General features: G+C 37.0%; 2 protein-coding genes and 1 pseudogene across 2 annotated transcripts; 2 read left to right on the top strand and 1 right to left on the bottom strand.

Moving 5' to 3' along the window:
• The first annotated feature begins 30,192 nt into the window (after positions 1-30,192).
• Positions 30,193-32,899, top strand: LOC127541535 (dolichyl-diphosphooligosaccharide--protein glycosyltransferase subunit STT3A-like; annotated as a pseudogene).
• Positions 32,900-55,245: 22,346 nt separating this feature from the next.
• On the bottom strand, positions 55,246-134,930 carry IFTAP (intraflagellar transport associated protein). The gene is made up of 8 exons (XM_051964803.1): positions 134,755-134,930; positions 128,667-128,704; positions 97,183-97,334; positions 79,194-79,336; positions 76,754-76,825; positions 73,999-74,065; positions 64,249-64,391; positions 55,246-55,504 (listed from the first exon to the last, which is right to left on the bottom strand). Exons 3-8 carry the CDS (start codon positions 97,277-97,279, stop codon positions 55,340-55,342), a joined length of 687 nt encoding a protein of 228 aa, XP_051820763.1. The 5' UTR covers positions 97,280-97,334; positions 128,667-128,704; positions 134,755-134,930; the 3' UTR covers positions 55,246-55,339.
• Positions 134,931-136,625: 1,695 nt separating this feature from the next.
• RAG2 (recombination activating 2) lies at positions 136,626-141,240 on the top strand. Its single transcript, XM_051963947.1, has one exon. It carries the CDS (start codon positions 136,643-136,645, stop codon positions 138,227-138,229), a length of 1,587 nt encoding a protein of 528 aa, XP_051819907.1. The 5' UTR covers positions 136,626-136,642; the 3' UTR covers positions 138,230-141,240.
• Positions 141,241-144,179: the final 2,939 nt, after the last annotated feature.

Raw genomic sequence — 144,179 nt, 5'->3', positions numbered from 1 at the left:
CATTCTATAATTCTAACAGTACAACTTACCTCTTTTAATGTATTGGAGAGGGAAAGCAAACAGTAGTGAGTGGGAATATTTCTTTGTTCCTGAGAACTCATCAGAATAGTCTGATGAAAACGAATGAGTATTAGGGAGTAGCAACAATGAACAACAGGCAGATGTTCTGGTAGCTAGATAGAGAACAGGTGGATGTTTTGATGTTGTTTGTCCTGCCTGCTCAAAGAGGACCAGGATGACATCACAATCCTGGGGCCAAAGTGCAGAGTATCTATGTCCATCAGACCAATATGAGCTGGGAAGGCTTTACTACAGGTTGGGTACAAATAATGCATATGACTCAGGCATGCTGGATAGGTGGTGACAAGTCTGTCAGCAAGTAATGGGGACCTAGCCTCAAAGTCTGTGTTCTCATAATCATAGAAACAGGGTTATAGTGTGGGGAGGTAGAGGGAAGCAGCTGTTTCCCACAGTCCTAAAAGGAGCACCAAGCTCTGCATCATTTGGAGATTTTCTCTAAATACAAGGAGACCACTGATTTCTTTTTAGGGTTAGTCTACTTGCTAAGCATCCACAGTGGCTAACTCTTTTTAGGGTACTAAATCCTTTTCTAGGAATTTAGCCTATCTTATGGAGTCAGGGGTTCATTAGGAACCTGCTATGCCTTTCTCCTTGATAGTATCTTCCTAGTGTTAATTGTGAATTCTGCTAGGGAATTTAGCTTGTGTATTTCCCCTCCAATTAATTGCTAAAACTCTTTTTCTTTGCTAATAGATATATGTGTGTGTTACATATAATAAATATATATATATTTAGTCCACTGTTAGCAGCATAATAAAATATTTCCCTCTTGATAATAAATAAATACATAAGTAAAATGAATGAATGAATACAAGGAGACCCAGAATACCCAGCCTATTGTTAACAATTCCTAGATTGTTCTTAATATAAGGAATGTGAAGCTGATTATTTATGCTAGCTAAAAAGATAAGAAAGTCAGGAGACATCTAGTCATGGTTCCCTCATTCCCTAGTGTGACCCTGAGGAAATTGGTTCCCCGACTAATATTCCTAGTATGTTTGTTTGTCTTCTTCTGCATGTATCTTTGGAGAAAGCTCCGTGTGCTGAGCTGTGACAAAAACCTGCCTGGGGTCTAAGTGACACAGAGAGCTAAGTGACAGTTACATTTCTGACAATATTTTGAGAACCCTTCTGTATTCTCTCAGGCATGCCTACATAAGTGGTCACAGGACCCTGAGACTTACTCCCAACTGTAGGATTCTGGTATCTGATCTTTGAATAGACTGAAGAATTAAGCAGGATCCCTTTTAAAAAAAACTAGACCATAAACAGGCAAGAATTTAGGTACAGGGAACAACACTAGGTTCCAATATTTTAACTGCAATATAATTTGGGAGTCTTAGTCATTATAGACAAAGCAAGAATAAGTTAGTAGGTATGGGGTATAAGGGGAAAATAGGGCCAGCATCATGGGTAAATAGACGTTTAGTATTATGAAAAGATCACAGGATTTAGGGTTAGGAAAATGTGTCATTCAAATCTTGCTTCAGACACTTACTATTTATTTGGTTGTGACCAAATCACTTAATCACTCTGAACTTCAGTTTCATCATCAGTAAAATCAGAATAATCATGTCTGTGATATCTAATGGCTTAGAATTATTGTGATGACCATAAAAGACAGCATAAGTAAAATGCACAGCAAAACCTTAAAGTGCTGATAGAAATATCTGCTATTATTATTCTGAGATAATTGGACTATGGATTTAGAACTTTAATTCAAGCTTCTAGTTCTGGATCTGTTAATAAGATACTGAATGATCATGGACAAGTTACTGCCCATATCTGGGCCAGAGCTTCCTCATCTATAAAATGAAAGTCTGGGCCCAGATGGCCTTGATCAAGACTTCTTCCAACTCTAATGTAGTATGAATCTTCTCCAATGTATCTCTTTTTTAATTTTTTTAATTAGCCCTTTGGTCTTGGCCAAACAGAACAAAACAAACAGAACTAAAAAGAAGGAGCCTATCAATCAGTTATAGGAAGCCTTATATTATCCCAACAGAACTATTTTTCATAAATTCCAATCATCTTTCCTGACTTTTTTGGGTTCTGAGGTTGGAAACAGTGGGTCAGGAGCTGGCCTTGGTGCTAGACCTGGGTTCAGGTTCTGTTTCTGATACTTAATGATGGTGTGACAGTAAGCAAATCACTTAATGTCTCAATGCTCTAAGCAGCTTTCTAAGATCGCAGATTCTCTCTCTCTCTCTCTCTCTCTCTCTCTCTCTCTCTCTCTCTCTCTCTCTCTCTTTCTTTCTCTCTCTCTCTCTCTCTCTTTCTCTCTCTTTCTCTCTCTCTTTCTTTCTCTCTCTCTCTCTCTCTCTCCTCTCTCTCTCTCTCTCTCTCTCTCTCTCTCTCTCTGTGTGTGTGTGTGTGTGTGTGTGTATGTCCACAATAGTGAGCTCTTTGGTTTCTGTGTGTGCCCTTGAAACCCTCTAAATGAATCTAAGCCATCAGCCCAGCAGGGCATATTGATGTGCTGTCACAGTGAAACAGCTGGATGAGTATTAACAGCTTGTGTGTGTGCACAGTTCCAGCTGACCTAAACAACTGGCCTCCAGTCTGCAGATGTTCTGCTATACCATTGTCTGACAAAAGAGCAAGCAGCTGTTCTCAAAGTAGTGTCCTGATTTCCTATCCCTATTCTCCCCTATTTTCTACCTATTTTCTTTCATTTTCTTTATAAGTAAGTAGTGACCAAGCATAGGGAGGTCCTTTTTGGCTCATAGTGACATTAATTTGATTGTGGCAGCTTTCTTATGAGGATGAATGATGAATTTCTATTAAATTTTAGAATGGTTCAAAGAGTACATCTGGTCCCCACCACCATCAAATACGCAAAGTATAATGACGAGAGCATGAGATCTGGTATCAGAAGATCAAAGTTCAATAAGCCTTAGTTCTGCCATTTAGTAGCTATGTGGATCTTACAAAAATCATATAATAATAAAACAATAGGTACTAGAACCAGAATCTAATGTGAATGAATCATTTTCTACTATATCAAGATAATAATAATAGTAATAATGACTAATATTTGTATAGTACTTACTCTGTGTTAGGTATTGCACTTAGCTCTTTAAAATTATTATATCATTTGATCCCCTTAACAATACTGAGAGGTAGGTAGTAGTATTATCCCCATTTCATACACAAAGAAAGTAGGCGAACAGAAGTGAAATGACTTGCCTAGGATCAAACCACCCTTCATTTAATTTCTTTGAGTCTCAGTTTCCTTATCTATAAAAATGGCAATAGAGAGATTTGTGCCATCCATCTCACAGATGATGAAGCAAGATGGAAAAACCTTTATCATATCATGGAACCCTGATTCTGATGCGATTTAGAAGGCCCATTTCAGAATGATATTTTGAATGCATAAAATAAAATATATAGGGGCATAAAGTAAATTGATTATATGGAAATACAATTATCAAAACTTTTTTCCAAGAAATTTATGGACTCCAGGTTAAGAACCCCTGATTTAGTCCAAACCCTTCATTTAACTGATGAAAAAACTACCTGGCCCTTGAATTTTAGAGCATGAAATGCAGATCTGGTTTGTGATTTCATTGAAAGGGAGAACTCCTCCCCCTATCACTCACTATTCGTTTTGATTTGTTTTTAATTAAAGCTTTTTATTTTCAAAATATATGCATGGACAATTTTTCAACATTGACCCTTGCAAAACCTTGTCTTCCAATTTCCCTCCCTCCTTCCATCCCCAGATGGCAAGTAATCCCATATATGTTAAACATGGTAAAATGTATTAAATCCAACATATGCATACATATTTATACAATGCTCTTGCTACACAAGAAAAATCAGATCAAAAAGGAAAAAAATTAGAAAGAAAATAAAATGCAAACAAACAATAACAAAAATGAAAATGCTATGTTGTGATTTCCACTCAGTCCCCACAATTCTCTCTCTGAGTGCAGACTCTTCATCACAAGATCATTGGAACTGTTCTGAATCACCTCATTGTTGAAGAGAGCCACGTCCATCAGAATTGATCTTCACATATTCTTGCTTTTGCCTTCTACAATAATCTCCTAGTTCAGCTCATTTCATCTCGCATCAGTTCATGTAAGTTTCTCCTGGTCCCTCCGAAATCATCCTCATGATCATTTCTTATAGAACAACAATATTGCATAACATTCACATACCATAACTTATTCAGCCATTCTCCAACTGATGGGCGTCCACTCAGTTTCCAATTTCTTGTCACTACCAAAAGGACTGCCACAAACATTTCTGCATATGTGAGATCCTTTTTCTCATTTATTCTTTCTTTGGGGTATAAGCCCAGTAGAAACAGTGATGGATCAAAACTGCATACACAGTTTGATAGTCCTTTGGGCATAGTTCCAAATTGCTCTCCAGAATGACTAGACCAGTTCACAACTATACCAACAATGTATCAGTGTCCCAGTTTTCCCGCATCCCCTCCAACATTCATCATTATTTTTTCAAGTCATCTTAGCCAATCTGAGAGATGTGTAGTGGTATCACAGAGTTGTCTTAATTTGCATTCCTCTGATCAATAGTATCACTATTCATTTCTTGGGGCTTAAGTAAGGTTAAGTAACTTAAGTAAGTAAGTAAGTAACTTAAAAGGTTAAGTAACTTGTCCAGAGTCACACAATAAATCAATGGGACACATCTTGCTGATTCCAAGGTCTGTCCTCTATTATATCATATGCATGCACATGTGTGTGCATATATACATATGTGTATATATGCATGCCTGTATACATGTACACATATGTGCACGTGTGCATACATACATATACACATATAAAATATTCGTTAACACGCATTTGTATTTGTTTATATACACTCACACATACATATAAGATATATGTATATGTAAGTCTGTGTCTATGTGTCTATATGTATGTATACATACATAAATATGTATAATTTTTAAAAAACAATTTTACCTAATGTTTTCTACAAGAGTGAAATCAAGCTAAGATAAACCCATTGATTTTTTTACAAAATTGACTAAGAAAATCATTAAGTAGTCTACGATTTTGTAAGTGTGGAAATTCTTCAATGATACAGACCAGGAGCTATGAGTAAGAACAAAAATTGTGGCAATCGGTTCCCTGGGTCTGTCAAAGAGGCTATGACTCAATGCCTGGTCACTTACTGGTAAACCTCAGGCATAGATATGTAGTTAGGACCAAAAAAGGCTTTTGGAAGCCAAACCTCAAATTTGGCCAATGTTACCTGAAACTAAGAAGTCATATGACTTGTCTGGAGCGCTTGTACCCCAGATCAAAAATATAGGAGGCAGGGCATTTGCCCCAAGTTTTCTTGATTTTATATGCAGCATTTTATCCACTATACCATAGTGATTTCTTAATTGTTAAGAATGAATTCTTTTAAGTATTTGAAAAATAAATCATCATTTAAATGGATACTTAGAGTCTCAGCTTGAAGAAAACTTCTTACTTAGTAGGTCTTATTCCTTAGCAGGATCCTGAACCAATTGGACAGAGCATTTGGATTTCCTTTTTGATGCCCTTTCTCCATGAAGGTGATGAAAGAAGAGGTAGCATCTGCCTACAGCAGAAGCAATAGACACAGCCTCAGGGCCAGCAAAAGGGGAGTCTCAAGTCACTGCAATTAAAAGCTGCCCCTTCCACTCTCACATCCATTCACATGCAAAAGACATGGGTACTATGCTAAATATACTTTACAATTATATCATTTGATCCTTTTAACAACACTAGGAGGTAGGAGTAGTATTATTCCCATTTTACAGATGAGGAAACTGAGGCAGAGGTTATCTGTTTGGTACTTCCCTATTGGGGGAGACAGTTAGATTGAGTCTCTCGTGTATACTAGATGGATGAGGGCTTCTATTTATAACTGGCACCTACTGTATTGGGCATCAAGGCCATGACTCACTTGGCAGAAAGCATGAACTAATGGTATTACTGTAAGCGGTTTCGACTCATATCATTTACACATCTATTATCATTTTAATTATTTGTAGTTATTAAATTGGCTCATGCATCCACCTCTGTGCACATTTGCAAACACGCCCACCCCACTCAGGCTGCCAAATAAGTCTCAGAGCATTTTTGTTCTTGTGGAGAGTTAGCCCACCTGTGGTGTTAGCGACATTCTCAGCTCCCAACCCAGTCTTTCATTATAGACTCACTGGTCAACCAGCATTTGTTGTCTCCCTCCCCCCCACCCAAGTGATTGCAGCTTTAAGTACTCTTATAACCCATCTACCAACTTCCACATTAGAAGTCTATGTGGGGGGTTCCTTTTAAATGTGCTTTTTAAGTATCCAAGAACTCAAGAGAAAAGAGAAAAGACAAGGCTGACAGAAATTGCAAATAAATGTTGCTGGAAATAGATTTTTCCATGCAGGATTTAAACAGCACCCCTGGGGATCAATGAAGCCAATATACACCACAGGTGAGAAATGAGAAATTGTTAAGAACATTCAAAGCAGGAATGGGACTTAGCTGGATATTTTGGTGATTTTGACACTAGATGCCGAGAAGAACCAATTTTTATTTTCAAAAGACCTCTTCTCTATTAGTCTGAATGAACACAGCAGGACATAAAATCCTTTGCCATACATGTATTAACTCTAGATAGGTCCCAAAACTGGACAAGGAGGGGTTGGAGTGAATGAGCAGGAGCCAGGTGTAGACATTTCCTGAAACAAGGAAGGAAGAATAGAATGACAGATGTGATCTAGAAGTTACTGAGCCCAGTTCCTTCAGTCTACAGATTCAGAACCAGAGAGATGAAGAAACTGCCCCATGATCACATAGCTAGTAAAGAAGTCCAGTGCTAAATGCCAAGATATTGAGAAAAAGCCAGCTACATTCTTAGTTGATATGATTCTCAGGTTTATTTGTAAGGGATCCATCAGGAGCTTCCCTCAATCCCTAGCTCCCAATCAGTTTGAATACTTCTTTGCCCCTAGGAACCATAAATATGTGCTCTGGCACCCTAAGAAGAAAATTAAAAACTCCTAATTGATTTTCAGTGACTGGAACCATCCTTCAAGATCTTGGGCTGCCTAGACATCACCAGGATGGATCCCTTTGACCCTCTTCTGACTTTGTTTTTCCTTTTTTCACCCTCCCCCATTCAGATTCTAGCCCCAAGCTTAGCAAAGTAAAGCTGTCTATGACCTGAGTACATGGAGTCTCCTTCCCTCGCTAGCACAGACACACATGATGTAGTTGCATGGATTTATACTCATGACCTGAGAGGAATATTAATAGAGTTCCTACAAAGGCACATGGCAAAGGCAGACGTGTAGTTTGCTCATATGGCCTAAGAGGGTAGCTTGTTAATAATGTTAACAAAACTCCTGCATCCTAATAGCCTCCAGAATATGATACACAAACTACTCCTTCAGGCCACATGGCCAAGGACATCTTCCTCACAAGGCTATTCAGAAGTTCATAAGCAAAATTCCCAGGCTGAAACTGAGTCAAGATGCTCTCTGTTTGTAAAGAACTGAAGAGTCTTTCTCTTCCTATCAGTGATTCTACTGGTAAGGATAAACTTCATAGATCTAAACAAAAGAATAACCAGCAAAAAATAACCTTGCTGACTCTCTTCAATAAGATGACTGAGGACATTGCTGTGAATGTAGATTAGATTAATAAAATTTAGCAAATGACAGAAGATGTGGGATATGGAAATAAGGAGGGGGGATGGAGGACAACAGAAAAAAGTCAAGGGTATCAGGGATCCAAACTCAAGACATTGGGAAGAAGGTATTTCTTTTATTCCCTAATTCTTAACTGAAATAAAAGAATATAGAGAAGATTGGTTTTTTAGAGAAGAAAATGAGTTCCACTTCAGAAGGGTTAAGTTTGAAATATTGATGTGATATATGTGATGTAATACCTATATGTGTGTTGATGTATGTTGAATTCAATTTAACTGATTCAATTCACAGGTGTCCAACCGGCCTCATTCACAAACAAACTTCCTGATCCCTCTGTCTTGATTTCTTCATCAAATTTATAAAACTTTTTTTTTCTAAAGATGCATTTCAAGCTTGGCTTGGTTGGCAATTGACTGACCCCACTACTCTTATTCTTCTTATAAAGATGAAAAGAGCTCGGTGTTGATTTATGGAAAGATGATTAAGAGAGTGATTAATCTCCTCAATTAAATAAAATTAAAGAAAAATTTCTGCCATTAGATTCAATGCTGTGTTGGTAAATGTTTAACAACTGGCCTTCCCAAAAGATTGCAACTACTTCAGAATAAGCCCATCTCATAATTGAAAAAGAACTCTAGTCTAATCCATACCCAATCAATGATCCCCTAGATATATTATATCCAACAAGTAGTCATCTAGTCTTTTTTAGGAGATCTCCATATATAAAACTACTTATGACAGCACATTCTACTTTTGGACAACCCTAATCAGAGATGTGTTGGAACCAGCTTGAATCATCTTATGTGACCTGATCATAAAATGTTCTGTCTGAGCATTTATGTTTCAAAAGTGGGTGAACAGTGGGGCAGCTAGGTGGGGCAGTGGATAGAGCACCAGCCCTGAAGTCAGGAGGATCTGAATTCCAATCTAGCCTCAGAAACTTAACACTTCCTAGCTGTGTGAGCCTGGGCAAGTCACTTAACCCCAAATTGTCCCATCAAAAATGGTAAATGCTACAAATGATTTTGTTGACTTCCCAGATTTAAAAAAGCAATAGAGAAATTAACGGTGTAGATTAAATTTAAGAGTGTGTCAAGCAAATCTTTTGGGAAAGCCAGGTGTTAGACATTTACCAACACTACAGTGAATCAAATGGCAGAAATTTTTTCTTTAATTTTATTCAATCTTAGGCTTCTCTCTCAATTTGTGTTCATAGATTAAGGTTTCCAGAGGGTCGATTGACAATTTACTATCCTCAGAAGTCTGAGGGTAACCTGAGGAGCTGAATTATTATTGCCATAGGTCACAAGTTGCCAGTTTTGTCTCTGAATGCTTGGCTAACTAAGATCAAGCAATAACAAATACAATAGACCAAGCCTTCTTCTCACAGCTGTCACTTTCAGGTAGGATACAGGGCAGTTTCTCTTCCTTTTTTGCTTCTAAGATAAGAGACATGAGAATAGATGTATGCCCTCTCCTTTTCTTGAGACACCTTTAGATTGCTGTTAGATTGCCTTTCTCTGTTCCTAATTAGATATATTTACCTTTTGCTGGTCTAGTTTTTTCGATAACAAGGCAGAGAGGAAGAATAGGGAAAAACTCTCTCCTCCACTATCAACCCAAAAGATGAGTCCCTCTAAATAGCTCAGTGCCAACTCTCTGGCTTGCCATTTGATTGATTTACCACTCAACTGACTGGCTATTTATATACACAGTCAAGAGATGTGACTTGGTCTTCTCAACCAATCACAAGAAGTTTCCTTGGTGACATCATCTACTTAGCATTCAATAGCCCAAGATCCTATGGTCTTTTCTTTTCTTTTCTTTTTTTTTCTGAAGCAACTGAGGTTAAGTGACTAGCCCAGGGTCACATTGCTAGGAAGTATTAAGTGTCTGAGGTCAGATTTGAATTCAGGTCCTCCTAATTTCAAGGCTGGTACTCTATCCACTGTGCCATGTAACTGCCCTGATCGTTTGGTCTTTTCAAATTAATTATGGGCTTGTCCATAAGCACCTTAAAATGAGATTATATAAAAAAAAACTTTAATATCTAGTCCATACAGCTTGATGATTGATTCAATTAAGGTCTCTGTGCTTTAATTGGAGGTAGGAATAAAAACCCATTTTTATATTTGTATCCAACCATATTGCACAAATTGTTTCTCTTTCATTTCCTATCATTGACACTAGTTCTGCCATTTGAAGTCAAGCAGAATAAACTCAGCTCCTATTTCACATTACAACTCCTTCTCTTAATCAGGCAAAAAAAAAAACCCAATTTCTTTCCATTAGTTGTCATATATCATGGACTCGAAATCCTTTGCTATTTTTACTGCTTTCCTCTGTTTTAAACTACAGATCATCAAAGTTCTTCTTAAGATGTATTAACTAGAACTAAAGGCAATGGTCCAGATGCAATCTGACCATGGCAGAATATTCTAGAAATGTCTACAATATAGACCTAATCATAGGAGTAGGAAGCTTCTAGGTCACCGGTCTTCCTCACAGGACAGTGGGTGAGATTTATCTAAATGTATCTTTCAGTTCAGCACTCCTGAAAAGAAAGTTTCTATGGAAAAAGTTCCCAGCATATAGCCTAAACTCTACATTCCCATCGTTTTCTATCTCATATCAAACTCATTTCCAGCGCTCATTAAGCTGGCTTTCCAGATAGTTGGTTAAGTTAATGTATTTGCACTTGGCTCATGCATTAATCTTTGCAAACTATGAAACATTTTTGCATAAACGTCCACCTAGCCATAAATTATTGCTTAATTCATCATATGGTATGGATCTTTCCAAAGGTCCATGGGGACCAGACCTCTGTAAGGAAACGCTCATTATGAGATGCTCATGGGGCAGTTATGTACAACCCTCTTGGAAACGGATACCCATTCAGGGTTCAGTACTGTCTCCAAACAATGACCGAACCAGTAGTTTTCAGGATGATTAAATATAATGCTTAGAATCAGAGTTTGGAAAAAAGGACAACGGGAGGTAAAGAGGCATTTAATATTCTCTTTATTCGTTTTAAAATTTGAAGATGTAAGAGAAGAGGAAAGACATTGGTGAGCTCTTTTTGGGACTGCTGGGATGATGCTCTTCTTCCTATATGTCCTCCTCTGCACAAATCTGCCTCATCTCCTAAATGAGACCTTGCCTATGTTTTAAGGAAGGGTGCCTTTCTACTAAAATCTGCCCATAATATCCCATCATGGTATAGTACAGAAGTGAACCTATGGTTTCAAGGATTATACTTAGAAAGTACAAACTGTGGTGGGACTTTATTGAGTTGAAAGGCTCTGAACACAGGCCTAGCCTAGCAATGGAGCCTGTAAGGATATTCTCACAAGAGAATTAGTCTATGTAATCAAACAAGGAATATTGATTAAGTACTTACTGTATTCTAGCTAATTGCTAAGGCTCAGAATTCAATGAAAAAGTAGAAAAAATCTGCTCTCAAAGAGTTAGTTTGTCACCAGAAAGCCAGACACCAAGAAATTAATAGTCATAGCCAACCCAACTTATGGAACTATCAAATAGAGCAGAAAAGGCCAGCTCCTGCTAACTTCCCAAAGCTGTTCACCTAATATTCTTTGGCTGCTATTAAATACCTTTACCCATCTTTCTGCCTCATCAGGTAGAGTGGTGGCTCTTGCTTTCAATAAGGTAAAATCCTAGTGGAATGACTGGACAAAAAGAGACAGTTTGCTTAGCAAAAAAATCAACATGGCTGCCTTGGGCCAATTCACTCAAAGAGACACCCACAAAAGGACCTTAACCTTAAAGCTCACAGACTTCAGATATTATCTAGACCCACCCCCAGATTGCACAAATTAAAAAACTGGAATCCAGAGAGGTTAACTGACCTCAATCTTCAGATTCTAAATTCAGTATTCTTTTGCCTATTTATTGTCCCCTATATGTCACATCTTAGCATTGAAGAACCATGACATTCTCTAGAGTGAAATATACCAGTGTTTGGAAACTTAAAGGATTATGGGAGAATCAAATGTTATTGTTCTCATCATCATCATTCTCACTGTTATTGTTGTTGCTGCTATTGTCGTTATTATAGATTTTATAAGAAAATGCAAAGGCTAGAAATACTTCTTAATATTAGAAATGAAATTTTAAAAAAAAACCTCATTATATGCCTTTCCCGATTCCATGAAATTAACAAATTAATTCTCCTAATTGTTAAAGTTATCCTCCCCTGGAAATTAATTTGTATTTATTTTATATTTGTGATCTTTCTATGTGTTGTTTCTTTTAGTAGAATACAAGCCTCCTTGAAGACAGGAATCATTTCACATTGTTCTTTTATCCTCAAAAGTTAACAAGTACCTGACACACAGTAGGTACTTAATAACAATACAATAAATGTTTATTAAGATCTCTTATGTACCAGGCATTGAGCTAAACTGGGGGTATGAATCTGAAAAAAAGGAAAGATAGCTCTTGTCTTTGAGGAGCTTAGAATCAATAAAAGGTAATACACCAAAAAATAATAATAATAAAAAGGCAGAGGAGAATGCTACAGCATTTGGGGAGGAGACAGGTCCTGGATTTACTAAGTGGGATTAGCATAGAGAGTCTGATAAAATTATTCCTTGAGGCAAACATGGAAGAGGACTGATGGGCATCAATTAAACCTTTTACTTTACTGGAGATATTGAGTAGTCCCATTTTGTTGTGTATTCAGCCAGAAATCCAAGTTATGTCAAACCCCTAAGATGAACTTTTCCCTATAAATCTGCCCATGGTTCACACCATCTTTGCCGAATCCCTTTTGACTCAGTCCACCACAGCATTCCACCTTGCAGTGTCTTTCTGCTCAGCCCTCTCCCATGCTGCATGGTGCCTTATAGCTAGTTAATTCTTTTAGGGTGCTAAATCCCTTTTAGGATTTAGCCTGTCAGTTAAGAATATGTCCCACCTCATGGAGTATTCCCCTTTTCCTGGTTAGTTATGAGTTCCACTAGGCAACTTGCCCTTTCTATTATTAATTGTTAAAATCCCTTTCCTTGCTAAGCTTATACTCTCCCAAATCTAGTTTATATTTACCATTTCTAGTGTCTGTTGTATCTCTTCCTTTGGTCTGCAAGCTCTTTTCCTAAATAAATCCATTTTTTGCCAAAGAGAATGGTCACTGTGAATTTTTCACATGACCAAATCCCAACATTTGGTGCTAAACCCCAAACACAACATTTGGAGCTAGGAATTGCTATCTTGAATACATCAGGATGATGATGATGATGATTTGATTATGATGACAATTGTGCCGCAGTTTCCTTTGATTGTTCTGCCTCAGTTTCCCTAAATTGTCCTGCCTCCGTTCCTTGAATTTCCTGCCTCAATTCTCTTGGTTGCAACCCCCCTCCTGATGATTAGGACTGATATAACTTAGGGCTGGCTATTTTAGGGTCATAAACTATAAATGTTTAATCTCAGATAAAGGGGAGTTCAGACATCCTGACTCCTAAGTCCTCCTAAGTTATCAGAATTTGTGACCCTACCTGCAACCTGTCAGAACCAAATTGATGATCCCTGCCTGGAAATTCCCATGCTCAGTTCAGATGCCACTCCTTACCTTTGTCTTCCCTGATCACTTGGAGCCATATAAAAATCATTGGAATCTCACATTTGATGCTGAATTCTTTGAGATGAAATTCCAATTCAGCCCTAAGGGGAATAACGGATTCTGATCTGCCCCCCAGAAAATCTCTCCTTCTCAAAAACTCAAATAAAATATTAAAACTCTCCAATCTCTATCCTGCCTCAGTTTCTCTGGCATTACACAATGATGATCTTGATGACAATGATGAGGAGGATGGAATTCAAATGAAGAAGAGCAGCCAGTGGCAAATGAAGAGATAACTGGCATTCTGAACTCTCTCTAAAGGAAGGCTATGGGAGAGATAAAAATATAAATTTAATAAATGCTCATTGAATGATCAGAGAGCTAGAACCAGAAAGGACTTCAGAATCCATCTATTCAGACCCCTCCTTCTGCAAAAGAGTACTCTAAGGCACAAGGAGAAGTAATTTTCTGCAAAAGAGTACTCTAAGGCACAAGGAGAAGTAATTTTCTGTAAAAGAGACCTCTAAAGCACAAGGAGAAGTAATTTTCCCAAGGTTGTATAAGTAGACTATGGCAGAGGTCAGATTTGAATCTAGATCTTCTGCCCCTAGAGCTCATGTTCTTTCTGCAGAACCACATTTTGCATTTTTCCAAACCTCCTCTATCCTGGGGGTATTCCATATGCATTTATAGGTCTCATTAGCATTTTTCAAGCCTCAATGGATTCCATGGCCCCATTTGCTTAAGATATGCTGGTCTAGCAGATGCCATTCCTATAGCATCAGTGAATGACAATATGTTACAAAAGATTCAAGATAAACTCATGACCACCACCACTCTCATGGTGGACCCCCTTTGACCCAGCTTGAATCAATAGCCTTCCCTGTTCTTTCTACTTAAAAAAAAAGACTGCTTTGTTATTTAGGTCTATAAACCACTCTCTTTTCCCTTGCATCTGGCATCTGTCTAGTAACCTTTGAAATGTCCAGTTCTATTTTAGCTAGATCAGTGCATTTTCTTCTTCCTACTCTCTGCTGACCTTCACTTATCCTTTCCATTTCTATTAAAATTTCAACCATCCTTCCCAAAATACAATGGTGTGATAGAAGGTAAATCCCATCTATTCTGCATTGTGGGAACATCTCTCCTGAGGATGAGTGATGAAAAACCCTTTTCTCATGTACCATGGATTTCAGAATGCCTCTCCCCCCGCCTCATTTGCTTGGTTTTAACTCAAACTTAAATGGATTTAGGAAAAGGGTGTCCATTTATTCTAATTAGGAAAAGAAAAAAAATCAGTTATTTCCCTAGGCAAAATTAGAGTCAAGGATGCACCTTTCTTTGGAAAGCCACCAAACAATGCATCTGAGTTAAGCAAAACAGCAGCTTTAAGAAGATTCATTCCTTAATAATGTTTCTTGAAGATCAATGAATTCTGATTATTAACTATGAATGTGTATATACATATGTGTGTGTATAATTATATGTATGTATGTATATATAGATTTGCCTCAAATTTACAGTGGAAAATTCATTTCACTGATACTTTCCCATACACACACACAAATGTATGTATTTGTATAATATGTATATCCACATTTGTGAGGATATGAGTGAATATATAGTGACTATATATAATATATATTCATAATACATGTACACATATACACTCACTATATATACAGGCATTCTGTATTCATGGGTCTCTGTGTAGATACACATACATGTCCATATATACATATATTGTCAGTCAGTCAACAATTATTTATTAAGTACTTACAATGTTACAGGCACAGTAAACATTGAGGGTTCAGATTATTAATACAAACAGAAAGAAAGTCTCATAGAGGTTATATTCTAATGGGCAAGCAAACACATGAGAGGAAGCAGAAAAGAGAAAGGGGGACGCTCAAGAGGTATGATAGAGAAGAAGGATAGAGTGTCACCTGTACAGGAATGCCTGTCCTTGATGCTTTCCTTAAATAAAAGTTTAGGAAGGAGTCACTCAATCACAGTAAGAGTTCACAGTGGTGGGAGATACTTCCAATTTGTGAATTTCAGAGCTGGGATGAGCTTCTAGCATGAAAAGCTTCATGGGATGAGAAAAATAAATGCAATGTATATCTAAATTAGGGAAAGAGAAAGACAGACAGAGGAATAGAAACAGAGACAGAAAGGGAAAGAGAGAAAGAGAAGAAGGGAGGGAGAGGAAACTGACAGAGAGATGAGAAGTAAGCAGATTATGTACATATATAGTATGTGCATATATAATGAATGTATGCATATGTGTGTGTGTGTATATATAGATACACATATATATATTTATACTAGTATGTGTTTGTTGGCAGAGAAATAGATAGTAAAGATATAGACATAAATAGCAGAGATCTAGTTGTAATCATAAATATAGATGATATATGTATAAATAGTATATGAATGTATATATTATAGTTTATATAATTATAGTATGAATGTATATATGTATATATAATTATAGTATGTATACTTGTATAACATGTATCCATATATAGTATATATAACTATAGTATAGTACATAAATATAGGATATATCATATGTGTATATATACATATAATTATAGTATGAATGTATATATTATATGTATCTACATGTATGTATATGTATTGAGAGTTAAAGAGAAAGAGATGACATAGAAATGGAGATGATAGTGTTTTTTTTCATATCTATACCTATATCCATGTGGGAAAAAATGGTCTCGCAAATACAACTCCCATAGGATCAGTGATAAGTCATGCATGTGTGTGTGTGTGTGAGTGTGTATCACTGAGGCAGAGTCATCAGAGAGCTATTACCTGACTCAGGAAGACCTAAACTCAAGTACCAACAACACACCTTGATTATATAAAGTTGAACAATTCTCCTAATCTCCTATATCAACCCTCTAAGAATTAAAGTAGTAGAAAAGATACCCATCTGTTCTCTTAGAGGGAGTTCCATATATCAATAAGTCACATAAGTGGACCCCCAAAACAGAAATCGGTATCAAGATATAGCTATTTCAGCCAGATTAATGCATTTTCTTTTTCCTACTCTCTGTTAACTTTCATTTATCCTTTCCACTTTTATTAAAATTTCAACCACACTTCTCAAAATAAGATTGTGTTTTAGAAGATAAATCCCATCTATTCTATTCTGTGAGAACATCTCTCCTAGTTTTGTGACCTTGCGCAAGAATATGGCCCATGATTTGCTAGTTTCCTCATCTGTAAAATGAAAGAATTGGACTCAATAAAATCTCAGCTCTCTTCCAGTTCAAAGTCTCTGATCCTGTGTTCATTTGCTTCTTCTCAGAATCCAGTCCTGATGAAACAGCAGAGCGGTGACAGGTACAACAACCAGAGCTTTAGTTACAGGGCTCCAAAATTGAAAAGGTCCTATAATCCTTAGAATTCTATCAGCAAGTCCACACAATAAATATTCTAAAAAGAATATTTGATTTAAATAAGATGTAATTAGATGATGATACCTTCTCTCCTGGCAATTACACCTCAGGGGAGCTCCTACATAATCCAGCCCCCACATGCATCCTACTTTCAGAGCAGAGGCTTCTGGGTATTCCATAAGTATCTATCTTCTTAAAAGGTAGGGTCCCTTCCACAGGTCCTTGTTCTCCTAGGTCTGAAATCTGCCCCTAAAAAACTGAATTTGTCTTAAAAGTTTGAAGGTATATTTGTGTTTTTCCTTGGGTGTTTTTGTGGAATTTAATTTGTGTGTTAGAATTGATAGGTTAGCTCCATAGTGGAGCTGCTTCCTCAAATACTGCTCTAGTCTTAAAAGTCTAATCAATATATTAAGAAGCAATGGGTCCTATAGAGCCAGGTGTTTTCTATCTATGCAAGACAGAACTTTTTTTACTTCTTCATTTACAACCAATGTCAGCACAAAAGCTACAATTGCTTTCATGGTAGCCTTTTTGCAACTCTTTTTCATGGCTCACCAATATAATATGATCAAATAGTCCATGGGCTTATGTTCTTTACAGCCTTAAAACATACAATAAAATTGTTTCAGCAAACTTTCTCGCTTCTCAGGGAAGAAATCCCTGTGGGACAAGTCCTAAAAAATTCTTCACCTTCTCCAATCAATCTTAAGCACTTAGAATATGTGACAATGTGACAATACTTTCAGAAATATCACTCTGATATTTAGAACTAGAAGAGAGCTTATTAATCAGCTAATTCAACCCATTCATTTTACAGATGGAGAAACTGAGAGCCCCACCCAAAAAACTAACTGCACTTAGTTGCCGTGTTGAGATCAGAATTCAAGTTTCAGGTCCTTAATCCAATATTCTATTTTATCACACTGACAGAAAGGTATACAGAAAAGCAAGATATCTTGGGGGAAGTGAGAGGAATAATGCCTGGTACCTTATTGAGAGGTAGCCTCCAATTATTGTAGCAGCTATGCCCCCACATGCATGCCTCAAAGTGCATGAGCCCCCATCTGATGTTCCATTTTACCAGACCAAACTACATGACACATGAATTAAAAAAAAAGCATTTAATAAAGCACAATAGCAAAGTAAAGAACTGAATCAAGCAGTAAGTGTTCCTGACACTCAGACCTAGGTTGCTTCCTTTCTGGCTTCCAAGGGAGAGCATGAGTCAACTCTTCATTCCATTCTCCTATTTATTTCCAACACAGCAGGATAAAGGATGAAGCTTGTTTAAATTCACAGTACTGCTGTGTAATTATAATAACCAACCTTGGCCCCAAAAAAGAAATGGAAATATGCATTTTCTTCCCTTATTTGTGCAAGTGGGAATCTATGCTTGTAGACCATCATACTCTGTCAGTCTTGATTGATACATTGGTTAATTGTGATGAATTGCTCTTCCCACATACTTTTTTTTTTTACAAAGACTAGATTTCTGTACAGAGGAGGAAGGAGAGATCTACTCAGAAATAAAGATGATGTAAACACAAAGATGTCATCTATACTTAAAAAAAGCAAAGTGCTGGAATTATAACTAAATATACTGTTTAATCATTCGCCTCTCACTCTCAGCCTGATAGATGAGATCTCTGGTAATGATACTTGGCCATTGCACCCAACCACATCAGACTTCAGACATGATGCTGGAGTTCATGTATGCCATACAAAGTCTATGTGCCATCTTCTCTCCACCAAGCCTCTTTTCCTCTGACTACATAATTCCTTTTATTCCATGTGTCTTTCTCTACTTCACCAAGCCTCTATTCCTCTGGCCACATGAATCTAACCTTTTTCCTCCATGTGTCTTTCTCTACTTACTACCTAAGGAAGGTCTTGAGAAACTGTCCTTTCTTCCAATTTCTATCTTCTCCTTCCATCACCATGGGATTGGCTATGCTATTTTTTATTTTATGATTTTTTTTTTTTGCTGAGGCAAAAGTGACTTGCCCAGAGTTACACAGCTACGAAGTGTTAAGTGTCTGAGGCCAGATTTGAACTCTGGTCCTCCTGATATGAGGGGTGGTGCTCTATCCACTGCACCACCTAGCTACTCCTGGCTATGCTATTTTTTTAATTCTATTTACTTTGCAGGCTTCCATGCCATTTTAAAGCTTTGCTTTTCAAAACTCATGTGCTAAAGAAACTACTTACAACCTTTTGGGATCCAAACCTCTTTCTCAATGATTGAAACCCTTTCAATCCTAAGCATTTGTAGGAACATGGAGGTTCTATAGAAATCCTCTTATAAGACCAATGTTCTATGTCTCTAACTATTAAAAGACAGAATTTATAGCTTAGAAAGATTATTAATAATAACTTCAAGCATAGTTATAAAAGAAGTTATTATGAGTCCTATTTTCCATAAAATCCTTTTCTCTTGAAAAAAAAGATAAAACTCCTTTGACATATACCAGACCTAGTTTTAACAATATCCTGGTAAAAGTATTCAGTTAACAATAGCAATAAATATTGTACTTCATATTTGTCACTTGTTTATTTAACCCTAAGGTAGAACTAGTTGCAACAGTGAATAGAGTGCTGGGCCTTGACTCAGGAGAATCTGTTTCAAATTTGTCCTCAGACACTTACTGGCTATGTGAACTTTTTACAGTCACTTAAAATCTGCCTCAATTTCCTCATTTGTAAAAAGGAAATAATGCAACACAGCTCCCAGGGTTGTTATAAGGATAAAATGAGATAATGTTTGCAAAAGTCTTTAGTGCCATACTTGGCACCAAGTAAGCACTTAATAAATTCTCATATTTTTCTCCTGGAAAAGCCACTGAGGAGATACCAACTGAGTTCTGTGACTTCTAAGGCTTCTTCAGATCTCTGCTTTTTTAACCCTATACTCAAATTTGAATCAACCAATCTGCTGTCCATAAAGACATATATAGTGATGTGTGGAGGTAGGATGAAACCATGCCTACTAATCTTCATTCTGCCAAGAGTTTCATTTAATGGTGCATATTTTGTTTTGAGTTTTTTTGTCTTTTAAATTTATTAATATTTTCCCTAGCTACATTTAAAATAAATTGTATTACATTTGTTTAAAACTTTTTGAGTTCCAGATTCCCCCTCTTATCTCCACCCCCAGTCCCTATTAAGAAACCACATGTGGACTTATGCAAAACATTTCCATAAAAGTCATGTTGTGAAAGAAAACATAGCTCTCCTACCCCAATAAAAAAATGTGCGAGAAAGAGAGAGAGAGAGAGAGAGAGAGAGAGAGAGAGAGAGAGAGAGAGAGAGAGAGAGAGAGAGAGAAATAAAAAGAGAGAGGGGGTGGGAGGAGCTCAACTAGAATGAGATATAGAGTATAAAATAAGACTGGAAATTATAGTGACTTGAGTCAGATTATAGATGGATTTACATGACAAATAAGAGATAGAAGGTATCATTCTACCTGGTGTCCTCACTGTAATATCATATAATATCACTGATAATATTCATGGAACATTTCCAGCCATAAGTCTCTGTTTCTGGACATAAACCCTTTGTTGATTCCTATATCAAAATTTAAGCTCCCGAGGGAAAGGATTTGGCTTTCTGTATCCTCAGTATCTAGCATGGTGTTTGGCAAATTTTGTTGTTGTTTAGTTCTTTTTAAAATCATGTCCAACTCTTTGTGACTACTTTAGGGAGTTGTCTTGGCAGAGAGACTGCCATTTCCTTCTCCAGCTCATTTTATATATGAGGAAACTAAAGCAAACAGGTTAAGTAACTTGCCCATGGACACATAGCTAATAAGTGTATGAGACTGGATTTAGATTTAGATCTTCCTGAATCTAAGCCCACTGCTCTATCCACTGTGCCACCTATCTGCCCCATTTGGCAAATAGTCAGGTCTTAATAAATGCCTTTTTTTATTCATCCATTCCTTCATTCACCCTTGAAGCACTGGAGAACCCCTCAAGATTTTTAAGTAGGTAATGGATATGGTCAGAGATATGAGTTTTGTGATTTAAGAATGGATTAATGAAGTTGATACTGTGAGCAAATTAGGAGAGCAAAGGATAGTTAGTTTACTTGTCAGATCTTTGGAAAAGTGAGGAACTTATGACCAAACAAGAAATAGAGAACATTATGAAATGCAAATGGATAATTTTGATTACATTAAATTAAAAAGTTTTACACAAATAAAGCCAATGAAATCAATATTAGAGGGGAAACAAAATTGTTGGTGGAGTTGTGAACTGATCCAACTATTCTGGAGAGCAATTTGGAACTATGCCCAAAAACGCATACCCTTTGATCCAGCAATATCACTACCATGTCTATATCTCAAATAATAAAAGAGGGGAAAGGATCCTCTTGGACACAACTGTTTGTAGCAGCTCTTGTAGTGGTGGCCAGGAATTGGGAAAATGAGTAGATGCCCATCAATTGGGGAATGGCTGAATAAGTTATGGTATATGAGAGTAATGAATATTATTGTTCTATAAAAATTGATGAAGAAGCTGATTTTAGAAACACCTAGAAAGATTTTCATGAACTGATCCTGAGTGAAGCAGGTAGAACCATGAAAACATTGTACACAGAAACAGCAGTGTGATGATCAAGTATTATAGACTCAATTCTTCTCAGTGGTTCAGTAATCCAAGGCAATTCTAATAAACTTTGGATGGAAAACTCTATCTGGAAGTAGAGAAAGAACTATGGAAACTGAATGTAGAGAAACACATACTATTTTCACCCTTTTTTCCTTCTTTTTTTTTCTTGTGGTTTGTCTTTTTGTTCTGATTTTTCTCTCCCAACATGATTTATATGGAAATGTTAAAAAGAATGTATATGTATTGTGATGACCTCGCTAGCACCCAGAATACCTGAGAATCAGCCAGAGTCAGGATAAGCAAAAGTCTCTTTAGGGGTAGAAGTGAACAGGATGGAAGCAGATCTCCATGACTGCCTTCTTCCTTGTCTACCACCAAAGTGACCCTGGCTAATCTTACTCCACCCCTTAGTCCTTCCTACAATCCTCTGTATACACCAATCATCAAGCCAGCACAGGATAGAGGGAAGAGCCATTTTCCAAGCATATGCCCATAGAGTATTGTCCAATCGGTAGTTAGCCTCTAGTGCTGTCCTGACCTCAGTGCATCGACTCAAGAGTTTCAGCCCTCTACAATGTATAACAAAAAAGTTTTATGTATGATTTCAGAAAATAAAAATAATAATATAAAAATCTAGAAGCAATAAAATCAATAACATTCAAATTAAAAAAGAAGGGAAGCAGAAATATAGGAAACAATTTTATAGCCAGTATTTCTGATAACAGTCTCATTTCTAAAATATAGAGAAAACAGAGTCAAATTTGTATGAATACAAGTCATTCAGCAACTGATAAATGGTCAAAGGATATGAGGAGAAATATTAAGATGAAAAAATTGAAACCATCTATATTCATATAAAAATACTTCAACTCACTATTGATTTTCTCTCATCCATACCAAAGGATGATTGTTCTGCATCCTATAATCATAAGAATTACTGAGAATAAAGATGACTTGCCCAAGATCATACATCAGTACATAGCCAAGGCAGGGCTTGAGCAGTAGTTGTCTTGCTCTAACACCAGTTCACTTTCCACTCTGTCCTGCTCTTTGGTGCTGGCTTGATGAGGAAAGGGATTAGAAACAGGGAAATAAATTCAGCAACTGAATACATATGAAAGGGGAAAAAAGGGGGAAATCTAGGATAGTTCTGAAATTATACTCAACAATCTGCTCATAGTCTAAGTTTGGAGAGTCTCCCCAGCAATAAACTCATCCTTATGACCTTGAGTTCACTGACATGGCCAGCTAACAAGCAGAGTCGAACTCAGCTGTGAGGTCAGCACATCAGGAGAGACCACCAGCGGGAAGGCAGATGGGCAGTGGTTAGGGCCTTCTTTCTTCAACTGCAGTGAGCCAGAAATAGAACACATTAGATGAGCCGGGGATGGAAAATTTCCCTCCAATGCAGAGCTATCCAGGGTGCTGGTGTGTACTTGAACCTGGCAACTCCTGTGTTGATTAAACTTTTCAGTTTCACTCCCTTGTTAATCAACCACAAAAGCCTCTGATAAACTCTAGCCTCTAAGAGGGTTTTTATCACTACATTACTATAAAAACAATCCCACAGGTTAATGCATGCTTGCTCTTCAAGGAGTACAAGTAAATATGATGCTATTTATGCCAATGGTACAATTAGACTAAGGAATAACACTTTTTTTCATGAGAATAAGCAGAATGAGCATGATGGGATGGAATAGAATGGAATGGGATGGAATGGGTACGTGGAAGATATCCATAAACCCCCCAACCTATTTCAACCAGAGACTGGTGACTGAAGTTCCAGAATTGGAAATTCTGTGCTTTGGCTTAATTGTCTCATTTCCTGCTTAGAACAAAAATACCACTGGGAGAGAACTGATACATTAAGCTGCTATCAGTCATATACATTTTAGTATGATTTTGTTTAGAGCAACCAGTCATAGTAGATAAAATATCAACTTCAGAGTCATGGGGATTAAAGTTCCAATCCCTCTTCTGAGATATGCTACCACTGGGGAAGTTATTTAACCCCTCAGTGCTCTGGGAAACTTTATTAAATAGGGATATTTAATCTTTTTGTGTCATAGACTTCTCTAGAAGGCTAGTGATACCTATGGTGCCCTTCTCAGGATCATGTTTTTAAGGGCACAAAACAAAATACAAAAGATCACAAAGGAAACGAATGATATTGAAATGAAGCTACCATTTTACTTTTTGTTCACATCTTTTGTTGTTCAGTCACATCTGACTCTTCAGGTTTTCTTGGCAAAGATACTGGAGTGGTTTGCCATTTCCTTCTGCTCATTTTGCCTATGAGGAAACTGAGACAAATAGGACTGAGGGACTTGCTCAGGGTCACACAGTAGTTAAGTGTCTGAGACTGGATTTTAGGTCTTATTGACTCCAGGCCTATGGCTCTATCCATTGCACCACTTAGCAGGTTAAAAATCCTTGCTTTAAAATTATAAATGCCAACAGTCATAAATAAAGGGAGATTTTTCATTCAGGACTTCCCTTTACAATTGAAATCACAAATTTGGTAAAAATAAAATTTTAAAATCTTACTGTAAAAAGTCGGATTTTAGTTGGTGGATTGTATAATCTGTGAAACAAAGATCAGAATAGTCCCAAAATGTTCATCACCAGGTTGGTCATAGGGTAATGAAATTCTTGGTCACAAAAACTTTTGTAGATTATCTACTAAATATATAGGATCATAAGATCATAGTTACAGATCTGGAAGGGGTGGTAGAGGCCATCTAGTACAATCTACATCATTTTTTGTTTTTTATTATCTATAGTAATTTTATTTTTTTATTATAGCTTTTTATTTACAAGTTATATGTATGGGTAATTTTACAGCATTGACAATTGCCAAACCTTTTGTTCCAATTTTTCCCCTCCTTCCCCCCATCCCCTCCCCTAGATTGACCAATACATGTTAAATATTTACATCATTTTTTAGACAAAGAACCTGAGGCACAGAGCTCTAAGATGACTTTTCCAAGATAAAATAGCATTAAGTATTGAGAAGAAAGATTTCAATCTAGGTCCTCTGACTCTAGACAAAGTTGTAGAGGAGTTGCAAAGTGCTTCAAGGGATGGATTAAGCACATCAATAAAGTCACACATCTTTGAAAAAGTGAAGTTGTGTAGTAGAGTCCTGGTATTGCCCAGATCCAGGATTACAGAGACTTTGAATATTGAGGTTTTTCCTTGAGAAAAACACAGACAATCTTGGGATTAGCAGTACACTGTTGTGGGGAAAAGTCTTTGTGTGATGTATACAGTTAACTGCCTTTAGAAAAAAGAGGTGAGGAATTTGGCAGAATTGACAGAACTGTTATTCTAAAGAGAATTTCTCAGCAAAGCTGAGACAATTTTTTGGAGCCAGAAAACTTTGTCCAGGATTACACAGATGAGCACTCTGAACAATGTGTACATGATAACAGTGACAGTATGGGAGACCAGACAGAACCAACAGTTCTGAGAAAAGCCTATGATGGATCTTAGTCTTTCCCTAATTTCCTAAAACACCGAAATGGTTCTGGATATGAACTCCACCGAATCCAATGCATGCTGTTTAGACATTTATTAGCTGGCTATTGTTGTTCTTCTTGTTCTTATTTTAATTGCTTGCTTCCATTAATAAATCTCATACCCAGTAACAAATTTTCTCGTAAGAGCCTTTATGTTCAAGGCTTGGTACTATAAGAGAAAAGATAGCTTATAACTGAATTGTCCAGATGAGGACCAAACCAATTAGAAGTTTTATATTTTAAGTAATTTTGAAGTAATTCTAGAATATACCCATAGACTACTTGATCCTGGAGTGATAAATAATTAATATGAGAGACAACAGCAGACAGAATGGGGGAAGGAAGGTGAGAATACATGACAAGTTTTGTTTTTAAAAGAACACATGGCCAGTTTTGCTCACATCCTATGTCAGATTCTGGGTGGAGATAACTACAATGACTATTTATAGGTATTCCCTTCCCTCCCCCGGATGCACCCCTCCACTCCTCCTACCCTCACTATATTATAAACTACTTGAAGCTAAGAGCTATGGGGAGGGTTTTATACTGTTTACCCAAAGCCATGTACAAAATTTGGTAGAATATCATTTGTAAGGCCATTATTTACCACTGAGCCAATAGGATGTAAGCTCCCTGAGGACAAAGATGATTGAGTTTTTGTGCACCTAGTACAGTGCCTTGCATGTTGGTAGACAGTGAAGGAATATCTGTTGAATTGTACAGGGCAAGCTCTGAATAAGTGCTTGCTTAAGAATGCAATGAAATAAGAAGCCAGCAGCTGGACCAGACAAAGGGCCAGAGCAATGTCAGAGCAGTCTGAACATGAACCAAGAAAGATCAAAGGGACAGTCTGCTCTGTGAAAAGCTGACAGCAATTTGCCGCGCTCAGTGAGCTGTCAATGTCTGCAGGGATGGGTCCAATAGTGCTGATGGGCTGCCACACCAAAAGGTGCCAACTTACCCCCTGATCTTCTGCAATGGGAGGCAACTGTGTCAAGAGCCAGCCCCAAACCAAGCCAAAATGCATAGCCCCAGCTTAACACACATCACACATGATTAGTCCTAAGAAGAATGGTTTTTCTTATGAAAACTCTCTGTCTGCCCCCAAAAAATAGTTATTTGTGATCTGGAGAAATTAGAACAACTTGCTCTAGATTTCCTATACTGGTTGGTCACATGGCACCAAAAGAATTGCTATCTGCCCAGTTTAGTGAAATCACTCTCAACCCAATAAAAAATTCATTAAACCAGTTATTTGGCAAAATATTGACTAGGTCTTCCCTAAACTTCATATTCTTCCCTTTCCCATCTAGCCCAATACACTGCTAACAGTAAGTGCTTAATAAATGTTTGCTGTTGTTTGACTTCATTTCTTTTCCAAAGGACCCTAAACCTAAAGTTGTACCTGAGAATTCATCAAATTCAATTTCCTCATTTTATAGATGCGGTGCAGAGAGGTCATGTGAACTGTCAGACAGGGAGTGAGCATCAGAGGCAACTGATCATGTTGGAATCATGTGGGTAGCCTCTGAAGACAGAAATCTATTACTCTTTGAATCAGAAAACGTGCACCAAGCACAGCTCTTGGCCAAGAACCCTAAGAAGCTGGGTGATAGAGTGGAACAAAGGACACAAAATCCTTTCTTTGAGCAGGATGATATTTAATCATCCATGAAACACACTGTACACCCCCAAAAAATTAGTTTGCATTTGTTTTGCATTTGATTTTCCATCCCTTTGCACATGCAAGCACACACACACACACACACACACACACACACACACACACTTTCAATAGAATGCAAGCTCCTAGAAGACAGGAATTACTTTTTTTCATCTTTACATTCCCAATATCTAGTGTACTACATGAAGCATAGTTGCCTCTTAATAAAAAGATATTGAATTGAATGTCATGGCTCTTAATATGTCAAGGATCTGTGATTTTCTCACTATGGCAACTCTTGTCCCAACACAGATTGTAGTTGCTACTTAGTATAGTTAATGAAGTTAATTGAATTGTCTAAAGCAATATAACTAGCTGATGTCAGAGGCAGGACTTGAACCTGGAGCTTCCTAAATCAAGCACAATCCATCGAGCTACAGAACTTCCTTTAGCTGTTTATTCTCATCTTCAATATCAAAAAAAGAGAAGTGTCTATTCAAGTTTTATGTTAGCAATGCTTCTCCCTAAATCCTGAGTAATCTCTCCCATAGCTGATCACTTCCAAAAGAGCATCTTTGTATAACCAAAACTTACAGTGCAAGTAGATGATCTGGTGATCTCTTGTTGACTTAGTCATAAAATTCTTCCCCTTTGCCGCGTGCTAAATGAAAATGGAAAATACCTGGTGCTGGTGATGGAGAATGTTCTTCCTTGAACATATTCCACAAGAATAAATGAGGTAAGCCTGGAACTTACCTAAAAGATAATACTCTAAACTTTAACTAGAGGGTAGTGTCGTACATTAGATAGTAACAAGAATCAGGTTTGAATAGTTCAGTCCCAATCCAATAAGCAATTACTAATTACCTACATAGGCAAGGCACTGTTCTAGATAATAAATGCAAAAGAAAAAAATGCAAAATAAAAGAACTCTTCTCTTTTGAGAAGGAAGTACTCCCTCTGTTTCAGCCCCAGAAAAAAGAACCAGAATAAGTGGAAGTTGCTAAGAAATAAATTTAAACTTGGTAACAAGGAAAACTCTTTAACAATTAGAGTTGTTCAAAAGTGGAGTGGATTGCCTTCAGAAATGAGTTTTCTCCTCAAGCAGGGGCTGAAAGAATAGTTGCTGGTCATGTCATGGTGTACCACAGTGGCAATTCTTTGGGGTAGGGATGGGAGTAAATGCCTTCTGATATCCTTTTAAATCTCAACTCTGCAACTTTATGGTTCTGTGAATAATCCCCGACATTAAAAAGTTAACATTCTACTGACCACATACAACATGAAACCAACAAAGCAGCATAACAGAGTATGAGACAATAAGTAAAGAACACCTATACTCAGCTCCCATTAATGGTAGTTATGGGGGCAGAGAGAGGGAAGAAAAAAGGGGGAAAGAAAGTTACATGATGTCCTTTATTACATATTTAGAAGAAACTGAAAGTTCTACATAATAGATTTACAGTTTCATATACAACCATCTTTTTCTATACTACTTATGGAAATGCTTATTTTATTTCTCAAGATCAGAATTAAATAAATAATGAAAATTAAAAATAAATAAAATAATGGAAATGAATGGAAATAAATAATAAAGACAAATAAATGGATGAATATAAATTGATAACTATATTTTTAAAAATCCCATTAGCTTTGTAACCCTCTACAAGTTATTTAACTTCTCATCTTCCTCGTCTACAAAATGGGGATATTAATGATTTGTTGGAACAATCATATCAAATTCATCACAAACCTTAAAGTGATATGTAAGTATTAGGTATTATTGTAAACAGATTAAAAATACACATAATAATTTGAAGAGAAAGGAGCTTTCTACTAGTGTAGTGGTGCTGAATCAGCCATTAAATGTTCCCATTTGGGAAACTGAACTAAAAGACCTATAAACAGATTAAAAGTACACATGATAATTTGAAGAGAAAGGAGCTTTCTACTAGAGTAGTGGTGCTGAATAAGCCATTTAATGTAGCTGGTTCTGAGTTTCCCATTTGGGAAACTAGACTAAAAGACCTCTCACATCCAGATTTGTGATAATCTGACTTTTACCATGTTGAAAGAGTATTTATCATTTAGTTTTAATTTCTTTTCAAAACAATCCAAAACAGGAGACAGAGTCAAAACACCCAACGACTCTCATTTTCTGTTTCCCCATAGACCATTGCTAATTGGAAATCTCTGGTGCTTCCAAACATCAGTGAACCTTGAGAGTGATCCAGCCAGAGTGTTTCCTAATGAAATGGCAAGTAGTCTCCCACAGTGTCATTTGCTCAAGGACATTTCAGGAGCTCCAAAAGAACTTTTTGCTACAAAGAGCTTCTAGGAGAAAATGAAGCTTCCATCAAGAGAATGCAACAGGGTGCAGAGTGAAGCTTTGTTTTAGAGCCGAGACATCGGTGTGCTTGCTTGGCAACTTGGTGGGTGGTTTGTTTTATTACATTAAATGTTCTCCTCAAGCAGGTGTTGGCTGAGTGGAATAAAACTAATTAGACTGATCTAATCTTGGGTGAAACTGAGTCGGTGTGACTGCAGAATTCAAACTGTGTCCATGTTTATTATTTACCTGAATTATATCCATGTTCGAACAAGGAAGGGGAAGGATGTGTTACTTTTTCTGTTGTCTGCTATATTTTATCGTGGAAAACACAATCAGTGGCACCACATACAAGTGTAATGTTCACTGGTTAAACCAACATTGGATTATTGCATCTGCCAATTTTTTTTTTTTCTTTTACAAATGAATTGACATCCTCTTAGAAGCTGTGTTGGTTAAGACTTGCCAGCCTCAGGAATGGTGTAATACTGCCACCTTGTGGCTTCTTAGTTGTGGACAGCACCAACCCCTTCATTTTTTTTCTGTTCCCCAGAGCATCTTACATGACTGGGTAAAGCCCTTGACATGGATGTGCTTCTTTCATACCCCTCAACATTCAACCTTGAGGTTTGTAAGCCCATATGTCACTCGGATTCTGGAAAATAACAATTAAAAGCTGTTTCCTAATGATTAAACAATATGAATCTGGCCCAAGGGGAAAACCATACCAAAGTTTAAAGCCTTTCTCTGATATTTCATTACCTCTGTGGCCCTGGGAATTCATGTATCCTGGGGCTCTGTTTATTCATCTGTAAAATGGGAGGGTTGGACTGGATGGAGTTCAAGGTATCTTCAAGATCCATATCTATGCTGCTATGATACTTTGTTTATCACCAAGTATTTTATCAAGTACTATATGTGTGATAAGCATGAGTAATAATGAAGGACCCTAAATGATCTTTTGTGTTCCAGATATCTAGTGAAATGTGGGGGGATAGGGATGGAGAACATGAGAACATGGGATTTCTTTGGAATATTGAGCTCCATATCGAATCTATCAATGAAGATCATTACCTGCTATTAAATAATTTTACCCAAGCTCACCTAGCCAGCATGGGTCAGAAATGCTCCTCAACCCAGGTCTTCCAGACTCTACATCTGTTTTCTTATGGCTGCCATAAACACACAGGTACTTGATGTTCATTGAATGGAATGTAATTACAAAAATGTAAGTAGTATTTTTAAGACAGTAAAGTCCAAAACAGTAAGAACTGATCTTTAGCTAGTGTCTTAAGACTTCAAATGAACTTTATTACCCAATGTCATCTGAATCTCACCACAACCTTCAGAGATATGACCACAGGTATTCTTATTCCCATTTTATAGCAAAAGAACCTCAAAGTCAGACTTATAGTAAACTGCCTAGGATCATACCTAACAAATGTTGCTACTGTAATTTGAACCCAGGTTCTCCCTGATTCCAAATTTAGCGTTTTTTTTAAAACTATATCACCCTTCCATTATCCAGAATGAGCAATTATGAACAATATTTGCTATAGACACTGAGAGATTTCAGATGATTCTTCAAGATTCAATGATTCTAGGTAAGTCCAAGATGTTGTCTATCTGTTTGGGAATAGATAGAAGTATTTTTGAATATACCCACAGGAAGCAGGGCCCGTATACTTGTGACTATAGATACTTTTGGTGTCATTATCCAGCAGTCCCCTGTGGTATAAACATTATGGATTAGAGAACACCTACCAGGTCTCTGTTTTTGCATATGCAATTTGTGCCCATAATTATTTTGATCATTTCATGGATCACATAAGGTTTTACAAAGCAAACATCCTCTAATTAAAATATTATGCAAAGCCTGTTGTTTCTCTCCAGCTTTCTATACGTGGAAGGATTTTTGACTACAAAAGAAAAAAGTACACTTCACTGATGGTACTGATAGAATTTATACATCTACTTTGATTCAAGAAATCTCCCTTAAAAGAGCAATATAAGTCTGTCAAGAAGTCCAACATATCTAAATATGATGTATTTGTCTGATAGTCTGACAAGCGAGGTGGAAGGTAGACTACCATTAAGAGACTCACTGGCGGGACCACCAAGGCTAGAGACACTGAGTCAATCAGCACTTTTTATGAGTCAATCAGTACTTTGAACCAAGTTCACTCCTTGGGAGCCTGATCTCTGGTGAGAGAAAGCTCCCTTTTTTCACAATCACTGACTAGTCGTGTTCTCTATGCTGGTACCCAGGGCACAATTAAATTTTGGCTCATGTCTAAGTTGCCAAGAGGAATGAATAAAAGAGTCATTCCCTAGATAACATAAATTATGGTATGGGACAGGTAATTAATTCTTATACACAAAAAGAATACTAAACATAAGAATCACAGTGAGTATTCATAGAAAATTAGAATTAACTAGCAATTGGTTACTATTATAATGTGTCGTGAAGTTGATATTAAATCCCATCAGAACATAAACAGTATGCAAGACTGCCAATCAGACAATTTACATTTCACCTTTCTTGACATTTTCTAAACAGACGTGCTGGTAAAACGACCAGTCTTTTTGTAAGCCTCTTCCTTTTGGTGGTCATCCTCTCCAAAAGCATTGGAACAAATGCCAAGGACTCTTCCCTTTCTGCCATTCAATTTTGCCCATGGATGAATCATGCTTCTTTCATACCCCTCACCATTCAACCTCGAGGTTCGTAAGCCCATATGTCACTCGGATTCTGAAAAATAACAATTAAAAGCTGTTTCCAAATGAATAAACAATATGAATCTGGCCCAAGGGGAAAATTATACCTAAGTTAAAAGCCTCTTTCCAGTCCTATGCTTTTGCCCACTTTCTACTCTGTCCTCTCATGGGGAAGTGATATGTTTCTAATCAACTTGGTTTCCCTTCATGTACTAGTACTCTGCTGGATCTTTCTTATGCTAAAAACAACATCCCTTTATTGTCTCTGTGTCTGAGCCGCAATTTGCCCCCTGGTTCTTTTTACTACTTGGAGCTGCCACGACACTTAGTCTTCACATTCCCAATCGGCCTCTGTTACTGCTCTAGCAACTTGTCCAATGCCTGGATATTTATCGTCATGTATGGTGTGGCCAGTATGTACTTATCAGCTGTCATAGTACATCTGATGCTAGTCTTAATTCCCATGATGTATATTCTTTCTGGCATTGGAGTTTCTCAGAGCCTCTCCACCTCCATGAAAAATCTGGATATTAGTCATCCAGATAAGAACAGCAAGAAGCAACAAGATTCTACCTACTCAATCAAGAATGAGATTGACAAGTGAGAAAAACCTTGGTCATGGCTTCCTTATCACTTACATTTTCCACTCAACATGAATCATCAAGAAAGTCTCCTCTTTCCCACTGTGCTTTTTGCATGAGATAGAGATGGAAGTAGGATCCTATAGGATGACTTCCGAGAGGCGTACTTGTTGTACTTGGGCACAACTCTCCAGGGGATGCAAAGATCATATAGTGGTGGGATTATGGCTACCAGATCACAGTTATGGCAAACAGGACAGTCTTAATGTACAATATCTGGAACAATACTCACGTTTCTTAAATAGGGCAGACCATGGCATCTACAGAAGAGAAGGCCTGTGAGATCATGAGCGAGTTTGATGACAGCTATGTTCTTGTCATATTTGGAATCTTCATTGGGTATTTTCCTGATGACATTAACAAGTTTCTATGGATATTCTAGATTGGGGGAACACAGACACAGACAAGCACATCAAAGAGCTTGACTATTATACTCCAACCGGGGAGTTCCAGTTGTTCCTTAACTACCTCGGATATAAGATGTGTCACTATTTCTTTGAATAGCTTCTACACAGAATCTAAGTATCCACTGGACTATGATAGAGTCAGAAATGATTAGATTGGGAACAAAGATTTTGAGTTTGATGTCCTAGAAGAATCATTTACCAGAGAAAATTGGCTGGCCAGGATACTCAAGATAAAGAACCTGGATTTGTCAAGGACATAATCATCATCTTTACTTCCAATATGTATTGCATTGAATTCTTCTCCACCTATGATGTTGCAGACATTGTTTTTATATACAGTTTCTAAGAACGATGCCGAATGGGTTTGGAATTGCCTAGAAGTTTTGCCCAGGGCAATATGGAGCGGGTGAAATGATTTTTATAATTATAAGCAGGTTACCAAATGAAATGTCATGACTTTACCAAGATCAATTAAAGGGGGAAGAAAAATTTTTTAAAATAGGAAATCCACTGAGTCCTCAGCTATTCTGGCTCTGCAGCCAGTAATGGGATACTTTGTCATGTTTAAAAGTCTGGGTCATATATGACTGAGAACTGGCCCCAAAGCTACCATGATTTCAAATGGAACCAGCGATCTAATTGTGACAATGTTCTATGAAATAACCCCTACAAATTTATTCAACTGCCATTACTCAAGACTCAGAATCAAGAAAAGGATCCAAGAATCTAAATGAGCTTTATGACTATTACTAACAGATTATGTTACCTCTGTTTCTCACATGTATAGTGAGGGGACACACACACACACACACACACACACACACACATATATATATATATATGTATATGTATACATATATATATATATACATATGCATATACATATATAGGGGGATACACTAAGGATCTGTGAGTTCACTAACATTTGGATCTCCTAGTATGGGAAATGCATGAATTCAAAATAGCATTCACACAAGAAATGTTTAGTGATAGAACTCTATCTAACAATATAGATTTCAACCTATGACTTAATTGATAATAATAATAATTCTAACATTTACACAGTGCTTACAATGTGCCAAGAACTGTGCTAAGTATTATGATCCTCACGACATCCATGAAAGGTAAATGCTATTATTATCCCTATTTTACAGATGAGGAAATTGAGGTAAACAGAGCTGCCCAGGATTACACAGCTATAAGTGACCAGGCCATATTTGGACTCAAATCTTTCTTATTCTAGGATTAGTACTCCATCCACTTCACCACTTAGCTTCCCCATATTAGCCCAAAGGACTTGCATGAAGTTCATATAGATTAAATGTCTTGCTCAGTATCACACACCTAATAAGGCTGAAGGACAAGGATTGAGTCCAAGTGATCTGGCCTGTATACTCAATGCCCAATCCACTATCCCACACCACTTCTTCAGAATGGGCCTAAGTAAAAAATAAATCTAAATCAATTTAGAGGAGAGATTGCTTGCTTTAAGCATCCAATTTATGTCAAAGAAAATGTAACAAAATTTTTTTTCTGATTTACTCATAACAATATTTTTTCTATCTCATCCTTCAGTTTCCAGAACTGTTTTGGAAGAAATAGAGAAAAAAGCTTCTTTTCAAAGTAAAGGTTCTTCTGATGGAAGATAAGACTTGAAAATTAGATCACTGGATTTCAAGCTAGAGAGAATTTCAGAGATTATCTTGTCTAGGAATTCTTAATTTGGGAGTCTTTGAAGAAAAGGAGAGAGACAGAGAGAGGGGGATGCAGAAAAAAACAGAAGCAGAGACAGACAGAAAGAGAGACAGAGGGGGAGAGAGAAACAGAGGGAGAGAAGAGATAGAGACAAGGACAGAGAGAGAGAAAGGGAAAGAGGAAAGGAAAGAGAGTCAAGGACAGAGAGAGAAAGAGAGGGAGAGAATGAGAGAGAGAGAGAGAGAGAGAGAGAGAGAGAGAGAGAGAGAGAGAGAGAGATGCATAAATACAGACATTTATTCTTCAGTCATTCAGTAGTATCCAACTATTTGTGACTCCATGGACCATACTGTCCATGGGGTTTTCTTGGCAAAGATACTGCAATGCTTTGTCATTTCCATCTCTAGTTCGTTTTACAGATAAGGAAACTGAGGCAAACAGAATTTAAGTGACTTTCCCAGAGTCATACAGCCAGTAATTGAGATCAGATTTGAACTCAGGTGCTCCTGACTCCAGCCCAGCACTCTATCCACTGAGCCATCTAGCTGTCTACACACACACACACGGAGTACTTTAATATAAATGATTTCCTTTGAAATCTTTCATATTTTATTTTATGCATTTAACAACATAGTGCCAGAAAGGGGTCATGGGTTTCATGAGACCCGGGGCAGTCCATAAACCAAAAGGGATCAAGCTCTTCTGATTTAATCCAACCCCACTCTACCCCATATTACAAAAGAGGGAATGAGGGAAAAGATTAAATTTGTTGTTCATGGTTCCACAAGAAGTAAGGAGCACAGCAAGAATTTGCCCCCCAAAGCCTCCAATTTCAAACTTTTTCATTCATGCTGTTGGGATGGTTGAGGAACCAGGATACAAAAACCAAGTTAACAGTATTTATAAAGCACTCGCTATATGTCTATCAGAGGTAGCTAGGTGGCGTCATAGTGCACAGAGCTCTGATCCTGAAGTCAAGATTCACCTTTCTGAATTCAAATCTAGCCTCAGATACTCAGTATCTCTGTGACCCTCCACAAGGTATTTAATCCCTATTTGTTTTAGCTCCTCATCTGTAAAATGAATTGGAAAAAGAAATGGCAAGATGTTCCAGAATGAACCACAGCAGCATATGTCAAGTGTCGTGAATATTTATGCCTAGAAAAATATACAGATTCCCTGGAAGATGTTTTTCAGTTTTGGTGTACTTTGAAACTGTGGCATAAATACTTGGAATATTTTTCATTTGTGTATATTTGAACCATGTCAAGGTAATGGATAGAGGATTCATGACAAATATGTATGGATAAAGAGAGAGAGAGAGAGAGAGAGAGAGAGAGAGAGAGAGAGACAGAGACACAGAGACACAGAGACAGAAACAGAGACAGAGACAGAAACAGAGAGAAAGAGAGAGAGACAGACAGACAGACAGACAGAGAGATCTATATGTCTATATCTATATCTGTATCTATATCTATCCTGTTCCTTGGGTTACGTGTTCCATCAGGTCCAGATTAAGACAGAGACAAATCAAAAATGTTCATGGGAAAAGAGAAAATGGGGTATTCTCCTGATTCCTAAAACCTCATAATTCAAAGTTTGTCCAATTCAATCAGCAACAATATCTTAATCCCTGTGGGGTAAATTTGTGTAATGATTTATCACTTCAAGTAAGATACTATGGGTTGTTTTTTTTTAATTAATTGCCAATCATTCGCAAGGTCCCAATAATCCAAATGGAATCAGTCACTAGAATCTCCTCATCTAAAACTGTACCTACAGCACTGAATCTTCTTCTCGTATTTAGAAGAGCAGTAATTTATAAATCCAATCATTCAAAGATCTCCAGCCTTAAGAAGGTATCAAAACTGCCTTCTCTCCCTAAAACTATAATGGTGCCCAATTCAAGGAAATCAGTCTGGTCTGTAGTCATAGAATCTCAAAGATGGAAAGTACTTGGGAGGTGAAGGAACATCTAGTCCATCTGTACCTGAACAAGAATAGCTAGCATTTATAGAACACTTTAAGATTTGCAAAGCATCACATTCCTATAACAACCCCGTGAGAAAGAGTCTATTAATGCCCCCATTTTATGGATAGGGAACTGAGAAGAGATAGGCTTGATAATTTCTTCACAACTATTCCCTATTTGAGATGGAAATCAAATTCGGGTCTTCCTGACTCTTAAATCCAGTACTTTGTCTACTGCATCCACTAGATACTTGAGCAAGATTCCACTTTACAAAGTCCCCAAGTAGTTAGGATATGTTTGAAAACCTTCAGAAAAGCAAAACCAGTGAGGTAGTCCATTCCCTTTTTGAAAGATACTATTTTTTTTGGAAATTTTTCTGGACATCCATATGAATTCACTTCTCTCAGTATCCTTCCATCCATTGTTCCCAGGTCCTCTCTCTGGAAACAGAACAATTCTGATCTTTCTTCAGCTCAATTTGATTCAACAAGTGTTTGTTGTTGGGGGTTTTTAAATGCCTATAATGTGAATGTTCCATATTAGAGCCAAGGTACTAAAAAGAAAAATGTTAACTCAACAAGTGTATTTTGTTCTTATTCTTCTTCCTATGTGCCTACAATATGAATGGGCTATATTAGACATAAAGGGTAAAAAGACAAAAATCCCCTTTACCGATTGCAACTTCTCTTCTACTTTTCCATAGAACAGTTTTCCAAATACTTGAAAAAAGTGATGATGTACCTCCTAAGTCTCTTAATAGAAACAGACTTCCTTAAGCATCACCTAGTTTAATCCTTTCTGTTTAAAATTTTTTATGCCTTTTGTTCAGATATGACTACCCTCTCTGCCATCCCTTGAACTTCCCTAGTTATCCTTTCCTTACAACAAATGAAAAATAATGATAATTGTGTGGGAGTGTATACAACACTCCACAGCCATAATCTTCTACCAGAGAAAAGAGAGATGTACTTTCTACATTTCTTTTTCAAGGACAAGATTGGTTATTATGATTATGTAACTATCTCACCTGATTGTTCTTTTCTTTCATACTACAAAGGCTTTATTTTAGAAATGAAAAATGAAATTTGAGAGAGAGAAATTTTAGAAAGAGAAATTTGGGGCGCGCCCAAAATCATACAGGTAGTTAGAGGGAAGATCTAAGTCTAAAACTGCAATCTCCTGTTTCCCAGTTTGATGCTTTTTCCATTTTACCAAACTGATTTTCCAGACCCTTGCCATCTTTTCCTTTGAAAAAGTAGAGCTGAGAATTTTGCAACCCAACCAAAAATAAAATTAAAACTAAAGTGCAGCCATCTGAACTGTACTCAGTCCTACTGAAGAGACTTTCTGCTTCCAACCCAATTTATCATTCTTTGGTACAAATCAGCATTACTACAGCATGTATCAAATTAATTAAAAGACATTCCTTTCCATCCAAGGTATAATCAAGGCAATTTACTTCCAAACATAATCAGGAAACCATGTAAAGGAAGATTAACCATATGAGGTATTTTTTCATGTGTGAAGTTAATTGATTTTTATATCTCTTTTTTTTTTAAGTTTTCAAATGAGGATTCATAAAAGGCTGGGATTTCTGAAGCATTCTCAGCTGAGTTCTGAGGCACTGCTGGAAACGAGATCACATCATCTACCAAAAGGAACACAGAGCCCACAGAGAAACTTGGGGCACTGAATGTGGCTAAGGCTGCAGTGTATTGATGATGGGTGAAACCATAACTAGGGCAGGGCAATCAGGGCTTAGCCTCAGCACAGTAAAATTTAAAGGGCACTGGCAGCTCTGGTAGTCCTCTGGTAGAGACTAATGCTATCTCAAATAGTTTCCTAGTTGTGTAACCTCAGAAATCATTCAGGTTCTTTTGGCCTTAATTTCCTTATCTGTAAAAAGAAGGGGGAGTACTAGATGACCTTTAAAATCCATTCCCTCTGTAGATATGTATTTTCACTAATAAGAGAAGTGATAATAGATTTTTTTAACTATTTTTATTTACTGGAACTAAGTTCAATCATTTTAGTGATTCAAATAATATCTTAGGACCCCTAAAGTCAAGCAAGCAATTCTCCTGACATGGGCTTTGCATAAGCCTCAACAGGGTTTTCTCCCATCTGTAGTGATTCTGAAACTGCTGATCATTTGGGGGCAATAGCCACATCCCTTAAAGTCACACAGAAGAATGAAGCTGACCTAATGAGAGACCTGAAGAGTGCACATTCTGTTAGCAAGGAGTGAGCATTCTGTTAAGACACTGGCCATGCTTCCCTTACACAGTGAAGGGAGACAGCCCCTCTGAAGCACATAGCAGTATTTTTCCAGCACAGAAACCTATCATAGCCTTTGTTTTATTTACGTCTAATAAAACAAGGAGACCAAAGGCTGGTTCATGGGTTCCAATTTCACAGAGATGTGGAGTTGTGAAGAAAGCTGATCAAAATCACAGCCCTGAAAAATGAGCATTGTGACAAAAACATCCACAGCCTTGGCAGAGATTGAGCTGAAAAAGATCAGTGTGTCCCCCTCTTCCATGATCCCTCAGTTCCAGTCAGGATTTTTTCCTCAACATATCTTTTTTCAAAACAGCTGGACCACTCCTGAGCTATGCATTAAGACTGGCTCATAAATGACCTCGGAAAAGTCATCAGCTACTGCTGCCCAGGGACTTTTCAGAACATATTCAAGCTGTCATCAACTAAACATATAGTTTAAATCTTTTAAGCCAATAAATAGAATCCCTAGCTCAGCTATAGAAGCACTTCCTATAGGAAGCCAGTCTTGATTCCTCCAGTTAATCCTCTCATCCTGGGAAATCACTTTAAATCTATTTTGCATACATGTTATATTTACTTTTCTGTGGATATGTCCATCTACAAGAAATCCAACTCTTCCATTGCAATCTTTCTATCCCTAGTCCCAAACACATAGTAGATATTTAATATATACAGTACTTATTAAATGAAATAACAATAACTAAAATTACATAGCTCTTTAAGATTTATTAAGGTCTTCTTCTCCGTTATCTCATTCAATCCTGATAATAAGAATGTTTAGGTAGATAATTGCTATCCCTGTTTTATTGATGTGGAAACTGAAACAGAGAACTAAGTCATCTTGTTCAAGGTCACGCAGATAGCAACTTTCAGAGGCAGGATTCTAATTCAAGTCTTCTTGATTCCAAAGTCAACATTCTAGCCATTATACCACCTTACTATCAAATGGAAGGATGGATGGATGGATAGATGGATGGATGGATGGATTTCGTGCTCACTGTGCAAAATAATCGTGCTAAGTTCTAGGAATACATAAATTTAATTAAAAAACCAAGCCCTCAAGTTGACTACAACTTAATGGGGGGAGGAGGAAGGAGAAATATCCAAATAATAACATAAGAAAATGACATAAAAGCAAAGAAAATATACTTCTGGTCAACTTTGAAAATTTGAGGAAGCAAAAGGTCATTTTTAACTGAAAAGGAAGCAGTTTTTAAGTTGGGCTTCAAACAGAGATGAGGAGGGACATAGAAAGAAAAGCCACTTGGGCACAAATAGTAATTCTATTCTAAGTATGGGGATAGTGTGAACAAAAACATGGGAATATAAAAGGGCAGAAAGAATAATGTTTTGAAGAATAATGGTGATAATAATAATAATTAATAATAGATAACATTTATATAGCATCTTAAATTCTCCATAGCATTTTGCAAATGTTAACTTCTTTGATCTTTATTACCTTTTGATGTAAATGAGGCTATTAATTTTTCAAGAAAATGAAGAAGAGAGAGGTTAAGTGACTGACTTGTCCAAGGTCTCACATCTAGGAACTGTACAAGGTAGAATTTAAACTCGGGTCTTCATCATTCTAAATCCTACACTCTATTGATTATGCTGTCTAGCTGCCCCTAGAGTAATCTGCTTTGGTCTAGAAAATATAGATTCTCACAGGGATCTGTAATGTCATTTGTTTCAGAAATTTTTAAGTGAGGAAAATTCCATCTTCCAATTTACATAAGTACTTTCTTTGCCACTAATTTCCTTACAATACTATCTTGGTACCAAATTACTTTCCTCCATCTCATTAGTCATGGATGCACTCCATGGAAGGTCTGGACATACTCAGTAATCAATTGGTCCTGCCCAGTCCCAAATATATTCTATTCCCAATGCACCTAGCAACCTCTAACAAATAGTGTGACTCCAATATGTGTCTACTTCTCAGTTGGTAAACAACAACAATAAAATAATAATAATAATAAAGTAAAAATCTCTCTGGGGGAAACTATCAGGCACACTCAGCTAAGATTTATATAGTACTTTATAGTTTGCAAAGTACTTTGTAAGTAATATCTCATTTTATACACACAATAACCATGGGACATACTGATATAGTTAACCCCATTTTATTGATGAGGAAACAGAAGCAGAAGTTATGACTTGCCTATGGTTATATACTTAAGATTTGAATTCAAGTCTTCTTGACCAGTTCTGGTGATGTATCAACTGCCCCCTATTTGTCGTTTGCTAATTGTCGCTGAGATTCCCAATTGTAGCTGAGATGAATGGAATAAAAGCATGTCATTGACTAGATACCACAAAATGATATAGTGTTGTGGGATGATTCAGATTTTATAAGGGTCAATTGGATTGGGCACATTGACTCACTTAATGAATAATGACAACAGTCCTAATGGATAAACTACAGTAACTAATGGATAAATAAATTCCCTTTGTATGGCACTTGATAGAGATAGCCTAGATATAGTGTTATACTTGGAGTTAGGAAGCCATGGTTTCAAATTCTACTTCCAACACATTGTTGTATAACCAGGGGCAAGTCACTTTACACCATGGACCTAAGGCAACATTTTGAAACTATAACTTTGATCAAGTATGCCAGTTTTGTTGGTGAAATTACTACATTCATGAAATCACAGATCCTTAACACTAGTGAAAATGGCATTGAGTAGTTTCAGAGGACTTCGTGAACAATGCTGATTAATGCTAAGAATGAATCACATTATTTGAATTTCTACTTCATATCTCATTGGACTAGGACTGATTACCAAATTTTACATAATTATAACTTACCTGAATTTAAATATATGTGATTACTTCATGGGATTGAGTATTCACGCTAATCAAAAAGCTGGGAGTATCTCATTTGATCCTCACAATTGCCCCATGAAGTATGTCATTCAAGATTATTACTCACATTTTACAAATGAGGAAAATTTAGCTCAGAGAAACTATCTGAGTTGCTAAAATTGATAGAGCCAAGACTTGAACCCAGTACTTCTGAATGTAATATGGAGAGTAGAGACTGTTTCATTTGTTTTGTTTTTAATCCAATGCTTAGTACATAGTAAGTGTCTAGTAAATGCTTGTTGATTGATTTGGGGAGCTAGTTTAGTAAGTAAAGATCATGGGCTTTTCTTGGGCTCAGATCCCACCTCTCACACTTACTTTGTGTGAGACAAGCCTGTGACAAGCCACCTAATTTCCCCAAGCCTCATCTCCCTTCTCTAAAATTGAGGAGACTGGCCTAAATAGCTTCTGAGGTGCCTTCAAGCTCGCAAACAATTTATTATCTATAACTCCAATACAGCCTTCTTTTCACTACACTATTATGGCTTGTTAGCATGAAATATTAATTGTGCTTTTACAGAAAAGCTGAAAAAAATGACAGAAAATCACATAAGTCAACACCTCTGACTACATTTTCTTCAACCCAGCTTTTGCCCTCAGAGGTTTTCTGAAAAGCTTGGATTATCTGGCAAATGATATTTCTTCAGAGGCCATTTGTCTAGCTGCTAATCTAGAGGTTTGTTTGTTTTTAATTTACTTTAAAAACCACAGCCCTAAAGCCCTTCTTACTAAGTCAAGAACCAGAGGATTTATGGGCTAGTTAATTTTGGCCATAAGTACAGAGAGAATATTGATAAACAAGAGGTGGGACAAGATTTCAATATAACACAATGCAGGTTCTTGAGTTTCATTCCCTTTCCCAGGGCTTAATTAATGAACTAAACATCTTGTGTGCCATACTGTATTACAGGAGACTTCTGTTACTTGTGAATCAGGTCCTCCTGATTCCAGGGCTCTTGCTCTAATCCCTGTACATCTATCTGTCTGGTTTTTTTCCCTGAGGCCATTGGTATTAAGTGACTTTTACAGGATCATGTAGCTCATAAGTGTTAAATATCTGAGGCCAGATTTGAATTCAGGTCTGTTACCTGTGAATCAAGATGAAATAAGGCTGGGCAATTTCAACAAATGATATTTGCTTAGAGAAATGGCAGTGTCACTTAATAAGTGATTTTTTTTCTCCAAACATCGGGAACATGTACTCTAAGTGAAGTCAACGTTGGCTTTCTCTGAACCAGCTCAAAGTGAGAGAGATAGAGATGAGACACCTGTCCTAGTTCCTGAAAACTCAAATTGCAAAGGTATCACCTTCAACGGCCATACACCGCCAAGACTTGCCAGACCTGCTACCTCGCCCCTCGTCCCAACTTTGCACCCCCATGGGATCTTTTGACAACCACCTATGGCTCTCAGCATGGATGGATAGGTAATGGCCACCTGGCTGAGCTGACCAGAAAACCCCCCAAATCACCAACAGGTGGCACTACCTTTCAACAGACAGACTTCAAAAGAAAGGCAGCCCCATACGCCCACCTGTGTCAACTGTCACTCACCCACAAGACAGCATCAGTGGTGGGAATGCCCCCACTATCTCGAGCTTTCATCTCTGTGGCTAAGGGGAGCTGTTCTTGTGGGGTGGAGAGGGATGGCTGTCAAAGGATTCTCTGTCTTTCATGTTGAGGCTGCACCACTACAAAGGGAGCCTGCAGCCATCTGTGCAGCAGCATTCGGATACCAAAGGGAGCTGGCGAGCCCAAATTGCTCTACCTTCTAAGGTGGGCACTGCTCTCGCCTCCTGGGGAGGCAGTGGCCTAGAGATCAGAATCAGACACTTTCTCAGACATGGTCAATTTGTTGGTGTACTTTGCTTGACTGTGCTTTTTTGTCTCAAGGAAGGGCTTTGAATTCAGGAAGGAGGGAGATAAATTAGTCATTAGTAATAAAGATGTAGAAGAAGAAAAAGAAATCAATACAACATCAAAATATACTAAATAGACGTTCCTTGCCATCTCAATGGGTCAAAAAGGGGATAGAAAAGAATTTGGAGCTGAAGAACAACAAAGTGATCTGAAGGGAAGAGAAACAGGACCTCAGTTTTTCAGATTTCTCTTATTTTAAAAATAAAAATTATATGTAAAAACAATTTTTAACTTTCATTTTTCACAAATTAAAATCTATTTATATCTTTTTGTTTTTTTCCAATATGTCTCCCCAATATTATCCCTCATCCCAGGATATTCTTTACAATAAAGAATATATATGTTGGGGGTGGCGAAACATCTATTCAATAAAATAAATCAATATATTTTAAAAGTTAAAATATTTTAAATTAAGAATTTTTAAATTATTAATTATTAAGAATACTTTTTAAAATATGGTAAATAATATATATCACTATTGTTAATCAATATAATTATATCTAATATAGTATGTAGTATAATTAAGATATAACTATAATTTACTTAAATATTTTTAATATTTAAAAAATTATTGGGCATTGTTCATAGCTAGAGCCCCAAACTCTGCAAAGAAATGGTGAGTGGTAGGTGCTGTCTTATAGTTTTGGGGGGAAGAATAAGCTCAATCATTATAATTTCCAGCATCCAATTTCAATTGTTCTACTTTTGGGGTTTTTCCCATTATTTCATTAAGGTCGTTACGCATGTTGTTTTCCCAGTTCTGCATACTTTATTTTGCATCAGTTCTCATGCATCTCAATATTCATGATATTGTTTTACTTTTTAACAGCACAGTAATATTCCATTGCATTCAAGTTCTGTACTTTATTCAACCATTCTTAAATTAATGGATATCACTCCCCAACACCATCACTATTTCTCTGTTCATACCAAAAAAAAAGTGTTGCTATAAATATTTCAATGTGAATGGAGCCTTTCTTTTTGACACTGTGACTCCTTTAGGTATAAGGCTTGCAATGAAATTTCTGAGTCAAAGAATTTAGTCATTTTAGTCACTTTGCATATTTCCAAATTGCTTTCTAGAATGGTTGGACCAATTCACAGCCCCATCAATGATACATTAGTGCACCTATCTCGCCACAACACCTTTAAAACTGACTATCCATGTCTTTTCTCATTCTTTATCTATTCCTATCTTTTGTTAATTTACCGGATTTGATATAAAATCTTATCTTGTTAAATTTAATATGCATTCTTAAAAACAACCAATATAACAGATATTAAAGTTTCACATAAAATCTTTTTGTTGTTGTTCTTTGTATATGGAAAAGGTTTTTACTTATTAATGACTAACTTCATAATAAAAAGATAATCTTAAAGAGATAAAAACACTTAAGGAAAAATAAACTAGGCATATATGGACTGACTTAGGGATGACTTACCAACTAAGTGTGTGGTTACTGACAAGTTTTTTTTATTATTATTATTTCAAAGAAACCCTCACAATCACCTTGTCCAACAACCTCATTCTACAAAAATCAAGGATAAAGTCCAAAGAGATAAAGGCACAATAAGAAGAAAACAAAGATCACACAGCAGAAGAAAGCTTCCAAACCATGACTTCCTGCTCCAAATCCAGTATTCTTTTCCCTATACTATGATCTCCCTGATATGCTTCTCCATTAAGAACAATGCAGCCTCTAAAAACAGAAAGATTTTTCAACAGCTCAGCTCTTTTTAAAAAATGAAGGATATATGAAAGAGTCATGAAATGAGCAGAGTATAAAATAGTCTGAATTGTATTTCCAGTTCTTATTGATTTATCCAACAATATTGAGCTGATATGATTATATCTCCCTGGGTTTTTTTAAGTAATCCCCATGTGAGGAAACTACAGTTTCCTTGATCAGTGTCACAAAGCCAGGAAGTACTGGAGGCCACATTCAAACTCAGATTTTCCTGACTCCAAGTCCAGTGCTCTATCCACTGTGCAACACCATCTCCTAGAAATGGGAACTATTTTGATGTTCCTTTTGTAGCAAATCCAAGGCAATCCGGTCCTTTTCCATTTATAAAATATCTATTGTTTGCCAGGACTACAGAAAGTGTTCCTACCCATAATGCTTCTCTTTTTTGCTGAGAGGAAAACACTACACCAATTATTTAACCAATTCCAAAGTGGATGTATTAGCATAAGGGAAGAAATATAGTAAACCTAGCAGTTAGCATTCCCCTATGGGACATTTCCCCCAAGTCTATAACAATATTAATAATGATAATAGCACAACAAATCAATTAAGTATTAAATGTCTACTGTGTGGTCAACATTATCTTGGGTACTGTAGGGATTACTTTAAAACACCCCAGGGAGGCATATAATCATATCAGCTCAATATTGTTGGATAAATCAATACAGAACTGGAAATGCAATTCATACTATTTTATACTCTGCTCATTTCATGACTCTTTCATATATCCTTCATTTTTTAAAAAGAGCTGAGCTGTTGAAAAAACTTTCTGTTTTTAGAGGCTGCATTGTTCTTAATGGAGAAGCATATCAGGATATCATAGTATAGGGAAAAGAATACTGGATTTGGAGCAGGAAGTCATGGTTTGGAAGCTTTCTTCTGCTGTGTGATCTTTGTTTTCTTCTTATTGTGCCTTTATCTCTTTGGACTTTATCCTTGATTTTTGTAGAATGAGGTTGTTGGACAAGGTGATTGTGAGGGTTTCTTTGAAATAATAATAATAAAAAAAACTTGTCAGTAACCACACACTTAGTTGGTAAGTCATCCCTAAGTCAGTCCATATATGCCTAGTTTATTTTTCCTTAAGTGTTTTTATCTCTTTAAGATTATCTTTTTATTATGAACTTAATCATTAATAAGTAAAAACCTTTTCCATATACAAAGAACAACAACAAAAAGATTTTATGTGAAACTTTAATATCTGTTATATTGTTTGTTTTTAAGAATGCATATTAAATTTAACAAGATAAGATTTTATATCAAATCCGGTAAATTAACAAAAGATAGGAATAGATAAAGAATGAGAAAAGACATGGATAGTCAGTTTTAAAGGTGTTGTGGCAAGATAGGTGCACTAATGTATCATTGATGGGGCTGTGAATTGGTCCAACCATTCTAGAAAGCAATTTGGAAATATGCAAAGTGACTAAAATGCCTAAATTCTTTGACTCAGAAATTTCATTGCAAGCCTTATACCTAAAGGAGTTACAGTGTCAAAAAGAAAGGCTACTGGATTTGGAGCAGGAAGTCATGGTTTGGAAGCTTTCTTCTGCTGTGTGATCTTTGTTTTCTTCTTATTGTGCCTTTATCTCTTTGGACTTTATCCTTGATATTTGTAGAATGAGGTTGTTGGACAAGGTGATTGTGAGGGTCTCTTTGAAATAATAATAATAAAATAAAACAAAAAACCCAGTCAAGCTTCTTGTTTCACACTGCAACCTCTCACCTGTGATACAATAAAGAAGTAGAGTTGTTAGGGACTTTTGGTAACCAAAAACCTATACTCAAATACTGTGCACCTGCATTAACAGGTGTCAAAAAACATAGCTTATTTTTTAAAACATCTCTATGTAAGATTTTAAAATAGGACACAAGGCAAGCAGAACCAGTCAGTACACACAGAACCACAGGCTGAAAAAAAAAATAATGTTCCTGTAGGAAAAGAAATGTAGTTGACAAAAACCCAATCCTACATAACTCTAGTCGTGGACTTGCAGGATCAATAAACTTAAGAGTTAAAGGAACTTGAACATAGGTATCATTGTTTTTTGTAAGAAATAATAGAAAGACCAGTGGAAAGGAGGGGCATAGGGAAAGGAGAGATCAGTGGAAATCCTGTGGAAATCTGAAACCAATTTAGTTTTTGTTCTTAACAGAGCCACACTATATGGTGGCCTAGCAGAAGTCATCATTTGTGCCAGTAGTAGGATTATAAGAAAATCCATGGGGATGCTCAATTCAACAATCATTTATTAAGCATTTACTATATACAAGACAAAGGTAAAAATCAAGGATCCTTGCCCAGCAGAAGTTTCCATTCTAGTCCTTCTCTAGAAACAATGGAAAACAATTGTCTTCCTTGATGGAATTCAAATGCCAAAGATGGTACAGAATCTTAGGGGTGGGAGGAACCCCATCATTTTACATATGTCAAAACTGAAACCCAGGGTAGGGAAATGATTTGGCTAAGATGGCAAAGAATGTTAGTAGCAGAACAGTATCCATAAAGCTTCTAAATCCCAAATCATCACACTCTCAAAATCATTCATGAGAGAGTGTATAAATCAGGAATGTCAACTTGATATCTCTCCCAGTACCTAGCCAAGTGCTCAGTATACAGCAGGTACTTTAAAATGTTGAATGATGATCACAAAGTACATGTGAAAAGTGTTCCCTTTTCCCTCTGCCCTCCTGATCATGCATAGTTAATAAAATGATAATAATAATAATAAATTCTCAGTCTTTATAAAATCCATGTCCTTCTCAGGTTTTCCTCTCCTTACAGGGGGCAAAATGAAGCTGAGAGTAATTAGTGGCTTTTTTCTGCCTGGTTGTTAAACACCCTAATTACTTCAAGCGCCATTTACCGCCACTTGCACAAAGCTATCCTTTGAAAATACTTTTCAATCTCAAATAAAATTGATGCTAATTTCTTTCTGAGAACATAGCCAATATTAACACAATTTTAAGAGTTATTGGATTTATTTTTTAATCTTAACAAGGATGCCGATATCCCAACTGCACACAATGGAGATAGCAATGTAATGTGATCTGATGTGGAACCAACAAAAATATCTGGGGAAAATACTGCATTGCTGAGGAAAGGCAATGCATTACATAATTAAGTATCATGTGCTTTAACTTATATTGCTAGCTTGCCACATTTTCAATAGGAAAATACAACAGACTGAATCTTTTTGTACTCCTCTATGCAAAAACAAACTGATGATTTAGAATAATACTATTCATATATAAATTCGTTTTGTTTTTTCAGTGATTGGACTTAGTTGTTCCCATTTCTATTTCAGGAAATCAATGTCCAAAGGACAACTTCAGCTGCTTTTTCATTAACTTCTTTCTAAAATCCTTAATGATTGCTGCATCATGAAATTAATCATTTGTTTCCATAACAAAAGTAAGAAAATGTAATTTGAAGAACATAGAGTTGTCTGTTGACTGCACTTGTTTCAAGAATCCATTTAAATGTAATCCATTATGTTAAAGGTCTCAATTTATTGGGTTTTTCCCATTTACAAACATTCAAGTTATAAATATCTTTCATATGAAATAGCTTTCTAGACTGGGATTCAATTCTCCCAATTTCTCCCCTACTCTGGTATATCTAAGATCTTTTTTCTCTTCACTGTTACTGCAGATAGCACAGTCCTTTCCTACCACTTTTTGAGAAGCCCAGAGACCCCATCTCCCTTTTTCTGATGGAGTCAGCAACATGAGAGATCATTCTCTTCATTCAGTAAACACTTGCTGAACACCTATTATATGGAAAGGCACTTCAGAGACTGAAGATCTTAAAAGTATGGGTCATGGGATCATAGATTTAGAAGTGGACGTGACCTCAAGGAGAATTTAATCTAATTTCATTTCATATCTAAGGGAACTAAGGTTCAGAGTGTTTAAGTAAATTTCCCAAATTCATACAGTGAGGAATAGTAGGTCCCCTGCTTCTAAATTCAGTGTTCATTCCACTGCACTGTCTTCCCTCTCTGAAATGTGTTCCTGGCACCCCTCCTGAGTTAAAATTCTGAATGAGTCAGTGTTCCCTTAGAACCAGTGTTATTCATGATGGTTATTTCTCATTTTGGTTTATGAGGCCTTTTGTTGTCCAGGTCTGGAAACCAAACCATCCTGTATAACATTGTTTCTATGGGAAAGTGTGTATCATGTTCCAAACAAGGGTATTTATAAAACAATCTTTTTGAAACACTATCCTTCAACAAATTGATGTCTGCCTATATAGCTTTTATCCAGGGTGACACATTTTGTACTATTGCAGGATATCATGGCTGTTGTTTTCATAAAAAAGTATATAAATAAAATGTATCAGCACCTCTTGAGCTTGATTCCTGGTGTTTAAACAGACAGAAAGCTAAAGAATTGCTTTGGTTCAGATGATCCATGAGTTTGATAGATAGGTAGAGAGATGGATAGATAAGTATATATATATATATATATATATATATATACACACACATATATATGTATTACATGTGTATGTATATATTATAATTTATATATAACATATACTTGTGTATAATGTATATATAGCACATAACATAATACATATACATACACACTTATACACATGTATATTTTGATAACTTAATTTCAATATTATTTCCTTTATCTTTATTTTATTTTTGCATAAAATAATATTTTTAAATATTTTAAAATACTAAAATATTTTGTGAAAGGATATATCGGCTTCACCAGGCCTCCAAAGAGCCCCATAAGAGGAAAAAAATGTTAAGATCCTTTGATTTAATTTGTTGTTGCTGGGGTTCTTTTAAGAGACACTATAAACATCCACCATCTCTAAGAATTCAAGCTGAAGATCAGGAAAAGGGCAATAGAAAAACACAAAATGGGCATGAACAGAATAGCACATGTTATTATTATGGAATTCCTATGGAGAAATGGGATAAAAGTTGGCATCAGAAAAAAAAAAAAGTATGACTGAAAAATTGGAGAAAACTTATAGTGAAGAGAAGTGATAATGGAAAAATAGATCAGGTGTGCTCCCTTGGGACCTGTGTTTTGTCTAGAGCCTTAGATGAAGGTCCTCAGCAGGGCACATGGCAAATTGCTGAGAACACAAGGACAGGAATTACACACCCTGGGCCACAAAGGGTGGATCCACATCGACTAGATGCCCGATTCACTGAAATATCAAAGTCAATTCCTTGAAAGCAGGGCCTATTTCTCACTCATTTTTGTAATCTGCTGCAGCACACCTAGTGCCTCACTTGTATACCCCAGGGGTGTAAAATATATTGGTTGAGTGAATGAATGAACTTGATTTCAAGACCTGGAATCCAAGTTAGAATTTTTCCTCTTCCAAACAATTCTCTCTAAATGATTTACTTTTTCATTGCCTGTTTTCTATTAGTTATTAGTCCTCCTTTTAGGAAATCTGCTATCATATATTCAGCATATATCTATCTAAAGGAAATGCTAGCTCAAAGAAATAAAAATTTTCCAATAAAGACAAAAGGTTTTCTTTTGGGTTTTTTTTAATTTTTGTTTTTGAATACAATGGCATTCGTGTGCTTAAATTCTCAGAGAAAGAAAATGTATATGTATGCATATGTTTCAACCTAAGAACAACTTGCCACCCCAGACTTTCTTAGGCTCCTCAACTTGGTTAAGCTTTGCAATATAGATCAGCTTGGTTCTAATTCTGAACTTCTTTAAAAGAAAGCAGGATCTAAGTTTAGGAATGCAAAATAATTAGTCTACTCAATCTTCCAGGTTTCTCTTCTGTATATGGATGATGCTTTTTCCTCCAAAAAAAAAAAAAAAGCCTAATTATATATTTCTTCACACACACACACACACACACACACACACACACACACCCATTATTTCTACTATTACCTTATTCAGTTGCTTCTAGGAAACCTGCAGATGTATTTTTTAATCTTGTTTAACCTTATAATTTGACCATTCAGCAACCAACAAAACTAAAAGTCTTTCACTGAAAGTCCTCAAGGATATAGTACATTCACAGGAAACAACTAGAAGATTCTTCTTGAGTAAAGGGGGAAATGCAGAGTCAGAGCTGTGTTACCCTTTATGAGACACACTGTAAGTGAAAGGAATGGGTCTGATTTGAATGTTCAGTGTGTGCTGCCAAAGAGAATCAGCTAAGACAGATGTGACAGAGTAGAGGCTGATGTTTTGGCCTTGGAGCTAAATTTCTCTGTTCTGGCCAGTTGAAGCTACTACTTTCACATTTTTTTCAAGGCACTTTGGGAAATTTGATGTTTTTCTCTCCCATTGGGTCTGTTACACTCAGGTGCTTCCTCCTTCCCCTCACTTTGGATTCATCTGACTTGAACTGACACTCGCCCCATCGAGGCGGGATCTATCAATCAAAGCAAGACCATGCTACTGCCAAAGATGTGCGGCTCCCATTTGTGAACCAGCCTGAAACAAATTACTTTCTCTGTAAGTGCAGTGCTGCTCTCTTTGATTCGTGGATTTCTCAGCAGAGTAGCAGCAATATCGGGGTGCAACACCCTTCCTCTCCACTATCACTGTTCTCCTCATCAGTCCCAAGACAAAGATTTTTCACTCACAGGGTTTTAAATACATTCATTCAAGTGAAAAGTTTTTTTTTTTTCCCAATATAACTTTTCTCAAAAAATCAAAAATGTTGTATTGAGGAATTTGTATTTCAGAGAAGAGTTGTATCAGTTAACCTCAAAAGCAGATGTTCTTAACTTGTAGTACATGGACACCTAAGGGGTCCAGAAATACATTTCAGAGAGCTTGTTTACTTGGACAGGAAGAAATTACAACTTGATTTTCATTTTGATTTTTTTTTATAATCCTATATATTTTTTTCATTCAAAAACAATATTCTGAGGAGTCCATGAACTACACAAGACTGCCAGAGGGGGTCAGGAAATAAAAATAGTGAAAACACTTCTACTCCAATTATGATTCTGCAAGAAGATTACAGGTAAATCAAGTGAGGTCATCAGGCAAAGCTGTTACAAATAGAGACATGTATCAAAAGATGTTAAGAGAAAAGAAGCTGGAAAACAGGGAAGAGTTCTAATATATGTAGCCCAACAGAAAAAGTTTCTTTGTTACCTATGCCAAGTGAGAGTTATCTACAGAAATGTGCCCAATACAACACACACACACACACACACACACACACACACACACCCATTATTTCTACTATTACCTTATTCAGTTGCTTCTAGGAAACCTGCAGATGTATTTTTTAATCTTGTTTAACCTTATAATTTGACCATTCAGCAACCAACAAAACTAAAAGTCTTTCACTGAAAGTCCTCAAGGATATAGTACATTCACAGGAAACAACTAGAAGATTCTTCTTGAGTAAAGGGGGAAATGCAGAGTCAGAGCTGTGTTACCCTTTATGAGACACACTGTAAGTGAAAGGAATGGGTCTGATTTGAATGTTCAGTGTGTGCTGCCAAAGAGAATCAGCTAAGACAGATGTGACAGAGTAGAGGCTGATGTTTTGGCCTTGGAGCTAAATTTCTCTGTTCTGGCCAGTTGAAGCTACTACTTTCACATTTTTTTCAAGGCACTTTGGGAAATTTGATGTTTTTCTCTCCCATTGGGTCTGTTACACTCAGGTGCTTCCTCCTTCCCCTCACTTTGGATTCATCTGACTTGAACTGACACTCGCCCCATCGAGGCGGGATCTATCAATCAAAGCAAGACCATGCTACTGCCAAAGATGTGCGGCTCCCATTTGTGAACCAGCCTGAAACAAATTACTTTCTCTGTAAGTGCAGTGCTGCTCTCTTTGATTCGTGGATTTCTCAGCAGAGTAGCAGCAATATCGGGGTGCAACACCCTTCCTCTCCACTATCACTGTTCTCCTCATCAGTCCCAAGACAAAGATTTTTCACTCACAGGGTTTTAAATACATTCATTCAAGTGAAAAGTTTTTTTTTTTCCCCAATATAACTTTTCTCAAAAAATCAAAAATGTTGTATTGAGGAATTTGTGTTTCAGAGAAGAGTTGTATCAGTTAACCTCAAAAGCAGATGTTCTTAACTTGTAGTACATGGACACCTAAGGGGTCCAGAAATACATTTCAGAGAGCTTGTTTACTTGGACAGGAAGAAATTACAACTTGATTTTCACTTTGATTTTTTTTTTATAATCCTATATATTTTTTTCATTCAAAAACAATATTCTGAGGAGTCCATGAACTACACAAGACTGCCAGAGGGGGTCAGGAAATAAAAATAGTGAAAACACTTCTACTCCAATTATGATTCTGCAAGAAGATTACAGGTAAATCAAGTGAGGTTATCAGGCAAACCTGTTACAAATAGAGACATGTATCAAAAGATGTTAAGAGAAAAGAATCTGGAAAACAGGGAAGAGTTCTAATATATGTAGCCCAACAGAAAAAGTTTCTTTGTTACCTATGCCAAGTGAGAGTTATCTACAGAAATGTGCCCAATACAACACACACACACACACACACACACACACACACACACACACACACACAGAGTAAAATACGTTGACCTTTTTCTATTAACACAAACACCATATATCCAAGTGGCTAGAAGGGCAATCTTGGTCTCCTGGGGTCCAAATCCCACCTTTGACACAAGCTGGCCGTGTGGCTCTGAGTGAATACTGTACCTTCCCGGACTCTAAAACTCTAAAACCCTAAATTGCAAAGCAATTTCCTTACTCGGAGTGAAGAAACAACAGGTCCAGGTAAAATTATTACTATTACAATTATTCTTATTCTTATTATTACTATAGGGGCAGTTAGATGGTTCAGTGGATAGAATACTGGTCATAGAGTCAAGAAGAACTAAGTTCAAAGAACATGGGGCCCAGTGACAGGAAAGATCTTGTTAAAGTGTCTTCATAAAGTAAATGACAGAGCTTGGATCCCATCTGGACCCTGACTTCAAATTCTGCACTCTTTTCCTTTGACCAGATGGTCTTTCAGGTCACGCAGCAATGGGAGGGAAGTAGAAAAGGGGAAGAAGACAAAGAATAAGCATTCTAGAGAATCTCCTATGGGTCAGACACTGCTTTTAACAAAAATGATCTTATTGAGCCTCACAATAACCCTGGGAGGTGGTGCAGCTAGTATCCTCATTATACAGTTGAGGAAACTGAGGTAGACAGAGGTGAAACAACATGTCCAGGGAGACACAAATAATAAGAGCGAGCATCCAGAGAAATTTCAACTCAAATATTCCTAGCTTCAGGCATAGTGCTCTAGGGACTGCCCTCCTTGTCTATGGTAGGGACTAGAATTCTCAAGTCTCCCCAAAGCCAGATCTGTGCTCCTAATTCACTTGATTAGAATTTCTTTCCTTGCATTTATACCTGCAAAGTGCTTGGAACATAATAGGTGTTTAATAAATACATGTGGATTAATGACTGATTAAACGTGGTCACTTTTTACAATGGTTTCACATTTATATTTCTTGATTCCCTAAGTATTTTATAAACTTCTTGAAAAGAGTTCGTATTACTTCCATTTCACTTCCCAAAATAGAAATGTGCTAGCCACTTAATGATTACATGTTGATTTTTGTCAACTTTCACATATTATCACAATTAATGTTCCCAAAATCTCACTCAATTCCAGACATTCAGCCCTGTAATGATTTAGATTCTGTCTTCTCTGTCTCTTTGTCTTTTTTCTCTCTTCCTCTCTCTCATTTCCTCTCTCTTTCCTTGTCTTTCTGGGTCCCTGTGTTGTTTCTCTCTGTATATCTGTGGTCCTGTCTCGTCTGCTCCTCTATGCCTGCTTCTGTCTAACTCTCTTCTCCTGCTTTATTCAACATCTTATCTCCCTCTGAATCTTTCCGGCCCTTTGCCATCCTCCGACCTCACCCATTCTCAGATTCCCCTGACAGCAGGGACATAGTTTTTAAATATTTCCACATATATGGCTGCATGTGCTTTTTCATTCAATTAACAAAACTTAAATAATACTATGCCAGGTACGGTGCTAGATCCTGGAAATATGAGGACAAAAATAAAACAACCATTGACGATGAGGAGTATACATTCCACGAGAGGCAAGTAGAGACATACACACAAAAGATAGACAATTAATACAGATATATGCTCCTAACGTGTAACAGCTGGTTTGCCTTTTATTCTAAAATTGCTTGATAAGAACAAGAGAAAAAACAAACAAACAAATATCGTTACAAATCAGTTATTTGATTCTTTGGCCTGCGGGTCAGGGCTCGGTTTACTTTGGTTGGACATTTCTTCAAATGTTTTCATCTCTGCACTAGAGTACTTGGGGGTTAGGATCACGTTGTCGTAGTCAAAGTCTTCATCAAGTGAGAATGGCTGAACTTCATCCCCAGATACCTAAGATAATAATGGGGGATAAAAAGAAATATTTGATATGCAGAAATGATGCTAAAGGAAGATTTAAAAAGTTAAAAACACATACTATCTATTAATATTTAATTAAACTTTTTTTAGACTTCAGCACTCTCAAATGATTAAACTGTTTTTAAGTAAAAGAATAAATTCCATTATTCAATTTGACCTAATTTAAGCCTCTTAATAGGCCCCATTTGTACTATACTATATCTGAATGAATATCATTAACAAATTTGGCTTTAGGCAAAGAATCAGAAAGTCTCTCCTGCACATATCCATTCCATTTTTACCAGTCATAGTGGCAAGGCTGCAGGGCTATGGGAAAATTAGAATTTATGCTAAATTGGGAGCACACATGCCTTCAGATCATAATAAGTTTTAACTGTTCTTTGACTAACACCTAAAAATGACTCGTCTCAATGAAACACGTTCTTTAAGAATGAATACAATGCATTCTATTATATACAGATTGCATATCCTCAGATAACTATACCCACTGAACAGATGAAAACAGTAACTGGGAAACTGATCACATCCAATTGCAAGATCCAGATGCCTTTATCCCTATATCCAAAACATGGAAAAGCTATAGGTTTGGTTTGTTTGGGTTTTTTATATATACAACAGGGTTGTTGAAAAGAAATAAAATAAATTGCCTTCCTCATTCATGTTCTTTAAAAACATGCTTACTAAAAAAGATACCAGATTAAAAAATATATTCTCAGTAAACAACTAGGAAGACATTGCTTCAACTCTCAATGCATCTTCTCCTTGGCTCTTTGCGAAAGCCCATGTGTAATGTGGGTAACACAACAAAGACTCAGCACTCTGGGAGCAGGATAGAATGAGGACAGACAATATCTGGTTTTCACCCAGTGACCATGCATTACACACTCATGTGAGAGTGCACAACACCCCAGGATGAAGTCATCCTCAATTGATGGGTACACCAGGTGATTGCTGAGTCATCTCTGGAATATTTTGAAAGAAAAATACCTGGCTCAGAAATGACTGGGCAGAACTAATATTGAAAAGAAGCCATGAAAAGGATGGTTTCCCTCCTCCTTCACAGCAGGTCTTCAGAAAGGTAGCCCCCACACAAACAGAGCCTTGTTTGTTTGTTCTCCAGGGGTTAGTTGTGCAACTTTCTAAATCACCCTCCTGCCCTCATGAAACTATCCAAGGAACCTGGTATCAAAGAATCATCTACAAAGCATACTTTAACAGTTTTCCTCTTCTCCAAAATGCAAATAAAAATTTACCTTAAAAAAAGACAAAGACAATGCAACAGATCTTTGTAAGAAAGACTTCTTTCAGGGACAGCTAGATGACCCAGCAGATACAGCATGCCCTGGAGTCAAGAAGACCTGAGTTCAAATGATCTCAGTCACTTGCCCCCAATTGCCTTGCCAAAAAAAAAAAAGTCTCTCTCTTAACATAGTGAAATATTCCCATAACCCGCCACAAAACAATATATAATACTGTGTGTGTGTGTGTGTGTGTGTGTGTGTGTGTATAATATACATATCTATATATATAATAAAAAATCACAAAATTTAAAAGTGATGTAAGATGCCATCCAAGTCAATGTGAGAAAGAAAAGAAAAATGAGAAGCTCAAAGAAAGGAAATGACTTTTTACAAACAAAGCCAAGACTTGTGCCAAGATCTCTTGGGAGTTAGATGGAGGTTCTTTATAAGGTTCTTTCCATGGCTTCTCTGGTCTCTTTGGACTTTCAGCTCTATGCAGGAAAGAAACCAGGGAAACCGGACTGACTGATGAAGGGCTCATGCTTCAATGGTCTTTTCTGTGCACTGCTCCAGTCACAACAGGCAAACTGATCACACAGCAATCAATCAACTCCTAAGCTGGCTAAAACATACAAGGAGCCAGAACACTTCTGGCTGTCTGATTAGGAGCACTTTCTTTTTAAATGGAAGCATTACCTGCTTCCCCTTCGATGTTTTCATTCCAATCTTTAAATATTTCTTTCCCGGACCACATGGTTTTCTCCATCGGTCACAGAGTGTTGATCATACCAAAAGCAAGGATTGTTTGTGGCAAGTCAGTAAATAGAACTCTAGCAAAAGGATTATTCTCACACAGAGAAAGCTGATATTTCTCTAAGAGCTATAAATGTTTTCTCCACTCCAGAAAGAAGAGTCATTAACAGCAACTGTTGCTAGAATAATTTCCTGGGCAATCAATTAAAGGATGAAATTAAAAAGCACGCAGCCAAGAACAGTCATAGATTATCATATTTCTGTGCCAAAATATGACACTCAGTAGTTTTTAAACAAGTTTAACTGTGGATGTCAGAACTGTTTGGACACTGTACCAAAGCCAATACATTTTTTTTTAGAAAAGAACTTCCTAAGGAAAAGCTAGGCTAAAATGCAAGAATATCTTCCTTCCTTAAATATAAATACTCCAGCTATTGCTGTGGATTGTCCCATTCATTCTGATACCAACTGAGAATTATACAGTAAGTGACTAGACTGTTCATACCACTTGCCCTAGAGACCCAATTACCTCAAGGAATATAAATGCAAAAAGAAAAGGCCATTATATACCAAACTATTCATAGCAGTGTGCTTTGTGGGAGCCAAAACTTAGAAAAACTAAAAAAAAAAAAAAGGCTCAAAATACAATGTTTATTGATATAATAGAATATTTCTGTGCAGTAAAAATAGACAACTAGCAAGAGTTCAGGAAAAAATAAGAAGATTTCCGAACTGTTGTGGGATGCTATAAGCAAAACCAGGAGAACAAAATGCCTACAATAATGTAAATGAAAAAATAAATCAAAATGAAGTTAAATGCTAAGTAACTGAAAATCCAGTGAAGGTGTCAGAAAACAGATAGTAAAACATCTCTTTCCCTTTGCAGCCAAAAAAAAAGCAGAGGAAAGCTAGACAGAGTATGGTGTATATAATAAAACAAATAATTTTTTGCAGAGCATTTTTTGCTTAATATTTTTGTCACAATAAAGGACTCCTTCTAGAGCTGGTGGAGGATCTGAAAGGACCACGATACAAAGCAAAAGACATCAATAAACAGCAATATTTTAAGAAGACAATACACATCTTAGGGTTTTCATCAGTATGAAATATTCTTTGAACAAAGACTAAAAATACCTATCTACCACCACAACAATCTTTTCATATCAGTGTTAGGTATATTAGACACATACCCAGCTTAGAAGAGTAGTTCTGGGAGAAAAAAAAAAAAGGTTTTCTGAGATGCATTTTAACTATTTTGGGGAACATGCAACTGAATGAATTAAAATTCTGTCCCCCAAAAGATATATACGTACACATATATGTGTGTATGGATGGATAAAGACACAGATATAAATTCAAAATGAAACTGGATAGAAATGTAATGTCCAGTCTATACCCTCTGGCATCCCCAGTGAAAGCTTTTACGATCCAATGCCACAGTATCTCTTCTAAGAAATGCTTTGGGAGTTGTTCTTTCAAGCTTTAGTTCAGTTCAGCCTCCTATGTAAGGAGACTGTACCTTTAGACTACAAACTGAAATTCTAATTTATTTCAAAGGGAAGAATTTGCACAGTGGAACACTGAATCCCCTGCCACTGAACAAAAAAACAACTGCGAACCAAGTTATTAACTTGTTATTTTTGCCTAAGGAGCTGAGAGAAATATGTGGATTTCAGGTGTCTAATTTCAGATCTAATTGAAATCTTTTTGTACACTCTTTGGGAATAGAATTTGTGCACTATTAGAAAAACTGCCAGTTTCTCTAAAATTGCCCATGTGACTTACTCTAACTGAGCGGGTGTTAAGGAAAGAATCATTTTCATTCATAGGACCGCACGTCCAAATTAAGGGAAAAGAACTTAATGCTCATATCAATAACAGCAGCATTTAGCTGTAGGTTATTTTGCAGAGAAATGGTATAAATAAGCTATCTGGAGATGAGAACTTTCAAAGTCTATTAAGAATAGGCAAAGCAGTCTTGCCTCTACACAGAAATGGTTACTAATATTACTGTACACCAAGGAACTCCTCCTCTTTGCTCTTCATAGATTACCTTTTTTTCATGCTTTTGAATTAAAAGCATGCAATTTTCACCTCCCTAAGGTGAACTCTTTTTGCCCAATAGAGCTGGTTGAATGTTCTCAAATTCCTTGAAACACAATAAGCAAGACACAAATGGAGAACACCAGGTTTTTGAAAAAAAAACCTGACTTTAATGGAATATATATATATATGTATACATATACATATATAAAGCTAAAATCAGGAGCAAAATTTAATAGTGCCAAAATTCAAGCAAAATTAGAGTGACTACTTCAAAAACTCCATCAGAAAGCAATTATCAAATGCCTACTCTCTGTCAAGAACTTTACTAAGCACTAGGGAAAAAATTAATAATAGCTAGAATTTATAAAGCACTAAAAAGTTTGCAAATGAAACAATTTCCCTGAAGGAGCTTATATATGGCAACATATATACCCACCCCAATTGAACAGAGACACACACAGAGAGAGACAGAGAGAAGCAACAGGTAATTAAGTCAGGGCACTAATAGGTAAGAGAATCATAAAAGGTTTCATTTAAAATGCAGCTTCTTAAATTTTTTCCATTTGTGACCCTGGGTATATATGACATTATCAAATATTTACTGGTAATAGATCATAATTTCATAACTCCCATATTGCTATGAGAACTTATTTGTGGCTTCAACCCACAGTTTTAAGATGTTCAATGCTTTGAACTTTAAGAAGCTAGGTAGAAAAAAAAAGAAGAAGAAGAAGAAAAAGAAAGTAGTTAAGAGGCCAAGGGAGATGGGAGAACATCTGAGGCACTGAGAGGATCAAACTATATGCAAAAGCATGAGAAATGCATGCTGGAATGACTTGTCTGAGGAAACAGTGAGATGATCAGTTTGTGCAGATCATGGAACATATAAAGGGTTATGGCTAAGTGAGCTGGAAAAGTAGTTTTGAACCAGGTTTTACAGGTCCTTCAATGCCAAATAGAAGAGTTTATTCTTAATCCTAGAAGCAATTGTGAATCACTACAGTTTATTAAGCAACAGAGTGATATGGTCAGACTCATGCTCTGGGAAATTCCTTCAATGGCTGGGGGAGGGGGGGGGTGTGAGGGGGGGAGGGGAGAGGGATTGACAGAGAGGTAAAGCAAGATGACGAATGAAGTTTATGACCATGGAAGAGGTTGGCTGCTACCTCTCTTGGCGTTAGTGTTCTAATCTAAAGAGTTGGGATAAGGAGAACTGCATCTCTATCTCCCTCACAGGATCATTGTAGGGAACAAAGGATATAAGATAGGCACAGTTCTCTATAGTCACAGAAAGCTATGTAAATATGGTGCGGATATCATTAGCACTAATGGTCTAATGAAATCACATATCTTTAGCCCTGATCAGCTCCCATGGATTCAATTACCATCTCTACATTGATGACTCTCAAATCTACCTATCCTGCCCCAGCTTCACTGCAGACATCTCAACCTGGATATCCAGCAGACATCTAAAACTCAATACGTCCAAGACTAATTTCGTTATCTTCCTCCAAAAACCTCTTACTAACTTCCCAAAGACTGTCAAGGGTGCCATCATCCTCCCAGTCAAGTGAGCTCCCAACCTAAGAGTCCTTCTTGGCTCCTCTCTCCCCCCAGAGCCAACTTATTGCATCTCTCCAGCCCCTTATCCCTTCTCTCCTGGCTGCCCTCCTGGAGCACGCCCTCATCACTCCACACCCAAACACTCTTCTTCTGGTGATTCTCCCTATCATAAGTCTGTCCTCATGTTGGTCCATTATCAGAGTGCACTTCCTAACAAGCAAGTCTCCCTGTGTCACTCCTGTTGCAATCCCTCCCATACCATGCTGTCAAAGTAATTTTCTTTGAGCCCAAATTTGCTCAAATTCAGTGGTCTCCTACTCTTTTGAGGTTAAAATATAAAATCCTCTCTGGTGTTTAAAACTCCACACAACCTGGCCCCAACCCACTTGTTGTCTTACTGGATACTGACTCCCTTTTCTCTGCAATTCAATCCACCAGATCTTGTCTCTAGCTATCACATATAAAAATGAATCTCTCATTCCATGCCTTCGAAGAGTGATCTCAGAATAAACTGACCAGTGATTGGGCTTGGAAAAATACTCCCTCCTCACCTCCGGCTCCTAAGGTTCCTTTCTGCCTCATATAACATCTCTTGCTGAATGAAGTCTTTCTCCAAATGCCTTATGTTTGCTTCATGTACATCTGTTTTTTCTCTTTATATTTATGGTATCTTGTTCTAAGCTGCTTTTGCTGCCTCCTCCATCAGACTGTGAGCTCCAGGAAAGTAGGGATTATTTCCTTCTCTATACTTGTCCCCTCAATGCCTAGTAGAGAGTCTGCCATACAGTAGGTGCCCAGTAAATGCACATTTATTGTGTATTCCCAGAGCTGTCTTTACAACTCTGAAAGGAGGTTAGGATATTTATTCTCCCTTTCTCAATATTTAGCAGGATCAATTGGATAGTATATCCATATGCAAATTATCCTGCCCATCATGCCAAGTGATATTACTAAAATGAAAGAAATGTTTACCGAATTTTGGAGAGATTTACTTTTTTTTTCCTGTTGGAACATGAAATCAGAGAAAATCAGGTCGTGTTTCTAACACATTTAGCATCCTCAGAACTTCCAACTGCCTCATTTCAGTTATTTTTGCAACAAGAACCAATAAATGCTAGTTTCTTTCATAGAAGCACTAGAAGAAGGTGGCAGGTGCCAAAGGGGAAAAGAGAAGGATTGGCAAATATGGGAAGAGTCAGGAGAACTGCTGTGGATCTAAGAAGGTCCCCTCCCTAGCGATCACAAGGAAGTTCCCCATTGATAAAGGGAGCTTATAATAATCAAAAAATCCAACAGAGGCAATGTTACAATATGTTTCATCTAAAAATATTGGTCCACGGGCCACAAGTCTGTCAATAATAATAAAAAATAAATATAACTCACATTATTACAGCACCTTATGATTATAAAACACCTTATAGTCCATCTTTATAACTCCAAGAAGATATCACATAAATATGAGAAATGCAGCAAGAAAATCATCTTGAAAGTTTATATATGCACATGTGTACATAAACACACATGTGTAAACACACATATGAATATGGGCATATATGGTATTATGTATATATAGGTATTATGTACACATAAAGTTGTTATAATTCCCAACTTACGAATGAGACAAAATTTTAAATACAAAAAATACTTTTTCTGAAGATCAGAAAAGGTAAATGATTTTTCCCATAATACCACACAGTCAGCATGCTACTAATGTTAAGTATTGTCCATATTATTTTGCTTTTACCTGAAGCAATTTTCAAAAAACACTAGTGTAAATATGGAATTTGCTAGCATTTTGTCTTCTACCTGAAGGGCTCCAGGAATATTTCATCCTTTTTTTGCCCAATAACTAAAATCATTTTATAACAATTGTCAAAACTCTGTCAGGTGCTACAATCACTTACTGTTCTAATATATTTTGTAATTGTGTTTCAAGTCAAGAAAGAAAGACACCTATAAAATAAATGGAATCCTGCTAAAAATAATGTTGTAATTTGAGCTTCTTGCATCTTGGAGGAAGTGAGAAATTTTTAATTTAAAAAATCATACTCAAAGGAGGCCATACCTACCAGTTGGTTTGTCAACCACTTTAACAATGTAATAGAAGTCCAAAGCATTCTAGTCCCTCCCTTGTGATTTGAGTGCAACAAAAGTTCCAAGAGGAAAGGCCAATTTTAAATTATGATGCATTGATTGCTTCAAATTGAATGATTGAGCTTCATAATGCAACCTCTTCACACCAATTGTACATCAATTTGTGAGAAGATTTTTTTAAATGTTTCACATTTCCCAATGACAATGTACCACCTACAACCAAGAAATACTCCTGGGATATTTTAAAGAAACCAGGTAATTAAGGAAACCTTAGGAACCCGGTTTCAGAGATTCTGAGCTGGGAAGCACATTAGAGGTCTTCTCATCCAATGTCTCCATATTCAGACAAGCTCACCTGGACTCTTAGTGCTATTTAGGTACTGATCAAGATCCAAATTCAAATCCATCAATTCCGAATTCTATTCTCTTCCTTCTGGGTCACTTTTGTGAAAAAGCCTTTCACCTCCCACCCCACAATATAAGGGGTGAAATGAGGTCAAGCGCTCTCTGAAACCCAAGGAAAAAGCTGGTTTCTCTTGGAAGCCTGTTTTCTAAGACTTATACCAAGACCTCAAACAAATGACTTTAGAAATGTAAGGTCTGCAAAATGCGACAATGAGCAAAAAAAGTGTCCAGATGAAAGTAAAGATAGACCAGGAAATTGTCTTTTCTGTTGGAAAATGTCCAGATAGGACTGACTCACAGCATAATGCTAACATAAAGTGAAAATCAGCTCTACAAAAAAGCATGATTGCACTCAATGTTCCAAAGGAAATTAATAAGTTGAATATGAAAGGCAGTGAGGAGTATGGAAGAAGCAACTTTAATTTTGAGCATCCATAAAGATGGAGAGGAAATGTAAAAATCTTCAAGTCCATCCAGTGATTTGGCAAAAAAAAATTATAAGCCCGGAACCCTGATAATCCCAAGAATCTTCCTGTAATCCCTCTCCACCCCATTCCATGCCATTGCATCTGATTCTGTGGGAGAGAGAAATGAATGTGTTGCAGGGAAGGGTACCTCCTTGAAATGTCCAAACACCAGGTGTTCTGTTGGTGGACGAGTCTTTGATTCAGATTGATAATATTGGTCAAAAGAAGGAATGTAGCCAGAGGTAGAGTAATGGTATTCCTCTTCTACCTCTCCTGGAAGCAGTAGCAGCTCTGCAAAATAAAAAAAAAAAAAAATAGCTCACTTGAACCTTTTAATCGAGTATACAACTTCATTAAATTGTCATCTATTATTTGATGTTCAAAACTAAACAACAAATAGACACTATACACAAGCCCAGTTCAAAGAGCATGAATGAATTCTAATAAGAAGCTGAAGGTTCTGACCTCAAAGTCATTTTTACCAAAAAAGTAAGTTACAACCTACAGATTTATTGAAAGGTGTGAAGTTATATTCTATTTAAAAGAAGGAAAGATTATCTAAGTAGTTTTGTTTTTAAATGATGGAATAGCTTATACTGCTTCCATTTCTCAATGCTTGACACATACACAGTAAGTACTTAATAAATGCTGATTGATTGATAGCATTTCCAAGTAGCACTGGACCCTGGATCACAATATTCTCAAGGATATCCATGGCCACTCAAAATAGATCAATCCAGCAATCCACATGGTTAAAAGGAAATAGAATACATGGAAATTGCCATTATGATGTTCAAGTTGAATGGAAGTCATTCAGGATGGGGAAATAGACACATAGACAAACATATATATATATAATATATATATATGTATATATATATATATACGTATATTTTATAAATGTGAAATCAGTGTGAACATAAATATGAATATACATATAATCATACATTCCTATATGTGTATATGCATGCTTGTATATAATGTCTTAGAAACATCCTGAGAATAGAGAACAAAATAGGCCCAGAATTGAGGAGGAGACAGAAACAATCCATCTAGACTATAACATTGTCAGGGACCCTCAGCCACTACTTGATTTTAAAAAAGGCACATCATTTTAACACATTTTTCCCAGTGATAACTCATGCCTAGAAATCACCAAAACAAAAATCTCAAGATTCAAAATCTAAGAGATCCAAAAGATAATGGAAAGACACATGCCAATGGTAATTTATGATTAAAGAAAAAAGGAGAAATGGATCTCCTCTTCTACCTCTCTTGGAAGCAGCAACAATTCTGTGGAATATGGACGAGTTCACTTGACCTTTCGCTAAATCACCTACTAGCCAATAATATTCAAAGCAAAACACCAAGGAGACAGTATACACAGGCAAGAGGCCCCCCCCCAAAAGAGCCCAGTATAAACAAGGACATGTGTTACCAGAAATGTGGGCCAGTCTTATAGCCAGAGCAGAGAGTAATAAATGAACAGCACCGATGTGACCCACTGCCCCAATAGAAAGGTCTCTGGCACAGTGGGTACACATCCTAGGGAGGATCTTTGGGAGGCTGTGTACAAGAATCATATAGTCTCAAAAGAGATGGATCATTTAAGTGATGCAAGAGAAAAAGAAAGCCTCACACCTTTAGATGGCACATCAACAGCTATATCACAGCTGAAAGAGTTTAGTTTGGGAATGGGTGAGGATTTTCCTATACTAGTGTATACTATTTCCCCCATTTGCCCTCTAGTTCTTCTCTTCCCACTCCCAAAGAGAGAGCCAAAGTAAGAGGAGAAGAGGGAGTATAGAATTCATCATGCAACAATCTGGCAATCTCTCAAAAAAGATAACATTGAAAAAATCAGAAAGGCAGAAAAAAAAGTATTTTAACTTTCAGCAAAAAGAAAATTGTCATATTCAAAATGCATGGTCTAATTTTTAGCTCTGGCAAACAACTGAAACCTGCTTTTAGCTTCTTTATCATAGTCTTCAGAATAAGCAACTGCTATTTGTTTCCCAATAGATCTAACAAAAGTGAATTCTTTCCTCTTATTTCTCTGTCCAGGACCAATAAAGTGCTATAATGGGAAAAACGAGTGTTTTAAAAAGCTCTCAAAGGACCACGGAATGTTGGAGTGGGATGTCAGAGGTCACAGGGTCTACCACTTCCTGGGCAGGAACTGTCTCCACAACACCCTCAGCATCTTGCCATGCAACAATTGCTTCAAGACCTTTTATGACAGAAAATTCTATTCTAATTTTAGACAGTTCTAAATGTTGGAAATGGTTTTTCCTCAAATAAAAAAAAAAAAAAAAAAAAAAAAAAAAGCTGTCTTTCAGCAATTTTCATCCATTGTTCCTAGATCCTCCTCTCTGGGACTAAGGAAAGATGGTGAAAAACAAGAAATTTTTTTTTTCCTTGACTTGAGTTTTCTCTGGAAGTAGTCAGGTTCACAGGGCATATCCAATGATACATGGCTAGCTAGCTAGGATGATGCTACAGGGTTAGAGGATGATCCTAATTAAGCCACTAATTAAGTTTTCAGAGGAGATGATTAATGAAGAGAAATGTCTTTGTTGCTGCCAATGGCAGCATAAATAGAGAGATAACAGAGAAAGTACTGATATCAGAACACAGAGGTTTATTGGAAATGCACCTTGCTTCCTACCAGAGAGTAACTTTTCTAATTGTGCAACTACAAGTCCTCAGACTTGACTACAGGGCGAATTGTGTGGGCCATAGCCAGGCTAACCTGCCTTCTTTAAGTAGGGCTCTGACAATTCTGATTGTCTTTCCTTTCTTTTTTATTTTTAATGGTGGCTCAATGGAAGGCAGGCAAAGTGGAACGAGCTGTCTCATTACCAAGGTTAGTCCAGCAGCCTGTGTAAAGATTCATTTTTGGGTACGAAGAAATATCTCTGAAGTTCCATGCAACTCCGAGAGTCTGATAGAGCTGTCCATCTATCCACATGCACAGCTGCAGGGACCAACTGAATAGTAATGTCTTATTACGTCAAGGATTCTTAACCTTGGGACTATGATTTTTTTTTAATAAGTTGATAAATGTATTTCAAAATAATTGATTTCCTTTGTTATCCATCAAATAGATGTCAGTTTCAACTCTGAAGGACTTATGATGAAAAATGAAAAAAATCCAGAGAAAAAAAAGATGATACCTGAAAACAGACTGAAATATGCTTTTTTTGCTCCCTTCATTTTTCTTGAGGTTTTTGGTTTACTAGGGAGTTTGGGGGAGAAGGTAACTATAATTTCCTTTACAACATGACTATTATGAAAAATTTTTGCATGTAAAGCCATCTGGTTTACATACACATGTAAAACCTATCTGGAATTGCTTGCTTCTAAATAAGGGAGAATGGAGATGGAGGAAGGGAGAGAATTTGGAACTCAAAGTTTTAAAAACAAATTTAAAAATTGCTTTTATATATAGTGGGAAAAAATACTAAATAAATAGTGCAAAACAACAATAAAATGTCAATTTTAAGATGCTAGCTTTTTATATGCCCAAATCATATATGTAAGATTCAAAAACACCACTACACTGGGTGGCATGAAACCAACCAGGAACAACACAATCCTGGCAAGGAGCTCTGTAGAACCTATTAAGAGAAATGGTCTTTTGAAGAAAAAGAGCAGTGTGGTATAATAGAATGAAGTGCTGAGCATACAGTCGAGAATATTGCAGGCCAACCCCAACTTTGCATCTACCTGATATGCACCTTCCTGAGTCACAGATGTATGAGTTAAACTTTCTGGGACTCAGTTTCCTCATCTTTAATGGAGACCAGAATGGAATGCATCTCACAGAAGGAGGTATTTGTGAAGCACTTAGCACAGTGCCTGACACGGAATAGGCTCTGTGCAAATGCTTATTCCCTTCCATTCCCCTTCCCCAGATTGTACTGTTAGAGATCTAGACTGGACGTATCAAACATATGGCCAAGGATTTGTCTATCTGTTTTTGGTTTCACACCTTGGTTAGTGTCCAAAGAAGGATAACTCAGGTCTTCCTGACGTCACGTTCACACTCTGCGCACCTCAGGTCCATCACTCTATTCACTGAGCTTTCCACACATAAAAATCTACTTTTTCTAAAAAAGCAGTGAGTCGAGGTACTGAGGACCTAAGGAGCTGAGTGTAGTTGGCTGACAAAGGCTGAAGCACCCTGAGGCAAGCAGGGCAGGGCCTGGATGGGGATCAGTCTGGCTTCCTAGGCCTACCTTCTGTGAAGATCACAGCTAGGCCCACCTTGCCAGGTCCAGTTCAGAAATCTCAGTCACTTCCAGCCTGAAGTCACATTTTCCCTATAAATCTATCCATGGCTCACACCATCTTTGTTCAACTCCTTCTGGGTCAGTCTGCCTGATGGTATCTTCCTCTGCCTGTCACTCATACTATATGGTGTCTCTCCTTTCCCCCTCCACAAAAAAAAATAATTTCTTCTTATAACTAACTGTTTTAAGTTACTGAACCTCATAAGGTGTTCCCTTTCTCCTGAATAACTGTTGAGTTTCATTAGGGGACTTGTCTTTTCCATCATTAATTATTAAAACCCCTTTCTTGCTAAGAATATGCTCTCCCAATTTTATTTCATATTTAACATTTCTGGTGTCTATTGTATCTCATCATTTTAACTATAACCTCTTCTCCTAAATAAATCTATCTTTTGCCAAAGAGAATGACCACTATGACTTCTTCACATGACAGAACCCCAATATTTGGTGTGTATATCAATCTCAACATTTGGTGTTGAACCCCAAATATATCATTTAGAACTAGAAATTGTTTTCCTAAATCACAGAGGGTTTGACCAATTTAAATTGCTTTGGAGTAAAAAGAAGAACTACAGAGAGGCCCATTATTGTATACAGTTGCTGTTGCTACCCTTTTATAAATCATAAATTCTGAAACAGATAAAGTTTATTTTTAATGTATTTATTTATGACTTATGACTGCAACTACTTGCAAAAAGGATCTGAGGCAGTATATAAACTGAAAAAAACATAGAAAAAAGGACAAATTTTCATTTAGAAACATCACTCTATTAATTTGAAAAGATTCCTTCCTGCTTTCCCATACCCTCTCACTCAACAAAATGTGACCAATAGCTATCTCTGAATATGTTGTCTCTAACCTTTTCTTTTTGTCTACCATATTTCTTCCTGAATTTAAAGAAAAGGAAAAGAAAGAAATGGATGTGGATGACGTTAAAACCATTTTTGAGCAAAATCAGTGTCTCTAATTTGTGTGGGCCAAGCCTGTCCCAGAAGATGAAAAGTGTGCATTTGGATTCAAACTGTGCCAAGGAGATTCATTATAGAATTATGGGCAAATCATCAATTCTTTCTATTTCCTTATCTCCCAAAGTGTGGTTAGGGAAAATCTCTTCTCAAATGATTAATGAACGGCTACTTAGGGATTCCAGAATATACAATGATAGATGTGATGTTCTTTTGAAACTTATCCTCTATTTGGATGTTGCACATACAATTCATTTTATTACCTAATTTGCATCAAACAATGTCTAGAAACCCCATGACATTTCACCTTTTTAGGTCTTCAAAATTTATAATAAGGGAAGATTTTTTTCCTAACATTTTCAATTTTATAATAGAGATGAAGTAATTGAACCATTCTTTAAGCAGTGAAAAAAAAAAAAAAACAGATTTACAATTCAACACACATTTATTAAGTGCCTACTGCAAGCAAGGAAGCCTATATATGAAAGCTAGTTGATTGTTGTCCTTCATTTTTGAAGAGGATCAAAATGACGTTACTATGTTACAGTTGAATTACAGTAAGGAAGATTATGTGGGAAAGCTAGGAATATAAAAACCAAAGGAAACAATGATCCCTCAAAAAGCTTATATTCTGCAGATTTTGTAAATGTGTAGCCACTATTTGCACAAGATGGATAAAAGCTAAGAATTTCATGAATACTGCAAGCCCCCTTGAATTGTATATAGAAATTAAGCAATAAAGAAAAGCCATTCCTCAGCTTTCGCATCTCTGACAATTGTTGGAGATGAAAAGATAATTGGGTTGGGGACATCATCAAACACAGATGACACTGTAGCTGCTAGGACCAAGTCATGCTATATTCCCATCATAGAAAGTCCCCAATTCAGGCTTCCTGCCCATTCTGGTCTGGCGTGGGCACCCACAAGTAATGTGCTCCCAAGGGACAGTTGATTTCTTCAAATTAGCATAATGTGAGGGAGTGGGCCTCAAAGGAACACTCAGTTCATCCCAGTCACAAGACCATCTGGGCTGTGCCAGAAAGGAAACAAAAACAGAGATGAAAAGAAGAGATTGTTTTCCCTTAAATGGCTTCAGTAAAACACTAGCATTGCAAATAGGGACTTGGCTGGATACTGGGAGTCCGCTTGTCTGGGGCATGGGTAGCCATTCTATAATCCCCTGATACCATCAGGTTAACTAGTCGGCCTTGAAACCAAAAGAGAAAAAGCAGCTCAAACAAAGTCCAAACCAAGGCAGGACACGGACTATGGCCCTGATGCTCTACCTGCAGCATAGCTTCAGGTGACTGACTGTGCAGTGACTCTGCCCTGAGGTGGTATGTGTTCAAGCTCCCTCTCAACCAGAGAAACCCAAAAGATAAATCGAACGTGAAAAGAGAATCATGAGCCTGAATGTGGAAAATATTTTATGACTGGAAAAAAGTAAGGGTAGAAAAACAATCTTCAAGCCACTTCTTTGTCACCTCAGGCAAAGCTGTTGCTTAAATAATAACAACAGAATCTAATCAGCCAGCCTTCCAGCTGCCAAAATTATTCAGTCAGTTGCCTATTTAAAATGTCCCCATCTGAAATAAAAATCTGCCTTCTGCTTAAATTTCTGAAGGCTACAAATGAGGTTCAAACCACAATTCCCCTAGGTATGGGTTATTTATTTTTTCCCAAATGACTGAAATTGTACATTAAGGGAAACACCCAAGTCCCACTGGTCTTTTTAATCATTGTAATAGTTCAGCAGTGCCTTGTTCACTTTTCAAAAGGTTTTTTCCAATATTATTCCCCCAGGGTGGGAAGGTTGTGACTCCCTCATTCTAAGCAGTTGAGACTTGGGTCAATCCCAATGATTTTTTTGCCCCACAATTGCAGCAGGGCCTCTTGGCTACTTTCAAGAAGGATTGCAGGCAGAGATGTTTTTAGAAAAAATCAAGGATGAAGAAACTACGAGAAAAGCTGATGAAAGAAAAGAACTCCTAAATATTTTGAGGCAACTTGGAAAAAACCAAAAAGGTAAAAAAACCAAAAAATCCACTATTTGTAATGATAATAACAAAAAATAATAGCTAGCCATTAACTAGCACATTCAGGTACACAAAGCACCTTATAAATATGAGCTCATTTGACCCTCACAACAACCTTGAGAAGTGATATTATCATTCCCATTTTATGGCTGAGGAAACTGAGACAGACAGAGGTAAAGGAAAAGCCCAGGATCACACAGTTAGGACATGTCTATGGCCAAATTCAAAGCGAAACCTTCCTGACTCCTGGCTCAGTGCTCTGTATACTGTGGCACCTCTTAGCTATTTTGAATCTATGTGATATAACCTAAAGCAAATAATAATGTCATATTTAATGCATATAAAACTCTTATCAACACCAATCAATATGATACTCTCAATCCTGGCAGGAAATAAAAACTAGAAAGTCTCTCACACTGCTATCTTCATTAATGTGCCCTACAAAAAGTTAAATTTTATATAATAGTGATAATAACATTTATGGAGTCCTTACAATTACAGTACACTTTATTATAACATATAGTATTTCATCTGATTGTTACCTCACATTCACTTTGAATTAGATATTTTAAGTTTATAGATCCCATTTTACAAATGAGTAAACTGAAGCTCAAAGTCTCAGAGCTAATATTTCTTCTTATTTCTGAGATGACCAGGTTAAGAGACTAACCAGAAATCATGAAAAATTTGCATATGCAATTAAGTGCTTAGGAAACAGAAGCTTTTTCAGAATGTCAATATTTTGAGACTGTCATGGGGATAGTTTTTCTCAAAAGGCATTAAGATCTTCAGGGAAACATGGTTGTCTAGCATAATCCTTAAGGCCGAGTAAATCCCTGATAAGAGGGAAGATATTCATCCTAGATCCTGAATTAGAACCCTGATTACTCAAAGTGGTTTTACTAGTCCAAAGTTATTATCTCTATGGAGAGCCGAAAGAAGATGCTTTGCTTAGAAATAAGAGGCCACTAGCTGTGCCAGACCTAAAACTATATAGGCAAAGGTCATCAAAACCATTTGATGCTGGTTAATAAATAGAATAGTCAATCAGTGGAATAGATTAGGTTCACAAGATACAATAGTCAATGACTATCATAATGTAGTGTTTGAAAAATCCAAAGACCCTAGCTTTGGGAATAAAAACTTACTATCTGACAAAAACTGCTGGGAAAATTGGAAATTAATATGGAAGAAACTAGGCATTGACCTAACACTGTATATCAAGATAAGGTCAGAATGGGTTCATGACCTAGACACAAAGGATGATACCATAAGCAAATTAGAAGAACCTTATCAGATCTGTGGAGAAGGAAAGAATTTGTGGCCAAAGAAGAACCGATTTTGATTATGTTAAGTTAAAAGGTTTTTGCACAAACAAAACTAATGCAAACAAGATTAGAAGGGAAGCAATAAACTGAGGAAAATTTGTTTTTATATTCAAGGATTCTGATAAAGGCCTCATTTTTAGAATATATAGAGAATTGACTCAAATTTATAAAAACTCAAGCCATTCTCTAATTGATAAATGGTCAAAGGACATGAACAATTTCCAGATGAAGAAATTGAAAGCATTTCTAGTCATATGAAAAGGTTATATGATCACTATTGATCAGAGAAATGCAAATTAAGACAACTATGAGGTACCACTATACACCTCTCAGATTGGCTACAATGACAGGAAAAGATAATGAAAAATATTGGAAGGGATGTGGGAAAATTGGGACACTAATATATTGTTGGAGGAATTGTGAACTGATCCAACCATTCTGGAACTATGCTCAAAGGACTGTCAAACATGCATATCCTTTGATCCAGCAGTGTTACTACTGAGCTTGTATCCCAAAGGAATTTTAAAGGAAGGAAAGGGGCCTACATGTGCAAAAATGTTTATAGAAGTTCTTTTTGTAGTGGCAAGAAACTGGAAACTTTGTGGATGCCCATCAGTTGAAGAATAAATTTTATAGAATAATATTGTTCTATAAGAAACGATCAGCAGGATGATTTCAGAGAGGTCTGCAGAGACTTACAGGAACTGATGCTGAGTGAAATGAGCAGAACCAGGAGTTCATTGTATACAGCAACAACAAAATTATACAAAGATCAATTGTGATAGACATAGCTCTTTCCAACAAGGAGATGATTCAGGCTAATTCCAATGATCCTGTGATGAAGACAGTCATCTGCACACAGAGAGGACTGTGAGAACTGAGTGTGGATCACAACATAACATTCTCACTCTTTTTGTTGTCTGCTTTCATTTTGGTTTCTTATTTTTTTTTCCTTTTTGATTGGATTTTTCTTGTGCAGCAAGATAATTGTATAAATATGTATTCATATATTAAATTTAACATATATTTTAACATGTCAACATATATTGGATTACTTGGGAGGAGTGGGGGGAAGGAAGGGAAAAAGTTGGAACATAAGGTTTTGCAAGGATCAGTGTTGAAAAATTACCCATGTATATATTTTGAAAATAAAAAGCTGTAATAAAAAATAAAAAATGAACATGAAAAAAATTTACACTTAAAAAAAAAAAGAAATAAGAGGCCACCTTGAGATCCATTAGTTTTTGAGAAAAATCCAAGAAAAAAATCATACCTGGAACCGACTTGGGATCAATTTCTTCATCCATGTCAAAATCTTCTAAATCTAGGAAATTGTCTACCTGGAAGAGAAAAAGTCAAACCTATCTTTATGTATATATTGGCCAAGAAAAAAAAAAGCGACAAAGAGAGATTGGGGGGGGGAGAGGGAGAAACATAGAGAGGGAGAGAAAGAGAGACAAAGAGACACAGAGACAGTCAAAGAGACAGAGACAGAGAGACACAAAGAGAGATAGACCGAGCAGGAAAGGGAGAGGGGGATGGGAGAGACAGAGATCCAAAGAGACAGAGACAATGTTTACTGTAGACAAGAATAAGGAAATCCAGCTCCAACAAGTTTTGGAATTGAATAAGCAAATGCACTTCTCTCCTCAGATTCTGAGTCTTCCCGTCCATAGTGCCCTTCCCATTGTCCAGTACAATCTCTGGAGCTACAGGATAGCCCAGGTGGTACAGGGGCTAAAACTTTCCCTGCTGGCTCCCCTAAGGACTCCTAGACTATCTCTACTTGGCCCCAGAAACCTCTTCACCCTGGCCATTCACTGCAGCCCTGCAGTCTCTTCTTCTGGTCTCATTCCTCCCAGAAATTCTGTTTTTAGGACAATGGCCGGGGAGCCCAATTGCCTTCTCTCCCCTCCTCATCCCTCTCAGTTCCCTCTGATGTGCTCTCTTCCCCCATTACAAGCTTGTCTTTGCTTTAGTACAGTACATGGCATGTGGCAGGTGCTTAATAAGTGCTTGCTGACTCGATCATTTGACAAATAAAACCTTCAGGTTATGTGTACTGAAGAGAAAAATGTCACTCCTTTGGAAGGGGACATGTTGCCTGAACCTGCCCCTGCCCTGCTGCTGCTGTGAGGACATGCTTGGGAGATTCCCTGTGAGATGTCTTTCAGCTCCATTGCTAGGATTGTCTCGTGTCATCTGTATTTTGATAAAGGCCCCGTGGAATAGGAGACCCAGTGCTGGGACCGGAATCAGTAATCCCATCCTTGATGAGCAGCCCTGGAAGTCAGGAGCCACACTAAACCTCTCTGTGGTCCCCTGTTAAATAGGGACAATCCCAGCATCTATGGTCACGATGGCATGAAGCCAAGTGCTCTGGGCCCCTTCCAAGCACTTTCTAAATGGGAGTTCTTGTTCTTTTATCTGGGTTCTGTCTGGGTCTGTGGGAACTGGTCTAATAATTAGAAATCTTCCTGCTGGGGGGAGGGGGAGATCCAGAGCTGAAACTTTGGTGCTGCCGAACAACAGCAAACTTTGCAGACTGATAGGGATGGCAGTGGGGGTGGGAGTGGGAGTAGGGTCAGGAGCCCCAAAGAGCACAGTTATATGTGTTATTAAGTTTTAAAGCATCTGCCAAAGCCCCCCTCCAAGGCCCCACAGTATTCTCCCTGAGTACTTGAAGAAGGAAAGATAAGGATGGTCAACATCTACAGAGCACCTTAGGGTTTATAAACCCCACTTCATAAGTTATCTCCTTTGGTTCTCACAATGACCCTGGGAGGTAGGTACTATTTATTATTATCCCCATTTTATGGATCAGGAAACTGAGACTAAGACAGGGGACAAGATTTGCCAAGGGTCATACAGCTAAATAATCATCTGAGGCAAGAGATCTGCAAAACAAAACATCCTGCTTCAGGAACATAACACGAAGGAGAAGGAGGGCCAAATAAATAAATAAATAAATAATCTACGTGTTCTCTCACACAAATACAACTGAAAATGTCTTTAAAGTAAAATGCAGAGCAAGTGACCTTTACAGACATAATGGCAGCACATCACTGAAAAAGAAATATTGCAGGTGAAATATTACCTCTCACAATACACAGACAAAATGAGAACATTTCAGACCCAGGCTAATTCATTTCAGGGGAACACACCAGAGGGTGTAAATGATCAAATGATTTCACCACCCGCAAGCGTAAGACCTATAGGAGTAAAGGCAAAACCCACCTCAATACCGTCTTGAGTAACAGCTTATACATGACAAAGTGCTTTAAAATGGCAGTTACGACCTCACAAATAGTATTAGGCTTTTTAAAAATACATAGCACAGCTTCTTTTTCATCAGTCTGCTATTTCCCAGACAACAATAAGAGGTTACTTCAAAATCCTGAAAGTAACTGGAGTTACATCTTTTTTCTTTCCATGCTTAACTGTAGTCATTTGTTGGCATTCAAAAGGCGTCCCCCTCCATTTATTTTCAATGTAAATGCTTTTGGAGAGTCGTTTAGGCATTTATTGGGTTTCTACATTTCTCCCTCAGTATATTATATGAGGAACAAGAGTCACTTTTCTCTATCAAAAATAATTCTTCCATCTGCCAAGCATCTAGAAGGAAGGCTCCTCAACTCAACCCAATCTCAAAATGAAATGCTCTCACTGTTCAGTGATTGTAGTCATATCTGACTCTTTATGACTCTGTTTGGGGTTTTGTTTGCGGAGATACTACATTTGCCAAGTGTCTGCATCCTTCTTCTGCTCATTTTACAGATGAAAAATTGAAGCAAATTAGGTGACTTGCCCAGGGTCACACAGCTAAGAAATATTTAAGGCTGGATTTAAACTTGGGTCTTCTGCTTCCAGGGCTGGGCCTCTATCCACTGAGCCATCAAGCTGCCCAAATAAGATAAAGATCATTAAAGCAAAAAAGATGAAAGCTACATACTCACCTGAGTGTGCCTGAGATTAAGCAAGGAAAATCGTTATATGATGGCTAAAAAAAGATATAAATTATTCCTCACCTTTACCTTTCCTGCCCGATCTAGGTCACCTTCAGTGGAATTGCCAACTCTCTTGCCTTCATCAAGCATTATCTGTAAATACAAGAAGAATAGAAAGATGGAAAATGAAATCACATTAAGCCCAGTATGGGTTATACATGCTTCTCCCCAAAGCCCTGGCCAGCCTTCCCTTCTCCTCCCTGTTAATTAGATGAGAATGAAGGGCCCACTCCACTCAATGGCAGCAGAATCTGCAGGAACTGGCATTGAGGTCCAGCTACTATTTCTGTCCCCCCCACTCATCCAGGCAGAAGCAGGCCTCAGTTACTCCAACTCAGTTTCTCTTGTATACAGTGGGAATAACACAAGGAAGGCTGAAAGGACAAATGATGGTGTTAGTGCAGAGAATACAGCCTCTTAGGGCTCTCTGGGGAAAGCCCAAAGTCCTTCCAAGTGCCCCCCAAGGGCCTAATGCAGAAATCCAAGAGGCTCTCACAAGTCAAGGGCATGCCATGAGAAATCTGCACCTGTTCTTTCTTCTTTCTCTCCCTACCTCTTATACTTGTTATTGAGGGTAGGGAGCTAGGACAATAAAAACTGCTTCATTTAAAAAGGCAAGAAAGAAAAGAACTCTGCACTCCCCTACCCCATTCCATCCCCCCAAAAAGCCTATAATCTTAAATCCTGTGAGTTCTTCTCTGGCCTAGGTGCTAAATAATTATAAAGGGCACTGTTGTTATTTAGAAAACAGATCTTTTTTACATACAACCTTCTTTTCTGACCCTTTGCAAAACTTCTCTGTGGTCACAGCTAAACCACTATGTGTAATCCTGGGCACCGATTTCCAAAAATGAAAAAGATAAAAAGAAAGCTAACACATTGAATGAAACAAGCCTTTCAAAGAACTGGAAATTGGGGAGATCCCCGTCTATTGGGAAATGGCTGAATAAATTATGGTATGTGATTATGATGGAAGGTTATTATTCTATGGAAAATGATGAGCAGGATGCTCTCAGAAACACCTGGAAAGAACTCCATGAACTCAAGCAAAGTGAAATGTACTGTGTACAAAGAGATAACAATGTTTGGGCTGATAAGCTGTGAATGACTTTGCTGTTCTAAGCAGTACAATGATCCAAGACTACTCTGAAGGACTTATGATAAAAAAAAAAAAACTATCCATACTCAAAAGAAAGAAATGAAGCATATTTTTAAATTTTATTTTCTTGAGTTTTTTTTTTTTTGAGGGGGGAGAAGGTCTATGTTTTCTTTTGCAACATGGCTTTATACAAAAACTCTGCATAACTTCTGTGCCTTGTCAACAGAGCTGGTGGGAAGGGAGGGAAAGAATCTGGAATTCAAAAGTTTTTTTTTAAAATGTAACAGATTGTTTTACATGTAAGTAGAGAAAATAAGATTATTACAGAAAAAATAAAAAAAAAAGAAAAAAGCTTTCTTGACAATGAGAGATAAGAATGAAATTCACAAAACTATGAAGAATATGAGTTTGATTGTCCCTTTGAAATGGATGGTTTTAAGACCATAAAAATGATTTTTTCCCCTCCTCCAGGTCACTAACAGAGTAGAATATATTACTCTAAGTAGACATACAAGTACAAATTAATAAATGGATTCAAGAGAAAATCCTGTGTGAGACAGCCCTCATAGGCTTTGGAGGAAGTCTAGGGGATAGCCATAACCACTGGAGATCAATACCTTAGAGCAGAATAAGCACCTCTTTATTATTGCCATGGTCCCCTAGCTAGGTACCTTTTTTCAGAATAATGCTTTCAAATGCATAAAATACATTGCATGGATTTATGAAGGAAGTCAATTACATTGAAATAACTTTTTTTTTTTCTGTTAAGAAACAAATTCAGGGTCTTGAGGTTAAGAACTCTAGTTTTATAAGGCAATCTGTGAGAGTAGAACATTTTACAATCCCAATTAATGATCAGAGAGGTCTTTATTAAGCACCTGGGGTGAGGCAGGAGTCGAGTAAACCAGGCTTCAAGAATACAAAGACATGGATTAAACAGTCCTGCCTCCTGGGGAGACAGATCAGAGGTAAGACCACACATACCCAATTCACCCAAGAGAAAGATGGGGAGAGGTAGAAGTGGAAGAAACAGGAAATGCTTCCTGGAGAAAATGACAGGGAGTGCAGCTTTTGAAGGGAGCTGGGGCCTACAAGAGAACCAATGCCTAGTCCTGGTGACCCAGCTGAAGGGTGGCGTGGAAGGTACACGGTCCAATAGAAAGGACTCTGCAACTGGAGTCACATGCCCATGAGGATGCTCACTGACCACGTGGCCAGAAGTAGGCCACACCCATATAGACCCAGGGTTTCTGACCAAACTGACCTGTGACCAATTACAGGTCTAACTTCTTTTTAACAGAGAGCTCGGGGCCAATTTCCGGCTCTGCGTCCCCAGATCAGTGAAGGTGCCTGCAATCCTACCTGCTCTTCCTCTGGAGGCTTGGCCATAGAAAACACAGGACACTGTTCATTCTCGAGGGGCTTAGGCTGAGAATTCAAGTCTGAGGCAACGCTGTTTTCTGAAGCATCTGGGCCAGGTGTTCGCTCCTTGGTCTCTTGATCATCTGGAAGGATAAATGATCTTCTATTAGAAAATCTCTCTCATCCCATACACAAGCAATCCTTTCATGATGCAGACCTTCTGATGAGCATACCACTTATGGTGTGACTCCTTAACACTTCTACTAAATAGGTAATGAAGTAGAAGCATGTGAAGAGATCAAATCACAAGGAAACAACAAAACTTAGGCTCCCATCCTAGGATAAGAAATCCTGTAAGCAAGACCTCCTTGCAGATGTGACACATAGTTTTAGTACGTCCAAGCAGAACGACTCGTCAGCTTCCCCTACGGCAAGCCCATGCTTACAGGCCTCGATGGCAACAAACGTGTACCTACCCTGGATTCTCTTCTCCAGATATCAATGATGTATTTGTACTCATTGAAAGAAGATCTCTGATTATGAGATCACAGAGTCATTGAAGAATTAAAATACAAGTCCAGTATAAAAGTAGAAATCAAAATTAACAGCTGCCAGAAAAATAACATCACAACCTTTGGGTTGCCAACCAGTGGGATGTAGTTCTCTAGGAATGTGGAAATAACTCCCAACTCTTACCAAATATTACTAATTTCCAACAGAAATTTAAAGGGACACCACCATTTGTCACATTAGTCATGGTTGGCAACAAGAACCTATTTTTTTTAAATATGGACCCTAAATGACTTTACATGAGCCCTGGAGGAATAGTATTAATTATTTCTATTTCTATCATTCTACTTTTCATATGTACTGCCAAAGAGAATATAACACAAATATTTAATCTTACAACACAACTGAAACTGGAATTCTGATTTAAAGAATCCAATTACCTAATGAAGTGACCACAGATTTTAACGTAAACTAATTCATTCCCAAATCAGACTTTTCAAGCAACTTTTTGGTGTAAAGAAAGATTAGAACTGCTGAAATAAAGAGCATGTATTTTCTCAAAACTGAACCCAACATTCATCCACACCTGAACTATAACAAAACAAATAATTAAGAAAAGAATAATAACAGAATAGAGACCTGTCTCAGAGCTCTTTCATTAAGATTTCATGAAAAGAATGAGATGACAGTCTACAGGTAGAAAGGAAATAGAGAACCTGAGTCGAAACATAGGATCTACACTCCTTATTTGGGTGACTTGAACCAAGTTCCTTTATCAATTCTCATTTGTAAAATGAAGTGGCTGCACTAAAGAATCTCTACCTATATCATTCCCAATAGTTCACATTTATGAAAAAACTAAAATTTACAAAATACTTTCTTCCCAAATAGCCAATTACATATAATGCAAATAATCTATTCCCCTTCTACAGATTAGTGGTGATGGGAGCACAATGAAACTGATAATTAAGACATCTCAGAAGTAGAAATGAAAGTATTTGGGGACTGATTCAATATGGAAGTGAAGAAAAGGAAGGAGGCAATGATTTTTTTTTTTCTGTTCAATTCATTTTTGGTTTTTCTTACACCTCTCATCATAAAGAAAACCCCTAAAGTTTATAATTCCTTTATTTCAAGGACCTATATCCAGCTGGTGGATATAACTTTTATTTTAGCATCAAAAATGTGATGCAACTTAACAATCCATTGTTTGTACATTCAAAAAAGTAAATTCCCCTTTTTGTCCCATTCCTAAAAGCAATGATTAGAAGTGCCCCGGTCTAATAGCTCTCCTCATCTTTCATGATGTTCTATCTTTCCCGAGGACATGTTCTGAAGATAACGAGCCGGTATTTATAAGGTATTTTGAGATTTAAGGGTGCGGTCTAAAGATATGAAAAATTATTAATTGGTAAAAATTCACTTACAAACAGCAAAATCTCAAATAGGGGATTTGGGGAACTCACTGCTGCTAAAATCAGCTTGGGTATCTGTTACTAAAAAGCACTATAACACCTAGAAATGCAATGTGGAGGCTTCTAATGCACTTACTGAGTGTTTCCAATATTACTATGATGGATTCCTTACAATTACAAGAGAAATCATCATCTTGAGTGTTCACAACTACTGAGACTCACAGTCCTTCCCAAGCAAACTTTTCATTGACCCTCAACAAACACTAGGTCACATTTTCACCAGCCTGTGTGTGTTGAGTTCAAAAGGAATTATATCTGTGCCTGAATCGTGTTAATGCAAGAAATATCACAGATTTGAAATTTTACCAATCTGGAATTATAATTGGGTCTTTTCATAAAAGTCACCATGTATTATTTAGAAGTAGATATGTTTCAGACCTTCTTCTTTATATCTTATCTCTAGCACAAGCAATCAACATAAATGTGTTGCTGGAAGCTTTGTTATGGACCCTCTTCACTGAATTCCCTTGGTAAATTCTGTCTATTGTCATAAATTAGAGGGATAGAGGGATGGACCTGAAGTCAGGAAGAATTAAGCTAAAATCTAGTCTCAGGCATTTTGCCAGTTGAATGACCCTGGGCAAGTTATTTCACTCTGTTTGCCTCAGTTTCCTCACCAGTAAAATGAGCTGGAGAAGGAAATGGCAAACCACTCCAGTATCTCTGCCAAGAAAATCCTACATGAGGTTACAAAGTCAGAGATGACTTAAAAATGACTGAACAATAAAAGTATCGCTTCTAAGTTTCACCTTTAACTGTCCACTAGACATTTCTCCTCCACCTGGAGGTCTCCTCAGCTTCTCAAATCCATCCTGAGGTCAATGGGAGGATCTGGAGTCAAACCTCACCAAGGGCCAGCATCAGACCTCCCCAAGCCTTTACTGCCTAATCTGAAGAATAAATGGATCAGAGACAAAACCCAACTGTCCTGTTGTACATGAGAATAAGGGAAAATGCAGGAATCTAAATGACTTGCCCAGGTTCACAATCCTGGTAAGTGCCTCAGGCAGGATTCGAACTCTACTCTTCCTGATTCCAAATCCTGCTGTCCCACTATTGTTCTATCGGCCTCCGGGACTGGACTAGAAGGTTTTTGAGGTCTCTTCCAGCTCTAAATCTGGGATCTCATGTCCCAGTGTCTAAAATTAAACTAATGTACACACACACACACACACACACACACACACACACACACACACATTGCCCCAAACCCAGCTCCCTGACAACTTTGCTCTTTCTGTGGACCTCTCTGCAAGCCCAAGGCCATTCTTGCCTCTCTGCTTTCCCTCTTCCCCCACAGCTGTCAATTCTACATATATCTAGCTGCTGTCCTCTGCTGTCTTCTCTCCACTGGGCTCTCATTATCTCCTGGCTGGACTATTTTAAGCTTCCTGGTGAGTCATTTCCTGAAGTCCTTCATTCAATCCTCCACCCAGTTATTAAAATAAACTTCCTACTAAGACACTGCTTCTGACCATTAGCTCTCCCTGCTCCAAAGCTTCTAAAAGCTCCTGACATTAAATTAAAAAACTCTCCTCAGCCTCTCATCCCCAGCCTTCCTCGAAGCCTTCAGTACCCTTCTTCACAGCCTCTCGCTTCCAGACAAACCAGAGTGCCGGCTGTTCCCCAAACTCAGCGCTCTACCTTCCTCCTCCATGGATTTGAGACTTTGCCCAAGCCTTCCTCATCTCCCACACTCAAAATTGTGACCTTCCTTCAAGGCTCAGCTCAGGTGCTCCTTCCCACACAAAGGGCCTAACTGGGCCAGGAATGATGGTGACTTACATTCAAAAACTGACAATGGACATGTTATATCCCCCCAATATAATGTAAACTATGTCATTATCTCTAAGGTCTTTGACGCGACAAAATTTTATTAGCTATAGTATTGGAAACTGGCTAGGGGCAGGGATGAGCCGAGGATTTCACTGGTCAGGAAATCTTGGGAGATGAATTTCTACTTTCAATGCTATTTACACTTTTTCTTCGACTTAGAGTCATGGGGAGCCACCTAAGATTATTGTAGGCTGCAGCTATCTACCTTAGCACTGAGAAGTTGTGACTCAACCAGTCATACAATCAGAATACATCTCAGGTAGTACTTGAACGGAAGTATTTCTGACTCTAAGCCAGCTCTAGAACATCTACTCCATCCTGTCTCTGGATATTTTCTCTAAAATTTTTTAGCCATGCAAATATTATTCCCTTTTATAAGCAGAAAGTCTTCATTTTTTAAATGACAAAAAAACACACAAAAAGGAAATGAATCTCAATCTCTCTCTCTCTCTCTCTCTCTCTCTCTCTCTCTCTCTCTCTCTCTCTCTCTCTCTCTCTTTCTCCTCCCTTCCTCTCTCCCACACTACACCGTTCAAATTCAGAGTTCTCCTTACAGTAGTTTTTCTTTACTTTTTAAATAAATAGTTATATATATTATATATATATATATATATATATATATATATATATATATAATATATATATATATATGTATATTTAGCAAAAAAGAATTAACCTCTGGCAGACCAAAAAGAGAGAAAAAAGTTTCTTTTTCAGCATGACAATGTTGAAAAAGGCAGATTTGGGCAATTTGGTTAAATTCCAGGTGGCCCAAAAGTACATTTTTGTAGCCAGACACTTTCCACAGCTATATGAATGCAAGCAATCTAAATTTGCTACATAAGTGTTCCTCTCATCCTCTTTCTGTTTCTATTTTTCATCAGAGTCCTTTCCCACTCTTTCATCTCATGCCTAATGTTTCTTGCTTTGAAATAAGTGTCAGACATAATACACTTTATAAATCTAACAGCAATATTTCAGAGCACAAGAAGGTTATTGAGACCTGAAAGAGCTTTTCTTTGGGCATTTCTGAGTCAAAACTTCAATACAGATGAAACAAAAGTTTTTCTAAAGGTTTTAAAAGGTTTCATTATTCTGCAGCAATGGAATTTCAATTTCCTTTTGATACCAAACAGGCAAGCTTCCAATAGATCGCCCTTCCAAGACCACCACTGCAACCAGTATCTAATTTCAGATCTAAGAAAAAGGTTACTTTCCTTGAAAAGGTTGAAGCTATTGATTCCTTGAAAAATTAGATACTAACCATAGCCTGATGATATATTTTCCAGAAAGCAGTGATATTTCTGAGAGAAGTGGAGCAAACTTCCTTGATTTTCATAGGAAAATCTTTCAACCCTAATAGATTGAAAATAGATCGAAACCAGACAACTTTCAATATGGATGGATGGGCCACTGGCAATCAAAGCTCAGTTTTCACAGATAGAGACAACCACCATTTCGGTGTGAGCAGACCCTATCAAAAACTTTGGCACAATTGCCCAGTGCTTGTCACTATCGTGTATTTCAAAAACATCTTCTCAGTGAAGAGACATTGGATTTATTGCTAAAAGGAAAAAAACAAAACAAAACAAAACAAAACACGAGGAAAAAATTCTGTGCATCCCTAGGGAGTTGCAAAAATCTTACAGCAAAGAAAATAGGGGACAAGTCCTTATGTCTGTAACAAGGGCAGGTACTCTGAGAAGCAGGGGTCGCTTACACTCTCACATTCTTGGCCAGGGGCCAGTCAACTCTGGCTTTGTCCATCGAGGCAAACTCCCTTCATTGCTCCTTGATCACAGGCCCCTTGGTCACTAGCCTCCCCCAAGGTGGTAGTTGCTGGAATTAAATAAGCAATTTAAAAACCAATCAATCATAAATCAGAATAGACCCAAAGAAACCAAATCCAGCAGACAAACGTCTCCTCTAAATTCCTTTTCGGTGCTCTGAATTCCAACTGTTTTATGGTCTTCCTTTGAAAGGGCATGGGGAGGAGAGAATTACCTCAGTCTGGGCAGCCAGGAATAATTGTGCTTTCCCCCGGGCTAGGGGATAATTGACTCATTATTCACAGTAGCTCTCAACCTGCCAAGGCACCCCACACACTACGTGGCCTGGAGAATGTGTGACAGAGTCCCTAAATGAGGGCCACAAGAGCAGCAAGCTAAGAAGGGGATGAACTTTGAAATGGGAGTGGAAGTCACTTAACAGCAAGATTTGGTGGGAAGGGGGGGAGAGTCAGTCTGGCTCAGTGCTGAGTGAGTTCTGTGACTCAAGCCACAAAAGGGTCACCTGAGACATTTCTAAGGCTGGTAATTAAGAAGACTACATCCACCTCAGTATTTTTCCTTCTCTCTACAGACCATAAAAGGCTTACTTTGTTTCTGTCCCTGCCACCTCCACTACTTCTTCCCTTTTGCTTGTGATCAGAGATAGTCTGTGGAGGAATCCTTTCCTCTTCGGTGGCAGTATTCGGATTCTGACATAGTAGAACAGGGTAATGGCCACCATCACCAGGAGCAGAGAGAAACTCCAAATACACAGTCAAATTCCAACTGGCCAGTCCTCTGAAGTCAGAGGTTCTTGACCTGGGATTCATGATCCCAAGAATTGTACTATATTCATCATGGTACTTCTTCCGGTAGTTTGCAATCAATCAATCAACAAGCATTTATTAAGAATCTACTATGTGCCAGGGCACTGTGTCAGATATTAGGGGTACAAACACAGAAATCGAATAGTCTCTGCCCTCAAGGAACTTACATTTTTGCCTTCTGGGTGATACTTTTAATTCTTCAGAATCAATCAACAAACATTTATTAAGTGCCTACTGTGTGCTAGGTCCTGTGCTAGGTATTGGCAATAAAAAGAGAAAGAATGAATCTTGGCTCCCTTTGTCCCCACTCCCATTTGGAGAACAGAAATATCATCTTAGACTCCACTTTGGGAGGCAGTCACAGAGTAGTGGTCCTCGCCTTTAAAGAAAAATAATCACCCTTGAACAACTTAGTAGTTATGAAGGAACAAATGAACTAATCTGTACAGAGTAGACTATAAAATATCACATCAGTTATTTCAATCCTATTAGCACTCCAACCCAGAGAGATAGAGAGTACAGATTCCCTACAAAGTTATCACATTCAGAGATTCCTAGGGCCAGAAGACACGTTGGAGATCACCCAGGTTAACTAACCTTAGCACTTTTTAAGTAAAAGAATAGATGATGGTTAATCACAGCCAATCTCATGAGTTAGTGAAAGAAATGGGACCAGGAACAAGAGTTTAGTATACAAAATCAAAGAGGGATTTCAGTCATGCAGACAACTTTCCACAATGACTGAAAACTAAACTTTGTAGCTTTCCAGACCAAAGAAAATGGCTATAGGAAGTTACCAACCCCACCAATTTATTAACTAAATGCCTGCTTATAGACCTAGTATCTTGCTAGGCTCTACATAAGAAATTAGAAAGGAAAGAAAAAAGAGGAGTGGATACAGAAAGCTATGATCCCTGCCCACAGGATCATAAAATCATGGGCACAGTTCTCTATAAGGCATGGAGAAGAAAATTTTAGGAGAAAAATAAAAGCGTGCTACAGTAGAAATACATTGGATCTGAATCAGAGGAACTGAGGTCAAATTACAACTCTTCTTTTTAATAATTCTTTTAAATTAGTACTTAATTAACAATTATATAATTATATATATAATGTTTATAAAATAATACAAATTTTAAAAAATATTTAATATTAATAAATTTGGGCAAATTTTACTCTTCCTGATAAAAATTTTCTTAGTTCTAAAAGGTGGGGGCTGACCTAGGATGATCTCAGAGCTTCCTTAAAGCTATGATATTCTCTGATCCCATGAGTTTCTCTCAGGGATACCACCAACAAAAGCCAGACCATTTCTTGGGCCAGACCCTAGGAGCTAGGACCTATTGCTCTAGGAGGCAATAGTCTTTTACATCTCAAGCTTCAGGTCAAAGACAGAAATAACAAAATAAAATAACACTTAAAATACCTCATTTTTTATTGCCAACTTGTCTTATTATATAATAGTGAACTATAACCTCATCGCCTTTCCAAATCAATTTTTCATCACAATCTAGAAATGTATGATGCAAAAGAAATATCTTTTTGTCAAAGCATATGAATGCTGACTGGTAAAAGCTACTGGGCACTATATTTAAATAATATTCATAGACAAAGTAGCTTAGTCCCTCCAGTAGGGGCCAGTGTAGGACTATCCCTTAGTCTATCCCCACAGTTCTCAAACTTTTTGATCTCAAGCACTCTTTATAATCTAAAGCTTCTTGAGGAGCCCAAAGAGTATCTGTTTATCAATATGTTGGAAATTAAAATGGACATAACTTTTAAACAATTATCTATAATAACAATAAACTCCATTACATATTAACACAAATAACATTTTTAAGAAAAAATAACTCTTTTCTGGGGGAAAAAATACTGAAAAGAGTAGCATTGTTTTATTTATCTTTGCACATCTAATACCTGATTTAATAGAAAATGGTTAGATTATATGTTTCCACAGTCAATCTGTTGTAATATCTGAAGGAAAGCATTCACATACATATAGTTGGAAAAGGGAAGAATATTTTAATAGGCAAATAAAATCTTAGTATTATTATGAAAATAGTTTTGAGCTGGAAGTTCAAAAGAATAGTGGGGATACTTCTCCCAACCCCCATCTTCCCAGGTTCTGCTAACCACACTTTGAGAATTACTACTCTATCCAATTTGGATTTGACTATTTCAATGAACACAATTATCATCACATCCACTAGAGATAATACTGCACAATTTCTTAAGGTTATATGTGCAAGATGTTCTTAAATGTTGAGCTTTTGTGACCTTCATGTTTTCTTTCTACATCATCCTTGTAATATTCCCCTCTCAATTCCCCTATCCATCACCCACTACAAGTGCACCATTCCAAGAAGAGTTATCATAGCCCTGCTGAGACAACCTATTTATCTCAAGCTTTTCTCAGAGGTCAGAGAATAGAAACCATCACAGGATCAGAAAATTAGAAGAGATTTAAGAGGCTATTGATTTCAATCCTTTCATTTTATACATAAAAAAAACAAGCTGGGAAAGGTCACAATTTGTCTTGAGGCAAGATCTGAACTCAGTTCTTGACTTCCAAGTCCATCACTCTTATTTACTGCACCAATTAGCTGCCTCATCATCCCTTTGAGTAGGGATTGAGAGCAATATTCAAGATTGAGAGCAAGTTCACTCTGGCCATCCATACTTCTGGTATCCTAGCCTCTTAATCCTCTTGACAGGGGTTCCCACAAAAATCAATATAATTATATACAATATAATTCAGGGATCATCAAACTTTTCAGAAGAATATGCTAAGATATCAATTCTCTTTTCCTCCTGCGCTATAAAGAGAAGTTAGTTACAGATTCTCAAAAGCAAAGCACCATTCATTTTGTATCTCTTCTGTATACACTTTTTTCATGAATGCTAACTCTCTGAAAGAATGTAAACTCCTTGAGGGAAGGGGAAGTTTTATTTTTGTCTTGTAGTTCCAAGGCCTCTTTACCCACTGCCTGACATAAAAATTCTTGGTTATTAACTGGAAGTGGGAGGAGGACAGAGCCCTACTGACATAAAAATTGACCTTCAAGACTTACTTAGGATACATTTCAACCAGTATCAAATGAGATTTTTTATCCTGGGTTTGGAATAATTTCATTTGGCACATGAGATTCCATTACTGAAGGAAGTCTTCAGTGAGGATTAAGAATGGCTTCACAATCAACTAGAGTCATCAGTGCAGATCAGGTAATAAGCATTTATTGAGTGCCTAATATGTGCCAAGCACCAAGGAGCCATAGAAAGGCAAAAACACAGTTTCTGTGCTCAAGGAGGTCGCATCCTAATGGGGAAGACAGCATGTAAACAACTATGGACAGACATAAAGGGAGTAGACAGAAGGTGATCTTAGAAGAAAGCCACCAACAAAAGGAGAGACTGGGAAAGGACTCCTGCCAGAGGTGGGACATGAGCTCAGACTTAAAGGAAGCCAGAGGAGCCATGAGACTTAAGTGAGGAGGGGCAGCATCCCAGGCATGGAGGACAACCATTAAAAATACGAGTAAGGAGATGGAGGGTTATTTGCACAGAACTGTAGGAAGGTGGGCAGAGCTGGAATATCAAGGACAACATGGGAAGAAGGGGAAGAAGACCGAAATGGCAGGAGGGGGCTACATTGTGAAGAGGCTGAACAGTCAAACAGATAACTTTGTAGCCAATCCTCGATTGAAAAAGGAGGAGGATGATGTGGCTTCAGACCTGTGCTTGAAGAAGATCACCCACTTTGGAACTGAGAAGATGGTGCTCACTTTGCTCCCGGTTCTATCCCCACTTGGGACCTCTCTGAGACCTTAAGTATCTTGGATATCATGGTACAATCCTCCTACTCCATAACAAGGTAGAGATAACTAAGTCCACTGACACCAACCTGTTTCAACCACATATGGATATGCTCTTCCCTCTGGATCACAAATCAATTCTCTTTCATTTGCACCATAATAGAAGCATTATACATTGTTCTTAAAATGATCCAACTCAAATCTTTGGTAGAAGGCTAAGGCAAACTCAAATTATAGACAATAGAGATATTCATGTTTCTTCCAAGGAATCCTTAAGAGATACCTCACAGAAGTTTTAATTTAAAAGAAGACAATTTGAAAAACTATCATGGTTGCTATTCTTTTCTTTTTTTTTCTTTTTTTATAATACCTTTTTTATTTTTCAAAATACATACAAAGACAGTTTTCAACATTTATCCTTGAAAAAGCTTGTGTTCCATATTTTCTTGCTACTCTTTTCAAAGCCACTGGGTAATGTATTCATTCCAATAGTAGAGGTTTTCAAGAAAAAATGAAATATTACAAATACAATCTTATCAAAATTATTATACAAAGGATGACTGTCAGGGACCCCACCCATCAATCACTACTTTTGCAAACCTAAATTTAAAAATTTATACTTCTGACATTTAGCATTTGAATGTCTTAGCACTATAATCAAGGAACAATAATTGTACAAACCAAATGGCTAAAAAATTATCAAGAACTGGATTTAAACTATCAAAAGAGATTAGATGATTAGCAAATTCAACAGAAATTTGCCTCATCAATGATTAAACAGGAAAATGAAAATAAGATTTTTAATTCAAAATTCCTACACTCCCTGCTATAATGATATAATTTAAGCTATATATATAGGGAAAACAAACAAAATTATCCTTATGTGTTTTAATGAACCAGTAAAATCAACAAAGAACAATAGTTAAAAACAGTTTTAAAACAGACAACATTTAAACTTTTCTATGCCTAGAAGCCAGGTAGATTAGATAATAAACTATATGATACTGAAGATATCTGATGAAACCAGATGCTAGATAGCCTATATTTTTCTTCGTGTAAGTATATGAGTTTGTTTCAGACAGCTTCCTGTTTGTGTCCTTTCTCATTCAGTTGACCATTTCAAAGAAAATATTATTGTTCTATGGTTGAAAGGGCATTCTGCTAAAAATCACTCACATTTGAATATGTGCCCATTGGGTTGAATCACACAACATATCCTTAGGACTACTTCAGCTGCCTGGGTGAGCAATCCACGATTTTTCCACAAAAGAAGAAAAAATAATAACCATGGCTAAAAATAATTCTCAAGTGAGAAAGAAAATATATACAAAAATAGCCATGTTTCATGTTGTTTCAAATGGGGAGAGAGATGAATAGACACATAGACAAATCAGTGGTAGTTATATCAACAACAGCAGTAAGGTCTGACCTGTATTTTATTGAAGTTAAAAGTTTCCCTGACAAAGAAGACACTCATGTGCATTCTCTCTCTCTTTCTCTCCCTGTCTCTCTCTCTCTGTTTCTATCTTTCTCTACACACACACACATACACACACATACACACACACACACACACGTCTTTATAAGGATAGAATCTGGCAAGATGATTCCTAATATTTGTCTAAAACAAACAATTATTTGATTCTTATAACATCTGGCTTGATTGACAGAAGGCATATTTTTAAAAGTTACATATTATAATAGCATCACTACATTAAAAATTGCCAACAGAGAACAATTACACGTAAGCTATATCAGACATAAGGAACAAATGAGTGTCTATAGGACAAACTGTCATGTGAACAATGGAATGAATTCTAACAACTGTGGCTAGAGATTTATGCCAAATTATCCAAAACAAAAAGCCCCTGTCAGCTCAAAATCTGTCATATTTTAAGTGTGAAAATTCCCTTCTGCAACTGAACCAGCAGATTTTCTGTGTTTCATAAATTGTCGGATTTGTTCCCTAACAGTAGTGATTTGGTGATGAAAAAAGAAATAAAGAAGCAAGAAAAAATTGCTTAATTACAATTTACAGATGTTTCCCCAAAGAGGTAAAAGAGGTTAATACTCCTGAAGTCATGGTTTTTCACAGGAATCTTTTATAAATTTGTTCATTTCATTTGTCCCTAACATTCTTCTCTTCAATGTTCCTCAAGACGATCTTCCATGGTGATAGATTACATATAGATAGCTGCTGAATTTATGATCAGTTGAAAATTGCAAACCTTTTTTTTTCTCTCATTTGATTTTTTTGGCAACATGACAAAACATATCAATTTTTAAAGTCCTGAAATTACATTGTTTCTTTAATTCCAAGAATTGCTCAACTTCCCTTGGGATACCAGATTAATTTAATTAGTTTTATTGAACTGCCTAGTTGCTTTTATTGGCAAGTCCACTCACATGATGCCTTCGACAAATTTCTCATGGGGTTAACACTATCCCATCAGTCTATTCCTTAAGTTAAAATAAGCTTATTACAATTCAATGTGTTATTTTCTGTGGAACCTTTTTTAACTGCTAAAATTCACATTTGTAAATATGCTTTCAAATCTGGCTTTTAAAAAAATTTTTTTAAAGGAAGCAGGAGAAAAGACACTGGCAGAGGGATTATGAACTCAAAACATGGCTCAATATTCAGCAGGGAATTAAATGACTGATAACAACAGCACAGAGAAGGCAGCTAGACAGAGCCACCTGGTAGCCCCAAACTGGTCAGTCCGTTTCCAACTTCCTCTGGTAAGAAAACAGCCAGATGCAGACAAAGCAAAACATGGGTAAGGCTCCTGTCTCGGTCTGGCCCTAGATAGAAAACAATAGCAAAAGAGAACACTGCAAGGATTGTTATTCTGTTGGCTTTTTTTTTTTTTTTAAATAAGGGAAAGCTGTTTTTATGCTCTACTGAAATTCCCTTCCTGCTCTGAAATTGGTAAGAGGCCCAGCTGCTTTCTTATATTATTCTCTGTGGTATTTTTCTATAGCAGATTTCAAATTTATTCTTCAGATTGGGAAAAGCTTCTCTTTGTATCCCATAGAAGTTTAAAGATATGTTTTTATGTTCAAACTCCAAACAGTTTGGGGTGCCCAAGTGAGACAGGTCAGTTTTAGATATGCTGTGAATAGAGCTAAATTTCAGCCACTTATTCAGCATTCATCAAAGATTTGAGTTCCCGGTATGTACTAGGATAGGGACCTAGGAAGTGACAAACACAAATAATAGTCCTACTTTCAAGAAGATTGGGGAGGGGGCGAAATACTGGGATAGAAAAAATGTTTATATTATAAAGTGGGATGTGGGATGTGACCAACCTATTATTAATGCCTTTCTCTCAAATTTTCAAGTGAAAATATTTGAATTGCAAACTAAACTCCAATTCCAAGATTTTAAGCTCTTAGGAAAATGAGTGGAAAAATTCACTGGTTAAAAAAGTATTTCAAAATATCCCCAAAGCAAGCTCTTTACAGCCTAAATGAAGAAAAAGGTTGGACAATTACATAGTGATTTGAGAGAATGGAGATGGTCCAATCACTAAAAAGTAGGTCTATCTGAATTTCTTGCCCATTCAGCCCCAAATTACACAGAAACTGCTCAATTCTGAACTTGTTTTGACAGAGGAAACTTAGGTTCTAACACTGAAACGAAAGGCCTTGCTATCCAGATACCATACTGCTAAAGCCTATGGACCATGAGGTCTTTCTATCACCAATCCTCTGCTCCTGATTATGTTGTGTATGGTGTCTCCTCCTGTTAAGATAGAGACTCATATGATACCAAGACAGTTTTACTTTTTATATCTGTTATCTATAGGTCTAAGCATGGTGCTCTGTATAGGAAATATAATAAATTCCTTTTCTTTTGCATTCATTCACCAAAACAGTTCCTTACAGACACTGAGGAAGGGAATAAATAAGAAGCATATGGATTCAATCTTCTGCAGTCTATATTAGCTGTTTTTTAATAAAAGAAAATTTTAAATAAATTTAAGTTTTTAAAAATGTCAATAACCTGAAAATCCTAAATCCAAATCAGTTTACACATCACAAGATAAAATAACTCATTTCTGAATATTCAGACACACAATAATCAGATCAAAAATTTAATAATCCAAACATTAAATACTGAAGAAAGGAGGTAAAGAGAGGAATTCTGTTTTTTTAATAAGGATATAATCTAAAAGAACAATAAAAGTCCTGAAAGCACAATATGCTTTCGTGAAAATCAGACCAATAAAACTACTGAAAATAAAATTACACTTAAAAATCATGAAGTCTTGAATCCAAGCACAAGGAATTATATTCATGGTTATGAATATAGCAAGAAATAAGAATGTGTGGATTGCATAGAAAGAATATCCAAAAAAAGCTAAAAATTGGGCATCTTTGGGAAAAGCAGAATTTTTTAGAATCATAAGAATTGATACTGAGAAGCAAAGAATGGATAAATAATTTAAGAGCTAATCAGAGGGGCACAATAGATTCATCCTCATCCCTGAACCACTGACAGATAATCAGTAAAAAAGACAACTTTTCTAGGAGCTGACTTACATTTCAGGCTGAAGCATGAAATCAGTACAACTAGCCTTTTTGTGAAGAATGAATTGAGAGATATTGAAGCGAATATAAGTGATGCAACCCTTCATGGTCACCAGATGCAATAAAATGGGGTTGAAGAGGCTTAATGCCAGTTTCTAAGCCACTGATTTTCTGAATATACAATTTCTCTGTGTGAGAAATATGACCAATAATTACAATTCAGAAAGATGATGTGAATGCTTCCCAAATTGGATCATGTGACAATTTTGGTTTGAACTGAAATAAAAGTAAGTTTTCAAGGTTTACAACAGGTGAGAATAGCCACTAAGCCACATTTGAACAAAGCAACATTAGTAGAGTTGCTCTTGAGAGATCTATCTACATTAGCACAAAAAAATAAAATTAGGTCAGAGAAAGTCATTGTCAATGAAGGCCTTTTATGATCTAATAATTATAGGTCTCATATTTCCAGCAAAACTCAAGTTAATGGCTCTGTTTGATGTCAAAAGTTCTGTATTTTTTGATTCTATACCCAAGTCTATGAGTTTGTTTTTTAAAAATAAATATAATAAAAAAAAATGTCGAGAATGTTTAAATGATTTTAAATAACATTTTTCATTATATCAATAATTTGAAGAAACATCAGCATTTATTAATGCCTTGTGCCAGGCATTACAAATTGCTAAGGATATGAAAACAAGCTCATTTACCCCTATTTTAAGGGGCTTATGTTATACAAGGGAAGGCAATTAGGACATATGAAATCAACATTAAAACAATTACAAAGAAAATACAAGGTAATTTGGTGAGGCATTTGGTCATTTTCCCTGGTATCTGACTCCTTGTAACCCCTTTTGGGAGCAGAGTACTGGAATGGTGGTTTGCCATGTCCTTCTCCAGCTCAATTTACAGGTGAGGAAGCTGAGACAAAGAGGGCAAGGTGACTTGCATTGAGTTAACCACCTAGCGGCCTAGGGAAGCACTAATACCTCACAGGAAAAGTCGTTAGGTGGGTGGGGACACTTTTAAGCTTGAAAAGAAACAACGGATCATGGGGTGGGGTGGTGTGTATATGTGTGAGTGTATGTTTGTGTGTCTATGTGTTGTCTGAGAAAGAGAGAGAGAGAGAGAGAGAGAGAGAGAGAGAGAGAAAGAGAAAAAGAGAGAGAGAGAGAGAGAGAGAGAGAGAGAGAGAGAGAGAGAGAGAGAGAGAGAGAGAGAGAAAGAGAGAGAGAGAGTGAGAGTGTATGTGTGTGTGTGAGTGAAGGGGAAAGGAAGTAGATGCTACACCTGGAGAAGAACCTGTATAAAAGCTCAGAAATGAGAGATAACACTGTCATGCCTGAAGAATAAGAAGGCCAGCAGGAAGGGAGAATAATGGGTAATAAGTCTGGAAAGATGAGTTGAAGCCAAGCCTTTAAAAACATCTTTAATGAAGTATATCTACAAAGTAGTTAAGATGTAAAGGAGTGAAAGTCATTTATATTATATCCTTCATAACAATATTAGTGTTCTAATAATTATATACATCATTATTATTATTAAAAATATAATTCATAACAATAGAAACTTTTTAAGGATTTTTTTAAGGTTTATAAAGTGTTTTCAACAACTTTGTAAAACAGGCCATACAAGTATTATTATCCCTTTTCTAAAAATGAGTAAATTGAGACTCAGAAATAAGTAACCTTCACTACTAAATGACTGAATTTAGATTCGAACCCAAGCCTTCTGACTCTTTCCACTACATAGTCATCACCAATGAATGATATCAAATTCTACATCTTGATTTTCTAAGATACATTTAAAGAAAGACCTGGCCAACAACTGGAAAACCAAAGACACTAAATGATGTTTTTGTCATTCGGAAATATTGAGTGAATCATCTTATTAAACAATTCATTCTGAGCTCAATATTTATTGTCAGCTTTACACAGTTCAGCAAGCCAGAAGTGCTAACTAATAAAAACTGCAAAAACTAGTTAAAATAAATCTACCATAGGTGAGGGTTATATTACAATATTAACAGTTTCAGCCTGATTTCCAAGATTCTGAATCAGTAATGTGAATTTCTTTTAATAAAGCTATAGTTTAATTTTTTCTGGAAAATATTTTTAATAGGATTATTGACCCTTTTGACAATCTTGGAAAGAAAATGAATCCCATGAGCATCCTGACATATAAGTATTATGACAATAAATAGAACAGTCACTCTTTTTGAATTGAAATGGTAATAGACTTGGGAAACTAAAACTTACTAGAGAAATATGCAAACGTATGCAGGGTGATAACCACTTTCACACAAAACTGATTCTCCTGCATATCAGTGAGGCAACAGAACCCAGTAAGACAAATGAAGGGCTTGGGAAAATGAAAGAATAAGGTCTTTTGGAGCACTGACATCTGTGTCCTCCTCATGCAGATGGAATGTGAATTAGTTTCCTTCAGAGAGGTCAATTATGCTGCTCGCTATCCAACCATTAGGTCCTATGCTTAAGAGCAGTGTAACTTCAGAAAATTTTTAAATGCTTCAGAAAAAAAAAATGAAAGTTTACTGTTTAGGACATGTTTTTACACTTACAACTCAGAAATACTTTGTGCGTTAAGTGGATTTTTTTCAGGTCATTAGTTTATAATGTGAACTAGTGCCTTGGGATATATTAAAAGGAGAAAAAAAAAACAAGCTACTGTGCATGGAAATGCAGTTTAGGTGATTTGTGAACTCATTTATTTAAGCTCAATTTTTGCAACAATTTACAGCAAGAATAAAGCAAGAATAAAGAATAAATAAATGTGGCTATAATGATACGCCATTTTTAACATATGCCATAAATACATACATATATATGTTTGACATCAGAAATGTTCCCTAATCCATGTATAGCCAGTGAAGAGGGTCAGACAGCTTTTTTCTCTAACCTTTAATTGCCTGTCCAAAGAAATCAAAATATTCATACTGAATCATTTCAAAGGAAAGCTTAATATATGCTTTTTACCAATGATAACCTTTTAATTTGGTCTTTTCAACTTTTAGGTTTGTTGGCAGTCAAAGTTTGCTGCTTATGCAGAAATGGGGAATACAAAGTGAATTGGGTAAATGAATATTTACAAAGTGCTCAGAGAGCCTCTATAAAGAGACAACACAAGACAGACCAAGAACTAGATTCAAATACTAGATTTTCATCATTGTGTTAAAATATAAAAGTATCACACTTCAATTTTACCTTTTGAAAGAGAACTGTTCTCAGATAATTCCTTCTTCGATTCCCGGCAATTAATAAAGTGATCCAGGGTTTCTGCAATTAACTGATCGTCATCCATGATCCCCACTCTCAACAACTGAACACAGACACACCTATTTGAGCAGCCTCTTCATCTGTAATATAAAGAAAAAAGAAATAAATGAGTTCTAAGACCAAGACACACAATTACCGCCCTTCTGAAAATTGTCTGAATAAGGTATATGAAGAATTGTAGACTTAATAAGCCAAAGGAGAAATGGAAAGAGTTGAGATAGCAGGGAAACTTAGAAATGAAGAAGTTATATACTCTCTAAGACTCCTTTGATAATTGTCATATTCATGTCATTAAACTTTTTTGTCTCTAATTTTTCCATAAAATATCTGTCTGATTTCCAAGAAGTTTATGAAACTATTCTGAACATTCTAAATAAGAAATTTGTAAAATTAGCACTAAGAGTTATCATTAGAAAGCTTTATGGTATGATCAGTATAAAAAGTTTAGGTACAATATAATCTCTGTCCAAGGGACCTATGCAGTAGGAGGAGGAGGAGAAACTATCAGAAGGCAAACTGTTTCATGGTTCTGTGGGCAAATGGGCCTCAGGAATTAGCAGTATTTAAATATACAACACTAAGAGAAAGTAGGAATCATCATTTCTACTATGTACTTTCCCCACTTTAGTATAATGGTCCCTCTATTTTTATACCTCACTATTAAGTCTGAAATTTGATGGATATAAAGATTTTTTTATTGTAAGGAAATAAAGTTAGAAGTCTTATCCAAAATGTTCCTTTGATAACCAAAAAGTAAATAAATCTATTAGGTCTATGTAGTCCTATGTTTTTAGAATTTATAAAAAAACATCAAGGCAATATTCAAACTCTTAAATGACAGTTTACAAAATAATGGTATTGTTCAATAAGGAAATAAGTTTCAACTAATATATGTGGCCTAATATTGAATTATTGTTATTATTCTTTATTAATATTTATAGCTCACAATTGATAGAATTTTAACTATTTCATTTGATCCTCTTAAAAGCCCTGTAATATGTTTTTGTTTGTCCTTCATTTTCTTTTTTTTTTTTTAATTTTATTTTATTTAATAATAACATTGTATTGACAGAATCCATGCCAGGATAATTTTTATACAACATTATCCCTTGCAATCACTTATGTTTCGTTTTTTCCCCTCCCTCCCTCCACCCCCCCCCCAAGATGGCAAGCAGTCCTATATATGTTAAATATGTTGCAGTATATCCTAGATACAATACATATTTGCAGAACCGAACAGTTCTCCCGCTGCACAGGGAGAATTGGATTCAGAAGGTAAAAATAACTCGGGAAGAAAATCAAAAATGCAAATAGTTCACATTCATTTCCCAGTATTCCTTCTTTGGGTGTAGCTGTTTCTGTCCATCATTTATCCATTGAAACTCAGTTAAGTCTCTTTGTCATAGAAATCCACTTCCATCAGAATACATCCTCATACAATATCGTTGTTGAAGTGTATAATGATCTCCTGGTTCTGCTCATCTCACTTAGCATCAGTCCATGTAGGTCTCTCCAAGCCTCTCTGTATTCATCCTGCTGGTTATTCCTTACAGAGCAATAATATTCCATAACATTCATATACCACAATTTACCCAGCCATTCTCCAATTGATGGGCATCCATTCATTTTCCAGTTTCTAGCCACTATAAATAGGGCTGCTACAAACATTTTTGTCCTTCATTTTCAAAAAGAATCAAAGATATTGTGGGGTGATTGATGTCTTCTTGACTTATGCATGATTTGGATTTAAATGAGGCCAGAGTTACTGGAAATAGTCAGCCTCACTTTCTCTTCCTGAACCATTAACAGCCAGCGGCAAAATAAAGGTCAAGATGACTAGCAATGGCCCCAGAATGCAGCAGAGGTACCCTCAAAATCTGACCAAACTCTAATCACTCCCCAGCACCTGCACCAGCTGACTTCCTGGCCATTACAACAAATTGTTCTCATACGTCCATTCCACCAGAGGAAGCCTTCGTGAGCTGGGGCACATGGGTTTGATGAACTAATTAATGGGTTTTTGAGGCTACTGCTTATCATCAACCTGGTTTAGCTTGTGCACTTAAGACAGTTTACCAGGGTACAGCAGCTGAGTATGTGGCAGTGACAGTGACAGGCATATACCAAAATTGGATAAGTTACCTTGAAAAGGGCTCAAGAAATCCTCCCACCAGACGCACTAATCTGTCCAACTTGAATTTCATCCTTCCTCCATGAATATCCCAAATAACCATGTAGATTCTATACATTTCATTATCCACTTTATGGAAAAGAAATCAAGGGCATAGAGACTTGACAAAGAGCTGTCCAAAGTTACAATGGTAATAAAAGTCAGTTTCAAATTCAGGCCTCTTCCACTTTTTTCTACTATAATAACTTTAAATGAAAAGACTTGATGGTAATGAACAGTTCAATGATCTTTTTTAAAGATAATTTTACAGGCATCTGTGTATGGATATATACTATGAAGTATATATTACATGTAAAGTTAGATTTATCATCTAGTTATAAGTTGTGTACAATTAGACATATTTGCATATGAAGCAGACATTTTATGTGCATATGTATATGTGTTGATATAATGATATGTACATTAGATACTATATCAGTAATGACTCTAACTGGAAAAATTTTGAAATGTACAATATAGTAATCTGGCCTCAGCAAAATTTATTTGCTATAGTAATAATATTACAAAAAACACACACAAAAATGTCTAATAGCCATCTGTCAATGAGACAATCTTTTTACTAGGATCAGAGAATTTGAAGAACTGAAGGGATCTTAAAAATCACTAAATTCAATTTCCTTATTTTATAACTACAGAAACCAAAGCCTAGAGAGTAAACATAACTAGACCAAAGTCACTTGGTAACTAGTAGCTCTAAAAAGGAAAAATAAAACACAAGAACCTGGGTCCACTGAATTTCTAATGTTCTTTCCACCAAAACAAATTGCTTCAAGAATTTCTATCAATCTGCTTGATACAAGACAAGATTTCAATGATAAACTTTCTTTTGTTACATCAAGGGTACCAAGTATCAGAAAGAGGCAACTATCTTGCAATTTAAATTGACTCTCTGTGTCTCCTTAAGGATATTTCAAGATCAATATTTTAAATATTTTTAAAAGATTCCTTCCAATTCTCAAACTGAAATTCATGTCATACATTTCTAGATGATATTTCAGTGACACAAATAACAAATAATTAATAGGAATTAACTGCAAAATCCATTATAATCTTTTATTTTATGCATGTAGTTATCACTGAGAGAGGGAGGAGGGGGCATTTATAACAATGCTTTTACTACCTTTTTAAGTTTTTTGGAATATCCTATTTCACAAATGTCATTATTCAAAATGTTTAACAAATATATATATATATATATATATATATATATATATATATATATATATATATATATCTGGAAATTCCAAACTTTCTTTAAATCTATTAAAAAATAACCAATGTTAAGAAAGTCTCCAGGGACTGACAGAGCAAATAATCCTTTGCCAGACAGTACAAGTGGTTTATGCAAATTGTGGTGGTTGTCTGAAGGAAGCAATGCTCTTTCAGGCACTATACACTTACTAGTGTTTTTAACCATAAGATATTTATCTGAGAAAAATGCTTTGCCCTGAGAAATATCTTCTGGGGTCTTTTTGGTAGGGCTCTAAATTAAGATTTCATAGCATACCATGTGACTAATATGTGTTAACATCAATATTATGTCAAACTTCCAGGGGCAGTGCCAAGATGGTGCAAAGCACTAACCCCAGTTCTCCCAACATTGCCCTCCAAACAACTTTAAAATCACTCCTTAAATTAAATTCTGGAGTGGCAGAGTCCACAAAAAAGTCACAGTGAAATGTTCTTCCGGGCAAGACAACGTAGGAGGATAGAAAGAGAGCTGAGACTGGCGGCCCCCAGCCGGAGCCCATGTGGCAGGACTAAGCTGGGTGACAGAAACATGCTGCTTTCGGGAGCTCTCCCTTCACAACGATAAGGAGACCCTTTTGCTCGCACTAGATACAGGCCTATGGCCCACACCCACGTTGGGGTCAGAGTTCCAGAGCAGAGAGAAAGTAGAAGTTCTGAGGGGCAGCATCCCTCCCAGCCACAAGGAAGCTAGGCCGCAGAGAGGCCCTGTTACTGTCGAGGGAGGAGGGAACCTGAGGAGCAATGCGAGTGCAAACCCAAGGAGCTGGGCCCTTTTTCAGGAAGGGCAAGTTGAACAAGGGAACAGAGACAATACCAACCTGAAAGTATTGAAAACTTCCACACTCCAAAAACTAGCCTGAAAATAGCAGAATGAAAATGCTTAAAGTTTAAGAATGAGTCCTTCTACTCCCACCCTCAATCCCCAATCTGGAACAGAGCACAATGTTAACATAAAATTCAAAATAAAAGAAACAGAATGTGAAAAGGAACAAAAAGAAAGAAAAAAAAATAATCTGACCATAACAAGCTAGTATGATGATGTAAACTTAAAAAAAGCCAATGATGTCAAAACAGCTACAAGCCAAAGCATCAAATAAAAATGTTTAATTGGATATAAGCCCAACAAAAATTCCTGGAAAGAAAACTAAAAGAAAATTTTTAAAATCAAACAAGAGTAGTAGAGAGGAAATTAGGAAACAAAGGGAAGTGGAGGAAGAAAATTGGGGAAAGACAATTAACACTCTGGTTAAAAAAAAAAAGTCACAACTGCTAAAGAAAATACCTTAAAAAGCAGACTAGGTCAAAGGGAAAAAGAGAGAGAACAATCCAATAATGAAAATAACTTTAAATTTTCTCACCTTCTAAATGTGGTCAGGGAAGTTAAGCTGCCAGGGATCCAGATTTGGCTTTGACCTTAACTTTCTGACCAGAGCATATCTTTGGGAAGTAAGGCCTCAGAGATCTTGAAGTACTCTTTTAATTCTAACATTCTATGATGTTGAGGTCTCCATGATTTATTTATTCCTAGAACTTGGAGAAATGGGGAATCCATCCTTAGTTGTATATTGAGAATTCAGCCCAGATTTCTCATCTGGGCTTTGATACTTTTTTTCTCTGGTTCAAGGCTAATGTGACAAAACAGATAATTTGTATAAACTACTTTGAAGTCCCTGAGAAAGGGAGGGAAAACACTATGTAAAAACATAGCTATTGTTGATAAAACAAAAATGGCAATGCAAGCTTCAAAAAAAAAAAAACTTATTTAAAAAAGAATAATTGGCCAAATGGAAAAAAAAAAAAACCATACAAAAGAATGTTTGTTCTTTGAGAACAGAAGAGAACAATTCCTTAAAAATTAAAATTGGGCAAGTGAAGGTTAATGATTCCATGAGACATCAAGAAACAATAAAACAAAGTCAAATGGATGAAAAAATAGAAGAAATGTGAAATATCCCATTGGAACAACAGCTGACCTGGAAAATAGATCCAGAAGAGATCATTTAAGAATTCTGGGGTTACCTGGAAACCATGATCAAAGATAGAGAGTAGATATCACATTTCAAGAAATAATCATGGATAACTGCCCCCAATATCCTAGAATCAAAGGATAAAATAGAAATTAAAAGACTCCACAAATCACCTACTGAAAGTACAAAATGAAAGCTCCTGGAAATATTATAGCTAAATTCCAGGTCTCCCAGGTCAAGAAGAAAATACTTCTGGAACCAAGAGGAAAAACAAAACAGTTAAAATACCATGGAGCCACAATCAAGATCACACAAGACTTATCAACTACCATGTTAAAGGAGTAGAGGGCTTAGAATATGACATTCTGAATGGCAAAAGAGGTGTGATTACAACCAAGAATAATCAATCCAGCAGAGTATAATCCTTCAAGGAAAAATAGATATTTAACAAATTAGAGGATTTTCAAATCTTCTTTATGAAAAGAGCAGAGCCCAACAGAACAGATGGTTTTCAAATACAAAATTCTAAAGAAACATAAAAAGGCAACCATGAAAGAGTAATTCAATAAGGTTACACTGTGTACTTTTCTATACAGGAAAATAATATGTGTGACTTCTAAGAACTTGATCGTTTTTAGCATTGGAAAAGTTCTAAATTGAAAGACAACATAGGAGTGAGCCAATTATGTTAGAATGACATAAAAATGGATAAGCAAGAAAGAAAAATATCCTGGGAGCATGGAAAGGGAGAAGAATGAAGAGGCATGCAAGAAAGAGTTTTTATAGTGAAAATGATGAATGGATGGAAGATAAGGAAATACTTGAATGAATCTCACTCACATTTAAACTGATTCAAAAAGGGAGAAATTATATATAGATATAGATATATAGTGTGTATGTATGTATACATACATACATAACATATACACACATTTATACATACGCACACTCAACTGCAAAGAGAACTCTATCTTACTCAATAGAGAAGTAAGAGAGAAAAGAAATGAGAAGAGAGTCAAGGAAAGATGATAAAAAGGGAGAACAGATAAAAGAAAGCAATGGTCAGAAGCAAAACTCACTTTAGGGGAAGGATAGGATAAAAAGAGAGGACAAGCAGAAGAAAATAGCATGAAATAATATACTGTTAATAATCATAACTGTGAATGTGAATAGGAAAAATTCACCATAAAATGGAAGAAGAGGAGCTGGAGTAAATCTATTATGTTTCAGCCAAAATTTTAAAAGGCAGGGATGGTAATTATGATCCCAGACAAAGCAAAAGCAAAAAGAGAGAATTTAAGTGGGGAAACTACACCTTGCTAAAAGGAGCCAGAGACAATGAAGTAATATCAATACTAAACAGGGATGCACCAAATAGCATAGTATCCAAATTGTTTGTTTTTTTTTTTTTTTATGGATTATAAAAGTCTTTTTATAAAGCCATTTTTAAACAAAACAAAAAAAGTTTACAAAAGAAAAAAATAACTAACTTCTAATATTCTGAAAAGGAAAAAAAGAGGGGGCAGGGTAACAATGCCAACATGTTCAACAATTAAGGGTTGTTTTTTTAGTACAAAATACAAGCAAACAGAGCTCAGAAGCAGGTACAAGGTCCTAGAAACCCCTTCAAAAAAAGCAAAGCAGAGTTACTTCTTTTTTTTTTCTATGCAGATACATAGTATCCAAATTCCTAAAGGAAAAGTTAAGTAGATTACAAGAAGAAATGAACAGTAAAACTATACTAGTGGGGAAACTCAACTTTTCCATTTTAAAGCTGGATAAATTTAATCATAGGAATCAAAAGGAGTATACCATTTTCTCAGCTGTATATAGCACTTTCAAAAAATATCTGACCATGTATTCTAGAGCATACATTCTATTCAGAACCAAATGCAGAAAAGCAGAAATATTAAACACCTTTTTCATACCATAATGCAACCAATATTACATTTAATAAAGAGCCATGGAAGTATAGATTAAAAGCTAATTGCAAACTAAGTAATCTAATCCTAAAGAATGAGTGGATCAAAGAACTAATTGCAAAAACAATCATAATTACAAAGAATGACAATGAAATAACATTCCCAAAATTGTGGAATGCAGACAAAGTAATCCTGCAGAGAAAATGTATATTTCTAGTTGATCTATATCAATAAAGGAAAGAAAGAGCAGAATGGTAAATTGGGCATGTATCCCCCTCAAAAAAAAAAAAATTAGAAGAGGATATATTTTAATTCCCCAATTTTAAAAAGGTGAAAATCCTAAAAGTCAAATAAGAGATTAATGAAACTGAAAGTTTAAAAACCACTGAACTAATAAATAAAACCAGGAACTGGTTTCATAGGGGGAGAACAATAAAATAGATAAACCCTTGGTTAATTTGATTTTTTTAAAAAGAAAGAAAACCAAATTACTAATATCAAAAATGAAAGGGGTGAATGCATTAACAAGTAAGATGAAATTAAAGCAATTCTTAGGAGTTATTTTGCCCAATTATATGCCAGTAAAACTGACAATATAAGTGAAATGGATGAATATTTACCCAGATTAACAAAAGAGAAAATAGAATACTTAAATAACCCTATCATAGAACAAGAAGTTGAACAAGCCATAATTGAGTTCCCTAATTAAAAATCCCCAGAACCAGATGGATTCACAAGTGAATTCTACCAAACATTTAAGAACCAATTAATCCATGAACTATATTAACTATTTGAAAAAACAAGTAAAGGAATTCCACCAAATTCCTTTTATGATACCTCTAATATGATTTTGCTAGAGTAAAAGCAGAAAATCAAAACTGCAGACCGATTTCCTAAATAAAGATCAACACATTTTAAATAAAATTCTAGCAGAGATTGTAGCAACATATCACAAAGATTATAAACTATAACTGGGTGAGAGTCATATTAGGATAACAAGATTAATTCAATATTGCTTAAAAAACCATCAGCATAATTGACCAAATCATTAACAACACAAATTATATATAAATATTAGGTGCAGAAAAAGCCTTTCACAAAACACAACAGTCATTTCTATTAAAAATTACTAAAAGACATAATCACAGGACTCTTTCTTAAAAGTGATAAGTAGCATCTATTTAAAAACAAGAACAAGCAATATCTGTAAGGGGGATGAACTTGAAGCCTTGCCAATAATATCAGGAGTGAAGCAAGGATGTCCATTATCACCATTATTATTTAATATTGCAGTATAAATGCTAGCTATAGAAATAAAATAAGAAAAAGAAATTGAAGTCATAAAAACAATGACAAAATAAAACTATCATTTTTTGTAAATAGTATTTTATTTTTTACAATTACATGTTTTCAACATTCATTTTCATAAGATTTTGAGTTCCAAGTTTTTCTTCCTCTCTCCCTTCCCTCTCTCATCCCCAAGATGGCAAGCAATCTGAAAGAAGTTATACATATACAATCATGGAAACCTATTTCCTCATAAGTCATGTTGTGAAAAAAAGAAACAGAAGAAAAGGGAAAAGACACCCAAAAAAACCAACAAAGTGAACATTAAAGCATTCCATAGTGCTGTTATAAAAACATAACATTTATTTATTTATTTATCTATAATATATTTATCTATAATAGTGATTATATAAAATAATGACCATCATTATTATTTCCCCATCTTTCAAAAGAGAAAAACAACTACCTGAGATGATATTTAGAAACAGTGTACTCCCTGGAAGTAAATTACTAAAAGAACATGAGGACAACAAAAACTATTAAAGACTCACTTTCCTGGAAACCCAACATTTTCCAAGGTTTTGCCAATACAGCACAAACTCTGGCTTGTTTCAGTAAAGCTTCCAATACAGCCAGGCCCAGCACTAAAATTTGGACAAGAGAAGCTGAACATGAAGAGGCTCGTTAGCAGAAGACTGACTACCAAGTGGGGAATATTTTTGGCCACAGCAACCTATAAAACCGACAAAAATTACAAAATGGGTTTCAAACCTGTTCATTCTTCTTTCATTCCAAAGCAGCAATGACCAGAATGGCAGAAACTAGGAAATGGTTCACAGGATTGTGGATTGGCTGTAAATGATCATTTAAATAATAATACCCTGATTGTGTGTGATCTTCCAAGGACCAAAGGAATGACAAACTGCTGGGGAAACTGAGCCTCACAGAGCTCAAATTGAACACCAATCCCTATCCTGAAGATACTGGAACAAAAATGGTACACAAGATAGGCCCGATATTATCATTTTTTTTACAAATGAGGAAACTGAAGGACAGTGGCTTGCCCCCAGGGTGAAAAAGCACTCTTTCCACCATATTACAATGCTTCCATGAGAAAAAGCTTGGAATGAATGCAAACTACATCAATGATGTCACAATCCCACCTATAAAATTGTCAATTATCATCATTAATTTCACTACAGATTGAATATTAGTATTCCAGCTATGAGGACCTTACTTTCTTCCTCTAACATATTTAAATTCAGATTCCCACTTATCATAAAAATGAAAAATCACCTGGAGGGTCATGTTTTCAAAAAAAAGTGCCAGAAACTTTGTGAAATTAAACCCCCTGGAGACTAGTCTCCTCTCAAAGTGCAAACTCCTTTTAACACCACAGGGGATTGTGTATCTGCATTAAAAAAAAAGTTTTTAAAAGAAACATATAACTTGAGGCTTATTGCTTCTGCTTAGAAGTAATAAATAATATGACATTTTCCTGGGATTTTAAAGGGGCTGTTAAAGCCCACTTTCTCAAATTTTGATGGTTCTAAGTTCAATAGGAATCTGTTGCTAGGATTAGAGATGCAAAAAGATATTATGAAAATAACTCACTTTGTCTAAGGAAATTTTAAGCAAGTAACCTCTGTAATTTTCGATGTAATTTACTTTTCTTTTTTCCAAGTGACCAAACTCCAAGGAAATCAAATGCATTATAAATGGACTGACTGATTCAAAAGGTAGTTAAGATTAGCATTAGTTCTGAGATGCAACTATCTAATGTTTATTATGTCTTTAGGGTTATACTGAAGATGAGGGGGGAGTCTCCTAATAATAAAATAGAATACTATGGGAAAGATCAGGAGGGGTCTTTATCAATTAATGACTCTATTAAGGAGTAATGACCTGCAAATTCCCCTATGATGAAAGTCAGTGAGATGTGCTTCCATTCTCAATTGCTCTAGCTTTCCAAAATAAAGTAGATCACAAAAATCTTCACACCAAAAGCCCTAAGAAATAAATACTAAAATTCAGGATAACACTGGTAGATTTTCAAGATCTTAACATTGAACTTCAATGGAGCATGCTATAAAACTTAATAATTTGGGCAACAAGGTGGTGTGATGGATCTGAAATTGGGAAGGTATTCTGAGTTCAAATCTGACATCAAAAACTAGCTGTATGACTCTGGGCAAATCACTTAATCCTATTTGACTCAGTTTCCTCATCTATAAAATGAGCCAGAAAAGGAAATGGCAAGCTACCATAGTGTCTTTGCCAAAAAAAAAAAAAAAAGAGGTTATAAAGAGTCATGTGCAACTAAACAACAGCTAACATTTAGGCCTTCTCAAACAAGCCCCAAGGTATGAAGTATTTGGTTGATGGTGTTATAGGTCTCTTTTAAAAAGAATGTTCATTATTATACATTTTAGGGGATGCACAAAATTCAGCTAAAAGAGAGATTCAAACCACCGACATTAATGATAGCTAATGACTGTTGATGACTGGTAACATTCTCTTTATCTATTTGTACTGACAATAAGCAAAACATATTCCTTCACTCTTCTAGGCTAATTACCAGTAAAAGTAGAATTCACAGGAGTTGAGTTTTCCTGTCTATCTGACCACTCTTTCTCAGATTCATTTGTTGGATCTTCATTCACCCAAGTCACATTCTCTATGAATAACTCCCCAAAGTACTGTCTTGGGCCCTCTTCTCTTTTCCCTCAGTCTCACCTGGAGATCTCATCAACTCCCTTGGGTACCATTATCATCACTGTGGCTATGCTTCCCCAACTACTTACCCAGACTGAATCTATACAAATCTTTGTACTTGACTACCTCATTTTGGGAATCTCAAATCAGAAGTCTCAACAGCATCTCAAACTCAACGTGTCCAAAACAGAATTCATTCTTTTTTTTTTTCTTGCAATATTATTTTATTTTTCCAAATACAAGTTAATAATAATTCTCAACATTCAACATTCTGTAAGACTGTGTGTTCCAGATCTTTCTCCCTCTCTCCCTTAACTTCCACTTCCCTATGATAGCAAGCAATCTGATAGAGATTAAATATGTGCAAGGCTTTTAAACATATCTGAATATCTATTATACAAGAAAAATCATACCAAAAGGGGAAAAACCATGAGAAGAAAAAGCAAGCCAAAAAAGGGTGAAAACATTATGCTTCGATCCACATTCTGGCTCCATAGTGCAGAACTCATTCTTTTTCCCAAAAAATATCTTCCCAAATGCCCAATTATTATCATCAACCTCCCAATCACCTCAGCTCATAACCTCAGTGAAGTCCTTAACTCATCACTCACTCTCACTTCACATATACAATCCATTGCAAATGTTTCTATCTTCTTGGCACCTATTACATAAATTATCTTTTCTCCACCCTCATTTATGCCTTCATCACCTCTCCCCCTAGACTTCCCTGCCATAAATCTCCTGCATTCCTATCCCCCAAATCAAGCAATTTTCCTAAAGCATAACTGACCAGGTCACTATACAATAAGCTATATGATAAGCTCTAGAAGCTTTCTGTTACCTCCAAGACCAAATATAAATGACTCTATTTGGCCTTTAAGTTTTTTTTATAATCCGTCCCCTTCTTATTTTTCACTTAATCCAATCAAGGTATGCTGGCCTGCTTGACCCTCCATCTCCTGTCTATGCCTTACACTGTCAGCCATGCTTAGAATGTTCTCCTCACCTTAGCTTCTTATTATACATCTTCCTTCAATACTGCTCAAATCATACCTTCTGCCTTTGTTGCCTCCCCCATTACAAAGTGATGGACATCCTTAATCCATGTGGTTTTCCCTGTAGGATTTCTTTTAAGTGGCTGTGGGGCTCAATGAAGAAATCTTGTATTATTCTGGTATTTGAGATAATTAGCCCAATGCTATCTGGAGGAGTAGTCTACAGGGAAACCCTCTTTCATTTGGATTCCACACTGGACATCCTCCTCAAAAGTATGTTTATCTGTTTTATGTCTTGCTTGATGTCCATAATTAGAAGATTGCTGAGATCTGCTAAGATTGTATCAATCAAGAAATCTCATACTATCTTCACGTATACATGGGAGACAACTTGATAGAAGACCTTTAAAGATGCCTTCTGTTCTTTTTTGTAAATTTTTATAATAATCAGCAAGCAATAAATGGCAGGATTTTGTATCTGCACCTTTCATTCAACTGTGTGACTGAAGACATAGTCTTTAAAAATAATTTACAAAAATATTTGTCTGTTCAGCTTTTCATAATTTCATCAAGAATATACTCTAGGGACAGCTAGGTGGTGCAGTGGATAGAGCACCAGCCTTGAAGTCAGGAGGACCTGAGTTCAAATCGGGTCTCAGACACTTAATACTTCTTAGCTGTGTGACCCTGGGCAAATCACTTAACCCCAATTGCCTCAGAATTAACAAAAAAAAAAAAAAAAGAATACACTCTAAAATTAAGTGGATCATTCTCATAATGATATTATAGAAATGAGAAAACAGGCAAATGAATTGTTAATAAAATCTTCTCAATCATCTTTTTTTAATGATATTATACTTTCTAGTTTCTCAGTATCTTATTTTCACATATCTTAAAAAACATATGATCCATCAATGTGTTCAACACTGACCCTCCAGCATGAAGGTTTTCTGGAGTTCATCTGGCTTAGGGCAGCTGTTCTTTCTACATTTCTCTTACAGTTGCCATTACAACTTCACAAAGCATATCAGTATCTAAGAAGGATGAAGCTCAAGTGTGTTTTTTTCATATAACAATGATGAAAAGTTTGTGAAAGGAATTCTTATAGAGCTACGCCATTTTCAACTATCTGATGTCCTTCTAGTCTCATGTGTAATTGCTCTTCAGATAATGTGGCTTAGTAAAGTCTAATTCCAACCTTTCCACAGACTTGTTCTGCTCCTTCACTGTTGTTTTGTTCTTGTGAGTTAATATTGCATAAAATTTTCTCTCACTCTTTTCCCTAACATTTTGCAAAATAGCTTCTATTCTAAAACAACATTGTCCTTGATTCCCTTATTTCTCTTCTCATTAAAATCAAGTGTTTGCCAACAGAAGCAGTCGTTGGCTTCTCCAGTGTCCTCACTATGGTAATGACTTAAGTAATGGAAATGATCATGGTCCATGCCAACATCTTTTGCTTTTTATCTATTTCCCATCATGAATGAATCAGGCTGGCACTGTTGCAATTGTATAGCTTTATTCCTTCAAATTGAGCTGAGTGTATATAAGCAGCTGATATGAGAATAACACAACAGTGACCAATTATTAGTGGTCTATTAAAATACAGTCAATTTAATTTGTGTGTGTGTTCAATGCTCAGCATGTCCACTTCTTAAATAAAGCATCCATAATATATGTGTAATTGGTCTACAGACCTTTGGCCTCTTTCATTTCTTAATCTCAAACTAGTTTGAATTATAGAAATTTCCAATTATTCTTTGCAATCTTTTACATCAAGATTTCTAAAAATCAATGTATACTCTCAGATAGGCAGCTAGGTGACCCAATGAATAGAATACCAGGTCTGAAGTCAGTAAGTACTGAGGTCTTCTTTCAGCATTCTCACACCTATTTTTAGTTTAGGGCAATTAGATAGCACAGAGTGTGGAAGATTGAGCTGGAGTTAAGACCACCTTCCTGGGCTCAAATGCGACCTCAGACAGATTAGCTTGGTGGCCTTGGTTCCTTAATCTTTGTTTACCTCAGTTTCCTCAGCTACAAAATAAGAATCATCATAGCAGCTACTTCATAGGGTTGTTGTAAGGCTCTAGTGAGATAATATTGTAAAGTACTTAGCACAGCATTTGGCACATAGTAGCTCCTCAATAAGTGTCTGTTCTCTTCACTTTTCTTTTATGACAATTTGTTTGTATCATGAACACAGCAAGGTAAAATAATTTTTTCCATGAAATGATATTTCTTGTGGAGTTTTGGGTATAAAATGGAAGCAATCTGGCCAACTCTTTTAATTCTTTTTACAAAAAGAATTTGTGAATCATCAACCTTTAACTTCCTTATGTTTTCCGGTTTCGTTTACAGAGATAATGTCAATACTGATAGGACTTGATTCCTCTAATAGCATGTTGACATTGGTAGGTAGGCAAGGATGCATTTTTAGAATACTCACAATTATTATTTTTCCCTCCCAGCTCACATATTCTAAGTAGTAGTAGGCAAAGTAGTAAGTAGTAGAGTCAGCATTTGAACCTTGATCAGCTTTCCCTGATTTGAAATTCTGGGCTCTTTCCACCGTAAGTGTGGCTTTGTGCTGTTTCCCCTACAGAAGTATTAAGTTCCTAAATTACAGGAACTGCTTTTGTTTTTCCTCTCAAATGTCTAGGCCAGTGGTTAGTGTATATAAAGCACTAATTAAAAATGTTTTTGTATTGAGATGGTGCTTGCAGATGGCCTGGCACTTTCTTTCTCCCCAGCCACTCTACTATAATCATTATAGAAAAAGAACGTGGCCATGGAGAGCTGGGGGTGACTCTGTTTTCCTTTGGGTGACATGTTTCCATGACCAGTGACTCTCATGAGCTGGTCCATGCGCTACATCTTCCCAGGCTAGCCTGTCAATAGCAAACAGATCACACTTCTGCCTTTTCAGCTTTGTGAACCATCAGGAAAGCATCAGAGGTTGTGGGATCACCTCTATAGTATGAGGAGGAAATGGAACTAAGACTAAGAGCTAAGAGCTATACTCTTCGTGGGTAGAGTCCCAAGTAGAGTCCAAAAAAAACACAAGCTTCCCATTGATAGTGAGATCCTCCAAATGCTCCCGTCTATAGATTACATTGTACTGATTATATTAAGCCGCAGGATACCAAAAGATCTCCCACTTAAACTTCTTGGTCATTCAAAAGGAATTGACCCAGTACTCTACATGGAGAAAAATAGTAGGTGAAGAATATATAATGCACAAATATTGATATTCAATTTTTGACCAGGCAGTCTATTGAGTTAGTGAAATATTACATTTATCTTGGACAAAGAAAGCAGAGGGACAGTGAACTGAACAGAGAAATGACAAAGAGGAGGAGGGTAGGCTATATCTGGGAAACTAAAGAGAGATTTCAATGATGTCCCTGCTGTTTCCTAACACAAAAGATCATCTTTTTAACATCAACATTCTCCAAGCTATATTATCATCATTATGAAACATGGTGCTGCCATGTCACTTAAGAATTAAAATCATCAAGCACATTAATCATTGAGCTTAAATATGCTTCAGCTTATTACAGTAATGATTTACATGTCAGAAGTGACATAAAAGACATCATAAAGAAAATATACACATTGCAGAGTAGAAGTGGGTCAGTTGTATAATACGGGCAAGCAATAATGGGCAGACAATGTGAGTGCAACACTGGTGCCCATGAACTACTGAAAAGCACAGAAGTGGATCCCAGTTTTTAAGATATGAACCTGGAAGGACCTAAAGGTCCTAAAATGCACATGCAAAACAATATAATAAATAATGCCTCACAATATAAGTAAAACTTTTCTAAATGAATACAGATGCTATTTCATAGTATTACTGAATTCCTAGGATTTTTGGCTATATACTTTCTTAATGAATAGTAATAGTACAATGACTATCATGTGGTGAGGAAGGACAATCTGAAAATTTTTTTCACATTAAAAAGGATCCTTATACCTGAAAATATTGCCAATTAAAGTTATGTAGACAAATATCCTTCATACTGGATAGCCATAGAAGACTCATAAACAACTACAGATATGAATAGCACAGGATTAGAAAGCTTAGATGACCTGAGGCCTGACCTAGCAGAGGAAGACCACATCAAAGTGAAAAATCTCAGTCATTTTTCAGTTATGTCCCACTCTCTATGACACCTTTGGAGTTTTCTTGACAAAGGTCATGGAGTGGTTTGCTATTTCCTCCTCCAGTCCATTAAAGCAAACAGGGTGGAGCCACATTTGAACTCAAGGAGATAATTCTAACTCCAGTCTAGCATTTTATCTGCTGTGCCACCTAGCTACCTTGAAGTAAGAATAGGTGCAGCAAATCGTACAGAAAGATCAGAACCTGTTTTCAAAAGGGTTATAACCTATTTAATTATTTAGCAAGACTTTAGTATTATAACAGGGTTGCTTGGATAATCCTTTTTGTGACTATATAAATCAGAACAACATTATATTAAAAGAAAAGTCAAAAAACTATAAAGGAAGAGATATAAAAAGATAAAATTAGAAGAAAAAACAAGACACAGATCAGTGACAAAACAAAACCAACTTTGCAGGCAAAGTAATATGTTGTTCAAATTAGCCAAAATTTTATATAAATATTTTGCATTAATATGGTACTTTACAAAGCACTTGTCTCAAAACAAACCTATGAAATAGGTGAAGAAATTATCACTTATTATGGTTGTTCTTGTTTTACAAATGAGAAAGTTAAGAAGTTGGGAGAATTAAAAGGTACTGGGCACATAACTAAGTTCCAGTAGCAGAATCTGAACTCAGTTCTCTCAATTCTATATCCAACCTTCTTTCAGTGTCCTCTGCTACCTGTGTACATAGTACAAGAGTTCAAGGTTGCTTGTTTTTATCCTTCAGAAAGCTGTGGGGAATGAAAAGAAAGCTAGCCTATAAAATTATATGGCCAAACAGAAACTTTCTTATTGAAAAATGTGCTTTCCTTTCCTGCTTACCCATCCAAATAATAATAATTAAGTTTCTTGAGGCTATCATTCATTAAGTCTTACTGATCATCAGCAGATTGGATAAAATCAATTTTATTTCAAACAGAAAACAAAACAAAACAAAAAAACCAGTCTTCCTCCCAGCTGTTTAAACCACACCAGAAATGTCTGCATTGAATCACCAAGTTAGGTCAGCTGAATATTAGTGTGATTTCAATTACACAGTTGTTAATTCCATTAAACAAAGAAAAATAGTTAAGCACTAGAGATTCCTCTTTTTAAAAATTCTCTTGAGTCCAAGGAACCTGAATTATGTGCCTATAAAACAAAATCTTGTAAAAATCCATTATCTTTTAATTAAGTAGATTAAAATACTTGAACTTTTGAAATACCAGAGGTATATGTAATCTGCATCAAATAAACCTACAATATCCCCAGCCAAAACTACCCCTTAGCAAATTCAGAAATCAACACTCCATCAAGTGACATATATTCTGCATTCAGTCCACAGTACACACATTTCACTCACATTCAAACTCATCTTAGTGGCAAAAGGAGAGAGCTCCTCTCCACTCTTAGGACTTAATGTTTGGAAGACTTAAAAGCACTCAGGACCAGCCTCAACTCGGTAGAACCATGATCCCTCAATCTCCAAAATATCAGCATCTGCTACTCTTCTCCAGAAGGGCTGAGCAGGGAGTATGAATGGAAGCTCAAACTGCAGACCAGAGTTAGGGCTATTCTATAGTCTCCAACTTCCATCACCCATCAAATACCTAGCAAAGCAGGCGGCACTGACCAGGAACACACAAAAGGAGACTTTTAAGCAGAACTCTAAGAGCTCCTTAGGGTGAGCCCCAATCAATTCAGTTTCAGGAAGCGAATTTTGGAGAAAGTGTTCTCTCAAATCCCATTGGACTTTTTAGTAGTAGGGATTGAGGCCTAATGGCTAAGAATGTAAATTTTAGAGATGTATGTTTTCTGAGAGAAAGAAAAGAAATATTCAAATCAAGTAACTGTTTTTTAACCAGGGAATAGGAATGCTTTGTAGGAAGTCCTCTAGTTTATCCAAATGCCTACAGCTACCCAGGGACCATTTCAAAAAGACTGTGCTTTTTAAATCTCCCTGAGAAGAATAATTTGATTAAGAATAAATAATTATCTCCTATCAATAGTAAATTAGCTATTAAAAATAAGAAGAAGACTTCTAATCCCAAGGGGTTGGGGTGAAAAAGGAACCTTCTGAAGCCCTCCAAAATCTCCTCCAGAAAACTATCTCAGAACCCATCTATGAGCCGAGGAGCAGCTTAGCAGCTATGCAGGAAATGTCTGTCACTGGGGTGGGAAAAGAGCAGCAGGCACCTAAGCTCATAGCAGGGGGCTTTAAGCCTCGGGCAATCCCCTAGAAAGATCTCACCCTCCTGAAAGTCACCAGTCCCCTGAGCAAGTGACCAATCTATGCAGGGCTGCAAAGCCACAAACCAGTGATCCCACCCCCACCACAAGCCATCAGGCCCCCAATTCTGACCAGTAGTAAGGCCTATCTTAGGGTGGGCCAAAAGCAAGACCCCCTCCCCTGGGGCTTACCAGCAAAGACACTGTTTCCACAGAAGAGATCGCACCCTATTAAGCAAGTTCAGCAACACCCTTACTCCTCCAAGGCCTACTGACAAAGAGGCTAAAGCTGACCAACAACTAGGCCACACCAAGGGGAGGTCAGCAGAGAAGCCCTACCTCTCCCCTCAGTCCAGGCCAGAAGGCAGTCTACCCTCCAAAGGAAGCAAGCAGCTAAAACCTGATGTCCAATGAAAACTAGCAGTGAGATCCACAGCCCCAGCCCAAAAAAACCTGGGACAGTGCAAGAATGGGATCCAACTCTCACATAAAATCACCAAGTCACAAAGAAAGTCTAAAAAAGGCAAAAAGAAAAAATCTATACTATAGAAAGCTACTATGGTGATAGGGAGGATCAAGGTATAAACTTAGATGAAAACAGTGTGAAAATGGCTACATGTGAAACCTTGAAGAAAACTGTAATTTGGTCTCAGGCCCAGAAAGAAGTCCTAGAAGAGATTTAAAAGAATTTTTAAAAGCAAATTATAGAAGTAAAAAAAAAAAAAAAAAAAAAAAAGGAAAAAGAAATGAGAATACTACGAGAGAATCATGGGAGAAAGAGTCAATAATAACACTGAAAATATATATAAAAACTTAACCAAGGAAAATAACTCCCTAAAATATAGAATTGGCCAAGTGGAAAGAGAAGTACAAAAGCTTACTGAAGAAAATAATTTCTTAAAAATTAGAATCGAACAACTGAAAAGTAATGACTCTATGAAACATCAAGAAACAAAATTTTTAAAAAGAAGAAGAAAATGTGAAACTTCTCACTGGAAAAACAACTAACCTAGAAAATTGATCCAGGAAAGCTAAAATAAGAATTATTGGACTACTTGAAAGTCATGATTAAAAAAACCACCTGGATAACATTTTTCAAGACATTATCAAAGAAAACTACTCAGATATATTAGAACCCAAGGGAAAAATAAAAATTGAAATAATCCACCAATCACAGTCTGAAAGAGATTCCTAAATGAAAACCCCCAGGAACATCATAGTCAAATTTCAGAATTCACAGATGAAGGGAAAAGTATTGCAAGCAGTCAAAAAAGAAAAATTCAAATATTGTAGAATTGCGGTCAGGATTACACAGGATTTGGCAGCTTCCACATTTTTTGGAATATGATATATTGGAAGGCAAAGGAGTCAGTATTACAACCACCAAGACTCACCTACCCAAAAAAATTGAACATAATCTTTCAAGGGGAAAATCGCTATTTAACAAAATCAAGGGTATTCAAGTATTTCTAATTTAAAAAACAGAACTGAATTAAAAATATGTACTCTCACCAAAATTGGCTTAAAGAGGGAATAATGTACACATACAGTTGGATATAGAAACCTATTTTATCTTATAAGGAAGTAAAAAAGGAACAAGGATAATAAAAGGGGAGGAGAGATTAAAAGGAAAAGAAGGAGGGCATATTGAGGAAGGTAGTAATCTGAAGTAAAACAACTGGTGAGGAGGGAAAAGGTGGGGGGAGAGGGAGGGAGACGATAAACAAGCCAAAATAGCATAGAGGAAAATACATAGTTATCATAACAATAAATGTTAATAGTGTGAACTCACCTATAAAATGGAAGCAGATAGCAAAAAGAATTAAAAACCCAAATCCTGCATTATGTTGTTTAAAAGAAACACACTTGAAGCAGAGAAACACACAGTGGATAAGTGTAAGTGGCTAGAGAAGGATCTACATGCTTTAGCTGAAGCAAAGAAAGTAGGGGTAGCAATCATAAATTCAGACACAGCAAAAGCAAAAAAAAAAAATTAGATCCAATTAAAAGAGATAAAGAAATAAATTATATCCTGTTGAAAGGTACCGTAGATAATAAAGTCATATTAATACTAAACAAATATATATATATATATATATACACCAATTTAAGTATAGTACTTAAATTTTTGAAGAAGTTGAATGAATTACAGGAGGAAATAGATAACAAAACTATACTAGTTTTCCCTCCTCACTAGTTGTTTTACTTCGGATTACTACCTTCCTCAATATGCCCTCCTTCTTTTCCTTTTAATCTCTTCTCCCCTTTTATTATCCTTGTTCCTTTTTTACTTCCTTATAAGTTTCTTATAAAATAGGTTTCTATATCCAACTGTATGTGTACATTATTCCCTCTTTAACTATAGAGTGGAGGAATCTCAACTTTTCCTTCTCAGAACTAGTTAAATCTAATGAGAAAATAAATAAAAAATGTTAAGGAGATGAATAAAATTCCGGAAAAGTTAGATATGATAGGTCTCTGGGAAAAACTGAATGAGAAGAGAAAGGAATATACTCAACAGTACATGGCACCTACACAAAAATGACCTCACATCAGGATACAAAAATCTAACAACAAAATGCAGCAAAGCAAAAATAGTAAATGCATCCATTTCAGATCATAATTCAATAAAAGTCACATTCAATAATATACAATGGAAAGAGATATTTAATATTGGAAATTAAATAATCTAATTCTAAAAACAAGTGGGTCAAAGAACAAATCATAGAAATAACATATAATGTCATTAAAGAAAATTGACAATGAGACAACATTCAAAAATTTGTGGAATATAGTCATACTTGGGAGGAGGGTTATAGCTCTAATTGCTTATATGAATAAATGAGAAAAAACAGATCAATGAATTGGGCACGTATCTTTAAAAAAAACTACAAAAAGAACAAATTATAAATCTCTAAACATCAAATTGTAAATTCTGAAAAATCATTAAACTGATAAATAAAACTAAAAGCTGGTTTATGAAAATAACAGTAAAATAAAATAACAATTGGTTAAATTGATTTTTTAAAAGTAAAGAGGAAAATAAAATTACTAGTATCAAAAATGAAAGCAGTGAATTCACCACCAATGAAGATAAAATTAGGAGCTATTTGTCCAATTATAGACAATAAATTTGTCAATCTAAATAAAATGGATGAGTATTTACAAAAACATAAATTATCCAGAGTAATAGAAGAAATAAAATACCTAAATAATCAAATCTATGAAAAAGAAACTTAAAAAGAAATTAATGAATTTTGTAAAAAAAAAAAAAAAAATGCCCAAGATCAGATGGATTCACAAGCAAATTCTACTAGTTAAAGAATTCCCAATACTATATATACTATTGGAAAAATAGGTGAAGAAGGAGTCCTACCAGATTCCTTTTATGACACAAACATAGTGCTGATACCCAAACCAGGAAAAGCCAAAACAGAGAATGAAAATTATAATCCAATTTCCCTAATGAATATTGCCTCAAAAATTTTAAATAAGATACTAGCAAAGAGATTTCAGCAATATATCACAAAGATTATACATTACAATCAGATAGATTTATACCAAAAATGAAGGAATTTACCTTAAAATGATAAGTAATATTTACCTAAAACCATCAGCATGCATTATTTGTAATAGGAATAAGCTGGAAGCTTTCCCACTTTAATCAGGGATGAAGCAATGATGTCCATTATCACCTCTATTGTTTAATATTGTACTAGAAATGTTACTTATACCCATAAGAGAAGAAAAAGAAATTTTTATTATATACAGGAATTAGTGTAAGCAATGAAGAAACAAAACTATCACTCCTACAGATAAGTATTGGATTATAAAATCCCATATAATCAACGAAAAAGCTACTTGAAATTATTAAGAAGTTTAGCAAAAGTACAGGATACAAAACAAACCATTAGTATCATTAATATTTCTACATATTACCAATAAAGCCCAACAACAACCTATTATACTCACCAGAGTGGCTAATGTGACAAAAAAAGGAAAATGCTGAATTTGGAGGAAATGTGGGAAAACTGGGGCAGTAATGCACTATTGGTGGAGTTGTTGCATTTCCTTTAAATCAGCAATACCACTGCTAAGTCTATGTCCCAAAGACATTGAAAAAAAAGGAAAAGGACCTATTTGTAGCAAATATTTATAGCAGCTCATTTTGTAGTGGCTAAGAACTGGAAATCAAAGGCATGCCCATCAATTGGGGAACAGTTAAACAAGCTGTGATATATGTTTGTAATGGAATATTATTGTGCTGTAAGAAATGACAGCCAGGATGATTTCAGAAAAATCTGAGAAGACTTACATGGATCCTGATGGAGAATAAAGTGAACTTATGGATAGTGAAATGTAGAGAACAAGGCCACTGTGCACAATAACAGCAATACTGTTTGATGAAGAACTATGAATGACTTAGTTATTCTCAGCAATACAATGATCTAAAACAATTCCAAAGGATTAAGTATGAAGCATTCTATCCACCTCCAGAGAAAGAACTGTCATTGATTGAATACACACAGAAGTATGTTATTTTTCACTTTCTTTCTCCTGTTTTTCTTTCTTTTATTTGTCTTCTTGAACAAAATGACTATCTGAAAATGGCTTGTATAATTATACATGTATAACCTATATCTGACTGCTTAGTACCTCAGGAAGGGCATGAAAGAAGAAGGGAGAGAGATAAGATTTTAGAACTCAAAACTTTAAAGAAAAAATGTTAAAGAAAAAATATATAAATTGAAAATGTATATCATTAATGCATTACTAAATAAAATTGTTTATCATCTTTTCTAAAAAAAAAGGATATGATATATGCATAAGTTTTGGTGATTTTACTTTACGCATGTGTCTGCATATCCTATAGAATTCAAATTTTTAGGAAGTAAAATTCTAAAAGTTTGAAACAGATTGGTTTCAATATTTTCTTTTTGCAGTTTTGATTTCACTTTCTCAATGTGTTAAAAAAAAAAAAAAAAAAAACCACAGTTTCACTTTGCCAACATTTTCTCCATACTCAAAGGGTAGAAAGACAAACTTTCTCCCTCTGGAAAAGGAATTTCAGTCACCACTGCAAAAGTATCCTAGAATTTGGATTTCCTCTTCATTTACAAGTATCATTTTGGCCTATCTTTGAAGCAGATATCATGGAATTCTTTTGTGAAAGATTATTCTAGTCATTCTGGTCAGCTAGTTACATTTAATTAATTGTTTTAAATGAAATTGGCACGTTAACTGTCATTTTTTCTCCTCTTACCAATCCATCATGATAATTAGAAATTGCCTTTTTCTTAGGATTTCTCTTCATTTCCTCCTTTCTTCTTTTTGCCAGTTTCAGAAGGTCCTCATAGTAATAATCATTCATTCAACAAGCCAAACTATCTCCCTTTCCAATCTCTGTTATATTGTTTCCTGACAGGTCAGGCACTTGTTAACAGAGAGCAATGATTCAATTTTCTAGCTTATTCTAAAATATTATGAAAAACTGCCACTGATTCTATTTTTAAGTACTTTTATTGACTTACTGGGCAACACTAAATCTTAAAATGATAATATCTTAGCATTGGAAGATACCTTAGAGGTCATCAAATCTAACATTTTTCTCAGTGAAAGAATCCATTCTACTAAAACATCTTCGACAGGTGTCCATCTCTTTTTGAACACTTCTAGTAACAAGGAAATCACTATTTTGTGACACAATCCATTCCAGACTGCCTTGATTATTAGAAAGATCTTTGTCATGGTAAGCCCAACTCTGCCTTTATAGAATTCCACTTATTGGTCCTAAATATGCTTTCTGGAATCACACATAATCAACTACTACTCCCTCTTCCAAATAACAGCACTTAATTGCTGATTCCCTTGATCCAACTATTAAACACAGTCATTTTTGGACCCCTCAAAATTCTGAATATAGAGGAATCTATATATTTTCTCAACTTAGCCAAATTCTATTTCCTATATAATGTACAATATAATACCAGCTGTGGGTTGATTAGTTCAGGGCAAAATGAAGCAATTATGACCTTTAATTTTTCTATTATTATGAAAGTGACTAAGAAGATATTCCCTTTGTTAGCCATCACACCAACTTGCTGGCTCATACTGAGTTGGAGATCAACCCCAGCCTCCAGAATTTTTCCATTGAACTAGGTGGTCTGGTCAAAAATACTTATGCAGCTAAAAGTTTTAACTCAAATGCAGATTTTACATCTCTTTCTGTTAAAATGCATCTTGTTGGTTAAACTGCTTCACTATTTATAAGTGGAAAAAATGCTTACAAGGTTTATAGAGATAGTTACTAAGATAATTTCATGAAAGGATTTCTGCCCCCCCCCAATTCTTTCCCACTCACTAAATGTGTAACACTGGACAAATCAATTCACACCCATGGGCTTCAATTTCCCATCTATGAAATAAAAAGGGTACACTTGTCTTAAGTCCCTTCTCATTCAAAATGTTCTTCCATAGTTCTGGTTTACTATTGTTGATTCTCTTCCCTTTTGTTTCATTACCGCATCAAGTTGGATGGGCAATCACATATCATTTGTAGATACTGAGCAAGACTATTTACATATATTGTGTATGTAGATATATATTAGATGTATATAGGTTGTGTACATATATGTACAAATTCCATTCTGCTTGCAAGCAGGAAGAAGACTGGATAACTACTAAGTGTAACTGCCTTACTAGTGATTTAATCAGAAATAGTACTATCACCAATGGATGGTGTGAGTATTCTCTCGAAAGGTGCCAATCACAATCCATCCACATTCCCTCCTTCTATGTGACTGCTGTCTATATAGGTCTTAGGGTAACTAGGTGTCACAGTGGAGTCAAGAGGACCTGAGATCAAATCTAAACTCAGACACTTGATACATGCTACCTGTGTGACCTTGGGAAAGTCACAACTGTGACTGTCTCATCCCCGCCCCCCCAAAAAAAATCTCTCCCTATCCCAGGAAAAGCTCAGGGTCACTAAAAGTACTATAAAATTTCTCAAGTACTTTGAACCCACAGATATGAGCCAGAGTGCATATGAAAAATGAAATGTACATTGACAATTCATTACCAATTTAATTCAAAGTTTAGAATTGAATAAAAGGAGATTAAGTTGAATCTTATTTGGGAAACTCATAGTATCCCATGTTTTCAAAGATCTCAAAATTCTTATTGCCAAAAAAGGCCATCTTTTTAATACAAATATTTTCTTGCCAATGTTATTTCACTATAAATAATGGAAGATTACAATCTCAGAAGCAACAAATTATAAGCAGCCCCCCCAAAAAAACAACATAAAAACATATGATTGGTACAAAGATACTGCAATATATTATAAAGGTGACTAGTAAAAAAGTAAATTAATTTAATTTAATTTTAAAAAATAAATCATACATGAGAAGTGACAGAAGATAGCACTGAGGACATGTATCATTTAAGAGGAAGGGGACTGGGCATGCAATAAAAAGGATAAACAAAGTGGTGGACAATCCCTAGTCTAGCGGTGACCCTAAAATAGTAACTGAATCACAGGAAGCTCCTGTTCTTTAGGTATAGCCTCTCTGATGGATTTCAGAAAAGGTATGGACAGAAATGGCACAGGATGAGAATCTGTGGAGAACTTAACATCTGCACTGGGGAAAGAGTGTCCTCCTTGTCCGTATCAAGCTCCATCCAAGCATCAAAGGATGTCAGTGTTATCACCTTGTTAAGCTTTCTAAATACACACAGATGCAAAGACTTTTTTTTTTTACTTTGGGGATTATATTTACTCCCATTCTACAAATGTTCATTTGCTACTGATTCGAGACAAGGGTATAGAAACATGTTACAGTAAGTCTGAATTCTAATCTGCCTGGAGACCTGGGGAAGAACATCTAAGTAATAACAGTGATTTGCCTACTTGTGACTAACTCAGAAATGCCAGATCAGGCAGGAAAAGGAGAGCGGAGATCATTCAGATCACATATAACCACAGCTAGAAGCAGCCTCTTCCCAACACTCTCTGAGGACTTAAGAGGCCCCCACTATATCCAACTCCCTTTCTAACTCTCTTAAGACCCTTGATCGATGGGTCAGTCCCCAGTGAGTGCTGGCAGCCTGCTGCTGACTGGCCCCTTCTCTTGGGGGCCGCACAAGATGTCAGCGGGTCAGTCGGCCTGACTCTGGTCAGGGCAGTTCTAAAGCTGGCTAACCCTCAGTGAGGAGGCACGTGGAGAGCCTTAAGCTCCAAGAGTCCTGGCTTTGGAATCAGCATCTCAGAGCCTGAGTCCTGGGTGACTTTTGAAGGACTTGCCTTGTCTCTCAGGGCCTCAACTTCCTAAATGTACAAAAAAAATGCCCAAAAGGGTTGGGCAATCTGCTTACTGAGGTTCCTTCTCTCCTGCTCTGAATTCTATAATTCTATATTTTTGCTAATTCTCATCTTCCCTAGAAGGCAACTATCATGCTCAATAATGAAAAATTTAGGTATTACTAAAATCCATCATCTCAGAAACTAGCCAATAGCTACTAATTCTTTCTATTCTGTGCTATTTGATTTGTGTTGATAAATTCAGACCATGGAACACCTGCTTTGCCAATTCTTTGATATTCCTCATTTGAATTTCTCATTCTGCTTTCTGCTTGAAATCAATCATAGCTCTTACATGCCAATATAAACAGCATGAAAAAGATCCCATGGAATCTATTTGCCACCAAACCAAAAAGATAATGTGGAAGAAATATCTGGAATAGATATTGTCATTTTTAAAGGTATGGGCAAATGTCCAAATCAAAGGAAACGACATTTCAATTGAACTGTAATTTGATCAGCCTGCCCATGCAAACTGCAACCCATCTAGGCAACTTTCTCCCACTATAAAATTCTTGTTTGTGTCTCTCCATAAATCCTCCATTAAGGATACAGCCGCAGGACAATGGCATTGTTCTGAATGTTTTAACTGCACATGGACAGGAAGGCAACTCTGAGGCCGTGTGTTATCCCCGAATTTTCGCTATGTGGCTGGCCAACCTTGTTTCTTGCACTACAGATCCTTTAGGATGGCATTCAGGCCGTTTCTGAGAACCAATCAGCCATTTGGTGCTGACACTGATTCTTGAAGAAAATGAGAACGTGCTACTCCGATTTTCCAGCCTGGCTTACTCTTCCTTTGACCATTGGCTTCCAGCTGCTGAGGGTACTAGAGCTCTAGGTAAGTCCCCTTTCCTCGGGTCCACAAACAAGTCATCAGAAATACACATCTAAGTTGTCAGGATCTTAACTCAGTCTCTTGCTCTCTGTGGCAACTCTTCCAAACCTTTTCCTCCCTTCTCAAACTTCCCTTGGTCCCTCTGCTTTCGCTCTTGCACCTGGAGAATCTTGCTTCATATTGTGCAGAAAAAAAAAAAAAAAAAAACTGAGTCCATTCACTCTGAGGTTCCTCTTCTCCACTCCTGCTTACCTCCCATCTCTCTAATATCTTCTGATATCCTCTCCTTCATCATTGTCTGGCTTTATTTCTTACCAAGGCTAAACCCTCTTAATTGCTCAAACAATCTCCTCCAATAGATGGTCCCCTCTATCATCCCCATTCTTTCAATGATTTTAGTCTCTCCTTGGCTACTGGCTGATTCTTTCTGCCAACAAATGCCCTCACTTGACCTTTCCATCCCTCCTAAATACAATTCTATTTCTCATCTGCTATCTGTAGCTAAACTTCTCAAAAAGGCCATCTATAACAGGTACCTCCATTTTCTCTCTTCTCACTCTTTTCTGGCATCCAGTCTTATCGTTCCCTAAAACTGTTCTCTCCAAAGTTACCAATAATTTCTTAACTGTCAAATCTAAAGGCTCATTCTCCCTGACCTCTCTGCAGACTGACACAGTATAAATATCTCTCTCTCCTTCTTGAATCTCTCCCTCTCCTTCCCTCTCTCTCCTTTTCTCCTTCCCTCCCCCTCCCACTACCTTTCCCCTCCCCTCATCTCTCTCTCCCCCCCACCCTCCCATCCTCCATTTCTCTCTCTCTCTTATCTTTCTGGGATACCATTCTCCTGGTTTTCTTCCTGTCTGTTCCTTCTATTCTCCCTTTCTGGATCTTCTTCCAGATCACATCCTCTAACCACAGGTATCCCCCAAGGTTCTGTCCTTGATCCTCCTCTCTTTTCCCATCCTACTTCACTGGATGATATCAGTTTCCATAGGATTTAAAAATCTATATTAATATTTAACTATGGATGCTGATGATTTTCAAATCTACCTTTCCCACTCCAATTCCTCTGCTCACCTTCATTTTTTCATGTCCAGCTCCTTTTCAAACATATTGAATTGGATATCAAGCTGACATCTCAAACTCAATACATCCAAAACAGAGCTCATTACCTCTTCCCCTAACTGCATCTTCCTCCCCAGCTCCAACCCCTGCCTTCTCTATTACTGTTCAGGACAGCCCTCTTTCCCAGTGGTTCAGGCTCCCAAGCTAGGAGCCATCTCAGACTCCTCCTTCTCTGTCACTCTCCACAGCCAAGCTAAGGCCTACTGATTCCCCCTTTGTCCATTTCTCCTTTGAGATTGCCACCTCATCTTCTCATGCCTGGATCACTGCAATTACTGTGGATGGGACTGCTGCCTCAAGTCTATCCCTTTTTCAGTCCTTCCTCCATTATGATGATTTCCTAGCACTCAGGACCAGTAATGTCACATCCTCCATTCCATAAACTGCAGGGCCTCCCCGTCACCTCTGGAACAAAAATAAAATACTCTGTTTGGCAGTCAAAGCCCTTCATTCCTAGCTCCCTCTGACCTTTCCAGTTTTCTTCTACCTGACTCCACACACACATACTCCTAAATGCAGTGACAGTGGCCTCCTGGCTGTTCCATGAACAAGACTCTCCAAGTCTTGTCGATTCTTTCTGCCTCCCATCTCTGATTACGGACCTCCATGGCTTCCTTTAAGTTCCAACTAAGTTCCCACCTTCTCCAGGAAGCCCTCCCAACATCTCTTACTTCCAGCACCTTCCCTCTCCTAATTGTTTCCTATTTATCCTACATATAGCTTGTTTTGTATATATTCATTTGCACAGTCTCTGTATCAGATTGTAGGTTTTTTGAGGGAAAGGCTTTATGCCTTTTTGTATCCCCAGTAGTTAGCCCAGTTCTTGGCACATAGTGGGGGCTTAATAAACGTTTGCTGATTGATTGTCTGTAGTGTCTTACTTTAGGAGAAAAATTCACAATTTGACAAAACTTTAGTTTTTTGCTATTATTCTCTAAAATGCTCTTTATAAAAATTCACATCAAAGGAACAAATCTTCACAAGCTCAAACTGAATCCCCCACCTTCCTCACCCCGCCCCACCATCCTTCCTTGTTCTCTGACTAATCATGAAAGAGTTAAATTTTGAACATACACCATATACTCTGCTGGGTATCTTCCTGAACCATCTGAAGAGGAAAAAAAACGGTCACAGCCAGTTACCCACATTCGAGGAGTGTTCATTAGAACATCTGTAAGCACACACACTCTCTCTCACTGTCAGCTTTCTGCTGCCACGGTCCCAGTGTGCAGGCAGAGAAGCTTCCCAAAGTGCTGACATTTTAATCCTGGTTTAGACGCAAAGATTTCAGGGAGGGGGAAGCAGCCCCTCTGGCACTCAGGTAGGTCCAATCCATTCATTTCTACCAAACCTAAAGCTGGGGGCCACTTCCTAAACTTTGGGGGAAATTATAACGCCACACTTCAGCAGCTTATTCATTTCAAGTGGCCTGGGTGTCCAGATGGGGAAGGGATAATGAAGAATCGGGAAGCTGGGTTGCTTTTCTGGCTCAGCACACTGCGGGAATTTAATCCCTGCGCCTTTGGAGAGCTGTGTATTAATCTTAGTGCACAAATGCTTCCCTGGCAGAACTGTCAGAAAGAAAAACTAATCCCAGTTTTACTGCTAGCAAAAATCAAATAATGTATGCATCAAACCTGATTAACCTTGCAAGATGGTGTTAATTCATACACTAAATGCCTGCGGTTACACAAACTTATCTGCTATTAAGGGGCGATCTGAAAACATGGGCAATACTGACCAATCAAATCTGATCTTAATCCAGAGTCCAGTATCCCCTTCAAGAAGGGAAAAATCAGTGGGGAGGAGGAAGGAGGACTGACATGAGAAACTACCAACCCAGACCTCATATTGTAGGCTTGCTTTGAGTATAATGTATGCTCTTGGCTTCAAAATGAATAAATGAAATTCTCCCACTGAGAAATGATAGCATGGGGTTAGAAAAACCATAGAAGTGTAATGGTATGAGATTTCTGTCTTTTAGAAAGGCTCTTCAATGTGTGCTCACTTTGAAATTTCCCTCGGCTGAAGGATAGTGTCTTGTTTAAAATTTGGCCCATTTTAACTTATTCTTTTTTAAAGAAAGATCGTTGTTACAGTATTTTTATTTTCAATATTCTTTTAAAAACCAAGGCATGGCAAATATATGAAAGCTGCGGAAAATGTTAAACTGCCTAATTCAAGGAAAATATATATGACCCAGTAAAGTGAGCCATAACTAACCAAAAAATAGAACAAAATCATGAGCTGCCCAAATGAAATGCATCTGATCATTTACATATATGTGCGTTGCTTTCATGATTTTAAATAGGGAGTATTTTTTAATTGAATAGAAAAATACTTGATGAGTGCTATAAAACACAGAAGCAAACTTACCTTATTTATTTGTCATCTCTGCCACTGTTCTGAGGGCCCTGCAATGACAATGAGGTAAGTTACCAACAGGGGATCAAAGGGAGAGCAGGTCAAAAATTCAATATTGTCAAATATTCATTTCCAAAGCTGCTAGGGAAATCTTCAGTGACCCTAACCTAGTAGGGATGAGGAGAGTCTTCCTTGATTCTTATCCAAGAGCAATTTTTTTATTTTATCAAGAATAATCATGCTTTCATATACGAGAGTCTAAAATCCCTATGACATCCCAAAAAATGATGCCAACGGGTTCAAATGAAAACTTTTTTTAAAAGCCTTATTGAACAAAAACCATCCTGCTCTATAGTATCTGGCTCACCCATGGGATCAGGAAGCCATTCCCCACTGCAAAATTTATTTTCTAGTTTAATAACAGACTTCCCAGGTGTTAGAAACAACCAGCCTTTGGTTTCTTTGCAGGCTGTGCCCCAGAGCTATGCAGCTAGGAGAAAATGATGTACATACTGCTGTTTATAATCACCTATGTGTTCCAGTTTATTGAATTGAGGACCAGTAATAATTCCTTTCAGTTATTATGGATTCATAGCTAGCACCTTCTTAATTACATGGCTGCCATTCTTTCTTGTGCCATTGTGCCAGGATAAGTCAGTAATAAATAAAACTGCCCACTAGAACAAATACATAGGAAAATAAATAAAAAACCTCACTAAACCCACATATCCTCTATTTTCTAAGGAAAAAGAAAACCAAGATTTCTTTTTATTTTTTGGTAAGGAAAAAAAACCACCTTATACATCATTTCTAGCCCTATTAGTAGCTAGAGGACCAAGATTATTAGCAATGGATTCCACCCTGGAGAATTCAGAAGAATGTTTAAAGGTCCCTTTTCAGTCCAAAACTTGCTAAAAGAGAAGATTTAATATTGATACAATGATTAAGAAGATATAATATTGAGTATTTATTCTGGCAGAAGCACCAACTGCTCTCTGAAAAGTTCTGAAAAGAACTACAAATTACTGTTGGGAAACCATCTCCATACTCCAAAGATGTGTAGGTGGTAAACTGATCACAGAATCAGAAATTCTAAGAATCTGAAAGAACCATTTGAAACTGTCGCTCAAACCATTTGAAACTTTCGCTCTTCACTGAGGGAATTCCTGATTCTTCAGACCCTGAGTGTCTGGATAAAGACAATAAACTAGTGGTACGAAAGACTAAGGGGAAAGTACCTAAGAGGAAGGCACTAAATCATGTTATCTGAACTGGTCTTGTTATCAGGACCACACATTTAATCTAATAACTTTTAAGCACTTTCCTATTTGTAAGGCTTACGTTTTACCTTGTAGGTGAAAAGCAACATGCAATCTGCTTCCAATCCAAGAAGAAAAATATATGGTGCACCTTTAGGTGTGATACAAAGTGGAATGTGACAAGGATGGGGAGAGAGTAGGGAAAAAATGCTCAAGAAAGACTTGAGGGAGGACATGGCGCTACAGAAAAGGAGGATTTTAACAGGCGGGTGGGACAAGGTAGCCTATAGAAATACATAGATGTAAATGGAACAATCAGAAATCCAGTTATCCCGGAGCGCAGACTGTATAATAGAGAGTTGTGTCAAATAAGGTAGTTGGAAGTTTGAAGCTAGACTGTTAAAAGCCTTAATAGTGACTAATAATAGGTAGCATTTCCATGGTACTCTAGGTTTGCACAATGCTTTATATATGTGATTGCATTTGACCATCACAATAGCTCTGGGAGATAGCTGCTATTATTATCCCCATTTTACAAATGAGGACATTGAGGTACAAAGAAGTCAAGTAACTTGTCCAGAATCTTAAATCCAGTTTGCAAACCCAGGTCTTTTTAACTCCAAGTCTCATGGTCTAGCCACTGTACTATGGTCTTCCTTTAAATGCCAAAATAAGTAACTTGATCTTTACCTTATGAGAATGGGTACCATACTCAATAGGTATCACAATGGGAACCACTCAAGGTGACTTACATTCTATCCCTAAGTGGTCCTATTTAGCCCAGAAAGTCAAAAATCTGTACACAATAACCAGTTGTCCCAGTTTCCAAAGCTTAGTAATCACCTGTCAACATTAAGACCATCATCCTCCAAATGTGACACGTTATTATACACTAACAGCACTACTTGTGGCAGATTCAGATATAGAGATTTAGTAGCATATTAAAAAAGAACCCAATAAATCCAAGCCATGCTTTCCTGCTCCTCTCTGACACTACTGATTCTGTTTGTTTCCTGAACCTCTTGACCTTAGCTGCTATTTAAACAGAGATGGCATATAGTATTCACGGACCCCAATATCCCTCTAAAGTTCATCTTCTAAATAAGGCCTAATTATACTTACTTTGGATGGTAGAAGGTATTTAAGAAATGCCCTTATCATATTTTACCTTAAATCAGATTTGTCTAGGTTATTCCAAATAAAAGATTTTATTTATTAGATAGAAGTGTATATATGCACATACATTTATATATGAGTATGTGTGTGTGTGTGTGTGTACATATACACACACATATATGTGTACACATTTTTGTGTGCAAATATGTATATACATATACATACATATGTATAAGTTTGCAAACTTTAAAATGCCATAGAAATGTTAGTATTACATAAATCTTTCGCCTTATTAGATTATAAGCATTTTTAGGAAAGAGACTGTCCTATTTTCACAAAAGAAATAAATATTAAAAGCTCAGTCAATTTTGGTACCTACTTGCCACTTTGGCTTAGAGAAAGCAGCTGCTTCCGTCTCTTGATTTCTCTCTAGCACCACTTCTCAGTCACTTTTGTTGTAGTATCACCCATCTCTAATCACCCCAAATTTCTGTTCTGTTCTTTCTTTTCTTCCCCCTATACACTGTTTCTCCTTGTTGATCTTCCTTTACCATGGCTAAATACTAAAGACTCCTTTTATCTATGTATCCAGCCATAATCGCACTCCTAAACTCCACTCCCATATTGCCATCTCCCAAAATTTTTCGTTTACATGTTCCCCAGCATGTCAACTTAATGCTCAAGAGGGAAGTCATTCTGCTCCCTGGAAAAAAGTCATCTCTTTCCATCTCCCCTTTTCTGTGCAGCAGGTATCCATCCTCAGTAAATGAGGCTCCCTCCATTTAGAGCTTATCCTGGATCACTTACTGCCCCTAACTGCTAAAAAGTCCTCCCTCCCCTCAGGTCTCCATTTCTCTATGTTTCCCAGCTAATACCCTAGTCCAGGCCCTCCTTGATGCATCTGGGATTTCTGTGAGGGCTTCCCACTCGGTGCTACTGTTTTCCATCTCTTCCCTCTATGATCCATTGTCCACACAGTTGCCAAAAGCGTCTTCTTAAGGCCTAGGTCTAACCTCATCATGACCCAACTCAAAAAGCTTTGTTACCTCTGAACAAATTGTAAAAATACATATTTCTCTGGCTGGCATTTAAAGCCCAACATAATCTGCCTCCAACCCACCTTTCAGCCTTATTTCAGAATAATCCTCTACATCGACCTGGCAATCTAACCCAGATATCAGCCAGGCCTTGATATTACATCTCCTACCTGCAGGTACTGACATAAGCCACCTCCCATCCCTGGCTCCTGTCCCTCCCATTTTTGGCCCCTTGTAAAAATTGGTTTCCTGCCAGGATGAGATGCGAGGTCCCTTCTTGTGGAGCCTTCCCAAATGAAAATGCCCTCCTCCTTCTTCAAATTAACTGGTATTATATTCCTCTGTTTACTTGCCATATACATCCAGTAAAATGTAAACTTTTCAGAACAGGGATAGTTTTGCTTTTGTCTTTAATGCTTATTCTTTACTGAATTGAATTAGATTTGCACTCTCATATATGAAAGCATTCTTTTTATTAAATAACAATCTGTTCTTAGACCCTTCCCATTTTAGAAAGCAGGACAGTAAGACTAAGAGGTAGCAACAAACTAAATCCCTCTCTACCATTGTGCTGGCTCTTCTCTGGAGAAAGAAAAGGAGAGAAAAGAGTGGGGGACTGACTTACCTTATAACAATAAGTTTTATTTATAAGGTGTTTCTGAAAGTATTATGACCCCTATTTGAAAGAGAAAGAAATTGAGGGTCAGGATGATTCACTAGGAGGAAGTGTGGTAGAGACTACTAAACTTCAGGTCAAAAACTTCGATGCGTTTGGCTCTTTATTATCTAATGTTGGAAAGATCACTTTCTGTCTCAGTTTTTTCCAACATAAAACTGAGACTAGGTCAATGGTTCTTAGCCAGAAACGTGAACCTGTTAGTATCTTGATAATTATGCGTCAATAGAATCAGTTTCCCTTATAATCCTACACGATGAATTTAAAAATATTCAGGGAAGGGTCAAAGGCTTCTCCAAATTGTCAAAGCACAAAAAAGGGGTTAAGGATTCTTGAATTAGATGATCTCACTAACTGAGCTCAGACTGAGACTCTATGGTTTGATCATGCCCACATAGTGGTAAAATAATGTCAGGGCTCAGATTTGAACTAAGTTCTAACAGAGCAGAGAAAGACAAGCATAGAGAGAGAAAGAGAAAGGTGAACCAAAAGAAACTATACATATATATGTGTGTGTGTGTATATATGTGTATATATATACACACATATGTATGTATACATATATGTGTAATATGCAAGTGTACATATATGTATGTGTTTTGTTGCACACACGCTGGTAAGAAATAAATTTTAAAATAGAGTTCCTTTAATTCAGCTTACTCCCACTGTGTATGTAGAAGCCATTATATGCTGGTAAGAAAAAGATAAGTTAAAAGTAGGGTTCCTTTAGTTCAGCTTACTTCCATTGTGTAGATAGAAGCCATTCAAACCCCAGCTGGGTTCTCACCCCACCGAGTCTCGAAAGGAGACTTTATTCTTAATAATGATTGACAGAGACATTTAAAGCACGCGGTGCTTTCAAGTTTGCAAGGAAAACTTAAACTTCACGAGAATTCCAGGACGCAAGCCTGGGGACTCTAGGCATTATGAAGCCGGTTTAAGGATAAGCAGGCTAGCTTAGAGGACAGAGAACTGACTCGGAAGTCCTGAGTTCAAGTCCTGCCTAAAACACATACTGAGTGAGCCTGGGCAGGTTGACCTTCGCATTTCACAAAGCAGGATAGTGAGAATAAGAGGTAGCGATAAACTGCCTAAATTCGCAGAGCAATTACTGACCTACAGTGATAAAGGGAATTTTCCAAACCCAGGAAATCCCAGGTCTAGCCGCTCTACCTGTTTCGTTTTATTAATGTTTACAAGTGGAGGCTCAAAGAGATTCAGTGGTTTGCTCTGAGTCACTTTTCTCCTTCCTTCTGGAAGATGATCTTGAAGTCACGGAGGAGCAAGTGAATTGGATTTAAGTGAGGGAGGGTCAGCCGCCTCATTTCCTCCTCCAGAGCCACCTGGGTCCGATACAGAACCGGATGACCAAACGCAGGGGGGAGGGGGGAAGGCGATGACGTTTTACCAATAAACTCTTTAACGAGTCTAAAGTTTGACTTTGGCAACACCCATTCAGTGATTTAGATTAGGAAATGCCAAAAGTAGGATTTGAATCCAGGTCATTCCTCCTCTAAGTCTGCCTCCTTCCGAGGCGCCGGGGTACTGGTTCTGGAGCCCACGGGCTTGGGTTCGAATCCTCTGTCACGCCCCAGCGGGACAGTCTTAGAAAAGTCTCCTCCCTCAACTCGGCCCCAGTAACACGGGCAGAAGGGAGGAAAGGGGGGGAGAGGGAGATGCGCGGGGGTAAATCAGTGACTGCTGGGATCCTTCCCGGGGACAGAGCGAGGAGTTTCTATCTCACTACTTTTTTGGGCCTCTGTATCCCCCTCTGAGTCCCACAACCTCCGAGAGCTCTAGAGTCCCTCGTCCGGTCCTCGGTTTTCCCCTCTGTAAGGTACTCCCCCGTCACCCCCAGCTCGGGGCTCCTCCATCCGCGGCTACTCGAGGTGGCGAGGGAGGAGGGAGAGAGGACTCGCGTCGCCATGACAACGGCGGCTCCCCGCCTGGAGCCGCCCCTTCCGCTGGGCCCCCCTCGGGCAAATGTCGGCGGAATCGGCCTCGACGCTCACCTCGTCACTCGGTGTCCCTAGATCTTAAGCCGAGTGGAGTCCAGGCTTCTTTCCCTGTGGGAGCAGGGCCGAGGCCTGCGCTGTCCGTTAGCCTCGCATCCCTGAACGAAAAGGCTTCTAGGAAATGTAGTTTCGGTCCCGCCCGCAGGACTGAGGGGAATGTTTGATCAACTGAAACTACAATTCCCAGAATTCCTAGGGAACCAAGTCCTACCCTTAAATCCGTCCCCGGGTGAAAAAGCTCTAGTAGAAGGTTCTGCATCTCCTGACTTAACAGGAAGGAGAGGGAAGGAGGAAAGGGGGGGACATTCATTCTTAGCTCCTGTTGGCTGCTCTGTTGTCGTTGTTTAATCGTAGCTGACACTTTGTGATCCCATTTAGGGTTTTTCTCGGCAAAAATGCTAGTGGTTTTCCATTTCCTTCTCCAGCTCATTTAATAGATGAGGAAACTGAAGCAAATAGAGTTAAGTGACTTATTCAGGCTCGCACAGTTAAGTATCTAAGGCAGAATTTGAACTCAGGGCTTCCCGAGTGGAGACCCTAAAGTCCATGCGCTGTGCCATCTAACTTCCTAGAGGTCTTTCACATTAATAGAATGATTTATTTAAGATAGTATGTATTGACCAATAGGTCCCATCTAAAGAGTCCTATTTGATTTTCTCAACCCCCCAGGGAGGCAGGTACTATTATGATCTGCTTTTCACAGAAAAGGAAATCAATGCTGAAAGACCAGTTAGTCACAAGCATTTATTAAGTCCTTACAGTATACAGTCACAGTCACATCGGGAATACAAATAAAAGCAAAAGGACAGTCCCTGCCCTTGAGGGGCTTACAATCAAGTGACGGAGATGACGCTGACACGGGGTAGGGGGGGGAGGGGAAATATCTGAGCGGGGACTTCATGATCAAGGCTTGGGAAGCTGGGATGGCCAAGGTGGAGCCCTTCCCCCAGGCGGAGATTCAGGAAAGAGCTGTCCAAGGGCAGAAGAAGCTGACATCTAGTTCCTAAAACTGGGAAAGTAACAACTGGCCCGAGGTCCCGCTGGCTGCAATGAAGTTTCTGCGAATGAACTTGAATTTCCATGCCTGACTTTCAAGTTCAATGCCGTCTCTCTCCATTGCGCCTCGATGCCCATCGAGGGGACTGGGTTCAAATGTGACAAGGCAAACCCTGGTGGTGGCTATCCCAATGGGGAGCTCACTAGAAGTTATAGCCTTGCCAGGAGTAATCTACACCTCCAGGGTCACTAGGTAGTGGCAGGTACCTTGGACAGAGACTCAAGGAAGAATGCTGGGTTAGAATGCCGGCTCACAATAGTGGTGAGATCCTGGTCAAGTCCTTTCACTATTCAGAGGCTCCATCCCCAAAACCCTTGTATTTAACTAATGTGTGTGTGTGTGTGTGTGTGTGTGTGTGTGTGTGTGTGTGTGTGTAGGAATTTGTATTTTTCCCTGTACATAGTCATTTGAACTTTTGTGTTTACACACACACACACACACATACATATGCACACATATCCATATGTATTTACTTTAAGGGCATCTAGGGAGCACAATGGCTAGAATGTTGAGTTCGGACTCAGGAAGATTCATCTTCCTAAATTCAAGGAATTCACCTTAGACACTTGGCAACTATGCAACTTTAACAAGTCACTTAACCTCTCTTTGTCCCAGTTCTTCATTTGTAAAATGAACTGGAGAAGGAAATGGCAAACTATGCCAGAATCTTTGCCAAGAAAACCCCAGATGAGGTCACATAGACTGAACATAACCTGAAAAGAAAGACAACCACAACAACCAACAAATATACTATATCAAAGTGATTTCTTACTGTTTATTGCTTTCTGTGATTTCTTTAGATAAAGGATCTGCCCATCATCAGTCAACATGTCCCTACAGATGATAACAGTGAATAATAATGCCTCCCTAATCCAACCAGGTTTCTCTTTGATGAATTTTGATGGACAAGTTTTTTTCTTTGGGCAAAAGGGCTGGCCCAAGAGGTCTTGCCCCACTGGTGTTTTTCTCTTCGATGTCAAACGGAACCAGCTCAAACTGAAGCCTGCTCTTTTCTCTAAGGACTCCTGTTACCTCCCCCCTCTTCGATATCCAGCTACATGTATCTTCCAAAGTAGTCTTGAGTCAGAGACAAAACAATATATCATCCATGGAGGAAAAACCCCAAACAATGAACTGTCAGATAAGATTTACATCATGAGTGCCATTTGCAAGAATAATAAGAAAGTTACTTTTCGTTGTACAGAGAAAGAATTAGTTGGAGATGTTCCTGAGGCAAGATACGGCCACACTATTGATGCGGTTTATAGCCGAGGAAAGAGCAGGTGTATTATCTTTGGAGGAAGGTCTTATATGCCATCTGCCCAGAGGACCACAGAAAAATGGAACAGTGTCATTGACTGCTCTCCATGTGTCTTCTTAATGGATATTGAATTTGGATGCTGTACCTCCTACAACTTTCCAGAGCTCCAGGATGGGCTCTCCTTTCATGTCTCCATTGCCAAAAATGATACTATTTACATTCTAGGGGGCCATTCTCTCACTAATAATAGCCGACCTCCCAACCTGTACAAACTCAAAGTGGATCTGCCATTGGGGAGCCCCGCAGTGACTTGTACTGTCTTACCAGGAGGAGTCTCGATCTCCAGTGCCATCTTGACTCAAACTAAAAGCAATGAGTTTGTCATTGTGGGGGGCTACCAGCTTGAAAATCAAAAAAGGATGGTCTGCAACATTGTTACGGTAGAGGACAACAAGATTGAGATCCAAGATATGGAGACTCCAGATTGGACCCCTGATATTAAACACAGCAAGTTATGGTTTGGAAGCAGCATGGGAGATGGAACCGTTTTTCTTGGTATACCAGGGGATAATAAGCAAACTATGTCAGATGCACACTACTTCTACACCTTGAAGTGTGGTGGAGATGACCCAATGGATGAAGAACAGGCAACAGTCTCCTGCAGTCAAACATCAGCAGAAGACCCAGGTGACTCCACTCCCTTCGAAGACTCAGAAGAATTTTGTTTCAGTGCAGAAATCAACAGCTTTGGTGGGGACGATGATATTGATACCTATAATGAAGATGACGAAGAAGATGAATCAGAAACAGGTTATTGGATCATCTGCTGCCCCACCTGTGATGTTGACATCAATACCTGGGTACCCTTCTATTCCACTGAACTCAACAAGCCTGCCATGATCTACTGTTCTCATGGAGATGGCCACTGGGTCCATGCCCAGTGTATGAATTTGGCCGAGCAGTTGCTCATTCATCTGTCAGAAGGAAGCAGTAAATATTTCTGCAATGAGCATGTAGAAATGGCAAGGGGCCTACAAACACCAAAGAAGACTCTGCCTTTAAAAAGAACCCCATTGAAACCTCTCCGCAAGAAAGCCCCTGTGAAAATAATAACTCCAGCCAAGAAATCATTTTTCAGAAAGTTATTTGATTAGAATTATAAACATTTTGGGATTTAAATTCTACACATCAATTTTTTAGACCTAAGCTTAAAAATCACAGTTCTAACACAGGGAATTTCTGTTTTGTCCACTGAAAAAAAAGTGCATCTTTTTTTTTACCCTTATGAGTTTAGTCCTTGAGGAGAGAGAGAGAGTTCATTAAATCCAATTCCAAATATATTTATTAATGAAACTAAGTTCAGCAAGTAATACACATAGAGGCTTCTAAATCATAACTTTGGAGTTAGAAGAAATCTTCAAGTTCTTTATTTTACAGATAAGGAACTAAAATCCTAGAAAGTTTATAAGATTTATCTGTGATCACAGGGATAGTAAGCAATGGAGCAAAATTTGAACTCAGATCCCCTTCATTTCCATTTTGTTGAGAATTTCACATCTGAATATTACCCTTGAAAAACCTTAAATGTAGAAATATACTTATAATAGCTTATGTTTTTATAGAACTTTTAATTTTTTTATTTTAAAATTTTTCATGCCTTTTTGGCCAGAGATGCGCTATATGTGATCAATAACATTGAAAGTAACCAAAACAAATTAAGATGTAATTGGGAATTATTTGACTAAATAAATAAAAGCACAAAAGAGCATAGATAATGTTAATATGTAGTTTTCTGAATCAACATGGCAGTATGGAGGGATCCTTATGAAAGAGGAGTAACTGAGGTAGGGTTGAGAGGGGTATTAATGAGTATCCATCACTCTCTCTCTGGATATAGATGGCATTTTCCATGCAGAGTTTATTGGGATTGCCTTGGATCACTGAACTTCTGAGAAGAACCAAGTCTGCCAGTGTTAATCATTGCATAATTTTGCTCTTGTTGTATACACTGTTTTCCTGGTTCTGCTTATTTCATTCAACACCAATTCATGTAAATATTTCCAGATCTTTCTAAAATCAGCTTGTTCATCATTTTTTATAGAACAATAATTTTCCATTATTTTCATATACCATAACTTATTTAGCCACTCCTTAATTGATAAGCATCTACTCATTTTCTAGGAGTTATCATTTCTATTAGAGATTGACACCACTGTGTTAGGTCTTTCTCTCCTCACAACAAGCCCATGAGACAGGATTAATTGACAAATGAGATTGAGATTTAGGGAACAGTTGTGACATCTGTGACATAGAGCTTTAAAAAAAAAAAACTTAGGCCAAATCTCACAGAACATTCCCCAAAGCAAGAAGTACAAAACAGCCCCCAATATAAATTTTTAAGACATTCATTTGGGAGGAGAAAAGATAGATATTCTGGCATAGAGCAAAACTATTCTGCTCAGAGTGGAGAACTCAGAGATAATACACAGTGTAGGATACCCAGGGGGAAGAAAGCCAGCCATCTATTGGCAAAGAAATGCCCTTTAAACTTCACCACCTTGGGGTAAAACTCTGATCACCCCACCCTAATTATGCCTTCTGTTGCCCAATGTCAAACAGCTAATTGGTGGCACAGTTGCGACCAGAACCCAGCACTCCTGGTGACCTTTCCTCAACATCACATTGAACCTAGAGTCTGTGTCTAGGATCTCATTTTTAATGTCTATTTAATGGCATAGGGAAAAAGGAACAATTATTTGTAACATCTTTCCAGTTTTAGTCAACATCAGTCACCATCCCTAAGTGTCTATACCCTACTCATCACCAGAGCTTCAGGCTCTGAGCTAAAGCACTGAGCTAAAGACTTAGTTACAATGAATTCAGATGCTAAGCTCAAGCAGATCACCAGGTGTACCAGGAAGATCATACACTTGGGCTCAGAGAAACTTGTTCTGTTCCTGGCTTTGCTACTGACCTTTCCAGGTGAGAGTGATCTGTCTGGGTTTCAGTATCTTTATCCCTAAATGATGGGAGGCTGGACTATTTTATCTTTGGGGCCTTTCTGGCCCCAACTCCTCCCTTATAAATCCCAAGCCTTTGAAGACAATTTCACAAGAAATAGAAGATCAGGACTGTTGAGCCCTATGAAAATGAAAGAGGAGTAACTGAGATAGGGTTAAGAGGGGTATTAATGAAATTACCAGTGTAAAGGCCAGTCAGACATTTTTACTGAATTCTTTCAAGAGAAGCTAAAGATAGTTGATAAAATTAAAAAGCATGTGATTAAAAATGGGCAAAAGTGAGGGAATCTCTTTTTTTTTTATTTAGTACCTAGTTAACCTATACAGTTGATGCCAAACGATATTGTAAAATCAGGGAGCTTAGTAAGGTTCAATTAGACACTTAACAGGAAAAAAAATCTTTGTACTAGCTAGAATGAAACTGGCAAGGACTATTAATTTTGAGGCTCCAGGGTTTCCATTGATCACTAGACAGGATTAGAAATAAACATTCCCCTCTGATGGAGTGTTTTCTTAAGAAAGAATTGCATCTTCTCCTAAAAAACAGCCTCCCATGGCTGGTTATCAATCTTCATCAAACACCTCTCAGATGCCACAAAGACCCAAACCCTGTGGAGATGGAGCAAGACAACCCACATTTCTTCCACTGTAGCTTCATCTTCCAACTCCCAAAGATCAGCAATGTAGCCAAAACAGCACGTATTTATGGTGTGAAGAAGAATATGACTTCTGATTCTCATCTCCAAACACCATCGACAAGAGGATCCGAAGACTGTGACTTCTAAGTGATTCTTTACATTGTGGTGCTCATTCCAAATGCCATCAGCTTAGAGCACTGGACATGGAAAGAACCAATCTCAAATCTGGCCTTAGTCTTACTGGTTTGGGAACCTTGAGCAAACCATTTAATCCTATCTACCTCCCTTTCCTCAATTGTAAAGTTAGAATAACAACAAAAGCTATTTCTCAGCATTCTTTATAAGAATCTTGTGAGATAAATTTGTAAAAAAAAAAAAAAAAATCTCAACACAGTGACTGATACATAGAAGGTGCCTAATAAATGCTTGTTTCTTCTTTATGGTATTCATTCTCAACTGCCAGTGTGGATAATCCTATCTTATAAAACTAATAAAGTCTAAAGAGTTTCCCTGTTTCTGTTGTTTTTACCAATTATTCACAGTCATTCATAAGTGAGCAGAATTCTGCTATGTCATTCTCTCCACAGACCTCAGTCATTATGCCCCATTATATTTATAGATATCACGTGGCAGTGTTACCATGGCTGCAATCTTGAGGTTTTTTGACAAGAACTCAGAAAAGGAAGTGATCCTTCACAGAGAGTGGACTGACCTCCTCCATTGATTTAATTAATGAAGATACAAAAGGATCATAATCTAGAGGGCAGAGGCTAACTAGTCCAAAATTCACATTTTATAGATGAGGAAATTGAAACCTAGAAAGGATAGATATCTTACCCAGAATTCAGTAGAAGGAACATAGGAGCACACAACATAAGGGCAGCTACATGTCCCGATGGATGGAATGTGAGCTTGGAGTTTGGAAGAGAGTGACTTGCCTATAGTAACCCAACTAGTAAGAGTCTTAGGCAAAATTTGAACTCAGGTCTTCCTGATTCTAGAATATTAAAGCTCTATATAAATGTAAACTGAATAGCTAGGAAGCATAGTGAGTGGAAGGAATCAGGAAGACTCTTCCAGCCTTGGATAATTACTAGTGTGTGAACCTGCCAATGTCATTTAACCCTGTTTACCTCAGTTTCCTCATCTGTAAAAAAAATGAGATGGAAACCCCTTCAATATCTTTGCCAAGAAAAACTCAAATGGAGTCACAGAGAGTAGGACATGGTGACTAAAGTGACTAAATAACAATAAATGGAATATATAAATAATTATTATAATAAATAACAATAAGGGCAGAGACCACAGGAAGAGTTTGAGTTAGCTGGAACCCAAAGGAACCCCAAACCAGTAAAATCTGGTGGGTTTCATAAGGTTTTCACCTGGATTAAGCATGATCAAGCAGTGGGAAAGAATGAGAAGCTCAGATTGATGCTAATTCAAGCTGTTATTGGGTGTGAGGAAGGAAGGAGAGAGGGTTCCCCACCTGAGAATTGGCAGCTAACTGATATTCAAACTTTCTGCTAAAGGAAAACAGTTTTTGGCCATTCAAAGGGACATAGCTTTCACGAAGTGACTCAGGAAATTTGGACTTCCTGAAGCTTTTTTCATTCTACAGGATAGGGAGACTACCCTGGTCATTATATAAGCTTACTGACTTTGGGACTCTGGGAACTTAACCTCTCAGTGCCACAGGCAATCCTATAAGCTTAATTTGCAACAAAAAAAAAAAAAAAGGGCTGACTTATATTGGAAGAATTAATTCCTTATATTAGTGAAATCACTATTGTAATTCATATCCCTATGGACTATAATCTATAGTCAAATATACATCTCACAAATGGTGCTTTTAGTTACCAGTTAAATTGAGAAATTGCTTGGTTTTTTGGTGAGAAAAAAAAACTAGTATACAATATATGGCAATGAGAAAAATCTACCTTATATGACTATAATATAACAAAATTGAAGATACAAGAACTTAAATATCCCAATAAACCTCTCCTCATGTAGACAAGTCATTTTGAGAAAATATTTACCACTTCCAACTTAATCTAATGAGAGTTTATAAGCATCTATTATGTATACCTTAAAGCATTATGTTAAGTGCAGAACATCCAAAACAAAACCAAAATACTGTCATACTCTTGAAGTGCTTCCCTTCTATCAGATATATTGCCTTTGCTCTTTTAAGGGTCAATTCATATGAATTCTCCTACAGAAAACCTTTCCTGATTTTTACTGGTTAATGTTATCAGATCATGGCATTCATTAATCCAAAGTGGAAAAAATCATCATCAGGGGAAATGTGTGATAGGAAGAAAAGATAGGTTGGGTATATGGGGAGAGCAAAAGGTGAAAGATGGACAATCAGTCTGCTCTTTGCTGCCCACTTAATGTAAAAAGAAATGGACGTAGATCTCCAACATATTGTATGGACTTCCTGTGTTGAACCAGTGGGAGGACTTGAACAAAAATTTCAGAGATAGACAAGCATAGGCAGGTTGCCATCTACATCATTGGAAGAATTATATATGAGTTACATATATGTTTTAATATTAAACAATACCTGTGGGCTTACATGTTATATCCCCCTTAAAGAATATAAGTTTTCTAAGAGAAGGAACTCTTTTTTCCCCCTTTTTTTCTTTGTGCTTAGCACAATGCCTTACAAAAAGGAAGCAGGTACCTTTATCTATTGTCTTTCTATTAGAATGCCAACTCTCTGAGATCAAAGACTGCCTTTCTCCACCTACATCCCCAGCAAACTTAGCATAGTACTTTACACGTATTATTTAATCAATGTTTAATCAACCTATGTCATTAACGGATTGCTCAAAACATTTTTGGAGTGCCATGGAAATGGAATTCAGAAAGTATTTCACATCCTCTTAAATGTGCGCAATGATGACAAATCTTCAGCCCTGGAGGGTGGAATGATTTGTGAAAATGTCATTCAGTGCCAAATCAAGTAAGTAAGGTGTGTGACTTGGATGAGTAGTATAGTTAGAAGTCAAAAGCGGAGTAGAAAAATAAAGAAGACAGGGTTCTTTTGAAGTACTTCAAACTGACCCCTTTGACTGCCAGGGTTCCAGCGGGGTTGTTCAAAAGAAGAAGCCTCTGTCCTTCACCAACAGGCTACCTAACAGTGATTCACAAAATCATTTCAGAGCATCAGGTGAGAGTAGACTAGTTCCTTCCATTTCCCTGATAGCTCTAAGTGTTAAACATGTATAATCAATTTCAGATTCAATAAAATGACTGAGAAAGCTTATCTGCAGGACTAGGGAAAAAAACAAAGAAAAAACCAGGATAGTGTCAAATAGTATAATATTTTAAGAGAGCAGGAAGAAGGACAATCAATGGTCATGCATCATTGTTGAGATGGCACGCAATAGAATACGCCAGTTGAGCAAACCTAATGGATTCTCTGCAGCCTTTTCCTGAAA

The sequence above is a fragment of the Antechinus flavipes genome, chromosome 6 (genome assembly GCF_016432865.1).
Source record: "Antechinus flavipes isolate AdamAnt ecotype Samford, QLD, Australia chromosome 6, AdamAnt_v2, whole genome shotgun sequence".
NCBI lineage: Eukaryota > Metazoa > Chordata > Mammalia > Dasyuromorphia > Dasyuridae > Antechinus > Antechinus flavipes.
Note: the sequence above shows the minus strand (reverse complement) of the source record. Positions and strands in the feature narration are given on the sequence as shown.

Bases quoted from the DNA above. Each gene is read 5' to 3' on its own strand.
- IFTAP (XM_051964803.1), bottom strand. From the start codon at position 97,279: ATGGATGACGATCAGTTAATTGCAGAAACCCTGGATCACTTTATTAAT. The intron at 76,826-79,193 runs GTAGGATTGCAG...TTGTATTTACAG, and splicing joins AGCCTCCAGAGGAAGAGCAG to ATAATGCTTGATGAAGGCAA. The intron at 74,066-76,753 runs GTGAGGAATAAT...TTTCTCTTCCAG, and splicing joins ATCGGGCAGGAAAGGTAAAG to GTAGACAATTTCCTAGATTT.
- RAG2 (XM_051963947.1), top strand. From the start codon at position 136,643: ATGTCCCTACAGATGATAACAGTGAATAATAATGCCTCCCTAATCCAA.